Below are 134,587 nucleotides of genomic sequence, written 5' to 3' on the forward strand. Positions count from 1 at the left end.
ATATAATTAGAACTCAAACTAGCACCAGGTAAAAAATGATACTGCTTGTAGATAAAGTATGTATATAGTTGTACTGGAAAGGATCCAAACGTACCTCAGCCGAACAATATGCCGCAATTCTCAAAAGATAAAACCCCATTTCGAAGCCAAAATCTTCTTTATTGTAGTTACACAATGCAGGAAAACGCTTCCCCTAACTCTATTACGTGGTGGAGACATCTACATTGTTTGAAGGTCATGTTTGAGAAAATTATAGCGGGTGTCTAGGTTTTTACACCATACATACCCCGTTTATGCATAATTTACGCCACCATTCAGAGGATCTGTCAAACAGCTCTATGGATTACCACTGTAGCGGTCCAGCAAAATCATTACATTGTTCACTTCATAGATTTGATGATTTATGTTCTAGGGATAGAGTTCCAATGAGCGATTTCTGTGCTGAGACGACATCAATTATTTGTTTAATATTATGGCAGAAATAATGCTACATGTTTTGCCTCCTGCGTTAAATCACCTTGATGGTTCATAACTAAAATTTATGGGGATATAATTGGACAGAATTGCCTTTCCGATAATTCACTGGTATTATTTTCCACTTCAAAAATTAATATGAATTAGTTTTATCTCTTTTGAATCTATAAGTTTTTGAGTAGCTCTAAATGAAGTAAAAATTGATTCACTTATCTACAACACATGTCTTTATCAGGGGATCCCTAAATGGCCGTAATGGTGATAATCCACTTTAAAAACTTAATACGTAATTATATTGAAAGGATTGTTAAAATGAAATTTACTGTGAAGCCATTTCTCACTCGATTTAATTGCTAAAGTAAAACTACTAGATTTTCGAGGTAAATGAAGGATTCAAACTCGTTAAATTCTCCGTTTTCCACAAAATAAAATTTGGTGTCACACCAAATTAAACATTTCTACTAAATGCTTTCGTATTCTTATTTTGAAGTGATGCCTATACTTTTTGTAAAATTATAATATGAGTAGGGCGCGGGCTCCAAAAACTGAGTACACAGCTGTGTTGTCCTAACAATAGGCATAAAGCTTGAACTGGTCCCATAATGATATTTCTTTATCTTTGCTTTAATTTAGCAATATTCATATTTCTTTTTAAAACTGATGTGAAAATAGATTCCATTGATCCAGCTTTTTTGTATAATATGCTCAGTTTCAAAGAATCTCATTTTCTAAAAAACAAATATTATACAGTCATACGATTTCCCCAAATTACTGAAGATTAAACACTAATTGCAATATTCATTAATAAATCTACATGTGAGTAGTGTTTGTGAGCTGATAGTTGTCTATCAGTTTGTCACTTTTAGAAGATGACAATCGCTTCTTTTTATTTGATACTGATAGAAACTGCAAATTGGCCTATTGTTCCGTTCATATTGATAAAGTTACCGAAACATTACATTCCAGGAAAAAGCCTTGAAAATTAAGACTGTAAAAGTTCCGATCTAGCGAAAGATCTGCCTTGTTAAGCATACTTTAATTTGGCAAAGAGAAGAATTTACATAAGAAAATATTCTTGGTCCTGGAATTGGATTTTTGATTGTTTTCTCCTTCCGTTAGAAAACGGGCGCGATTGATTTGGGGCAGAGGGAGAAGATTAAAAGGAGTTAACCGTGCCGCCGGTGTCGCTAAATCCCAAACTTCCGGCAAACAACCGTTTGGATCTTTGATCCTCATCTCCAAAGCGCGTTGAATTTGCATTTTCACAGAATGACTGAAACTTAAGTTTGAAGTTCATTATTCCTTTGTAAAATCGGAATATGCTAATAGCGTTGTCGCCAGGATTCTGATGGATATTGATTGAAACCAATAAAAAGACTAAAATTTCAAAGACTTACAGAAAAATTAGTACCACATACTACAACATTTCAACACTTGATAGTATCGCTACTAAATAAACCTTACTTTGTGTGCTTTAACCATTGATGCTCACGAGGAAATGCAGCCTAAAGTCTTACAAAAAAGAAGACCGAGAAGAAACATGAATGCCGGTTAATCGAGACTAGGACTGTCGTGAATAAATGTATATCAAATAACAGCACGGAATCATTTGATTGTCCTTAATAAGATTCCAATTAGAATGCATGTACACTTTGATCTTCAAGAGCCGTCCACTTCAAAGAATATTTCTGAAGGATTTTCTACCGCTTTAAGCGTCTCCTCTAGATTTTTCTACGATATTCATACATTGCCCGTTACGTTTATATACATATAAGCCATTGTTCTCCAGATTATACATGTACCAAAAGTAGATTGGGATATTTTGGTTCTTTGCATTGGCAAATTTTCTTGTTTACAGAACGATACTAAAACATTGAAGTCCTTATAAATTTTTATTAACACGATTTCCATGTGTAGCGTGTAGTAAAATTCTAAAGTGGTATAATGACTTTCGATACTTCCGGCGAATTACACACGTTAACATCATGATATTACGCTGGGTCTGTGTAAATGACCCGTGTGTAAGATAAAGTTGAGCGGCCGTTAGCTGACCGATTGGGGACATTTATTTCAATTGCATCTTCGCATTCCACCTGGCCTGTCAACATTTATACATCTCAATCAGTGCTTCCGAGCGCCTCTCCATCCGGTATCAGAAATCGATGATTCGCAGGTATTGTCTCCCTGTAGCTCGGTATAGTATAGATCCGGAAACATAAAATATGAGCTTTATAGAGCCATCAAAACGCTAATTGAGCTGTCTCTGGGGAACAAAAAGACATATAATGGACTATGATCGATGCTATTTACATCTTATCCTACGTGATTGAAATACTGCATGGAATTTTTTATACATCTTAATTAAGGAATAAATTTGAATGAGAGTCGTCGATACTCTCGTGCTTGTATCTGCAGCGGTGATGCATTCAGAATAATTACCGCTAAACATTACAACTAATCTTTTCTTTATTTGTATTTACTGTTGTCCTATAAGATAAGTGGATGGTTTATTTCTATTAATGCACTCAAGGAGAACATATTATTACACATAGTCATAGGTGCAGAGTTAGGAAAACTGAAATATATTTCTTATATATACAATTTAATCGTGTTAAATACATTTTAATGATAAACTCACTATAGTTAACCTACATGTAGATTAGGTCAAGTGTATTCCTACACGGCGATTAGTCTGTTTAAAGGGTGGAAAGTTCATGCGATATTAACCTTCAGCTTCAGTTAGTAAGAATGCTAAGGGAAAACGGGGTGAATGTAAATATATATCTTATAAGTAAACATATATGATTATGATTTACCAATTAATGGACCCTATGCTTGATTTTCAAGCTATTTGACAATGTTCATGTCGGAACAGAAGCAGCACTTATAAGATAAAGCATGGGTAATATGAAAACGTGTAGTGTTTCAGTGAAATATGACCATTGTATGATACGTGCTAGAGAACGTATTCAGTGTGACGTAATTATTGCTATTTGTATGATACGTGCTAGAGAACGTATTCAGTGTGACGTAACTATTGCTATTTGTATGATACGTGCTAGAGAACGTATTCAGTGTGACGTAACTATTGCTATTTATATGATACGTGCTAGAGAACTTATTCAGTGTGATGTAACTATTGCTATTTGTATGATACGTGCTAGAGAACTTATTCAGTGTGATGTAACTATTGCTATTTATATGATACGTGCTAGAGAACTTATTCAGTGTGATGTAACTATTGCTATTTATATGATATGTGCTAGAGAATTCAGTGTGACGTAACTATTGCTATTTATATGATACGTGCTAGAGAATTCAGTGTGACGTAACTATTGCTATTTGTATGATACATGCTAGAGAATTCAGTGTGACGTAACTATTGCTATTTATATGATACGTGCTAGAGAACTTATTCAGCGTGACGTAACTATTGCTATTTATATGATAAGTGCTAGAGAATTCAGTGTGACGTAACTATTGCTATTTGCATGATACGAAGTTTGATTGCTTGTTTGTTTGTTTGTTTGACGTCCCTTCGAGAATTTGTCACTCATATTGAGACGTCACCAGTACATAGGTGAAGTACCAGATTTAGACCTATGCTTAGCGATCAGGGCCGTAACAGTGAAGGTTCTTCAATGTGCCAACACCTGTCACGATACAAGAACTCCCTTGTAATGGTCACAATCCGAGAGACTCGTGAATCTCGCTTCTAAATGCTGAGCGTTTGGCGAAGGAGCAATCACTACCTATGTGTACATCTTGGGTTTGACGCAGCCATGGCATAAACGAGACTCGAACTCATGACCTTCAGGCTAGGAAGCGAAAGCTCTACCATGGAGCTACCGCAACCGGTCTGTTTGTATGATGTATGCTCTTTAACGTATTCAGTGTGATTAACCATTGCTACACATGTATTTGTATGATTGATTGTATATTGTTTAACGTCCCTCTCGAGAATATTTCACTCATATGAAGATGTCACCACTGCCGGTGAATGATACGTGCTATATGATTCAATGGGATAATTAAGAATCGAGAATGTTTGTATGGTATAATGCTATACATGTATATCTGATTCAGTGTCATTTGTATCACGATGCATGTTATATAACGGACTTAGTATGATATAATCATTGCTGTTTATCAGATTTAGCATGATATAATCATTGCTGTTTAGTTTGATATAATCATTGCTGTTTATCAGATTCAGTATGATATAATCATTGCTGTTTATCAGATTTAGTATGATATAATCATTGCTGTTTATCAGATTCAGTTTGATATAATCATTGCTGTTTATCAGATTTAGTATGATATAATCATTGCTGTTTGCATGATACGTGCTGATTCAGAGTTATATAATCGTTTCTGTTTGTATGTACTATATGTCTTATTCAGTGTGATACAATCATGTCGGTTTGTGTGATACATCTATTTCAGTGGGATTTAACCATTGCGGATTTACATGGTACGTGCTATATAATTCATCTATTTCAACCATTGCTGTTTGCATGATACGTGCTATTCCGTTGCGTCTCTTCGTGTCGATACGTTATCCATTTTCCAGATTTCTTTTTTTAATTGTTAGATTTGGAAGTCTTTATACGGGTTAGTCAGGATGTCAATCTGTCAAGCCGCGCCATTTTGTAAAGGACTTGTCAAATTATCATTGGACCGTATTTTGCTGACCCTGGTTTACTGAAGCTGACAAAAGGCACAGTTTGAAGCCAAGAGCCGTATCAACGCTCCTGTCTATTGTGTGAGGGGCTGAAACCGCTTGACTCTGCTTTGGACTAAAGTGTCAAAATAAAAGCACACATTCAGACGGCTGACACCAGAGGAGGTAAGCCTATTTCACCTGCGCCTCGAAGGACCGCCCATGTTGAAAATGGACAATTGCATTTCACTTCGGATCGTTGCAACTGCGATCATATTAGTTTCATGAATCGGGAATTTGCTCCATGTTTGTTTGCGCTCAGACAAAATTCTGTGGGTAGCGATTCTTTGTGTGTGCTCACAGAATTCTACATGTCTGACTACGCAAGCAATTGGAGCGGATATTGCGTGCATGGGCTGGTTTCACGTGAGAGAAGTGATACGAGAAACTGGCAGACTTGTCGGATTCGCGTATCACTCCTGACAACACGGTATGTCACTGAATCCAAGCATACATTCAGAAAAGCTATTAAAGTACAGTATAGTTTTCATATGGCAATCCACCATAATAGGAATAGGACCCGACATCATGCAAGGTGCATCTGTATTGCAGCATCAAAAAAAAAAAAAAAAAAAAAAAAAAAACCCACCCAAAAACCAAACCATGCCAACATTAATGAAAAACCTTTAGTTCTCATCGTTTACTCGAAAGTGTTAATAATAACGAGTGTCATTTCCCCTCTTTACTACACACATTTCAAAGTTTAAACATCTATCGACACTTTTGAGTATAATAAAGTTGTTTTTACAGATACCATGCAAGTGACACGTTGCTCTTCATCACATGCGAATAAAGGACATGCACGTGTTACCGTAGGTCGTTGTATGAATCCCAGTGTCTCTCCGTGTCTTAGAGGGTCACGTCAGTATGGGACTCATTTTGATTTTTAGCTCACCTGAACCGAAGGTTCAAGTGAGCTTTTCTGATCACATTTTGTCCGGCGTCCGTTTGTCTGTCCGTCTGTCTGTAAACTTTTCACATTTTCATCTTCTTCTCATGAACCACTGGACCAATTTCAACCAAACATGACCAAAAGCATCCTTGGGTGAAGGGCTTTCAAGTTTGTTCAAATGAAGGGCCATGTCCCTTTCAAAGGGGAGATAATCACAAAAATGCAAAAATAGGGTGGGGTCATTTAAAAATCTTCTTCTCAAGAACCACTGGGCCAGAAGAGCTGAAATTTACCTGAAAGCTTCCTGACATATTGCAGATTTAAGTTTGTTCAAATCATGGGTCCCTGGGGTTGGATGGGATCAAAGTTTTACATACAAATATATAGGAAAAATCTTTAAAAATCTTCTTCTCAAGAACCACTGAGCCAGAAAAGCTTATTTTTACATGAAAACTTTCTGACATAGTGGAGATTCAAGTTTGTTCAAATCATGGCCCCCGGGGATAAGATGGGGCCCCAAGGGGGGATCAAAGTTTTACACACAAATATATAGGGAAACACTTTAAAAATCTTCTTCTCAAGAACCACTAAGCCAGAAAAGCTGAGATTTACATGAAAGCTTCCTGACATAATGCAGATTCAAGTTTGTTCAAATCATGGGCCCCGGGGGTTGGATGGGGCCACAATAGGGGATCAAAGTTTTACATACAAATATATAGGAAAAATCTTCTTCTCAAGAACCACTGAGCCAGAAAAGCTGATTTTTACATGAAAACTTTCTGACATAGTGCAGATTCAAGTTTGTTCAAATCATGGCCCCCGGGGGTAGGATGGGGCCACAAGTGGGGGGGGGGTGTCAAAGTTCTACATACAAATATAGGAAAAAGCTTTAAAAATCTTCTTCTCAAGACCCATTGGGCCAAAGAAGTTGACATTTACATGAAAGCTTTCTGACATAGTGTAGATTCAAGTTTACAAAGGGTAGTTTGGGCCATAATAGGGACTAAGGTTTTACATGCAAATATATATGGAAAGTCTTCAGATATGGGCCAAGGTGACTCAGGTGAGCGATGTGGCCCATGGGCCTCTTGTTGTTCATGTTGTTATCTGGTATTGGTGGATATCCTGACGAAGAAAACGCTCAATTTTGATATAGACGATACTGGTCAGTTTACGTTAGAACAATTGGCCTTTTAATGTAAGTAGGATTACATGTGGATGGCCAGATTTGTCACATCTACAATTAAAATGTCCAGTGACCTTGGGGATTTGTAACAGTACCTACTGAAATTAATTTTGAATCAAGCTTAGTCCGTAATGATTAAAGTAAACACGCGTCAAATTTACATAGAGATATTTCACTTTCCTTGTTTGTATTTGATAAAGCACAACAGAGGCGAGGTGTGAGATCGATTCAGAATAGAGGGTTGATACAAATAAAGCCCGCGAATGTGATTAGTAGTTTATCCCATTTACCTCCTGCGGTCCATGGCATTCGCGCAATCAGAGGAACATGCAAAGTGCCTGTAAAATCCCGTCAAGTTCTGTCCAAAATAAGGAAAAAATTGACCAATTCCTGTCAGTAGAGGCCGAGGGCAATATGTGATAATGTTATTATTATTACACTTCTTTAGAATTCCGAGGACTAATTGCTGTTTTTATTCTCAATCTACCTCGAAAAACATTGAAAATCCACAAGAGGAGTTTAATTTTGTTTATACTTTGTACTAGTGGTTTGTCTGTCAGTCCCTGTTCTCCTTTTACATACACGTTAATTCTCGACCCCCAACAATACACTATACAGCGGACTGTTGACTCTGTAATTTAGTTCTTTAGTCCCAGTTAAATTTGTTGATCTTTTAGTAGTCTAGTAAGTTCTTTTTACAATGGGTGGAGGTGGGATAAGCACTTGGGCGCTAAATAGCTCCAGTTTTCAGCGCTCGTCAGTGTTTATTCTAAAAATTTAACAAATTAATCTTTTTTGACGTGCTTTGTGTGGAGTGATTTGGATTTAACTAAGTCCTTGGTTAAGTGACCACACCGTACGGATGAGCAGAAATGTTTACCTTTTGGATTTGGTCAATAGGCTTAGCCCTTTGTTCGCTTTTTGTGTAATTCGATGTTTGCCAAATGGACGATGGCAGAGTCAAATCCAGTACAAAGAGAGATCACAACAGCAGTGTGATGACGGAGATGAGGTCCGAACAAACACACGGGCAAGGTAAAGGTCGGGCCACGGCCTATAGCGAACAATGAATGACACACATTTACTGTTCATTTTCAGACCCTTAGCAAATATGGTATTGTAGACATATTGTAATTGAGGAAAACGGTAAATACGAACAGAGCCGTGAACACACAAATATCAATCTAGGCAATCTTTTTGACAAACCTTGCAATGTTCAAAGAAATGGCTAATTAGCTCGTTTACTTTCCGGGCTTGGTGGACCAGAAAATGAAAGAGAATTTTGTTTTTGCTCTTTTTTTTTTTTTTTTTTATTCCTACATACGTTTTCACTACATATTAACCGAGATTAAATATCTTCCTGTGAGAAAACGTCTTCCACATCAATGAAAATTAAAGTACTCTGGAAGATGTATAAGTACTGATATACACGTAGGCATCAGAGTACAATAAAAAAAAAAACTATTTCCGGAAAAATCGAACAACCTTAACGCCGTTAACGTATCAATATCTTTGATACCAAAACTTCAAAGAGCTGCACGTTGAACTAGATTTATTTAGAAATTTATCTTCGTTTCACCTTAAGAAAATAAATTCCGGTAGTATGTAGAGATTAGTGCCGACTTTTCCCGTGTTTACCTCCTGATAATCTTGCTATACATACAAGGTGTTGTGGATATCCGATGTTTCTGTAGCTCTGGGTAACACGGCCTATAGGTATACCCCTTTTGTAAACTGACACACGTCTGATAAATAGATTCGACCCATTTTGAAGCTTACTGCCACTCGTGTAAGAAAATTGTGGTGTACGTTTTACATGTAGAATGATAGATATTTGCATGCTATACACAGGGGGCGGATCTAAACATATATACAAGGAAATCTAAGATACTTTTTCAGCAGAACCCCCTACAGTTTTTGGTGGAAATTTTCTACCAAAGGTGTACAATTTTAAAGCCTCTTCAGGTATGTCTCTGATATTCAAACTCACTCTGTTTAAGTTATCCTCAAGAGCGAACAAATTATAATTTTATTTTCTCACATTATACCCAAACAGGAAGCATCTTGGGATATGTTATAAAAATTCTTCATCTTTTCATTTGTATACAATTGAAACGTTGAATTTTCTCAGTCATGAGAAATTGACATATCTGGTCCTGAATGTAAAAAATAATAATAATAAATCCATTTACATATTTGAAATTCAGAAATTTCTATGTTGAGGTAATTCTAAAAGAAAATTTAAATTCATTCCCCCATTCCTATTTTTAAACATGACGTCACAAGGCTGATGACGTTTTACATAAACATAAACTTTTCTGTCATTTTTTTCCCGAATAGAAATCATGGGCAGCATACATTGACCAGAACTGCAATATCCAATGAGATATGATAATTTACATCTAAATTCAGTCATGATCAATGCAGGTGGTCCTTTAGAAACAAATCAGCTTAGAATAATACAATTTGTGACCGTTTAAAGAAAATGGCGGGAAGTACACACATCAATGATGTTGTGCACGGTTCTTTACTAAAATCACAATTCGTTTTGTATATATCTCACCTTCTCAACAACAGATTTATACTAACCTTTTTTTGGTTATTCGTTAAGTTTAAATTCATATACATTAAGAATTAAGATCATTAATTAGAATACCAACGAACCTCAAGTTCTTGTTGACCAAGAGATTGTAGCATTACACAAATATCACCAGCACAACAGACTGAACGCCTCCCATCGATACTGATCACGACTTTTACAACCTTGTACACATAAACTTTGTCCTTGCAAGACAATTTTACTCAATATTGAGATGACACCGGGATGTTGGCGGCATCGATCTGTAGGTGTCTTTTTCTTCTTCTATAATATGATAGTATATAAGAGTCAAAATACGAGATTTGAATGATAAACTACAATCACACACGAGGCTTAGTATTGAAAGGTCTCCTCCAGGAGATCCGTGACTCTTTAGAATGCTCCTAAATATATCTCAATGGATACATGTAAAAATGCCTTACATTTCACTATTTCTAGATGGCTTCTCGTCTTCTATGGATTTTAAAAGCCGGCAACCCGTAGACAGTCGGTACATGTAACAATCATACTAAGTGTTTTGTTTTGTCGAGGACCAAAGTATGTCAATTAATAAAGAATGTTCCAGGCACCATGTTGCCGTGTAAATTTCGCTAGATGGAAAACACGTGACGCGTTGTATCCAATGACCAGGGCCAAGTTGCACGAGGATGAGTTAAGTTAAACCGACAGTTAACGCCTAGTTCACACTATATAAATGTAAGAGTTAATGGGAAGTTAACTGTCTGTTAAAGTTAAGTAACCGTCGTGTAACTGTGTCTAGATCGTTAATCTAGAATAATGCAAAACAATTTTAATTCTTTGTGTATTATACCAACAGTATTGCATTTCAAACACGACGAATTTGTTATTTTACGTCCCATTCGAGAATTTTTCACAGATATAATGACGTCACCAACTTAGATAAAGTGCTACAAATTTTGACCTATGCATGACGCTGAAACAGCGATGGTTCTATATCGTCTACCGTGACCTCCCTTCTTAAGGTCATATCCGGAAGACACGTGACTTTCACTTCAAACAGTCGCTCAATGTGAAGCATCAAGTACGTCTGACGCGACTCTAGCGGACCGAGAATCGAACGCCCCAACTACTGCGACCAGTAGAGGAATAGAAGAAATGGTTTTTAAAATTCATAATCCTTTCGTTTGCACCATGCTTTATACATTCTATGTCATATTATATGACGAACTTATGCAACAAAAGAGGACTTTCAATGAGATGTTTGCGATTCTTTTGAGCCATAAGAAGACATTACCCTAAACTATTCAGCTTTTCTTCCAATACTCTATCAATACTCGCCCATTGTGTCGTGTATGGCGCTTCTCTATTTCCATATTGCTTTATAAGTGTTTAATACCGTTATCGCTCGTTGGTTCTTACAATGCCAGTCGTCAGATAACAGAAATACGCTACAGGAAAGAGGTCTTTTTAATTAATTGCAAGGGCCTTAAAACCATGTCTTGGCAGATTGGAGTCTATACAAGTTAGGCCGAATACAAAGAACAAATCGATTGGATCCCCGGAGATCGAAAACACGCCAGTTAATTACTCCTGGTTTGGGTAAATTCGGTGAAATTAAAATTCAGCTTGATTTGGTTCATCCATTGCTCTCCTGGAGTTTTGCTGAATATAGGAGAGAGTTATATGAAATGATATTATTATAACACATAGGACAGAACTTGAGCAATTGGTGATCCGGAGTAAGATCTAGCAAATGTTGACGGGTGATCCGGAGTAAGATCTAGCAAATGTTGACGGGTGACCCGTAGTAAGATCTAGCAAATGTTGACGGGGTCCGACGATAATTGTCATTCTCCTACACACAATTCAAATATTCACACTACGAAAACTTGAGAGAAAAAATCTCATATAATGATTTTGAACAAAAGTTACATTCAATATGGAGCTTTTTGCTGTGATTCAATGATTCTCTTTTGAAAAATATCGTATTCGGGTACCCGCTATTTTTCTGATTACAATACTATATATATACTATCCACCTTCTCATGCCCCCCCCCCCCCCCCGTTATATAGCAATACTTGTACCTAACCCAGACGCCAACATGCATACACTAGTGCATTGTATTAATAACCCCTGAACAGTAGCTATTGTTCGCTGATCCATGATCCAACAATTTTAATGAAATCGAAGAATCATTATATTGTATTGGTGCAGCTAATCCGATGCAGCTATGAATTAACCTCCCGGTATAAGGTTCCTGTCGATATATTTGGAGTGATTTGCTTTGTTATTTCGGTTCAGATCCTTATGTTTGCTGTAATGATACCTTGTCAATTGTGTGGGTAGGTTCTACTCACTATTTACTTTTCCCCTGTACATATGTTATAATGGTTTCCCGTCTCATTCAAGCTATTGTGTCACAGCTATTGATTATGCGCACTTACGGAATGTTGAAATATCCTCAAACACTCTACATGGCACGTGTATGAACCACTTGATAATAAGTTTTGTGGTACTGTAGTCTTATAAAAAGGCATCATTTAACCTTTCATATTAGCTAAAGACCACGTTTCCCCCTTGGAGTATATGAAATGTAGATCAGAAAAAAAAAAGGGTCGGCACGTTATCATCTACAGTGTATCAAAATATTCCATAAATAATGCTAAAAAAAAAGTCATAAAAACTTTTTATCTACGAAAATTTTATTTCGTCACGCTTTAGAGTACGCATGTGTACACGCAGCCGCCTCTGGACCCTAGTTACAGGTGAACACGTGTCATATGGCCCTAGTAACGAGAGTTTGTTAGGATGGTTTTTCTCCCACTCTTCCTCGTGAATCGGAAATACAACAAAAGTACAAAGGCTTTATTATTTTTAACCCCTTATCGTCAATATTTCTACACGGTTTGTGCGGAAAATGTGGCCCACATCGCTTCATTTTGTCTGTCTAATGAGGCATATGTTTTGTTCTGTGAAATGTAATCACCAGCCTCCTGGTTCTTGGCGGTTCCTATCGTAATTGCAGGCTTCGCCAGAATCTGACAGTTTGTGTTTGTCTTGACGTCAGGCAGTGCCGGGTTTTTTTTTTTGTTTCATTCTGGTTTGCCAAGAAATAAGTTTTGTTTAAATCATAAAACACCATAAATCTAACATTTCTCGCTGTCATAAAAAAGCTTTACACAATGAGCGAGAACAGTAAAACAATTCGCAAGATCCCGAGTGTTTCGTGAATTTGTGACAACTCAAACTTTACAGTAAGAAGTACTGCAGATTTCTGGATACCCCCCCCCCCCCCCCATTTTAAAACTATACTATACTGGCACGAACATCGGTAATTACGGATGAAGTACACCCCCATGCAAGATTCCACGAATCCGACATCTGATAAACTAACTCGCAATGAGAAGAACCGCCTAATCAGCGCGGAATGAAGAAGTGATAAACACCATCGGAACACGATACCAATTAAACTCTCTAACAAGTTGCAAATCTCGCATTCATATCTCAAGTCATGTGAGCGCTTGGAAAAAAGGCATTATTATTAGAGGTAAAGTTAAGCCTTTCATTAACCCCTGTAGCCTGTTACTAATCTCAATAATGTACCTAATGCATTCCTTGTGAACCATGATTTTTCAAGCACCATTTGTTGTAGACAAACATGGAGCGAGTGCAGGCCGATATCAGCAGCCGTCAACTCGTTTACGTTATGTAATTTGTCATTCTTAAATCAAATAGAATGGTTGTGTATCCGCGCATCTCGTTGTGCATTTTTATTGGTGATTAAGAATAAACATTTATTTCCATTACGATATTTGTTTTTCGTTAAAAAGAGCATCAGCTCGTCTCGGTACGATGCTTGACTGGCGCGAGATTCGCCTTCCCTGTCTGTCTTGGCGTATTTCGGTGACGCGCACCGGCAAGAAAGAAAGTTTTGAGAATATTTAATAAACAATTGTCATGGAAGCTGTTATAAATAGATACATATCTGGAAAAAAAATCTTGGAACTTTCTCTTTCGAAAACAAACATTTCTGTATGAATCCAATATTTTTACATTTTGGAAAAAAAAAACCAGTGACAAACTGACAGTCATATTGGCAACTACGTCTCGCCATGGTCACGAAATGCCACGAAAAGTTTGGTAACCTTGAAGCTACGTAATACAGCCTCCGTTGATGCATTCGATACCGTATATCGTGGATGATATGAATGATTTATAAAAAGATATTGAAGAACGCAATTCTATCGTTCCATGTCACGCAATCTTTCAGCTGTAATCAGGCTAAAAAAATCTACGCAAACTATTTTCTGTAAAAAAAGCCATTAACTTCAATTTAGGCCGATGGCAAGTGATTTTACTTTATATCCTCAGTCTTCCTGGGGATTAGGAGACAACTGTCCGTTTTGTAACGGAAATCAATAACTAACAAATGTCTAATTATTCTCTTAGTTTGACAAGGCCTGAAAGTTGCATTCGCTGACTCACGAGCTGTGGTTCACAAGCTTTCTAAATCGACTTCCCTCCCAAAATATAAGTGCATAATCGTATCCGGATAGAAAGACGTTATCCGGCAAGACGTCGATATTGAGTTTGTATAAACGCCCATGGGCCAGTGACATCGAGAAATAATAAGCACTTGAACTTGCGTATAGAAAAAGTAAAAGGTCGACGAGTATATGGTGTTTCCAACATAATGGGAAACATATTGACCGACACGTCCAATCGAATTTGACTGATTCAAGATTTTTATTTCAAAACCAAACTTATATGTTGCTCCCTGAGGTTTTGTCCAAATTTATTGAAAAGCATCTGTCCTACTGCGCCGGAATGGGGTAGAATAAATTGAAGTGAACAGAGAATAACACATCGCACCGTTGTCAAAACGGGCGCTATCGAACCTCGTTATCGGCATTTCCCCCTGACATGTCACTAAAGAGGCTTTTCATCCTCATACAAGACCCGATCCCCGAACATAATACCAGAAAATAATTTGTCAATATTTGCAAATATAAATCGATCTTATAAGGGAACAAATAAGTTATAAACCTGTAATGGCTAGAAATTCTGGATTAAGGGGAACGAGAAATCGAGTTCATGCAACGATCCTCAGAACACCAGGTATACCCTGAGTTTATCGAGATTTCCAGCAACAAAGAACAGTTGGTTTAAGACTGTAAACAAAATCCTTTCTGGGATTTTTTTCTCTAGCTGGAATTTTAACCCACAATGGAATAAAAACATGTTTTTCTAAGTGGTAAATGATATGGAATCACGCATATCGTTTTATGTCAAGATAATCAGGAATGCAAAATAACCCCGACCTTTCATAGCAGTGTCATTTTGTCTGTTTTTTCATTCAGCAAAAAATAATAATAAATTTAGTAAGCGTGTAGATAATGGCGTCTTGTCCGAACTTGTCGATGTCATGGATGGCCTACAGTGCTTGTAAGCAAGGAGTTAGGTCAGATAGAACACAAAAACAATCCAACTCACACTCTCCAATTTGGTTAATCCCTAATTAATTTCTAATGATCTTGAAAATTGAAAGGTGGCATCTAGCCTGCAAGCCAATGAACTTTTGTACTGTTTGAGGAGAGAGTGAAATCATGGCGACTAAATTATAGATAAGGCTAAGATGTCAATCACAGTTTACCGTTCTTTCGGAGTCTCCAATCGACCGAGGCCTGTGACACAGCACAAATACGATTATCTCGCAGTCTTTTGTTTCCAAAATTATCTTTGGACTCGAAGAATAATGAATAGAATATTACGAAATATAAAGCTCTATTCATTCATGTGACATGTTTTGCAGTGGGTGTCTTCAACTGTCGAGAAGGGGTAAATTTTACGACATTGATGCATAGCCCTACTTATGGCAATCTGGGCAAAAATTCTCAATAAATTACACACTTATCATTGCGTTCATATCAGATTCAAACATTTTGAACAAATCCTCAACCTGACTTTTTGAATAGAGAGGGTCTTCTGCAAGTCAGATAATCTGCTCGTTCGCACCGAAAATGAAATCGTATACCCTATCACTGTCGTGGTCTATTTGTTTAATGTTTTAGAATTATACCCGAAATTAACACTTAACACTCCGCAGTGCTTCCTACAAAAGTGTCACCTAATTCTATATCTTAAACACCCCTAAAATGCATATCGCGTGATTTAAAATCTTCAATCACACGTGCACAATCTTGACTTGTGTCAGACGTTGTCTGGGGGAAAGGCATTAACATCCTCGCAAAGAGGAGACGAGCATGAAATATTCTCTCCTAGACTGAACCTTTCACATACCACGATAACGCGCTGTCAATTTGTCTGTTAGTGAAATTCGCAACCATGGGTTGTGCCCATCACCCCCTCCTCTTGCGCACACAATAGACATGATTAACAAGAGTCAGCAACACACATCTGCCCAGAACATAAATTGCAAGGCTTGTTATAATCCTATATGCTACTGACAAGTACCGCCATGCTGTTCAGCACTGAAAAATCATATATCTGACACTACGTTCTCATCGAACTCTGAAATAGAAGTATTGTGAGAAATCTGGACCAAAAACACTTGTCAGTTTCTAAAGAAAATATACACAGCGCCACCGGACCACGGGTGTATTTGCGTGACCCGTGATAGTTTTGCAGTCAATCTGTTGTGAATGCTTGTCTAAAGTTTAAAAATAAGGCTAAATAAATATCCAAGCGGGTCCTGATCGTCACGCGACGGTACCCGCCATTGTAATAAACAAACCCCTCAGCTGAAACATGAAGAATGTCTTCAGAGATTATAAATTATTTTCTTTATCTAAAAACTCTAACATTTCATATTTCTCGGCTTTAGAATGCACTGAAACTTGAACGGAGGATAGGAATGTCATTTTAAAGTGACTGTAAGCGTCCAAACACGATATCGAGAGCCACGCCACGAAACGTTACAAGGACCCTTAGGAACCTTAACGATCTGACGAGAAGATGTCAAACAAAACTGCCCACAAACCTAACTGCGATAGGGGGTAAAAACACCGGAATTAAAAAATAATAATAAACGTCAGAGCTAATCTTGGTGATTGTTTTCAGGTGCAGTATTAGCAAGCGTTTTTTCGTATTCGACTTACAAGCTTTTCTAGTCTGACTGGGGCCTACTTGGTTATGGGAGAACTCACCAGAACCATAGGTCACGACCTGGAGATACCAAAAAACTCGCCTACTTCTACCACGTGTACCGTATCGTTGCAGGCGAAATAAACCAGAGCTGAGCACCAACTGCTAAGTATCACGGATATTTCCAGCTATTTTTGTAAATTCATTTTTTTTTGTTTGAGTTCCTGTCTTAGGTTGGGTTTTTTTATGATTCTTGTATATGTAACTTTTTTATTTCTGTTTCCCGTTTAACCAAGTTCTTTTCCGTTGTGGTAATAAATTTTTGCTTTGCGCCGTATGTGCCATGTAAAACAGGCAGGCGTTATCAAGTAAAATTATCGCATGTTATGTTTCAAAATATCCCTCCCTCTGCCACGGAGCATACTAAAGCGAACATGTGCATACAAAACACAGGCCGGCTACTCACGCCGAAACTAAATACTTCAATCTACCAAAATCTTTCCCATAAAACGGTAACGTTATCCGTGAAGGTTTCAGAAATGTAATCTGTAATAGCCAAATCTTTCTCCCATGTAACACAATAAAATTTTACACATTAAATTCAATATCACGGGGGAAAGAATGAATTATGACTAACAAAAGCCCGTTTCTAGAGTACAATATTGAGTCAGCGAGAAATTAGCAACGACAATTACAACTATTATCTAGATTGTCGTTGAATGAGCAAAAAACGAGGAGAAAATATGCAGAGACTGAATACTATTTGGGAGCTCTTGCTATGAAAACAAATTCGATGGGAGCAAAACTAGGCATCTGCTGAACTGATTAGGGCAGCCGAAGGGAGAAAAAATGTACCTATAACATATAAAGAAAAAACATACTAGGAATGTTTGAACAATAGGTAATATTGACGAGCACACCAACCTGGCTAATGGGTGATTTTTGGAAATAAGTTGTATAGTGACCGATTGCTAATAATACCTGAAAGTTTTACGAGGTGGAAATTGTAAAATTACAAACTCCAAAAAAACACACCAAAAAACCCAAACCACAGAGGAATTAGTCTCCCAGAACACCTTCAGCCCTGGTGAATTTAATTAATGAATTAACTTTCTTCGTGTTGAAGGTCTTTGGAGGTGTTTTGGGCGGTCGAGCGGAACTAGGCCAGAACCACAGGCCCCATAACTCATGCCAGATTCTCCAGTATGACACTCTGTTCAGCATGTTTCATATTTTAATGAGTTTGAAGGTAGAGTGGTATGTAAATTGTCGATTTCTACTGCACTTTGTCTACGAGTAGGAAAATTTTCGACTGTTTAGCTGCACTCAAAGCATGGCGCTCGTAAATTTACAAGAGGCTTTAAATAATTATTTATGACACTTAAAATATAAATAAAATATTTGCTTGTCACTAGAAACGTTCCACATAATGTTGACAGTTTTACAATGTGGGAAAGCATTGACTGAAATATTTAGTTTGCTAATCTCATTGCTTAAAATCTGTGTTTATGTTAAAAACTCTGTCTTGTTTTCAGTAACCTTTTAAAACAAAATTCCTTCACAATATACTGCAAAGTTGAATACAGCCTGTAAATTAACTGTTTGATGTTACTAAACTGTGTTTTCACTACAGAAAATAAACAATGGACCTTTAATGAATGAAAAGAAACGAAAATATTTCTTTTTGAAAATTATTGGTAATTTATCAAGATCCATAAATAACAAGTGATATAAAATGAACAGTATAGGTAAAAATGAACAGAAACAATACCGTTATCTCTGTCGTTTAACAAAAGCTTACTCGTGTAGTTCCCCTTATAAACACCATGCACTCTCAAATGTCACTCTCCACTGTAATAAAAATTTACACATTGGGAAGTGTCTGTGACTAGGTTCCCTCTGCCAACTGATTTTTTGGTAACTAGATAAGTATGATGGTGTCCTTCCACCCGCCGCGTAGTGGCGTGTCGAAAGGAGCCAAAATTTCGCCCAGCACCAGTGCCGGTTTATTGGTGCCCTACTGTAGATAAAAAGTTTTTATTCTGCTCGGTGCATTGTTTTCACCAAAATGAAGAGAAGTTGCTTGCATGGTAACTCGTCTTCATTCAGACACGTGTCAGAGAAATAGGATGGAGAGCTCGCACCGTGAATTGATTTTGAGAGAGAAACAGTCAAAAAACGAAGCCATTTGTTGTACGTCGCTGCATGATCTCGGCATAGCAGGTATAATCGGTACACATGCACACAATAAAATTTTCAGAATCACTTGAAAACATTTTAGCAGTCGGTTGTAAATTTTCTCTCCAACTTCGCATGGCATTTTAAAAAACTGACATCTATAGCAGCAAATGGAGACGAACACCAACACGATGGTTGTCTTCATATCTCAAAACATGCAATACAGAAGGATGCAGGAGGAAATTTTCTCGTTTTGTTTCAATGGTTTCGTGTTCACATTTGAAAACAAACACATTCATTAAGCACATTTTCACACACAACAAGCACTTTTGAGTATTTCATTGCTTACTGCATTTTCTCCGTATTTTCACTCAAACAAAAAATAATAATTATAAATCCATAATGAAAAACGATAATACCCAGCCGTGAATTCATGATGGATAACACATGAAAATTAGACAACAATTTGACCTTCCGTTTTTGTCCGTTTTGGTTTGGATTTCTCACTCCTGACTGCCCTGTTCACGTGTTTGACTGGTACAGGGTGATACTGGTGGGGAGGGACGCTATACTCGATTGTCTTTCGAACTTCGCGTTTGTCCTTTTGGAAAGTTAATTTGACCGCAAAATTCCTCCAGGAATTGATAGTCTTGGACGACCAAATCCACATCCCACTGGTGATTCCAACCACTAGAGTCATAAAAATCTTCAACATGAAGATTTCCATCTTTGGATCACTAGAAGTAGACTGTTTATGGTACCATGAGTCTCTGCTCGCAAATTCGTACAATAGGCATGCTATGACTACCACAGCGGGGATTGTGTAAAGAAGACTGAAGATCCCAATCCGGACCATCAGGACTTCAATTTTAGCGGATTTCACTCCGTTCACACGGTCCTGGGACTGGACCTTTAATAAAGCTATAAATCCGGCGATAAGAAACGCCACTCCAACGACGAGGTAGACGAATGAAGGGGCCACAGAAAAACCCAAAAGAGTCTGTGTATTTTGGTTTCCAACATAGCAGATCCCTGTCAGTTCATCGGCATCCACTTCTCTCATGACAAGGATGATAATGGTCTCAATGGCTGGCAGAGCCCAAGCAGCTAAATGGAAGTAACTGCTATGAAGTTGAATTGCTTCATGGCTCCACTTGAGTCCTGCGGACAGAAACCACGTGACGGTCAAAATAACCCACCACAAAGCGGCTGCTGAACCGAAATAATACAGTAAGAGAAAGACAATGGCACAATCCGTGTTTTCAAGACCCTCCTGGATCAAAATGGAGGTCTTGGTGGCCGTGTCTTGATCACATGCGATGGACTCCCTTCCCGCGATCAGACGAACTATGTATGCAATACTGTAGATGTTATAACACATGGATAAAAAGATGATAGGACGCTCCGGGTATTTGAACCTCTGAGAGTCAATGACAAAGGTGAGAATGGTGAACAAAGTGGACACAAAACACAGTCCTGACCATATAGACATCCAAATGTCTGCGAAATATTTGTCTTCTGCTGTGAAGGCAGCGTTTTCGTTACATTTGAGTGCGCATCTGCCGGTCCGGTTGATGAAGGTGTACATTTTAGGATGCTTGAACATGTCACATTTGCCTTTCTTTTCGTTCATGGGTGGCTTGAAGGGGGGTCGTTTGGTTCGTTCCTCGACTGGGCTCTCCCCGGGACCGTCCATGCACATGTGGTGCTGGTCATTTTTGGGTGGAAACTTAGAACAGTTAAGAGCAACTGGCCAAGGGAACCCAAACTCGTGGAGGACAGGCTGACAGCGTCTCTGGACGCTCAAACACATTGGTCTGCATGGTCCAATTGGCTCTAGCACTTTTTCGGTACACATTGGTACATATACTGAACACAGGAAAAATTTCAGCTGTTGTGAGCAACCATACTGAATTAGAGGGGTGAAGGTTTGTAGTTGTAACTCGGCATCTTGCTGCAGATCATGTCCAACCAGATTCGGCATACCGGTTACATTATATCCAAGTCCCTTACACATCTCAATCCGAATAGGGTCACATTTCCTGACAATTTCTGTTCCCTCAGATCCATACAGAAAAAACAGACACACGATCACTGTCAAACTTTGAAATCTTTTTCGGTATTCCATAATGGCTAAGTCTGGTACAGGTGACTTATCCTGAAGTAAAGCGTGGTAAGTCCATTAGAAGTCAAATTAGATCGTTAGTAGAACTGCAATAAAATTTCTATAATGTTCATACACTCCCCTCCTCTGACATACTGAACACATGGTTGTGTGTTTCCCTTACTGATAACAATGCTACGGTGAGGCAGAGATAAACAGCGAGTCTATAAGTCACGAAGTTTCATTATGGAAACCGTCCTCGGGAGCAAATCACAAAATACAAGTCCACTCCAAGGTTCCCCCCAAATAAATTATAACCCGAGATCGCAGTGTATCGTTACTGAAAACACAACATTCTTGTGTGCAGACCCACTAAGTGTTCCTTTCCTACGAGAGGTCCAATCAGCTGCTTTGTTTTGATTATTCGCTCCTCCCCCGGATCGGTATGGTACCCGAACCAGCAATCAATCAGGACACACTCGTCTGCCAATCACTCGTAATGTCCAGCGCTCAATGAACGAAGTGCAGTTTCACATACGGAAAGAAAATTACAGCATGGCACTTTTTTCCCCTTAGCACTGATAATGCATTTTTCACTTGGGTTCTATTCACATCTGACGAGCCATTCAAAACTTTAGTTAAAGTGTCGTATTTCTCTTTTAAACACCGGTGGAAGCCATCCCTCTCTGTTCTAAACTCCCGTCCAAAATAAAATTGAAGTATTTTTTCATCGTGACAACATGATACAAAAATGCAAATTTATAAAATAAAAGGTAGTTAATGTCTCGCGCATTAACGCACGTGCTTACTTAGAAATGCCCCTCTAATAAATGGCTATATTCAACACTGCGGAGAGAAGGTCGAAGTTACACGACTGTTCGCTCATAATTTATACCGCTCTAACTTCTTGAGCAACACAAAAGCCAGATTCTTATGACACTTGTGCAAAACTCCATATATCAAGTGCTTTTAAAAAGTTTATGGAATGGTCCCAAATCGCAGCCACTCTTTCCCCGCCTCTGTTTATAGACTACAGTGGAATTAATATCGCTCCGAATTAGCTCCCAAGTTTTCCAATAGATGCGGTAGAGTGATTATGTAGCTGCATTACATCGTCATTGAAGACCTCCCAGCGCTTTAAAATCAGCTGCATTTTTAGATTTTTTTCTCTCTCTTGAAAATATAATCTTAAGGTAACAATGTCTACTTAACAATAAAACCCCTAAATAATTATGTGGTCAATATGTGAATCAATACATCTGTCGCCGCTAAACTGACAGGCCCGCGAGGCGTTGACAATAACGTCCGTCCTAGCATCTGTTGCCTCCGATACTTGACAGTCATAAACGATCGCTTTCTCTGGCATCTTTAACTCTCAGCAAATCAAGTACACCCAAGTTGTCTCGCTTTGTTCTCGCCTGGAACGCGTTCAAGAGATAAAGGGTAGCACAAAAGTTATATCCTGTTTGAAAATGAACAAATGACAGAAGTCATGATTACTTTAAAAATACGTTTATTTAATTTAAATATGTAGTGCATTTTATGCAAAAAAAAGTACCATGTGGTAACATGCATAGTACTCAGTAACAATAGACACATTTAACATATCTGATAACACCACCAGTATGTTTTCTTAATAAAAATATTAATTTTAGAGATCCTTTATTCTCCCTTTAAAAATAAAAGTGTACTATTACTAAATAAAAGATCATTCAATGGATTTCAGAACTCTTAATTAACATATACATGTAGTACAAAAGTTTGAATTCAAAGGCAGTATTATAATAAAATATGTATCCCAGTTACAACTGTATAGCATAGAGATCATGTTCATATATCACAGTAGAAATATTTTGTAAGTGTGATCGAAAAGTAATACATATTTGATCCACAGACTTTAAGTGTAAAGGTGTTTCATAACAATTAAAAAAGAAAAGAAAAACAAAAGGCCCACAGGCCTTATTGGTCACCTGAATATTAGTTAAAAGTATCACTAGCCTCAAGGGCTATGAAATCTAGAACGATTTTTCTGTTCTGCATATCTAAGCTAAATTCTAATATTCAGCAGCAGTATAAAACAAGATGTGTTCTTAAAACACAAATGCCCCCAAATGTGCCCATACTGATGAAAGACTTTACATAATATATATGTTATACATGTATTAACACTTTATGACTATTTTGGATCTGCCCTAGGGTCAGAACCCTTGGGTTGCAAAATGAACAATTTTGTTACATCCCTTTCTGCTTCTCCTTAATATGCATTTAATTTTTATATAGTAAAAGCAAAATTAAAGTAGCCTCTCAACTGATTAAGACATTTAATCATTTTGACCATTTTAGCCCCACCCTGGTTATCAAAACTCCTACCCCTGGGATCATGAAACAATTCTGGTATAGGGATACCTGCATCTTCTGAATATATCTAGTTTTAATTTAATATATTCAATAGGCTAGCATTAAAGAAGATGTTATATAAATCGTCACAGTGGGCATTTGACAACCTGTAAGTAGTTTTGATCAGTACTCTGGGCACCAGTAAACATTATATAAGTGGTAGAATAGAAAATAGTACCACTATTACCTGCAAAGAAAACAATTGTGTTTCGTTCGACAAAATGGTGACATTTGACCAATCAACAAACAAGACATAAATAATGTAGTATCTTAAAATTATTGGTCATCTGTCATAGACTTCGAAAAATATACTATTCCAAAATGTCTTAGAAAACCAACAGGCAAAGCCTCTAACGCCAAAATTGAAGACATTGACAAATACCTTTACGAACCCGACATGAGAATGGCAAGCCTCAAAATAAACAGTATAGACCGACTAAAGTCATGATTGAAAGCGTACCGATACCACTACCAGTTCAGTAAGGAAAAAAGCTTTTATTTGCAATTGGATTGATCAGCTCAATGAAAATGAAGTGGATGAAGTGATGATCAAGCTTTCAACATGCTCAAATACAGGCAATAAAGAGGAGGAAACGGAAAAATTAATTACTATTCATGTTTACTCTACTACATATCTGGCAACTATTCTGGGAAGTTTTTATGAATAGTGGATTGAAGAGGAATTCGAGTATCTAAAGACCATTGTTGATGAAATAACAAACAATTCATTCCAACCGCTGGACCTCACATCTGAGGATCTAGAATTAACTATCACTCTCCTCGCATCCTACAACCTTCACCAAAGAAGGGACAAGATGTACAAATACTGATTCAAGCATTTGAAGCAAAAGCCTGTGAACACCTCAAATCAATGGAGAGCATATTAACTATCACTCTCCTCGCATCCTACAACCTTCACCAAAGAAGGGACAAGATGTACAAATACTGATTCAAGCATTTGAAGCAAAAGCCTGTGAACACCTCAAATCAATGGAGAGCAAGCCATCACAACATGTGGCAATTAGTGAAGAACGAATCACAAAACTTGAAAAACAAATGTAGAATTTTTAAGTGTGGTTGAAGGAAGACTAAAACAGCAATGACGGTTGTGTATGTATTTTGGAAAAAAAACTTCAAAGACTTCAGCAAAGAAAAAAGGAACACACAAGGATTATTCAAACGCTCAAAGACAAAGAGAAAGAAAAAGACTATAAAATAGAAGCTATGGTAACTGAAATAAACAAGCAGTCTGAAGAAATACATAAAGCACAAAAAGTTATAAAGGAGCTGTCAGTACATTTGGTGCCCAACACGAGAGTGGATAAAAGAGAAGAAATGTCATGAGTGGGACTCCACAATACTACTTGTCCGACAGCGACGATACCAACCAATACAGTCATGATTTTTGCTCATGACTTAGTTTTAATTTTTTAATCTTCATCTGGACTTCAACATTGTCTGAATGCTTTAGCAAAATATTGTACAGTGTGGAAGTTACAAGTGAATAATTATATGGAAAAAAAAACAACCAATGCAATGATTTTATCTAGACGTGCATCAGTGAAAGATATGTATATGGCTTTTATTATAAGCATAACATTGTCAGTATAACAGATTAATATAAATATTTAGGACTTGTATTTACATCAAATGGAAAACTGAAGTTTGCTTCTGAACAACTTTCAGAACGTGCTAAAAGGCATATTACGCATTGAAATCAAGTATACCTGGAAACAACAATCTTTCAGTCCAAGTTTTACTCTAATTATACCAATCAATGATTGTACCAATTATAACATGTGTTACTCTAATTATACCAATCAATGATTGTACCAATTATAACATGTGTTACTCTAATTATACCAATCAATGATTGTACCAATTATAACATGTGGATCTGAAATATGGATTACAGACTATAAATTAGATGTTAAATCCCCAGAATGTTTTCCATTTGAAAAAACAAAATCATATTCTCAAAGATATTCTAGGTGTACATAGAAAAACATAAAACTTAGCAGTCAATGCTGAATTGGGTTCTTATCCATTCTACTACTTATGTTATGAAAACATGTTTAAATACTATATCAGATCAAGAGATTTGGAATCAAGTACCACATATAATAATGTGCTTTTAGCATCAGCTTTTAAAGAGGACAAAGAATTAGTTCTGAAAAAGAGCTATAATTCATGGCAAAGCAAGATTTTCAATCTTCAACATAAACTTAACTTGACTTCTTTAAATATTTCTCATAAGGAGTTTAGATGTAAGCTTAATAAAACTTTTGCCGACATGAACTATGAACAGTTGAACAAAATCTCATTATCTAATCAAGGAAAACTTTATTTCTATAGTAAAATCTTAAATTGTAATGAATATAAATTGCAGAATTACTTAGTTTCCTTTGAAAAAGTGTGAAAGATCACAGGCAACGAAATCAAGAACAAGTGCACATTCACTATTTATTGAAACAGGTAGATATTGTAAACCAATAATCCGAAGGAAAAACGTGTATGCTATGCTTGTAGATTATCTGTTGAAAACGAAAAACATTTTGTACTTTACAGCCCTGTGTATGATAAACTTCGATTTCAAAATTATGATATTTTTAGTGATAAATTATACTGTGGTACTGATCCCAATAAAGAAATTGTTCACACATGTGATGATAATATTACAAAATGTTTGTGTAATTATTTAGATAGATGCTTTATGCAGAGAACCGTATGAATATATATTATATGCTATAGTCATTGTGTCATATTTTTTTTTCTCTTCTCTTCTTTTCTTTTTGTTATCTGTCATTTGTTTTGTTATTTTGACTGTATGCCAACATGGTGATGTCAATAAATAAACTGAATAAATGCTGTAAAGACTGTATGCCAAATATTGCCCCACCATGGAGTCAGAACCTCTACCCCCGGGGTACAGACCTTTCTGCTCTACATGACTATGCATTTAGCATAAAATTAGTGTTTTCCGGATATGTGGTTCATTTATAGAGATGATTTTTAAAAGATCCAAGCGTATTTTCACTATGTCTTGATTATCTCCCTTTTGAAAAGGGTGTAACCCTTTATTTGAACAATTTTGAATCCCCTTTACCCAAGAATGCCTTTTCGCAAGTTTGAATGAAATTGCCCAGTGGTTCTGGATGAAATTGCCCTGTGGTTCTGGAGAAGTTCAAAATTGGTAAAGTTTACCGACAGGCAGATGAATGCAGCTCAAGTTGGGACAACTGATGATCAGAAAAGCTCACTTGAGTTTATAGCTCAGGTGAGCTAAAAACTGGAACAAACATGCATTGCTAAGTATTAAGAACTTCAAAAGGTAGCTTTAACTGAATTTCTGGGTTGGAAAATTACCATTGCTTATGGTTACTGATTCTTGCATGAAATGTGCAAAACTATAATGGCATGCTATAATTGTATGGAAAATAATCATATAGCACAAAATCAAAAACTCCATGAGTAACAGCATTGGAACAAAATAAAATTCTAGCATTGTAAAATTAAGATATTGCATTCTTATAGCACGATTGGACTTTGTCTTAAACAGGATGATCTATAATGACACATGGGGACACTTGTTCTCCATGGCGATAGTATCCATGACTACACTATACTGTATCATTGGCTACCACACAGAGGAGCCACAAGTATCCATGATAACGCCATAAGGTATCCTTGGCTACCACATGGAAGAGCCACAAGTATCCATGACTACGCCATGGTGTATCCTTGGCTACCACACTGAAGAGCAACCATCAAGCGGTCCTTTAACTCAAGTTTAGTAGAATACTCTGGTAATTTCAAGAGGTTGATGCTGAAAAGTAAAATATTCAGTTTCAAGTTTTATCTAATGCAAGAACTTCATGAGCCATCATTCTAATTGGTGTATTGGAGAGAGTTCATTTCTGCACAAATACAAGCCACACTTAGGCATCAAATGTTTGACTTGAAAAATATATAATATCCATATTTTCCATTCTGCTAACATTCCTCAATAGCAAGTCAGGCAAAGATCTACCCAATACTGGCTGTCAGCTTTAGATGATTAAATATATGTACCTATCATGTGTTGACTGTATAGACTTTATACAATTGGATATTTATCATGTGCTGGCTGTCAAGTTTAGACACTTAAGATATTTACTATGTGTTGGCTGTTGGCTTTAAATAATTAGATACTTACCAAGTGCTGGCCGTGGGAAGGAGCTGAGCTTGGTAGGTGACATGGCTGATAGTGAACTTTTGTGGTCCCCCTCCACCACCAAGATTAGAAAACCCGCCAAACGGAACACGAGAGCTGAAATAAAGGGCACCTGCTGAAGAAATTCAGCCAATATTTTGCCTGTACAGCTTTAATAAGACGTGCACTTACCTTCCTGTAGAGAACTGCAGCAGTAGGACCCTGTCTTGCTGATTGAACCCCTCCACCACTTCCCAAAACCACTGCATGAATAATCAATTACATAAACATTTCAAATTTATAAAACAAAATTTAAATTTTGCACAAAATGTTAAATAACATTTAACCCCCCTAGAAAGTAATGACAAATATTTTTTTTTGAAAATGATGTTAAACAACTTAGTTGTGGAAGACCTGTTTATCAAAATACTTTACTGCATCAGCAATGTGGGGATATTTAAACCCATTACATGACCAAGCTCTAGAAATGCAGTACATTTACCTTATAACAAGTATTTTTTTGGTTTAATAGTAATGTGATTAAAATCAGATCTCACTAGATTAGGTTTAATAGGTGTAACCCATTTTTTGTGAAATTTTATGAATAAGAAAAATCCACAAAAATTACAATAAAAAAAAATATATAGATAAATATAGGTATAATGTAACCACAGAAATTGGAAGCACAGACCTTTAAGGATTTGAATTGCAAAAATTTCCACCCACAGAAAGTACCCAAGATACAGTTTTTGAGATTGAAGTTCTAGAAATGCCATACCTATACAGTCAAATCTGTATATAACAGTCACCGGTGGGAACCAGTCAAATCTGTATATAACAGTCACCTGTGGGAACCAGTCAAATCTGTATATAACAGTCACCTGTGGGAACCAGTCAAATCTGTATATAAGTCACCTGTGGGAACCAGTCGAAGTGACTTTATAGAGAGGTGACCTTTTAATAATAGAGGTTAACTTTCCCCCCCAAAACATTCCAAGTTTTGGCAGTTCTGTGTTTTGCAATATTCTCTCTCTCTCTCTCTCTCTCTCTCTCTCTCTCTCTCTCTCTCTCTCTCTCTATATATATATATACACACACACCTATATACATTGTGGAATGATATATGTACATGTATAAATAAAATAAAAATTTGAACATATCAATTAATTCAGAGGAACACAAAAATCACATTAAAATTTGAACAATTTAATTTATTCTATGATAGACAAATTCATATAATTTTAAATTGATTCAATGCTTGAATTTATTTTTTATTTTTTGTTTTTGTGAATGGCTGTAGATCTTTTAAGTAGTCATTGGTGGATATTTCTTCAATGTTCAATAGATTTGTAAATATCTCTTCCTGGTCATGGGTCAAGGCATACTTTTTCTGTAAACTGTCACAAAATTCAACTCAAGACATGACCTATTCTGTCATTCTATTTGATATGAATACCCTTGCTTTACTTTGTAAAATCTCCCCTAATATATTTAGTTCACTAGTTTACTTGCATACCCAATCATTCAAATTAGATGTAATAAAATCAATGATTTTATTTTCCCTCAGCCTGGTCTCCATGCTTTACCAATATTGTTTATGTTAGAAACAGTGCATTCAGAAACTGTCTAATAAGATCCCCAGATGCGAGTCTTGTGACAAGTCAAAATGGCTGCTGAAGGCAGAGTAAAAATTGTCGGTTTGGTGTGAAATTAGTTGACTGTTGGGCATTACACGGGTGACCACTATGTGGAATCATCAAAATGAAATTTCATTGGAAGGAAATAAAATGACCACATGAGACAGGTGTCTGCTGAATAAAGGTGACTGTTAATTGGCAGGTTTGAGTGTATATGAGGACCAGACTTTATAAATTCTGTACCTGTATCTGAGGAGAGTTTTCATCATATCCGCTATACTCTGTGTACTTCCTCCAGTCCGCAATGTTGATTTCTGGCAATCCTGACAACATCAGCTCCTATAAGATCGACAAATACCTAAATGTTTCTGACTGAGATTTTCTAAAAAATGAGATACCATATGGGTATTTTCTGTCGTTGATCAATTTTTGAGGAATTTTGCGAATGGAAAAAAATCTGTAAAAAATACAATCACAAACTTGATTAATATTAAGATACATATAGGCATAACACAACTGCAGAAGCTGAAATCTCGGAATATGATTTACTACCTTTTAGGGATCAAATCACAAAAATTTAGAACCGCAGAAAATGCCCATCGGATGGTATTCTATTGTATACCAGGAAAATATTTGCAGCTGTTTTTTTTTTTGGCCCCTTTTGCCCTCGTTGTCAGTAGGCGAATTTAAGATTGGACAAACAATATTTTCTTTTACATCTCTTAACACAACTGTGTCTGGGTGAATTTGAAATGGGGTGAAACCATCTGCAAGAGTAGAAAGGGACAAAAATAACACGGGGCGAAAATAACCCCTTATACATTATTTGGCAAACGACCTAGGCTCATGAAGTAGTCTAATTCTGACCGTAAAATAAAGTACATACCCGGTAACAAAACTGTTTGCATATAACTGCTGTTAAATAGGTAAGATATATAAAACAATTGATAATCATAGGACTGGGTTATAGATTTATCAGAACACATCTGAAATAATCAAAATTCCTATTTTTCAACAACCATTTTTAGGTTCAGAAAAAAGGGCCACAATATGTGCTTATCATGATAGCAAATGCTAATCTTTATATTTCATGTGGCAAATATATAAATTCAATTTTGATTGACATGTGGCCCTTTATAATAAGTTTTTACAGAGAATGCAAAAATCACAAAGTTTATGATGTCTAATATTTCAAAATGGAAATTACTTATAACTATCAGAGAAATTAAAGAATATTTGAATTTTGGGGCCAGAAATGGGCTTTTATTGAAAACAGTCATTAAATTTTCTATAATTCAATTGAAGTTTTTTATTGAATAAAACTTTCCATCAAATAACACCCTCTTTCTTGTTGAACATGTAAACCTAGTGAAATTTTTGTCCGATGTAGATCTACTCTACTAATGAACGCACTGCAGTATAAGTACAATGATGTATCAAATTAATAGTGAATTCAATACCAGTTCATATTCGTCAAACATCTGGACAAGAGCCTGAGGTATAAACTCGTGAAATCCTGACAGGAAGCTGTCTATCTGGGGCTGGATGGCTCGAGTCATCCGAAGCTCCGTCACTAGCTGGACGTACTCTTGCTGGAAAATAACAGACGTACATCTAAAACAGATTTATATCAATATAATACAGATCTGTATAGATATCTGAGATTTATATATAATACAGTAAAACATGGTTATAACAAACCTTAAAGGCCACCTTCTTAGTGACCGGTTTTGTGGCGCCTACCTATTTTTTTGGTAACCAATATTGTGGTAGCTACCTTATTTTTCTCTGTGCCTGGTATTGTGGTGCCTACCTTATTTTTCTGTGTGACCGGTTTTGTGGTGCCTACCTTATTTTTCTCTGTGACTGGTATTGTGGTGCCTACCTTATTTTTCTCTGTGACTGGTATTGTGGTAGATACCTTATTTTTCTCTGTGACTGGTATTGTGGCACCTACCTTATTTTTCTCTGTGACTGGTATTGTGGTGCCTACCTTATTTTTCTCTGTGACTGGTATTCTGGCACCTCCTGGTTTTAGTTCCACTTCTTGCATAGCTCCAAACACATCCGTCTCCACGGAGAATGTTAGGTCAAGCCCAATGTTCTCAATATTGTGATCCAGAGTCCACTAAATACAAAATACGGTCAAACCAGCAGTCCACTTTAATAGCAACATACACCAAATCAACTGAGTTGTCATGTAACACTATTTTATTCACCATTATATACAGACTCTAATTTGATGCAGCGCTACCAACCTGTAGGTTTTTAGCATACTCTGGGTCTATAGAAACCACATCTGTGTAATTTACAGGGATACCTACAAGCATACAAGACAGCTGTTTAAACCACATCTGTGTAAGAGCAAGGTACATTAAGGCCCAAATTTCGCCACAAAATTAGGATAAATTTAAAATGTGGTTTCACTTCGTTTAATCATTATGATTATGCACTAGGGCATTGGCCCTGATGATACATGTGGAAATTAGTGACGTAATATGTTCTGTGATGTCATTTTCCTTATCTTCAATTGACATGACTTACCGAAATCGCCGAAATTAGCCGTTTTTTATGTCTTTGAAACCATTTTTAAGATAGAGCACATGCAACAACCACAAAGATGTTTTGTGTACAAATCATTCATGTTGAAAGTCAGCAATGAGCAAAATTTCGACTTGGTTGGTAAATGAGAAGACTATTAACTTTAACCATTTCCCGCGTTCATCTGTAATACAAATTTCAACGTTGATGGTGTTCATATATTCAAGATTAATGAATAAATAATATGCATATGTACAGCATATTAAATTTTATAAGACTCTACGTAGTTTGCATTGAAGAAGATAGTATGTAATCAGAGAATTGGAATCTTCGACACAGATATTTCTGATTCCATTTTTATTCGTTTTATGTTTGATATAGATACGCAATGATATCAACGCAATTAATGGAACACATGGCAAAGTTCAATCACATATTCTTTTTTATCATAGATGGTTTATGATATGAATTATCCCTCTAAATTGGTGTGCATATACTGTGGCGGCTACAATGCATATCTAAATACATGTCCAAATATGCCTTGCCAGTCATAATATTCTAACGTACATGTAGGCTAATTATAACTTATTGGGTATGTTGCATGTGTAATTTCAAATGCTATTCTAATATTGTATTAAGCATTATGTCAGACACATCTAATGATTGTCCATCTGATATTAAAAACCCACTCATGATACATAATATGTATGTTATTAAGTATGAATTTTATTATGTCTTTGGCCTGGCTTTTTTTTAAATGCACGTCTGGAACCGAATGCAATCTTTGTTTATATAATAAAAAGTTTAATAATATCGAAAATGAAAGCGCGATAGCTTAATCGGTACCTTTATACCAGAGCATAATAGTGCGAGAGTTCGAATGCAAAATTCGGTTATATTTTCCCCGTAAAAATTGAATTAGTAGCAAGCCAAACATACAGGCTTTAAATTGAAAATCAATTCATTACAATATTTTGTTCATTATTTACATGCTGCAGTACCTGTAGTTTTATGACATGCATATTTCCTATCAAAACAATTCCAACTTCATTGATCTGTCGTTTATATATTACAAAGTTGTTGAACTCATTTAGGAGAGGTTACTCCATGATATACATGGTAATGCAATATTTGCATCTACCTTGCTATAAGAGTGAATGTTGGTAGTTGATAGATGAACAATGTAGTATCTAGATATCTAAATTATTACTCATTTGTAAGCTAAAAGATAAAGTATACGCTTGTATTGTGTGTTCCAAGAGGACAAAACCCGGTGAACCCCAATCATTACATGTAAAAAAAAAAAAAAAAAGGATAAAAAACATTTCTTAAGAAAACATTTTTAGTAGAAACGAACAACTCTGACTGCATTTGCAATCAATGTCAACAGATCTACAACTCTAATCGTTTCATGCTTTTTTCGCAAGCATTCAGTACTACCATAAAGGGGGGGGGGGGTGATCAATCAAAATTCGCATGTAAAATTTATGGAAAAACTACATTCTCAAAACAAAAGAATGTGTGGGCCAAATTCCCCTGTTGCTACGTCGCTGTAATAATTATTTGTTTATAGAATCGCCTTACATTTGTCGATAACTGACGCACGTATTTAAAAATACATGATTCATTGGTTACTATTTTCATCATTAAATCGTGGAACTGGTATTGAAGTATTAGAACGCGATTTTCACACATAAGGAGAACTTTCTTTTCCTGCATTTACACTTTAACCATCCCACACACCGTCGGTCACTTAGCATTTAGTGGCATGTGTACAAAACACAGCTTAATGACTATATCCGAATCATGCGCGGATCTAAAGTGGAGGTCCGGACACCCCCTCCCCTTTAGAATTAAAGTTGCATGTAATTTGTACGCAAAGTAATGAGGACTAAACCAGAGCACAATATTATCATTTGTATAAAACTGGAACGATTGTTTGATATCCTTTTATCAATATACATAATTACCAGTGATTAATGTAAACATTCTAACCAAGCAGTATTCTTGGCTTTTTTCAATTTCAATTTCACTAGAAATCTTTGTGGAAATAAGTTCTCAACAAAGCACAGAAATTTGGATACAGCGCGGTAATAATATATTAATTTTAGCAAAGCATGATATTTTGTAGCATTAAAGTTTGAACACTCGATATTTTCTTTGTTTAAACTTCAAATAATTCAAATAGCCGACGTTATAGAAATAAAGTAAAAGTATTGAACAATTGTTCAATGTGTTGTAATCGTACACTACCATTATTTGGAGATGGTAGTGAAATGAAGAATTCAAACACAACTCTCCGAAATTTCGCTACATTTAGATAGATGAAGTACGTCAGTCGCGTGTCATTTACTACAAAAGAAAATCGCATATTCCCAGATCCATGGAAATCGTGCAGCATGCACTTTTTTGACACGCTGTTTTTGGCTATATTTAGCTCTAAAACTTCATAGTTATTTCGGATTTCAAACATTTCGGTTGAGCATCACTGAAGAGACATTATTTGTCGAAATGCGCATCTGGTGCATCAAAATTGGTACCGTATAAGTTTTACATGCAGAAAGTACTCTGAATAGGTGTCTGACAAAATCAAGTGACGAAGTCCTTGTACACAACGATGGCTTCGAAAAACATGTGCCGGTCATGGTCACGGTCTGATGATATTGTGGCACTTTTGCACGATGATGAATATCTAATATGAATGTAAGATCGAATGAAACTTAATTGACTGTTTTATAATAATTTAATTATTTACATATTGTTAAGTATAATATTTTCTACAATTTTACGTTCTGTAGTAATTTTCTTGAGATCGATTAGGTGAACGTGATCAAGCATACGATATGTCTCCGAGTAAAACATTACTTCACCGCCGAGTTTCACCTTTCAAAGGTAGAAGGGGGGGGGGGGGGGGGGGGGTAAAAAATATAAGATCCTCTCCCATGCGGGCCTCGGACGTGGTTTGAGACAATGAATATGATTTATGATTCAAACTTTTTTCCTTTGCGTAAATACTAATACATTGAAAGATTTGTTATATAAAGATAATAGTCAGGAGTCTGTATATTTTTTTTTAAATAAAGAGTGTAATTAATAGATGCAAGTGTATATGCTAAAACATTGAATATAATACCGACAAGATTATTTTTTGTTAGGTTTTGTCAGTGTCAACTCTTGTGTAGAACTTACCACATTGTTTGTAAATCTTATCACATCCTATAAGGATCACATTCGGTCCCATTGTCATGTGTTGAATTTTAAGAAGAAAAAAACCTTTTCAAGTTCGTTTTATAGTATTTCTTTTCACATATATTCTGAATGAATTTCATGTTCTTTTTACTACATGTACAATCCAATGTAGCATTGGTTAGAGCGTGTTCCTTCGCTGAAAACATTTAGTGTGCTAGGGGAAAAAAAGAACAACGTGTACATATACACACAAGAATAATTTAAGGTAACCACGCGCTACGTACATATAAGATATTCATTTAATTCAGATTAAAACAATGCAAATTGGAGCAAATGTAAATACAATGTTAAAATTGAATGAATATATATGGGTTGCGCTACAATTCTTAGATACAATTACACTAATCGTCCTTCCAATCACAGCATCCGACGCATCGAATCATCTACGATTGATTAAAACTTTTGGAAAAAATCAATTAAAATTTTCAAATAAAAAATCATTGTGCACATTTGTTTAATAAAACTTTGAGCATATGGCGACATAAATTGGATTATTTTCATATTGAGTTCATGACATAGCTTTCTTGTTCATGACGTCGCATAAAGTAACGTCAAAATGGCACAATGTTATCGTAAACTATACTGTATTTACATATGTATTATACATAAGTAAAGTTTTTTACGAAGACATCATAAAAATTTTATGGAAGTATACACCATATGAAAGAATTTTGAGGGATATCATTGAATTTGGAAATGAACCAACGTAATTTGAAATTTTCACTATTATCTTTTGGCATTTAAAGTGCATCATTTATATGATTAGAAATATTGGTGCTTTTTTTTTTGGTGAATTTTCCGAATCTGTCAAAACAGCCAACATATCCAGAGCACCAACTTGAGTGAACACACAGTATGAATGAGTACTTATTGTAACTTAGAGGGATTCTTAAAGTACTTTCGATGCTGAAATAAGAGTCCTAATTCTAAGTTTGTGCTAAAACAATGAAATTATCTATCCACCCATTATTGTAGAGCACAGTCAGTGATTACACCAAACAGTGATTCAGCTACGGCTGTGCAAAATTTTAAATAAGGAACATACAGAAAAATGTGCACACTTACCAAGTATGTGTTTGTAGAAAGATCTTGTGAAGTAAACGCTGAGGAGATGTTGATGATAGAGAGCTAGTCCAAGTGTCTGTCCAGCAAACCGGAAATAATTCAGATGGTCTGGGTTAATGGCCGAGTTACTGTTGGGCTGGAAAGTACAGCCTAAAATGTCCAAACAAATAGTACTGTAATAGAATGTAAAACAGTACTGTCATTAGACATGGACAGCCAATCAATTTAAAGTAATGCAATTAGACGTCAACAGCCAATCAATTTATAGTACTGTAATCAGATGTGAACAGCCAATCTATTTATAGTGCTGTCATTAGACTAGGTGAACAGCCAATCAATTTAAAGACTAAAACAGAGCAATGTATTAGAACGTGATTACCAAATCAATGAAGCAATTGAAACTATTTCATATGTGTTAATGATAAAAATAAAATTTTATACCATCAGCAGACTGAGTAAACAAGGCATAATCTGGATTGAGAATTTCCCTGGACAAAACGTCAAACCACTCTCGTACAACACCCGACCCCTAAAAATTAAAGCAAAGAGGATGAAATCTTGAAAATATAATCAAGGCATATTTTATTTGTTAAGGACAGGGCTTTAAAAAACATAATCAAAGCATATTCATAGGGCATCTATTATAGCCTCTGGAAGGGGGGGGGGTGCATTTTTTTTTTTATACTTAATTAGTAAGTGTCCCAATCAAAATTTATTTTTATAGTTATAAAAGTTTTTTCTTGTTGTGATTATGTTCAACTCTAGAAAAAACTTATTACTTGCATTTTTTTTCATGTGAGGGAATAAAGCGATATTTTACTACACCTCTGATTTCACAGAAAATATAGCAACCTATAATTCTAGTTCTGCAAACCCCATCTTAGTGTAAAATAATACAACTGTAAGTAAGAAAGAGTACTTAGTGTAAAATATTACAACTGTAAGTAGGAAAGAGTACTTTGGGTTCATGGCCCACATATTTCAAAATTGAAGAAAAACATTTGCATATGGTACATATCTTCTAGTCTATACATATAATACGTCTAAATGTGACAATATTTATTTTCAACCTTGGTTTCTTCTCCATATATATTACAATGAGAGGCAAACAATTACGAAATAAATTTTATTTTTGAAAATACTGTATATTGTTTAATGTTTCTCTCTCGAATCTTTCACCCACATGGAGACATCACCATTGCCAGTGAAGGGCTGCAAAATTTAGGCCGATGCTCAGCGATTATGGCCTTTGAGCAGGTAGGGATCTTGCTGTATGAACTGCAATGCTTCACGCCGACATACTTCATGCAGGGTGTTAACAAATATGTTGCACATTTTATCAATAAAGCCGTAGACCAATCAAATCATCTGTGATAATATCATGCATATGCTTTATTCTGAATAAATTCACACTTGTCCAGGCTATTGTCATTCAATTTTGTCAGAATCTGTGATTATAGCTTCATATATAAGTTCATACAATAATGCATAGACATTTTTTATAATGTTTATACATATTCAAGAAATCTAGGATGAAAGCTGTCCAAACCGTAGTCATTTTTTTCTGTATATCAGAGCCACTTATTGTTTGGTTGTTCAAATAGGGATGGTAGTTGGAAGGAATTTCGTAACGAATGATTGGTTCTTTGCAGATACCTAATCATATATTATGATATGATTTATTTATATATTATCATTGGAATTACAGGATTTTGTTAATCAAAAGTACCGAAAGTATTGGATAGCGCCAAGTGTGTGAATTATGACAATGACATGAAATATGACTTTACTTTCACAACTAAATGTGCAATTCCATAACAAATGATGAAGAAGAGAAACGGATACAAGATAATGTTTGTTTATGCAGACACAGGGTTGTGTTTGTTTATGAAGACACAGGGTCGCGTTTGTTTATGCAGACACAGGGTCGCGTTTGTTTATGCAGACACAGGGTCGCGTTTGTTTATGCAGACACAGGGTCGTGTTTGTTTATGCAGACACAAGGTCGCGTTTGTTTATGCAGACACAGGGTCACGTTTGTTTATGCAGACACAGGGTCGTGTTTGTTTATGCAGACGCAGGGTCGCGTTTGTTTATGCAGACACAGGGTTGTGTTTTGTTTATGCAGACACAGGGTTGTGTTTTGTTTATGCAGACACAGGGTCTTGTTTGTTTATGCAGACACAGGGTCACGTTTGTTTATGCAGACACAGGGTCGTGTTTGTTTATGCAGACACAGGGTCACGTTTGTTTATGCAGACACAGGGTCGTGTTTGAGTCCACTTTCTGTAAGGTTGGGTCTGGTTGGTTCTACTGATACTGTAAACCAACTTTTATTCGCGTGCGAGTAAATTTTGTGAGAACCTCATCGTCGCGAATATTTCTCGTTGCAAACCAGTCCTTGAATGTTATAGGCTAAAAAAAGCTCAATCGAAAAATTACCCGCCACAAACTAGGTGTATCGTGAAATAAAGAAGCCATGAATAAAAGTTTGTTTACAGTATAAATCAGTCAGTTTAATAGCAATGGCTGCAAGACCGAATTGATATTGAACCCAATAAGATATCATACTAGATTGATACTCATCAGGAGACAGGAGACAGTTAGACCTATTTTCAAAGTCAGCTTATAAGTGGTGGTTGTTTGAAATTTGAAAACGAAAGTAGAAATCCAGCAGAACAAGAAAGTGCTACAGCTATGCTTAGCCCTTTAAAAACATTATAATAGTTATCAAATTACAAGAAAAAATTCTGGTGGAATAATAAGAGAGTTCGTATTTTGTATGTAATTCTTCGAATCTGTTATGTCTTGTGATCAAATAATGTTATCATCTTCATCTCCACCAATTTTCTGGGTAGAGAATGATGATTTTTTAAAAACCAGTTTCGTATAGCAAAGGCATACATAAACTTTACCATAGTAATATACAAATTATGGCCAAAAAATACTCTCTTTAATAAAATACGTATAAATCTGAAAGTAAACATCTAATATATTGATTCAAGTCAACAATTGATTGAGTTTTGATAATAATCAATCAATGGAACATCACAATGTACAAATAATCTTTTTTGTTACATCTAGTGAACAATGAACACACACCATTCCTTCTTCTCCTTGGAACCTGATGGCCAGTCCTTTCTTCAGTCTGTTCAGAGGCTGTTTAATCATACTTTCACAGCTGCTGTGGAACATTCTTTCTACAATCAATCAACAAAGAACTCCAATGAGAAACTCTGACAAGACCACAGCAAATCCAAGCATCACCCCCACAATACAAATAATTCACTGACTAGGCCACTGCCTTCATATCAATAGGACATCTTCCTTTCCTCACCTACAATCACTGTGGCAAGTATTAGACTGAAATCTGGTGTTCTATGCTACATATATTGTCCTCAACAGTGTTACGGACACACATAGACAATTACATTCTTATATGATTGAATGATTCCGAGCTTTATGATTGGTTGTGATCAAACAAACTAGTAAAAATGGAACGTTATATTCACCTTCGTATGCCTTTGAGGTGAATATAATAATCAGCTTTTACCAACATCAAACCAAAAAATGAAGTGGGAAGTCCGTAATGGAAATGATCTAGACTAGTTATTATTTTTTAGTTGTCCAAAACCCTTACACCTTTAAATAAAGGGGAAGTCCCTAATGAAAATGATCTAGTTATTATTTTTTAGTTGTCTCACAAATTTCATCTCTTTTGACTAGGTCCTTGCACTCTAAATGTAATCAAAGATGGCCGACCTCTAGTAGCCGGCTCCAATGTTTAAAATTATTCAGTCATATAATAAAACAATTATTGACACTTCTGAGATCAATACAATGCTTCAGCTAACTTAAAAGTACAATATTCATAGAGTTCAGGCATAGTGAATATTGTACTTCTCAGATACTGAGGTAACTAAATCATAGTATTGACCTAAAAAAATGTCAGTATAAACTGTATGTCACTTGCAACTTTGGCCCTGGAGCAACATATTTGTCTTCAGGTCTAAAAAATCAAATGTTGCCCTCATACCCAGTCAATAACTGTATAATGTCTCCTGCAACTTTGTTGCGATCACATAAAATCATCTCAGACAAACCATATATTATGCTACGCTTTTGTTTGGACCCAAGTTGACCTTTATGAGATTTTATGTATGAAGATGATATGGAGTTTGGAAGACCAAAATTCTTCGTTTAGTTTTCTCACCTCTACTTATCACCAGAACCTCGTCTTCAGAAGGAGGAGAATGAATGATTTCCCCACTCGATCCCTCTCTGTCCAAATTATTGTAGAACCATCCTCTTCTGGATTCAAAAGGCTAGAAATAAATTTTACTGTTTACAGGGTATACCAAAATCAAAATCTACATAAATCTATAAGTCACCCAAGTATCACACAAAGAATTCTTGAAGAGAAAAGCCAGGCATAACATTTTTTTCCACTTTAACAAATAGAACTGAATATTAAAAATGAATACATATAACATTATGCAGTAAGAATGAAAATTGGGGGTGATTATTGACACACTTTCGAATATCTCATAAGTGTGTGCAAACTGCTTGGATAATCCTCATTGTGACATCAGAGACTCACTTTACAATGTTTACTAATGCAGCATTCAACATGCAACACTTTGAAATATGTTTCAAGAAAATACACTTGGACAAAACCTAATGCATTTGAGACAGAATATTATATACAGAGGAAAAATTGGAAATGAGAGCAATCATGATTTTAAAGAAGGTCATGATGTGCATGTAGTACCTATCACTCCTACAGGTGTAACTCTGGTGACTTTAGAAGTATAAATTATAAATGTACTTTTTAACATGTTGTGTTGGTCCCAGTGATGATAGAAAGGTATGATAGAATACTTTGTGTATTGAAGGAAAAGCAGCTGTCATTGTGTCCACATGTACATATATTTAGTATAAAAAGGTGACTTCACATGCTGAGTGCATAAAAACTTGCTAGAACCTGCATACATGACAAACTTAACCAAACTCTGATGGTATGAAGGAACCCTCTTCATATAAGACAAAATTACCTGAAGTAACCTGATGTTAAACTTACCTGAGCTCTGATGTAAAGTCACCTGATGTGAAACTTACCTGAGATCTGATGTGAAGTAACCTGATGTGAAACTTACCTGAGATCTGATGTAAAGTCACCTGATGTGAAACTTACCTGAGCTCTAAGGTAAAGTAACCTGATGTGAAACTTACCTAAGATCTGATGTGAAGTAACCTGATGTGAAACTTACCTGAGATCTGATGTGAAGTAACCTGATGTTAAACTTACCTGTGCTCTAATGATGTGATGGAACTGAGACATCAACTCTGGACATTCCAACAGAAAGTGAAAGTGGTCAAAAATAACTTCTGGGTTTCTGCAAATCCACAATTAGTAAAACTTTTTGTTTTAAAGAGAATACAACATCTTTACACATACTATAGGAAACTACTCACTTCCCTGTGATGTACTAAAGGCTAGTTACTCTCAAGGAAGAATCTTTGAATTAATTACTCTCTAGTGATGTACTGTACACTATAATTATTCTCTAGCGACTTCTGCATACTAATTATTCTCATATAATCACATTTCCTGAGACTTCATTCCCATCAATTTGCCTTGATTGATTTATTACCTCTACAAATTTTTTGCAAAAGTTCAAATAATATTTACAGAATTTTTCATCAGAACATTGTTTTTGAGCCAAATCGACCTCATGAATTTACCCCAAAACAAAGTTCTGGCTATTAAAAGGGGATTGACAGCACACATATTTTTGGAAAATGACATTACCTTTCAACAAGAAGTTTCAGCTCCCTGTTATGTTGACATACAAATTCTATAAATCTCGGGGACGTCATTCTGAAACAGAACAATCAACAAAATTATCAATCAAACTTATTGATGGGCTTTAATCAGTTTAGAAGACCACTAGTTTACAATTCATATTTAAGGTAACTCCATACTCGTATTATTATCTGATAAAAGTATAGATAGTGTATTTATTTCCATTCATTAGAGTTAAAACTCATAAATTATCAATAGAAGATAGAGGTCATTGTACTTTTTAAAGGGACTGATTCACGATTTTCCCCAAAATTTTGTTTTTCACGTTTGATGATCAAAATCTACTGTCTATTGTGTTTGAAATATTTCACATGAAAATTAAGGTTATACATCATCACAGAAGCTCATTTTAGAGAGTTTATTATTTGTTTTGTAAACAAAGATTGTGGTATGCTATTGTTTACAAAATTTTCAAAAGAAATGGATATCGATCTAAGTTTATTATACCTTTCACATTTCAAGCATTTTTGGAGTAAAATGTGTCATCTAAAAGTTAAAATTTGTGACTATGCAAAATTAAGATGCATTATATTACAAAATCAATATTTCACTTGTTTGTTTGTTTACAGAAAAAGACTCGAGTCTTTGTTTACATAACACAGATTTAAGGCTAAAATATTGCTTTTATTCTGGCATTCAGAAGGTCAAAAGTTTGGCGGTCAACATTAAATGAGTTTTATTTTTAAAGTTTAACATCAAAAATGAAAAATATTGTTATCAAAAATCGTGAACCAGTCCCTTTAAGATGAGAGACATCCATAAACAGAATCATATATCAACATCAGAAAATTGTAATTTTTCTTAAGGTAGCTCACTACACTAAAGCTTATACTCTGCATGACACCACGTCATAAGATGGCAATTTAAATGTTTTGTGAAAATATTTGTATCGATCGATTTGTTTGTCTATCATCGTAGGTCAGTGGTTAAAGCATTGGGCTGGTGAACCGCAGATCTCGAGTTCAAATCCTGCAGTCTTTTGTTCATATATGTTGAAATAATATTTTTGAAAATCATGTTTTTATCCAAATTTGTACATTTGTTTTTGCCTTTTTGGCATATATACTTATTGAATATCATCATATCTTTTATAATTAAATCAATTCGTACTGATTTGAGAAACCATTTCTGGGTGTAGTGAGCCACCTTAAACAGCATGATTAAAATTTAAAAAAAAAACCTGGTTATAACGTTGTGATAGTATTCATAACAATTTCATAAAACTGTTTCTTACATACATGTAGATATACAAAATGTCTGTGAAAAATAAAGGAAATCTATCACATAATTTGACTTGATAAAGAAAGCAATGAAAACAGAGTTATTGCCCTTGGATTCAAAATTTTGAAACATATCATTGATTATTCATATATAACTTAGACTTTTGAAATATATAACTATCAGAAAAGACTCCAACAAAATTTATGTTCCTATCATGCATAAATCTAAATAAATCATTGACTTTGCAAAACCCTCTGACGTCACATGAGGATGGAATTATTTTAAACTTCTGCCATTATCATACTTACTGAGGATGTCCATGTTGACAGGTGCAACAGACATAAAACGCATGGATGATCCCACAAATCCTGGGCAATATAACCCCCACCACATCCTGATCCATGCACAGACTTTTCAGGATCTTCTCTTCATCACATGATTTACGATTCACCTCCGTATTGCACTCAGGAACTGACTGACTCTCATTCTGATCATTCTCAGACTGAGTGTGTTGCTTTGAGACAGACTCTCCTGTTTGACCTTTCTCTGATACAGAATTGTCCTCCTTATTGAATTCCAATTTCAAAAGACAGAGCCAATCTGCTAGTAGCTGCCATAACATTTCAAGTGGCTGCAAAAAATGTTACAGATCAAATCATTTTAGCATTTCTCCCCAGAGGCATATTTACACAACTAGCTTATTTATACAATTAGCTTTTAAATAATATCATATTATAACACTTACTCCAAATACTTCAACAGCTTTGGGTGACACCCTTGTAACTCCTTTCAGGGTATTTGACTGGTTGGAGTTTGACAAGGTAGATGCTGATTGGTAGATGTGGGAATATAATTTACACAATACTCTTACACTTTTCAGGAGACATGACACTTGGGTCTTTATGTTGCTGGAAACACTACAAAGAGAAAAGAATACTGACATAAAAATACTAAAGGAGAATATATATGGTATGGGCATATCACAGTCTCTAAAACAATGTCAATGTTTTTAAACAGCATTTATTCTATTTTGATAGAAAAGTGTTTCAATAAGAATTATTTTTGTTTAGAAAATGCTGGAAATCCAAAGATGTGATGTATTAATAAATGTTCAACTTTTTGCAGATTGGCTAAGTTTTGACAAAAAAGTCCATCTTTCCATCAAATTGGATGTTTAAAATATACATATTTGAAATCTCAAGATTTCTCTTAAAATCTTTATATTTTTAAAGGGCTGAAACAGACCCCTATCACATAAATACTTCTTTACCGTAATTATCTTTTGGCAGTACATATGAACAAAAACCTAATAGTGTTACAAAATAATACTGCAGTTATATTGAGCTACATAAGGAAGAGCATGTTAGAAACGCGTGCTTCACTTCTATAATGCAACGCATTACTATACCTCCTTTACCACTCAATGATATGGGTAACACTAATTATCTTCACTATCAGTGATTGAACAAAAATTCCATAGAGAGGAAACAGGCCATCTGTCAGGATCTCAAGTTTATGCTTACCTCAGTAAGCTGTGACCTATTGTGGAGGCCTCCTCTGACAGTCTAGTCAGAAGTATATCAGCCCAGCCATTTCCACGAGAACTGACGTGGATCAGAACTTTCAAATACTGAAAATAAAAGAGAATGTTTCTAAAGGCTCCCACATCTAAATAAGAAACGTGAACCACACAGAGACTGTAGAAACCCCTACCTCAGCCTCTTTAATCTTCTCACTTCTGACGCTGGTGACAAGCTGTTCCACCAACTTTGGCATATGGTCTAGAAGACAGCTGCACGTCTCACTGTAACCTCCCTATAATAGACACGACTTACCGATAAACAGATCCCGTAAAACTATCTCACTGTAACTTCCCTGTAATAGACACGACTTACCGATAAACAGATCCCGTAAAACTATCTCACTGTAACCTCCCTGTAATAGACACGACTTACCGATAAACAGATCCCGTAAAACTATCTCACTGTAACTTCCCTGTAATAGACACGACTTACCGATAAACAGATCCCGTAAAACTATCTCACTGTACCTCCCTGTAATAGACACGACTTACTGATAAACAGATCCCGTAAAACTATCTCACTGTAACCTCCCTGTAATAGACACGACTTACTGATAAACAGATCCCGTAAAACTATCTCACTGTAACCTCTCTGTAATAGACACGACTTACTGATAAACAGATCCCGTAAAACTATCTCACTGTAACTTCCCTGTAATAGACACGACTTACTGATAAACAGATCCCGTAAAACTATCTCACTGTAACTTCCCTGTAATAGACACGACTTACTGATAAACAGATCCCGTAAAACTATCTCACTGTAACCTCCCTGTAATAGACACGACTTACCGATAAACAGATCCCGTAAAACTATCTCACTGTAACTTCCCTGTAATAGACACGACTTACTGATAAACAGATCCCGTAAAACTATCTCACTGTAACCTCCCTGTAATAGACACGACTTACTGATAAACAGATCCCGTAAAACTATCTCACTGTAACCTCCCTGTAATAGACACGACTTACTGATAAACAGATCCCGTAAAACTATCTCACTGTAACCTCCCTGTAATAGACACGACTTACTGATAAACTTATCCGTAACAGTATGTACTACTTTAAACATATCCCGTATAATATCTCCTTGTCAAACATATCCCGTATAACTATCTCCTTGTCAAACATATCCCGTATAACTATCTCCTTGTGACAAATTTAATCAGTAATTACGTAATCAGCAAAATTACCAGTTTCTTGTGTTGTATTTTGTGGTGCATTCCTTTGAGGTCATCACCCACATTTAGACCACATTACAAAAAGTCTATTGATACATGTGCATCTCTCTACTTAAGAATTTTCATAACATCAAATATCAAGATTCTGCAGTCAAATACTTCACCTGCCAAAAGCAACACACACTGTACTTGATTCTAATGCACCTGATTTGTAATCTGCATTTTGATTGGCTAATACACTGATGTTTGAGGTAGTTTTAAAAACAAGCATTAAGAGGATTGAAAAGTTTTCCATTGTGATGTCAAAACAGAATGATGCAAAAACATAACAAAACACATATAAATTTTGAGCCAAATGTCATATAACAAAATGCAAAACTCAATGAAATAAGACACAAACATCAAACAAAATGCATTGATTGCATTAGAATGGGAAGAACTATCTTTTCCTTTGTTATATGCGACTGTTAATGCTGATGTAACAGTCGCAGACATCTGCTTTACCAGTGATGCATTAAACTCAGTTTGCGACTTTTAAATCAGCATTTACAGCCATAAATAACAAATTAAAAGATAGTTGTTCCCTAAAACATAAAACTTTTTTCTGAATTCTCAATGATTAAATTAACTGGTGCATGTACCTCTAAACAGAGATCCATAGGGGTTTTCCCAAAGTTGTCCCCATTAAACCTAGAGCCCCTCCTCAGCAAAATGTCAGCAGTGTCGTGCTGGCCGTGACTGAAATGCAAAGATGTACAAAGAAATCAGAAAACAATTCCTACTGTATCAGCTTTATTTTCACTCCTGGTTATTTACAGGGTCTAAATTTGCTTTGACACAGTGTTGAAGTTCACAGTTTTTATGTCAGTTCTATGTAGATGTTAAAGATATGTCTTATTCACTGTGGTTTAAATTTCATGGTTTTAGCCTACTGTCAAATTGGTAAAAAAAATTAATTACAATGATTAAATAAAGTCTTTAAAGCTGCATTTCAACAAGTTTTGAAGTATAAAATGGTCAGTTTATTTCACCTGCATGCGAAGTGTATAGGAGTCCATCCGTTGTGATTCGGTCTGTTGACATCTGCTCCATGATCCAATAAACACACTACAGTCTGTGTAAAATAAAGAAGACTGGTACCAAATACGAATACGTTTATAGACATGACAGAAATTCCTCTGTACTTGTGTAGAAAGACTTGGGTTTCCTTACTGACTTGTGGCCATTTTGACAGGCTACGTGTAATGCAGTTTGTCCTTGGGCATCCTGCAGAGCAAGCAAAAGTAAATGTTAGTATAACAACTTGTAAACTGATAAATTCTCTAGCTCGTGAAAATCTGAAAATATTTTTTTTAATCATGGAATTTCATAATCTGTAGTTTATCCTCTTTCCATTTCCCACATCCCCTAGTATTTTAATATTTCATAATCTGTATCCCAACATCATTATCTCTCTTTCCATTTTTTTCTTACATACACATACTTCTAGTATTTAAATATGGAATATAAAATACAGTAGTTCTAAAACAAGAGGTACTATGAGCAATGCTCACTAAGAATACCCCCCGCTTACCCCAATCTCCCAAAAGGTGTTGGTAATAGGTATAAACTACCTCTTTTCTGAGTGTAAAAAACAAATGGCATGACAAACCGAACCATATTGCTACTTCGATGTCCAGTGCGCATGACCTTTGACCTTTTGACCCCAAAATCGATAGGGAACATCTTCATCCCATGGGTAGTCCATATGTATGATATGGTGACTGTAGGTGGAAAGGATAACGCTTTAGAGCCCGGAAACCATATTGCTACTTCAATGTCCAGTGTGCGTGACCTTTGACCTTTTGACCCCAAAATCGATAGGGAACATCTTCATCCCATGGGTAGTCCATATGTATGATATGGTGACGGTAGGTGGAAAGGATAACGCTTTAGAGCCCGGAAACCATATTGCTACTTCATTGTCCAGTGCGCATGACCTTTGACCCCAAAATCGATAGGGAACATCTTCATTCCATGGGTAGTCCATATATATGATATGGTGACTGTAGGTGGAAAGGATAACGCTTTAGAGCCCGGAAACCATATTGCTACTTCAATGTCCAGTGTGCTTGACCTTTGACCTTTTGACCCCAAAATCGATAGGGAACATCTTCATCCCATGGGTAGTCCATATATATGATATGGTGACGGTAGGTGGAAAGGATAATGCTTTAGAGCCCGGAAACCATTGCGTCTACAGACGGACGGACAACCCGATTCCAGTATACCCCCCCACAACTAGTTGGGGGGGTATAATGATACATTTGTAAATGCTCTGTGATAATGCACAGGAGTCGACAAATTTATCAATAAAGAGAAAAAAAAGGGAAACAGGCATGAATCCTTCCAGTGAGATTTCAAGTCTCATTATGTGTGAGCTTCGCTATGTCCATGAAGCTCACTGGTAGGATTCATGCCCATTTCTCACGTTTTTTTTTTTTTTTTTTTTTTTACTTTATTGATAAAATTGTTGATTCCTGTGGATTATAAGAACTGATACAACATATACAAAGGTATACACATACTGATAATCAGTATATTGTAGGTTTACATGTACTGATATATAAGTATATGGTAGACTTACCTCTACATCAACATCTGGGACATATGCGAACAGGTCATGTAAGACCTCTGTACGACCATTGACAGCCAGCCAGTGAATCTGTTCCAATGTAATATTCAGATCTAAGTACTGCTTCAAATGATAAAACTGTAATGTCATACATTTGTTTGAGAAATTCCACCATTGAACCAATTCATCATAATTTTGGTACAAGTTACCTCCCTTTCCTTCACTTACTGTAGTCAATCCTTCATTGTTTCTGATGTTGACATCTGCCTTGTACTCCAGCAGTTTGTTAATGCACCTCTTCTGTCTATAATGTAATAAAATAACCAAACTGTAATCATACAACCATTATACAGATCTCCTGTCTATAATGTGATAAAATAACAAACTGTAATCATACAACCATTATACACCTCTTCTGTCTATAATGTGATAAAATAACAACCATTATACAGATCTCCTGTCTATAATGTGATAAAATAACAAACTGTAATCATACAACCATTATACACCTCTTCTGTCTATAATGTGATAAAATAACAAACTGTAATCATACAACCATTATACAGATCTCCTGTCTATAATGTGATAAAATAATAAACTGTAATCATACAACCATTATACACCTCTTCTGTCTATAATGTGATAAAATAACAAACTGTAATCATACAACCATTATACAGATCTCCTGTCTATAATGTAATAAAATAACAAACTGTAATCATACAACCATTACACAGATCTTCTGTCTATAATGTGATAAAATAACAAACTGTAATCATACAACCATTATACAGATCTTCTGTCTATAATGTGATAAAATAACAAACTGTAATCATACAACCATTATACAGATATCCTGTCTATAATGTGATAAAATAACAAACTGTAATCATACAACCATTATACACCTCTTCTGTCTATAATGTGATAAAATAACAACCATTATACAGATATCCTGTCTATAATGTGATAAAATAATAAACTGTAATCATACAACCATTATACACCTCTTCTGTCTATAATGTGATAAAATAACAAACTGTAATCATACAACCATTATACAGATCTCCTGTCTATAATGTAATAAAATAACAAACTGTAATCATACAACCATTACACAGATCTCCTGTCTATAATGTGATAAAATAACAAACTGTAATCATACAACCATTATACAGATCTCCTGTCTATAATGTGATAAAATAACAAACTGTAATCATACAACCATTATACAGATCTCCTGTCTATAATGTGATAAAATAACAAACTGTAATCATACAACCATTATACACCTCTTCTGTCTATAATGTGATAAAATAACAACCATTATACAGATCTCCTGTCTATAATGTGATAAAATAACAAACTGTAATCATACAACCATTATACACCTCTTCTGTCTATAATGTGATAAAATAACAAACTGTATTCATACAACCATTATACAGATCTCCTGTCTATAATGTAATAAAATAATAAACTGTAATCATACAACCATTATACACCTCTTCTGTCTATAATGTGATAAAATAACAACCATTACACAGATCTTCTGTCTATAATGTGATAAAATAATAAACTGTAATCATACAACCATTATACAGATCTCCTGTCTATAATGTAATAAAATAACAAACTGTAATCATACAACCATTATACAGATCTCCTGTCTATAATGTGATAAAATAACAAACTGTAATCATACAACCATTATACACCTCTTCTGTCTATAATGTAATAAAATAAACTGTAATCATACAACCATTATACACCTCTTCTGTCTATAATGTGATAAAATAACAAACTGTAATCATACAACCATTATACACCTCTTCTGTCTATAATGTGATAAAATAACAAACTGTATTCATACAACCATTATACAGATCTTCTGTCTATAATGTAATAAAATAAACTGTAATCATACAACCATTATACACCTCTTCTGTCTATAATGTGATAAAATAACAAACTGTAATCATACAACCATTATACACCTCTTCTGTCTATAATGTGATAAAATAACAAACTGTAATCATACAACCATTATACACCTCTTCTGTCTATAATGTGATAAAATAACAAACTGTAATCATACAACCATTATACAGATCTCCTGTCTATAATGTAATAAAATAACAAACTGTATTCATACAACCATTATACAGATCTCCTGTCTATAATGTGATAAAATAACAAACTGTAATCATACAACCATTATACACCTCTTCTGTCTATAATGTGATAAAATAACAACCATTATACAGATCTCCTGTCTATAATGTAATAAAATAACAAACTGTAATCATACAACCATTATACACCTCTTCTGTCTATAATGTGATAAAATAACAAACTGTATTCATACAACCATTATACAGATCTTCTGTCTATAATGTAATAAAATAAACTGTAATCATACAACCATTATACACCTCTTCTGTCTATAATGTGATAAAATAACAAACTGTAATCATACAACCATTATACACCTCTTCTGTCTATAATGTGATAAAATAACAAACTGTATTCATACAACCATTATACAGATCTTCTGTCTATAATGTAATAAAATAAACTGTAATCATACAACCATTATACACCTCTTCTGTCTATAATGTGATAAAATAACAAACTGTAATCATACAACCATTATACACCTCTTCTGTCTATAATGTGATAAAATAACAAACTGTAATCATACAACCATTATACACCTCTTCTGTCTATAATGTGATAAAATAACAAACTGTATTCATACAACCATTATACAGATCTCCTGTCTATAATGTGATAAAATAACAAACTGTATTCATACAACCATTATACAGATCTCCTGTCTATAATGTGATAAAATAACAAACTGTAATCATACAACCATTATACAGATCTCCTGTCTATAATGTAATAAAATAATAAACTGTAATCATACAACCATTATACACCTCTTCTGTCTATAATGTGATAAAATAACAACCATTACACAGATCTTCTGTCTATAATGTGATAAAATAATAAACTGTAATCATACAACCATTATACAGATCTCCTGTCTATAATGTAATAAAATAACAAACTGTAATCATACAACCATTATACAGATCTCCTGTCTATAATGTGATAAAATAACAAACTGTAATCATACAACCATTATACACCTCTTCTGTCTATAATGTAATAAAATAAACTGTAATCATACAACCATTATACAGATCTTCTGTCTATAATGTAATAAAATAAACTGTAATCATACAACCATTATACACCTCTTCTGTCTATAATGTGATAAAATAACAAACTGTAATCATACAACCATTATACACCTCTTCTGTCTATAATGTGATAAAATAACAAACTGTATTCATACAACCATTATACAGATCTCCTGTCTATAATGTGATAAAATAACAACCATTATACAGATCTCCTGTCTATAATGTAATAAAATAATAAACTGTAATCATACAACCATTACACAGATCTCCTGTCTATAATGTGATAAAATAATAAACTGTAATCATACAACCATTATACACCTCTTCTGTCTATAATGTGATAAAATAACAACCATTATACAGATCTCCTGTCTATAATGTGATAAAATAACAAACTGTAATCATACAACCATTATACACATCTCCTGTCTATAATGTGATCAAATAACAAACTGTAATCATACAACCATTATACAGATCTCCTGTCTATAATGTGATAAAATAACAAACTGTAATCATACAACCATTATACACCTCTTCTGTCTATAATGTGATAAAATAACAACCATTATACAGATCTCCTGTCTATAATGTAATAAAATAATAAACTGTAATCATACAACCATTATACACCTCTTCTGTCTATAATGTAATAAAATAACAAACTGTAATCATACAACCATTATACAATCAAAAATTGCAACAATTTACTGTTTCACAAAATAGATCCTGTTGGAAATTAATGTATTGTGAGATTTTCATTTCCAGTGTCAGCTTAGTGCATTTTATCATCATTACTGACCCATTTCTGGCAGCCAGATGTAATGGCGTACAGCCAGACATGTCCTGGAGATTGATGTTTACACCCTTCTTCAGCAGGATCATCAAGCACTCGTACGAACCACAGCTGAAAAAAGAAAAGAAAATTAAACAATGGAGCCGGCGCCGATAAAACATTAAAAAATACTCTTGTTCTGTAATATGTATCCCCTGGATACCACCAATTTACACTTTGAACTAACCAGTGAACAAAAACTACTTTCATAACAGCATTCTGGACCGTGGATGCTTCATATATATTCGTTTTCTTGGTTCTATATATGAAACCGCAATCAAAAAAATTTGTTATTCAGTAATGTTGTAGAATACATATCTTAAAAATTTGTTATTCATTTCTGCAGTGAAAAAAGCCACAAACGAAATGATAAATATGATCCTGACGAAAAAACCCCCACCAAAAACCAAGCCTGAAAATTTGAGCCAAGTTGGATACAGAAGGTGAATGTATATACATGTAATTATGTCCTAGAGTTGCAAATAGTCAGATTCGTAGATATCAGAGTCTCATTTACTTCAACTAAATAAGACTTGGAACTCAAGCGGGAAAAATTACAACTGTTTAGTCACACTGTCAAATGCTGTCTGACGCGTTTCATACCGATTGTTAGGCCGTTCTTGGCACACTGATTTTGACTACAGATAACTCGGTTTACTTCATCAGGATATAGGGCTTACAGCATGTGTGACCAGTCGACAGGGGATGCTTACTCCTCCTAGGCACCTGATCCCACCTCTGGTGTGTCCAGGGGTCCGTCATCTTCGCCAGCCAGGGTGACGATCCATGGTGTTTCTCTATTCAGTAGAGAAACCCGAGGATCATCACCCTTGGCTAGCGAAGATGGGGGTCCGTGTTTGCCCAGCTATCTATTCTGTATTGCTAATAGGAGTTATGAGATTGATCACTGTTCGTTATCTTCACCTTTCACTGAAGAGTGGGTGAGTGCTTATTTGCATCTCTGTAATCCAAAGATTTTCCTATCTGGACTAGACAAATTTCACTGTACATCTGTTCAGACTATCAGTCTACACAAACTCGATGTGTTTCTTACTTGGCAGCAATGTGAAGAAGATTTCTATGTCCTCTCCCTGGTGCAAAGTTGATGTCAAATTTGGAGGTGGACAATAATTCTGATACAGATCTGTTTAAAAAACAAAATAAAAATAACATCATCATTCAAACATTTTCCTCAAACTAACATGCTGTCTTTGTGAATACACAATGACAGGCCTGGAAATCAAATTCCTATCTACCTGTGATTTAAACGCCTTTATACAGTAAAACATGCTCATGATAAACCTGTGTATAGTGAATTTACACTTACAATGAAATGATTTTTTTTTTATTTCCCATGGTAAGCAGCAAAATAAAAAAATAACTGAACATAATGAATTAAGCTTAAAACAAATCAAAATTAGCTGCCCCTGATCCTTCAATATAACCATGGTTTACTGTATGTGTAAATAGAACAAGGTTAAAAGTAATATCTAACCTGTGCGTAAATAGTCCATCAAATGGAATATACAGTTTACTCTGGATATATAGAAATTCAGGATATCAACCTGAATTGTTCTTTATATCCAACGTTCAATATATAACCGATGTTGAATAATATAAATTATGTAAATGGGGATTTAGTTAGACTTCAATATATCAGGTAGTTCAATGTAAGCAACTTCAGTATAAGTGGATAGCTATAATTGTATCTAATCTGTAGTTATAACCTGAATATATTTTGTCTCATTGTCTGTGACTATGCATCTTACTTACACAGCAGAAAAATACATGCATACATCAAAATATTTTAACGAAATGTTTAGAGGATTCCCCCACTAAATTTCCAAGTAAAATTATACCTCTTCTGGCCTCCCCTGGTCCCAGTGATATAACGCTTGTTTTAAAAATATCTTCTATTGAACCAGAGATTTTCTGGAAAGCTATAACTTGCTTAAAAGTTTCGTTTAGTATTGTGAAGATTAAAGTTTGCAAAAACCATGACCTCTAAGACATGAAGGAAACTATAAAAGAGGTCTGAACTTTTACATAGAAATATGCAGGAAAAGCACTATTTGCCTATACATACAAGTCTAAATAAGATCACTACAAAATCGGACAAAGGTAGGACAACCTTAAGGGGGTAATAAAGTCTACACAGAAATCCTTCTCATCAACAAGTCCACATAATTTAGCAATATAATACTTGCAAGTGTCTATCAGGAAGCATGGATGCAGACTCCGTATCAATTTTTTTCGATAGTGGCACCATTCATGGTGCTTTTTGTTTCACTCTCCCTGAATACCTGACACAATTGATTGTCTTTAAAAAAGAGAGTTTGAAGTGTTTTGTAATTAAAGCATAGTACTTAAGCTACGTTTTACATACACATAATCGTGGTTTTATTCTGAGTAGATCAAATATGCTTTGATTCTTTAGAGACGATTGAAAGCAGATTGTATTGTGAAAATGAAGTGAGAAAAGCAATAGAAACAGATGTCAATGACATTGAATGGACCTGCGATAGCAAAAAACCATCCAATCAACTGCGTAACAGGTATTTCATTGTTGGCAATTGACCAAGGCAGTGATAACAAGGGATGTACCAGAGTAGCAGCCAATCTGACTAAAGTGCAGACCTATATTATTATATATATATATATATATATAGGTCTTTACTTTAGTCAGATTGAGTAGCAGCAAGCTATGAATGGTCCAAATCTTCCTGTTTTATACTTATTTCAATTTTGTTCCCCATCTTCCCTTATGCTTGTAAGCATATTTCATGTATCAAGCTTTTACTTATTCTATCTGATCATCAGATATAAAGTACTCATTAATTGTTTCTCATGAAAATTGAAAGAACTTATTGAATGAGTTACAATATTTAGCTTTCAATCTTCCTAAAGTCCCTGACCATGAGCATTGTGAAATTAACACCTTTACATTATCCATATACAAGGTGTACATTAAAGAAATGAACATCACTTTTGAGCTGTTCATGGTCAATATAAATGGATTTGGATATGAAGCAATTCTGTAAATCACCATTTGTTTACACTGCTTGTATCTATAAGTCAGGAAATATTTTGTAGCATAAAACAAACTTCTAAGATCCACCTATGTCACAGTCGTATTGTGACGTACGTCAAAACATAGACATGACGTCACACTTTGTCTTACCCTTCCTTATATCAACATTGCATGGTGCACTATATTTTGGAGCTAGGAGACCACATGATTGGGATGATAATCCACGAAAGTTCATAATCTTAATCCGAGGTGTGACTTTGCAAGATATTTGAAAGACATGTTGTATTTTTTCAAATCATTACGCTCTCTCAGTCGCGTAATCCGTTCATAGTCAATATGAATGTATTGTGTCGCATGCTGATATTGGTTGGTTCATAGAGGAAAATGCGAGTTGTGATATAAATATATATTAAACTGTACAGTACCACTAGTTGTGTTCCAAACACAAGTCTCATTTTTTTAAGATACAAAGCAAACTGTAACATTCTTGAGATTAAAGCTCTGGAATAATATCTAGGGAATTTCCGAAAAAATAATAATAATTAATATAATGGATGAATTACAAACCTGTGTTGATTGGCTATAACCATGGACATCAGCATATAAAATGCAGATTTATCATCTAGAAAAAAAGAAAATAAATTAATCTAAATATAGTTTACATATACATAGAATGTAAACATGATTGAAGAAAACATTTCTGGTTACAATGAATTATCAAGGACTGCTCCAAAATTCGATGAAGGCGTCAATCCAAATGTCCAGCCCAACCGAATCTCAGCCGAGATTATTGCTGAACTCAGTATGAAGTCAAATTACGCTGTGCACTAGAGCATTAGTAATTATAGAGGGCGAAGCCCTCTTGTGGCCCAATGGGCCATGAAAGCGGAGCTCTCCCTATAGGTAACACGTATATACATGTTTAAAGGGAAAATATAGAAAACTAATGAAAAATTAAACCATACCTATGGAGCTTGAAAAGTTTGGTCCCAATGGCGTCAATTCGAATACTAGCACGTGGACATGTATTTCTCCATTTTGAATCTCATGTACCCAAGTTCACGTCGTTCTGAGATGTTATATAAAATCCGTAAAAGCATGCAATCTTATTTTCTTGATCATATATAATCACACGATTAACGCGATAGTTGGTCATGTCTCCAATCTATTTGTATTTGCTAAATACCGACGCTGAATGTGACGTCACAATGCACTGTTTACATCAGTTGCATAGCGTTTCCCGCGTTCGATGAATTGGCGGATCAAAAATGTCTAAACAATACTTTGATTGAGTTCTGTCTTCACACATTAGGTGCTAATGTTTCGGGATAATTTTTGTCCTGTTATGGATCTAGATACTAATGCCAATATTTTTGCTTCGCCCTCAAACACGGTCACGCCGTAAGACATATTATGGTTTTAGAGTGTTCTGAAAACTAAAGGTGAGATTTTAAGCAAGTATCGGTAGTCTGGGAGATTTTTTGAAATTGTGAACCTTTTGGCAAGACCAGAAGAATTAAATATGTATGGCTCTGAGATATTCTGACAGCGCCACCTTCCTCCACATGCCATAAGGCTGGGATACGGAACGAATCCCTTGAAAATGCAGTAAAAATACTAAAATGGTCTATCTGTTGGGTTCAAGGTTTTGGGTAATCTTGGTTGAGATTCGGCTCGGCTGAATACTTGGACTGACACCTTCACCGGTGAAGGCGTCAGTCCAAATATTCAGCCGAGCCGAATCTCAACCAAGATTAGGTTTTGGGTTCATCTAGCTCCGCCGTCCCTAAAGGTTGTGCTGTTAAACACATAAACCATTCACCTTTGGGTAATTCTACAGTCCTTGCACTTCTTAAAGAGGCCGCTAGATCTTTAAGAAACTCCATGTTTTTCTTTCTTCTTCCTAGTTTGACATCATGACTGTCATGCTTCAAAATAAAAATTGGCGCTCTTCTGTCGAGGAAACAAAAATTAGTGTTAAAAGTATAAAAAACGCAAAATATTTACTTTCGGATAAAAATGGTTACATATATGTAGCATAACATAGATTCTTAATGAGTAAATGTGTATCAGAATTATGAAAATCAAGTTTTTGAAAAATATGTTTTTTCTATTCTATGTTAAAATGTTATAAAAACAGCAATGATGACAAATGCACCAGATATTTAACATCTTTAATCCAAACTGCTCCGATTATTAATATTTTGTCTATTATCAAGCAGCAAGTTGAACTCGGTTTGACAGGTAGATTTACGATTTGAACTGTAATTGTACTTAAACTTTCTTTTTCTCTTTACTGTTATATACATTTAGGGTGTCGTTATTGGTTTTCTAAGCTAAACTGGTTTGATTTATTCTACTGTCTTCAATTCTAAGATTGAAGTACCGTATGTTGACAAATGGAAATGAAATGAAAATTAGAGACCTATTTGTACATGATGCTCAAAGAACAACGTGCAATTGTTATTGTATTTGGGTCTGATAAAATCAGATCCTTTGATCTGCTCGCGTAGATAATCTGATCCTTGTGTAGCGATCTACGCAAGCGGATCAAAGGATCTTATTTTAACCAGATTGCCCTAAAATCCAGATGGTCTGAATGAGCATACATTTCCCATTTGAATGAAAATTTAAACTTGAAAGAGCAAAGACTGTAAAGTGTGTGATGAATATATATGTCTTATGGCGTGACCGTGTTTGAGGGCGAAGCAAAAAGTATAATTGGCATTAAACAGGACAAAAAACAACCTGAAGTTAGCACGAGAACAGAGCTTTAAATATCAATTAAAGCATCCTAATTTTGGACATTTGATCCGCCTATATATTGAATGTGAGAAATATAACGCAATTGATGTAAACAGTGCATTGTGACATCATATTCAGCGTCGTTATTTAGCAAATTTATAAAAATAGGAGACATGGCACAATCGCGTTAATCGAGAAGTGATTATATATATTATTAAGAAAATAAGATTTACATGCTTTTACAGATTTTATGTAACATCTCAGAATGACGTGAACTAGGGTAGATGAGATTCAAAATGGAGAAATACATGTTCACGCACTAATATTCGAATCGACGCCATTGGGACCAAAATTTTCAAGTTCCATAAGTATGGTTTTTCATTAGTTTTCTATATTTTCCTTTAAAGGCATAGTGTCTAAACTATTGGTAAAATTTTGCATGTTCCAAAAAGGTGGCGAAATTAAAGATTGTAACTAGAAAATCACAAAACGTTCTTCAGAATGTTTACAAACACATTGGATACGATAGTAATTACAAAATAATTCCCTGTTCTCATTCGCCTAAACTGGTACCCTGTTGACTTTGCATCTCTTATGTTTGTGTGTAGCCACCAATCAGCGGGGTACCAGTTTAATATAATATCCTCCAGACAAACATTTTATAAAGGGTTAAAACATTAAAATGACTTCAATTTCAAAGCGCTGCAGCTATAGACAATTAACTCATAATTAATACTACAAATTTGTTTTTTTGGAGTTCTTCTTGCAAAATATTGTGATGTCATTTTTGAGATAAAAGATAGACCCTATGCCTTTAAAATTTAAACATGTATATTATACGTGTTACCTATAAGGAGAGCTCTGCTCTAGCCCGAAGGGCCGTGAGAGGGCTTCACACTCTATTAATATGTCTTACAACGTGACAATTTGTAAGGGCGAAACAAAAAGTTTTGGCATTAGAATCACAGGGCTCTAAATTAATTAACATATACCCGTCAGTCTATGACTGGTTAAAAGTCTGGCGGACTGACTGAGATTTATGCCAGTCATTCCAATGGGACTCGTCAATTTTCCAAAACATCATTTTGGAAAACATATTTTAATTTATGGAATTTTTAACACACATTTGGCATTCCTCTGTAGATATCAGATGAACCCAATTAGTAAATTATATAAATCTCACGTAAGTGATACAATATTGTTTGAGGCATATGTAGGTAAATTCCATTATTTCATTTTGATATGTTCATTCAAAGCGAAATATGTTGAATTATTTCTGGAAAACTTGTGGACCGGTAAATTTTTCTGCAGACTGGTTGAAATTATACCCTGTCAGACCGGTTGGACTAGTGACATAAAAAGTTTATTTCAAGCCCTGGAATCTATATCCATAACAGGACAAAAAATATCCCTAAGTTAGCACCTAACGTAATCAAAGCATTCTAACTTTAGAGTCCCAGAGTTGTCACTAAATGCGTCCTAGATGCAGAAAATTCATTTGGGATGCAAGTTTGTCTGATATGGCGAGTCCCGCGGACTCCGAATAAAAATCATAGATGTAATTTTACTTACAAGCCCTGGTAAAGTGTATTAATTAGAACTTGTAGTAGGAAAAAATCTAGGTAAAATGTTATGCTCTAGTGAACCGAGATAATACATGTACCACCAAGTCAGTTAGGTGCAAATTAGAATGTAATATTAAATGTTAATATGATATTAAAAAGATAATTAGATAAGATGCAAAGTGATAAACATTTTGCCACTGGCAGTAATATTTATTTTTATTTCTTATTTCTTATTTTTTTTGCAAAGCGGGATCTACATTTAGATATAAATATTTGCCTTCTGGTAGCCATTTTTATAGGAAACGAAAGTAGCGTAGGTTGTAAACTTTGGTAGATTTTACAAACAAAACTAGGACACATCTATTTTATCACTGTAACAATAATAATTTGAATAAAATGCTGTTTGATATTGAATAGGGTTGTTGTGATGATAGGAGATTCAGGGAAGTAATTCTGTTGGCAGGGACATTTAGTTGTCTGAGGCCAAGTCACAAAATTTATGATTACCTTTAATTTCATGTGTACAAAGTGATCACTGTTAAACGTTGGCTTGGCAATTAGAATCAATTTATACACCTATATTTGCAATTTGTTGGAGATGAAAGTGAACAGAGGTATGTATTAGCAATAGCTTCACTCTGTATAAATAGGGGTGTAGGAAAAATGACTCCTCAATACAACTTTCAATGGACTCATCAAATTTTCATGGGACTCAAGCTGCTTATAAACCACAAGTGCAGGACTCGTCTTCAATAATTTCTAGTAACAACCCTGACTTTAGACATTTGATCCGCCTATTCATTGAATGTGGGATACATTACGCAATTGATGTAAACACTAAACAGTGCATTGTTATGGCATTTTCAGCATCTGTGTTTAGCAAATTCGCAAACATAAGAGACATTGTACAATCGCATTAAACTACAGAATTGAGGAGTGATTATAATGATTAAGAAAATAAGAGATTTACATGCTGTTATGGATTTTATGTAACATCTCAGAAAAACTTGAACTGATTCAAAATGGAGAAATACATGTCCACACCTACTGTAGGAACTCTGAAAGATAAACAAGCACGCCATGGGAGTCATCCTATGAACAGAACATTGTGTGATTTAAAAAAAAAAAATTGTATAAAATTTGCAAACATTGACATTAAGCAATGCAATATTGATAGTGATACAGAGTTAATTTTGATATTTAATAAAGTGAACAGCTGAGCTATCCTCTAAGAGGCGAGATCAAAAGATCAATGTTGGATAAAAATCTAAATAGTTAGGGGGAGGGGGTTGGGGTCTTGGTGAAAACTATGTGAATTTAGTTTTTTGTCAGACATTGAACTTTCGACCTCGCCCCTAAGTTACACATTAGTTACTTTAAAGCTGTAAAGATTTTTGAAAATTGGTCAATTTTGGACAGTTTTTGCCCCAGGGGTGCTGAAGACCTGAAATTTACAATTTATGTTCTCCATGTCAATGTCTGACAAAAAACTAAATTCACATAGTTTTCACCAAGACCCCAACCCCCTTCAAAACTAAATATGATGAATGTTGAAACTAATCCATTGACAAGTAAAAACACAGAAGTATAAATATATAGCACTCTGTATACCTTTTCAACTATTTATTCACAAATGAAAGTGTACATCAAGACTATTATAAATGTTCATTAAAATGTAATATTATTATGTGGTTTTTAACAGTCACTTGTCTTTTTCCACTAAAGTGTAACCGATGATAGATTACAAAAACTTACGGGAGTTTTGATACTGTTGCTGAACATTAGAATTTAACTTATAGATATTCAGAACAGGAAATTTTTTCTAGATTTCATAGCCCATGGAAGTAGCGATACTTTTTCACTAGTATTCAGGTGACCGATAAGGCCTGTGGGCCTCTTGTTTCCAAGAGCCTTGGAGTTATTAAGGATTGGGATAAAATCAGGGATCAAATGTTACACAATACATGAATATAGGGAAGAAATCTTCAAAAAAAAACCAAACTAACAAAAAACTTTTGCATAACAACTAAGTCCCTGTTAGTCGTATTGATTTTAAAGGCATTCCCATATTGATTAGATTTAAGTTCAGTTAAGCATATCTATAACTGTTTGCTCATGCAGTGTAATAAAGCCATGAAAGTTTCCTCCCATGATTTGAGATATTCCCAGATTCTCGTCATTTTATCATACTCCATGCTGCTTTGTAGAGACATGGCTGGTCATTGTTATTATTACATTTAGGGTCCTTTCTTATCCCGTTAAATGTCACAAACTTGTCCATGTTTCAATTATCAATGCATTGCGTATTCACCTTGACATTGCGTCTAAGTAGATTCGGCACTTTGCAATCAATTTTAACTTCGCCATACATTGAAACGTTTTGGTGATCTGTGTCATATTTCTCAATAAAGTGGTGCATGTATTTTGAAATTCATTAAGTTGCTGAATGAATGCAGACATATATTCGGTTTATCCATGATCGACACTGTTGACGCATTTACATTTAATATCTTTATCTTATATCTTTATTTTACTTTAAAAAAAATCCCTTGCCCACAGACAAGTTCGTGTAATTTAACCTGCCCGACTCTGAAATATGGTTGCCTCAAGCTTCAAGCAGTGCTATTTGTGTACCCCTTCATGTCTTGACAATAGAAGGGGCGTATAAGTTGGGCATAAACTTTTCAATCTGAAGTTGATACCCCCAAACTAAAATTATATGTGAAGATATTGTAAGACCTGAAGGTGTAAAGTGACCTAGACCCAAGGTCATCAAGGTCACTGGGATAAAAATATTGATCATGGAGGACTGCGTTCGAGATCGCCATTCTTTGCATGAGTACAAATTGCTGATCCCAAACGCCAAGTACGCATGATGAGAACGAATGGGTTCAAGGTGCAAGAACTCACACCACCTCTGTATAAGGTTCATGTGCACATGTTCTTATCATTCGCTTCTCTAAGTTAGAATGGAGAACAAGAACACCAGGAATGGCTATCTCGAATGCACTCACGGTGTTGTTGTTCTTTATAACAAGTCATGATAGGGTAGATCTAGTTGTGTTGTTGTTCTTTATAACAAGTCATGATAGAGCAGATCTAGTTGTGTTGTTCTTTATAACAAGTCATGATAGGGTAGATCTAGTTGTGTTGTTCTCTATAACAAGTCATGATAGGACAGATCTAGTTGTGTTGTTCTTTATAACAAGTCATGATAGGGTAGATCTAGTTGTGCTGTTGTTCTTTACAACAAGTCATGATGGGACAGATCTAGTTGTGATGTTCTTTATAACAAGTCATGATAGGACAGATCTAGTTGTGATGATGTTCTTTATAACAAGTCATGATGGGACAGATCTAGTTGTGTTGTTCTTTATAACAAGTCATGATAGGGTAGATCTAGTTGTGCTGTTGTTCTTTATAACAAGTCATGATAGGACAGATCTAGTTGTGTTGTTCTTTATAACAAGTCATGATAGGACAGATCTAGTTGTGATGTTCTTTATAACAAGTCATGATAGGACAGATCTAGTTGTGATGATGTTCTTTATAACAAGTCATGATGGGACAGATCTAGTTGTGTTGTTCTTTATAACAAGTCATGATAGGGTAGATCTAGTTGTGCTGTTGTTCTTTATAACAAGTCATGATAGGACAGATCTAGTTGTGTTGTTCTTTATAACAAGTCATGATAGGACAGATCTAGTTGTGATGTTGTTCTTTATAACAAGTCATGATGGGACAGATCTAGTTGTGTTGTTCTTTATAACAAGTCATGATAGGACAGATCTAGTTGTGATGTTGTTCTTTATAACAAGTCATGATGGGACAGATCTAGTTGTGATGTTGTTCTTTATAACAAGTCATGATAGGACAGATCTAGTTGTGTTGTTCTTTATAACAAGTCATGATAGGACAAATCTAGTTGTGTTGTTCTTTATAACAAGTCATGATAGGACAGATCTAGTTGTGATGTTGTTCTTTATAACAAGTCATGATAGGACAGATCTAGTTGTGATGTTCTTTATAACAAGTCATGATAGAACAGATCTAGTTGTGTTGTTCTTTATAACAAGTCATGATAGGACAGATCTAGTTGTGTTGTTGTTCTTTATAACAAGTCATGATGGGACAGATCTAGTTGTGATGTTCTTTATAACAAGTCATGATAGGACAGATCTAGTTGTGATGATGTTCTTTATAACAAGTCATGATGGGACAGATCTAGTTGTGATGTTCTTTATAACAAGTCATGATAGGGTAGATCTAGTTGTGTTGTTCTTTATAACAAGTCATGATAGGACAGATCTAGTTGTGTTGTTCTTTATAACAAGTCATGATGGGACAGATCTAGTTGTGTTGTTGTTCTTTATAACAAGTCATGATGGGACAGATCTAGTTGTGATGTTGTTCTTTATAACAAGTCATGATAGGACATATCTAGTTGTGATGTTCTTTATAACAAGTCATGATAGGACAGATCTAGTTGTGTTGTTCTTTATAACAAGTCATGATAGGACAGATCTAGTTGTGTTGTTCTTTATAACAAGTCATGATAGGGTAGATCTAGTTGTGATGTTGTTCTTTATAACAAGTCATGATAGGACAGATCTAGTTGTGATGTTCTTTATAACAAGTCATGATAGGACAGATCTAGTTGTGATGTTCTTTATAACAAGTCATGATAGGACATATCATGACGATAGGACAAATCTAGTTGTGTTGTTCTTTATAACAAGTCATGATAGGACAGATCTAGTTGTGATGTTCTTTATAACAAGTCATGATAGGACATATCTAGTTGTGTTGTTGTTCTTTATAACAAGTCATGATAGGACAGAACTAGTTTTGATGTAATCTTCTGCAAAGGATATGGTTTCTGAATAATTTTCAGGTTTAAAGGTCAAAGCACAAAGTCACTGGAAAGCACACTATGGGAATATGTCCACATGTTCTAACTCTATGGTCATTATAACAATTTAGTTTGCCAATACAACCTATCATTTGGTCTAATGCTGTCTGACGTGTTTCATACCGATTGTTAGGCTGTTCTCGGCACACTGATTTTGACTACAGATAATTCCGTTTACCTGATCAAGATATAGGGCTCACGGCAGGTGTGACTGGTCGACAGGGGATGCTTACTCCTCCTAGGCACCTGATCCCCTCTCTAGTATATCCAGGGGTCCGTGTTTGCACAACTCTCTAATTTGTATTGCTTATAGGAGTTATGAGATTGATCACTGTTTGCTATCTTCACCTTTCATGGTGAAGGAATTGCCTAGTGCATCAGTGACTAAGTAAGTACCTTCAAATGAGATGATAGGAGAATTCTGTAGTGATATCTTAGATATAATACAGGTTTGATTAATGTGTATTCTGACTTTCAAGTTAGTCTAGTTGTTTTAACTGGTTGTCCACGATATTGTCAAGGTTAGGTTTCTGTCCCTTGGGTCTTAAAACTGAGAAGGACTCATGTTTGATCAAATATGAAAGGAACACAGTCATGTGTAGTAGAAATTGAGGCTTAGATCAAAAGATGATATTCCATAATGTTGATGATACAGGGTATAAGTTATCAAGCTTTATGATATTTGATCATATGTCTAAATGTTTAAATATCCCCTAAGCTGATCTCACTGTTATGGCATCAGAGCTCAGGGAACCTGATTTTCAGTCCTAATCAATGCCATATAACTTCACAAAGCTGAAGTGTACTGGGTGCTTCTGAAAGAGTTTGCTGGCAGGCTGTCACTTAAACCATCTAGTTCATTTACATACAGGGCCATGAATATTAGGAATTAAGTCGGAGTTGTAGACATAATGTTGACCTGCAGACATCACTATAACCTAGATCAGCCTCCTACTTGAATCATTTATTGTATGTCAGGTCAGACTTAATTGAACAATTATATAAGAATAAACTTGTATGGTACATCATCTAACAATAATTTTTTGCAACACCTGTATTGCAAAAATTCCATTATCCTGTGATTACCGTAAAATAAATGGGAACTTTGTAAACAACATAATGGCCCTTTAGCGTGTTCAGTTCTGTCCACACCAAATGATTATTTGGATTATTAAGCTTTCTACAACTCGGTTTTCTACCTCTGTTTATTGATTAAATATAAATTATCATTTAGGTCTGAAGGTACAATCCGAAAAGATTGAGTGGTACAGAAAAGGAAATTAGCAAAGCCTGGGTAATGTCAATAATTTTGTTGGTATGTAAATGGCAGTGTTGACTGTCAAGGGCAGATTATTGACCAGCCTTGCTGATGACGTCAATGGCAGAGTGATTTCCCTTGTCTTAGATCTGCAGATATCGGTGTATTGATTCGTTTTCTGGAGGCTGGAAAGTCGCTGACTATATACTTATGTATATTGATTCCTGGTGTAATGGCTAACTAACGGTGAATATTTCATCATCTGAGGAAGAGCTGATTGCACACAAAAGGTTGAATTGTGGTAGATAAAGTTTCTTTGGGTTGAAATGATGCAACCCGAACCAAGGGGGTACTTAAATCGAGTTCACTGTACAGTCTTGTAATAGTATGATCGAAAGTCAGAGTGTGGTATACAATTTCTACTTGCTTGTACACAATTAAGGGATAATTCATTCATCATTATAAGAAGTAACACAATGATGTTTCTTGATGTTGTTTTATACTGTAGACTGAACATGCAAAAATCCTGACAGTCATGTGTATGGCTGATTCTGAAAGATGTGGATAATTTTACTTGCAGAGCCTAACTTTGGGCCATATCATCATGCTTTTGGGTTATAAATTGAAAAACAGAATTCTTTCTCAATTCTTGTTGATTGGATTGCTACGCAGCTTTTGTCTAAATTAAATTTGCTGTATATGTCATGATCTTTGTCTGGAATAAAGTCCAGAATCATCAATTTGTTTCTCAGAAAGCATTAGACCTACATATTTGATCAATAGACAGACCTTTTTGAGACTTATTGAATATGCTCTTGACATTTGACCTTGACCTGGGTCTTTAGTGTTTGTACTGTAGTAGTCATCATTTAACATATGTACATATTTTAAAACTTAGTTCAGTATTGTCATGAACCTCAATGAGACGTTATTAAATATGACCCTCTCCCATGACCTTGACCTTTGAACTTAAGTTTTTAGCAGTGCATGTAAAAAACAAAACAAAAAACAGACAACCCCCCTCCCCCGAAAAAATGAATTCAAGTTATTACATATATATACCGGTAGTACTTTATAGCATTGAATAGATATCTTTTTACCAGTCAGGCCAGACAGTGTCTGATGGTTTTACCAGTCAGGCCAGACAGTGTCTGATGGTTTTACCAGTCAGGCCAGATCTCACTGGGACCTAATTTTAAGGGATTCATACACTCCTCCTCAGGGACATTGACCTGTAGATGAGAAATTAGTTGATTTGAACATATTTTATTGTCTGGATGTTATAACAAACGGATTGAGAAATTTGTTACCTTTATCTAGTTGCCATGCAGACTTATCAAACTATGTGAGTAGTCTGCTGACAAACTTGCTGAATTTCTGACCGACGTGTACGCGTATCAATGTGCCCAGTTAAAACCCGTACATTTGTTTTTATGATTTAGGAACCATCAAAGGACTTCATATTTTATATTTGGACAGGCTTCTATTAGATTAGTTGTAATAGGAAAATTGCTCAGTTCAGTCATGTAATTCACATAAATTGACATGTATGCAGTTGATTGTTAATTAGTTTAGAAACATACAATGAGTGCAACTCTAAATCGCCCCTCTCCTATCTCCCTAATGAAACCGTCACTTTCAGGTGTTGTGAAAACTCATAACATTTCTATTGTGTGGAAATAATGCACTAATACTTAATTACATGTACACAATGAATGCTAGATATAGACTTATTGAATACATATTTGTGTTGCTACTCGAAGTTGATCTGAACTAGGGACGGTATAAAAGTCAGCGAGTTTAAATTTATGTACAAAGTTATTCCTTTCTTGTCAATAAGGTAGATTTAGTAATGGGTACCATAACTAGATATGTATTAATCTGGTGATTTTCTTACTTATCAGTTAAAATTCATGTCATTGTTGATTATTTCAATACTGTACCTTTGAGATACAAAGTTCTGGGGGGGGGGGGGGGGGGGGGGGGTGCACTCTACCTAATGTACATACCTTTGAGGTAAAGTTTAAAATTTGTTTACATCAGATACCGCTTGACATTCTAATAGCTTTTTGATTAGTGTGAGGTTGTTATTCAAAACAGATTTCTTCGATACAATCTCACACGGAATCAATAAGGAAGTGAAAAATAGAAACAAATCAATCGTCATGATTTTAAAGAAAAATCTTCAATTATATAGGATGTCGTTATATTTGATTTATAAAGGAAGGCATTTAATAAAGTATGTTTAAATGTAAATTTTGTCGGTTATAGAAATCATTGGTCTTTTAAACTGTTATGCTGTAGGATGTTAGTTCCTGGATATCATGAAAATTTGTGGTTCACTAAAACTTGTCATCTGTCCAAGTAAAGAGAAGGAAAGGGAGATAATAAAATATTGGCTTTATAGAACCTAGCAGTACTTATGTATACCAAAGTTTTGTCAGTAAATGTCTATTTTGTGTTTGTATGAAGGGCAATATGAAAACAATTGAAAACTTGGGTAATTTTGCAGATTATACAAATTCTATACTTCCAATGTTTTCATACCCCATAGCTAGCACACAGAAAAATAAATATTTTTAGTTCCTTAAATTATCAACAATCCATTTTGTTTGAAAGATGATGGTGCAATAATAATTATACAACAAATCCATTTGGCAGAAGGTCTGCATTTCAATGATTCAAGGTGAATTTTTTTGTGAATCTCACACTTTGCAGTTTCTGTCTTTTAAGACATCCTTGGTAAAGAAGCATTGTTTGGATTTAGCTGCAGTAGTGTATCTTAATTACCAGTCAGTAGCAATTATCACAAATTCTACAGTAATTTTCCTTAGTAAATTTTTACTATATGTCTAGTCATATAATTAGAATTTTTAATTATATGGTTATCATAATGTTGTATTTGAAATATATCTAAATACTGCAAGTGGTTGATTTCACAAGTTCAGCCTGAGATAGAATTGCAGATACCGTATTACGTGTAGCCACGTTCACAGTGTGCATTTTGACAACAATGCCTGACGTTAAAAGCAGTCTTAAAAATGACCGAGCCAAATTTATCTGTACATACACCCACAACTTTATTTAAAGGCTTATAATCTTGTGTCTGTAGGGTGTCTTCATACTTGACTGATCACCCATGAAGGTTTAAACCAACCATTGTCGCAACACATCACAAAGCATGGCTTGATTTCCTGATGTATTTCTAAATACGAGTTGCTAAATAACATTCCCAGTCACGAATCTCACAGGTGGATGTAAGTGTACTTATATTCTTATGAAACAAACACTCTGTCGATCGTATGATTGAATAGACATCTAGACTTGTTTAAATTCTTGCAGATTGAAACCGGACAACTTATGATATTCATTTTGGTAGATGATTCGCTGCTGGAGGGCGGATATTAGTGATGTGACACTGCTGGTTTCTATTCAAGCTTTTGCCTCTGAGGTCCCTACAGTGTTTTGCAAGGTAAGATTCTTAGAGTGTGTGACTGCATGAACATTTTCTAATGAGTTGGTCAGCAAGGACAGTTGATCAGATCATTAATTGACAGAGGGATGGCCGGGTCAATATCGTCTTACGATCTACTCTTGTTATGTTAAATCTGCATTATCCTAGTCAAAAGATGAAAACAGTGAATGTGATATGAATATAGGGAGCACCTGATTTCTGCACGTTAATTACTTCTATAAGACAGCTTTATATTGACATTATTGATCATATATTTTAATAAACCCAGGGTTTATGAAGCCGTCCATTCATTTCGGCTTTAGAGTCCCTCCCTTACAAATGACTGAATGTCAATTGATAGCTATAAAGATGCGAAAGGTCATTAGGGTGTGCTATACCTGACTTGTAAAGCGGATTCTGATTTATTTTTTATTCCTATCGATTTTCTGACATTATGTAACCGATTGGTAGATACAGCTTTACATGATGTTCACTGGTATATGCTGGAAGTCTAGCTGTTATTGATCAAAAGAACTCCAAGAAACTGTCCTATCTAACAAGTGTTGTAATTGCTTGGGGTTCTAGCTTTTGTAGATGCGTTTCTCAGTATGTATCACAGAATTTTTAAAGTTTTGTTATTAAAGCCTTTGAAATATATCACAAAGAACAAAGTGATGAAACATTTATAAAGCTTGTGTTTTAGCTCACCTGAGCTTTAGTGAGTTGTTTTCATTGTAAGTGGTCTTCTTTTGTACTTCCACTTAATAAAAACAAACACCAATAGCAAAACAATATTTGATTTTTGTGCTTTTGTGTTCATTGTATAGCAGAAAGTCACTCCAATACAATCTTCAACATCAAACACACAAACAGTTTTAGAAAACTTCTGAAGTTTTCAATCTGACAAGCAGCTTGTCATACTGGCTCACCAATATAATTAAAATTAGATGTTAGATCCGCTCACATACTCGCTACACAAACGTATGTGAGTGGATCAAACATGAAAGGTGAAGATAACGAACAGTGATCAATCTCATAACTCCTACAAGCAATACAAAATAGAGAGATGGGCAAACACGGACCCCTGGACACACCAGAGGTGGGATCAGGTGCTTAGAAGGAGTAAAGCATCCCCTGTCAACCGGTCACACCCGCCGTGAGCCCTATATCCTGTTCAGGTAAATGGAGTTATCCACAGTCAAAATCAGTGTGCCAAGAACGGCTTAACAATCGGTATGAAACATCTAATTTTAATTAGATTGACTTGCTCACCAGCATACCATTATCTGACTCGATAAGCAGCTTAACAAGTACTGAATTAACACGACTTACAAACTGTAAAATAAACTTTCCCATGCAAAGTTTGAACGCCAGAATGAATACCATTCGAACTTAACTTCCCTTCAAAACCTTCAAGCCCCGCCCCTAAATCTCATTGGCATTTCCACTAAAGAAATTAATTTTATTCTAATTCACCTAGTTCAACCGAAATAAATTATATTTTTGTTGTCAACTTTTCATATTTTTACTCCATTTTCAAAAAAATTCCCCTTGGATATGCAATGGGTAGTAATATTTAAAAACTTGATAAAACCCTGCTGTTAAAAGAATACATGTACATGTATATAGGAAATTTTTCTCAAAAATCTTCATTAGAACAATAGGGGTACAATTTGTCAAATTGATATGCAAGCATCACCGTGTAATGTAGATTTGAGTTTATAATTCACCCCATAACCCCAGGGTCAGGAAGTGAGTGAAGTGGTAACACGAAAGAAGTTCAGGTAGATGTGAAAATTGTGTATCAAACTTCGTGTTAGGAACCACATGGATACAATGTATCAACATAGTTTGTACGTATCCACCTGTAGTGTACATTCAAGTTTGTTCACATCATAACCCCCAATATAGGGGTGTACTGATATACCCATACATACTGATGTTTAACTGTCCAGTGATATACCAATATATATTGATACATACTGATGTTTAACTCTCCAGTGATATACCAATATATATTGATACATATTGATGTTTGACTCTCCAGTGATATACCAATATATATTGATACATACTGATGTTTAACTCTCCAGTGATATACCAATATATATTGATACATACTGATGTTTAACTCTCCAGTGATATACCAATATATATTGATACATATTGATGTTTAACTCTCCAGTGATTATACCAATATATATTGATACACACTGATGTTTAACTCTCCAGTGATATACCAATATATATTGATACATATTGATGTTTATGTCTCCAGTGATATACCAATATATGTTGATACATATTGATGTTTAACTCTCCAGTGATATACCAATATATATTGATACATACTGATGTTTAACTCTCCAGTGATATACCAATATATATTGATACACACTGATGTTTAACTCTCCAGTGATATACCAATATATATTGATACATATTGATGTTTAACTCTCCAGTGATATACTAATATATATTGATACATACTGATGTTTAACTGTCCAGTGATATACCAATATATATTGATACATACTGATGTTTAACTCTCCAGTGATATACCAATATATATTGATACACACTGATGTTTAACTCTCCAGTGATATACCAATATATATTGATACATATTGATGTTTAACTCTCCAGTGATATACCAATATATATTGATACATACTGATGTTTAACTCTCCAGTGATATACCAATATATATTGATACACACTGATGTTTAACTCTCCAGTGATATACCAATATATATTGATACATATTGATGTTTAACTCTCCAGTGATATACCAATATATATTGATACATACTGATGTTTAACTCTCCAGTGATATACCAATATATATTGATACATACTGATGTTTAACTCTCCAGTGATATACCAATATATATTGATACATACTGATGTTAATTAACTGTCCAGTGATATACCAATATATATATATTGATACATATTGATGTTTAACTCTCCAGTGATATACCAATATATATTGATACATATTGATGTTTAACTCTCCAGTGATTATACCAATATATATTGATACATACTGATGTTTATGTCTCCAGTGATATACCAATATATATTGATACACACTGATGTTTAACTCTCCAGTGATATACCAATATATATTGATACATATTGATGTTTAACTCTCCAGTGATATACCAATATATATTGATACATATTGATGTTTGACTCTCCAGTGATATACCAATATATATTGATACATACTGATGTTTATGTCTCCAGTGATATACCAATATATATTGATACACACTGATGTTTAACTCTCCAGTGATATACCAATATATATTGATACACACTGATGTTTGACTGTCCAGTGATATACCAATATATATTGATACATATTGATGTTTGACTCTCCAGTGATATACCAATATATATTGATACATACTGATGTTTATGTCTCCAGTGATATACCAATATATATTTATACATATTGATGTTTATCGCAATTCACCTTTGAATTAGAACGCTTTGGCCGATATAGTATTGTGTTGTGTGACGACATAATTGAATCTGTTTGCAATACAATTGCGAAATGCAACAGAAACTCTCATTGGTCCATATGTATAAGTCCGCCCAAATTCCCTTATACGGGAGTAGTCGGCATTTGAAAACATGACGGCCAGATGGAAACAAACTTCGAAGGAAGAAAGAGAAAAAGTTGTATTCTTGTGTTGTTAAATGTAATATAAAAAAATTCCCAACATATTTTCCTACTATACTTGTGTCCAAACATACCTTCAAATATTTATTAAAGCCCCATATGACCCCAAAACTCACAGCTTTTGATGATTTCGTTCGTTGACGTAGTCATGTTAGGTAGCCAGTCAATTCAAATCCCGGTTTATTTCCATATTGGCACAATAGCGTGTAGATGTGAACTAATACCCCACAAATATTTTAGCTAAATATTTTAGATAATAGAACATCCCTGTTCCATTAAATGATAATTATTCAAATAGCTAAACTCGCGGCAATGCGGCTTTCATTAATCTGGGACGGTCTCCATCTCTGCCACACGAGTGTTAAGGGCCATAATGGGCTTATGTAGCATTTTCGTTTATCAAGAGCTTATTTTACCTTTACAAAAACTATATTTTTTAATTTCTATAAATTATTCGTGTTGATAATAAATGAAAAGAGAATACATAATTTTGGGTCGTGTGTGGCTTTAATGAATATTTGAAGGTATGTAAGTATAGTAGGAAAATATGTTAAGATTTTTTAAATATTGAATTTATGAGACAGCAACACAAGAATACACGGATATCAGGCCTCAACCATGTGCAGCTTTTTGTGCCCCATAAATCGAAGGTTTTAATAAGAGGTGGATCTATAGATCTCTGTTCCGTCACATCCAGAGAGCTACAGTTCTCCAGCTAGTAATTTTCTAGTCCGTCCATCTTATCTGATCACCTGAATCCGCTCAAGAAAGTGGGCGGGCTGTAATTGGCCAATGAAAACTCTTGTTGTATTACATCAAACATGTCATTCAAACTGTTCCAACAGTCTCATTCAATTGTGTCGTCACACAACGCAATACTATATCGGGTAAATCGTTCTAATTCAAAGGTGAATTGCATTAACTCTCCAGTGATATACCAATATATATTGATACATATTGATGTATTATAACTCTCCAGTGATATACCAATATATATTAATTGATACATACTGATGTTAATTAACTCTCCAGTGATATATCAATATATATTGATACATACTGATGTTTAACTCTCCAGTGATATACCAATATATATTGATACATACTGATGTTTAACTGTCCAGCGATATACCAATATATATTGATACATATTGATGTTTAACTCTCCAGTGATATACCAGTATATATTGATACATACTGATGTTTAACTCTCCAGTGATATACCAATATATATTGATACATATTGATGTTTATGTCTCCAGTGATATACCACATACTGATGTTTAACTCTCCAGTGATATACCAATATATATTGATACATATTGATGTTTGACTGTCCAGTGATATACCAATATATATTGATACATACTGATGTTTGACTGTCCAGTGATATACCAATATATATTGATACATATTGATGTTTATGTCTCCAGTGATATACCAATATATATTGATACATACTGATGTTTAACTCTCCAGTGATATACCAATATATATTGATACATATTGATGTTTAACTCTCCAGTGATTATACCAATATATATTGATACATATTGATGTTTATGTCTCCAGTGATATACCAATATATGTTGATACATACTGATGTTTATGTCTCCAGTGATATACCAATATATATTGATACATATTGATGTTTAACTGTCCAGTGATATACCAATATATATTGATACATATTGATGTTTAACTCTCCAGTGATATACCAATATATATTGATACATACTGATGTTTATGTCTCCAGTGATATACCAATATATATTGATACATATTGATGTTTAACTGTCCAGTGATATACCAATATATATTGATACATATTGATGTTGAACTCTCCAGTGATATACCAATATATATTGATACATATTGATGTTTAACTCTCTAGTGATATACCAATATATATTGAATGGTACATATTGATGTTTAACTCTCCAGTGATATACCAATATATATTGATACATATTGATGTTTAACTCTCCAGTGATATACCAATATATATTGATACATATTGATGTTTAACTCTCCAGTGATATACCAATATATATTGATACACACTGATGTTTAACTCTCCAGTGATATACCAATATATGTTGATACATATTGATGTTTAACTGTCCAGTGATATACCAATATATATTGATACATATTGATGTTTAACTCTCCAGTGATATACCAATATATATTGATACATACTGATGTTTAACTCTCCAGTGATATACCAATATATATTGATACATACTGATGTTTGACTGTCCAGTGAGTGATATACTGATGCAGTAGGTGACCAATCAGAGTCAGCTAGGTTTGGTAATAACCGATTGAGTCGAGATCAACATACATTAAATGTAATTGTCTGTAAAATGATGTGATATAATGTCTGCTAGGAAAAACAAAGTGTATGGAACTGTTTGACTGGCAAACGAATTTATAAATGCTGTTGTAAACTCTGTTCATAGGTTGCTAGTGACAACTTCTGGTAGAAGAGAAACTTATTCTTTCATTTATTTTAAACTGTCCCCACAAAGAAAACCCAATAGACTAAAATTAATAGCAATGATATTTTCAGTCATTTAAAGTCTGCCATATCAACAGCAGAGAATTGAAAAGTTAGAAATCATTTTAAAATCTTGAAAAAGAACTACTGCATGGCTATATTGGCTACTTTAATCTATAGCGTACTAGCTAAGAATGATCTAGCTAAGATTGATACCCTTTTCGAATGAACAGCTGCTAACAAAAAGAAATATTATAAGAAGATTTAGTTGTTATATCATTCAGTTTGATGATTGTGTGATAGGATACTAAGGAGAGATACATGGATTTTAATGTTATGCCAAAAGAAAAATATTGAATTCAACGAGTTAAATCCAATATAATGCTATAGATATGACTAATATAAATATCGCATTGGGAAAATTTGGCCAATTTAATTCACAGCCCTCCACAACCGAGGTTCAAAGTTTTATGTGGGGATATGTTATAAGGGAAAGTCTTTTAGAAATGCAACGAATCTTGATACCTGTTCAGAAGACGTGTAGGCTACATATGGGATAAAGTGCAGTTGTCCCTATATACGTATGCCTAATGTTTACTTCACAGCGCAAGATCGTCTTTGTATAATCTTTTAAAATTAAGGTATACATGAATGCATTGAATACCCTTTTAAAGAAGATTTCTACATATCCCCATGTAAAACTTTGTTGGAGGACTGTGAATTGGCCAAATTTTTTCGATACAATATTTATACTAGTCATATACATTGCAGATCTATATATTGGATTTCACTCGTTGAATTCAATTTTTTTGGTATGACATACGTTGTAATACACATGCATCCTGATTTAGTGTTGATTTAGATTCGTTGACCCCGACCATTTGGGGCCATGACAGAGACAAAATAGGTGTTCAGTTATTTTGGGATAAATAGGAAATATCACTGTTGAAGTTTGGTATCTTATTCACCGTTATCTCGAATACCATGGGTATAATGTCAAAACGATTCGGAAGTCCCAACTACTTATTCTTGAAGTATTTTTTTAACCTTTGATATCTCGAATATTTCAAAGTTTTTTTCTCGGTGGAAACAGAAACAGAAGGATAATCTGATTAATATGGAAGTGTTCTCTTGATCAGCATAGAGTCATTCTTCATTTCATGACCCTAGAACCGGAGCAAGTCCACAGTAGGGGTTTAACATACATGTATACCGAAAAGTTTCCTTAAACTGAATTACAATGCCCGTGGCTAAAGTTTGCTTATGATAAAGATGTAAAGATTGCTATGGGATACAAGCACCCTTAGAGATATATTGGCCCAACAGCAGAGTTTGATTCAATGTTGTTGCATCTCTATTGGTGTTCCAGTGAGGGTCTTTTTTTTGAGTAACATGGCTCAGGTGAGCATTGTGGCCTATAGTCCACTTGTGTTGATTGAAAATCTTGTAAGGGACGTTGACTTGAAAGAAAAAAATCTTGGAGTATTATAAATAACAGGAGTTTTTCCATAGGGAAGTGGCACACATAAAAGAGATTTAGTGTAATTTAGATACTGTTTTTCATTTCAGAATTTAATGGTTCTTCCTGAAACAGAAACCCAAGACGGAAATCTTTTTGATTGGTTAAGAAGAGATTTAACCATGGTGACAAGTTGCCTAGGTGAGGGGGTGGTTTGTACAATTTGAAATGGCAATGCTTGATGGATGATAGTCAAGCATTCTAGCTTCAGATCAGTCAATTTTGATACTGACTGCAAGAGTTACGGAGATGTTCATCAATTAGGAACACAATATTCCTTCTCCTTTAGAGATCTCGTATTGTGAATGTGAGGGTTCAGGTGAAAGTTCCATAAATATCATCTAAAGGACAGACATATTAATTTGTGGAATTTGATTAATTAATAAAACAGGAAAATATTTCAGCCACTCTATTCTCAAGGCATGAATTGAAATTTTATTTTATGCTTGATTAAATATTCATCAGTATAATCACTGACATGCATTTTGATCAGAAACGTGTAATTATAAATATTTTATCACCATTATTTAGTAGCCATTGCCAAAGTTAATACATGTATTTGAATAGGAAGAATGATTCTTTTTTGTTCTGATGATTAGTTCTGCATTCTTCTGTGGAAGGACAGGCACCACTAGTAAACTGATAAAGATTTGAACATATTTAGATTGTTCACCTCCGGATGATTTGATTGTTAGTATTGTTGTGATGTTACATGCTAAATCAATGAACAGCCAGGGAGATAATGTCGTTTTCTATTAGACTGACACGTCATGATTTTTGTTTTTCATGCTTTTCGTCAATATACAAATGACGTAGTTTTAGCAAAGTTGTGGCCCTTGGCGTTAGAAGTATCTTCACCATGGGTGAATGTACATTTACATGCTTAACATTGTACAGAATTAATTATTATTTTGATGTGTTTTTGTGTCATAAGAGAATATATAGGTCAAGCACATTTTGTTGTGGCTAATAAGTATAAAAAAAAAAAAGAAAAAAAAAAGGCATGTCTGTTTTGTTTTCATCTAAGAGGATGTGATGGTTTAACCTGCGTTATAAGAAAATGAGATGACATTTGTAAATTCAGAGTTCTTATATCAATTGGTATGGTATGTAAAACCATTTCCATTTTCTGAAACAAATCAACGAACTATGAAAAATGGGTCACATCACAATGATGATAATTAAGTTTGTGTTGTGCCAGCATCTTGCACCCTTTGTCAGTCTGCAGTTACTCCAGACAGAATTTTGTCACCGAAACGAACCCCTTTATATCAATGACAATATTGTGATTCTCATGTGTCGCAGAGTTTTAGAGGTGACAAAAAATTCAGCTTACTAGCATGTACAATTTAAGCAAAGTTTTGGAGGTGACAAAAATTTCAGCTTACTATAGCATGTACATGTACAATGTAGAGAAAGTCCTTGGATGTAGAATAATTATAGAGTTCAGATGAAGGCCAGTTATCTTTAGTTATGAAGATAAATGTATATCAATATAATCACAAAATGTGTTGTTCTTTCATTGCTAAATAAAGAACCATAGTCTGCAAATTATTTCCAACTAAAGGCTGCTAGAAATAGCATTGTTGTCATTTTGACACTTTACGAGCTTTTGTCTGATCTGTATATAACAATTTGTAAGTGACAGCATTTTGTATTGCATTGTAAGTGATATTCATCTCGGGAATTTATCGATTCTTCTTTCATACTGCTGAATTACGCACATAACAAAAATTTTCTTTTTTATTTCGCGTGTTTTGAATGTTGCCTTGTTTGAGTGCATGTTTAAAGACATTTCTAATTGATTCAAATTCCAAAGGACTTATACAATAGGAATTCGATACAACACTTAGTTACAGTTTGACGTATCTCATAGAAAATTCTTGTGGATTTCTTGTAAAACTTACGAAGTGTCAGTATTTCTCAAGAATCAGTTGAATTAGTGCTATATGGTAAGACTCGATACACTTAAAAAACACAAAATTAATATACAGTACATCTTCTAAAACAGACAGTATGCACTGTTACAATTAAACAATATTTATCATGAAAACTGCTTTTTTATTGCATGCAGTGCATGACAGACACTGGGCATTGCTTTGATATATATATGGTTGTCCATCTGTCCACTTTTCTGTCTGTCTATGTAGAAGGATGGAATCACATTCTCTGACCACTCTAGTCTTGCAATATATCTTCTTTACCAGACCACTAATTAAGTATCTCATAACAGTGGAACAAGAGGAAGAAATTATTAAGTCTGCTGAAACAATGGGAATGAATTATACATGTGTGAATTGTGTATTAGTTAATATCAAGCATATTTGAAATCTTCAGTTTCTCCTATATCAAGGCCAGATTTCCAATCTCATTACAGCTAGTGCACAGCTGTTTGGGACTTGGATTCAGAACTTATTGGGAGACGCTTATTGTTGTCAGTCACTATCTATTTTCTCTGCTGCAGGGCATACAGTTTTGCCCCATCATGCGTCAGTGGTTGCTATAGCAAGGCCATTCAAGGCTTCCGAGTCCAAATGTGGAATCCGCAGAGGAAGAATTTACTTTCCCCGTCAAGTACACAGTTTCAAGTATAATTTCTGTCATGGAGTAAATGATGTGCTTACATTAATGGCAATGGTCCTCTTCTGACATGAATGGATATAACAATTATAATTCTTTAATGGTTCATGTACTAATGCCTGTTCCACACAACCAATGCTTGGAATTGATATTGATTTTGATCACGGTTAATTACTTTTTTTATTTCCTTTCTGTGGGTGGTTATTGTATTGATCAGTGTTTTTACCGACCTGTAGTTAGAGTCCTGTAGTTAGAGAGTCCTGTAGTTAGAGAGTCCTGTAGTTATAGAGTCCTGTAGTTATAGAGTCCTGTAGTTAGAGTCCTGTAGTTAGAGAGTCCTGTAGTTAGAGTGCCGTGGTTAGAGTCCTGTTGTTAGAGTCCTGTAGTTAGAGTGCCGTGGTTTGGAGGTCATGTACAATGCTCTGTATTTACCAAGCCCCCATTAGTAATTACAATACTCTTGAAGGGCCGGTCTACAGAGTGTAGTTTTCAGAAGAAAAAACATATTGGTGAACATTTGGGTTTTCTTGAGTTTTTTTAATGTTAGAGATTCTAATATCAATTTCTATCAAATATACATTTACTTTTAGAAAAAAGATATGTTCAAAAAAGTTGCCTTTAGAATCTTGTAAAGCAATCATGAACTTTTTCGTTTGGTTATGAACTTCTCTCCTAACCCCATTGATTTGGCCAGATATCTGCCTGAGTCCCTGTCCTGTAATTGTCCATTTCACACCTCACAGTCCAGCTGCTGTATTGATTTGTGTTATGGGGCCACAAAACAATACTTCTGATAGTCTGATCACCATAACTGGCTGTTAATTACGTATTGCATCTTCTGTGAATGGATGGTGATCAATGGCCAGTTCTGATATGGTATTCATTTTTAAGTGAATCTATAATCAATGGCATGGGTGTGTTGATTTAGAGGGTTTTCATTGCTATTAACAAAATTGAGTACATGTAATAATGTATCAAAATCATTGAAAAAATGGTGATTTCCACCAAGAAAAATTGTCAACTGATACTTCTGTGAAAAATTATAACGTATGTGAGGTTATATGTATTAAATCTGTTATATGGCTGTTGACTTTCCTCTGAAATTAATGTTTGGTACCTGTAAAAATTAAAATATTAATTAAAAATCAAAGTTTGTTTTACACAGATAAATGTCAAATTCTTTTATGTGCTGTGCTGTTGTAAGTGCTAAAAAAAAAAAAAACACTGCCAGCTACATGTAGGATGTTGATATGAAGTTGTTTTTCAGATTGCAAACATTAAAGTGATGTTATGTTTCGCAATTATATTTATCCATGAATAAACATGATCTAAGCCAAAAATAGTCCAGATAAAATGAGGGTCTTGTCATACTGGAAATAGTCAATACTTCCAAGTTACCCATAATGCAGTTGTGAAGTATTGATCCCACAATTCTCCAGTGCTATTGATTCAGAATATCTTTGGAGGCTGTATTATGTACAGTGATGAAGAAACAGGAACTTGTAATGATGGAAAAGTAGGATTTAAAGTGGAATTTTAATCACCTGTGGACTTATTTCTTGTTTTTCCTCCTGTGTAAGTATACACTGTCATTAAATCTAGAGTTCAAATCAAGGAAGATTCGGAGTTTAAGGAGATATTTGGATTCATTGGACTGGATCTTCCATGACTATTGATTATTTCAGAGCTATATAGCCTTTCTTCAGAACCTCTAGGGCTTTTAAGGTTTTGTACTATTTTGAATATGGGATTCAAATTTGGCAGTTGCATATTATTCATTAAGATTGAGAGTGAAACCAGTTTATATATGAGGGCATTGACTTGTAATGTATCTTGTGTTCTTGATAAATCCTCATTTACATGTACTGTCATTTATATATCAACTGAGAATTGTGTCAATATACATTATAAATGTTCGGATAAACCCTCAACTTATAATGTATTGTAGAATATAAAAATCTGAAGTGAAGAAAAAAGTTCTTAAAAATTAGAATTGTGATCGACATTAATTAAAAGAATATCAATGGAGTTGAAATCATGTTTAACGAATTTGATTTGTCGTCAAAATCTTTTCAATTCAGCATGCAGATGAAGTGCTTGGTTTAATAGCAGATTATACATATCATCTACTTTTATCTGATTTTGTCAATTCATGATGTAATGTTGCCCTATTAATTCACAAAAAAATCAATTGATTAAAATCATCAATATGATTGGGTAAATTATCTCACCCAGGAGACAGTTTACACAGGAATAATATTCAATAGTTGAGTAGCCACTGAACAAACTAAATAAGTATCACATGCCTTGCTTTATTATTTTACAAGTTCTTGATAAAAAATTCATAGACTGAATATGAAATGAGGTGGGACTTTATGCAAGGGAATGTATATACAGTTAGGCTTTAAGCAAAGGAATTCATATACAGTGAGGCTTCATTTATCTGAACCCAGTTGTATGAAGGTTAAGTTAACTTTAACTGTTGACAGTTAATGTACCCTTAACTTCAACATTTAGATAGTGTTAACTTGAAGTCAATTAAAGTTAACTAACTTTTGTGCAACTGGACCCTGTACCCCAACAATCTCTGTGATTTGATCAGCTTCAGGATGGTGTATCTTGAGTCATGATTTTTGCCCTCTTTTTTAATTTTCTTTATAAATTTTTGCGAATGATTTGACTAGAAGCTGAAGGGTTTGGTGTAACGAGGCTGTATTGTATATGTATGTAGTGAATCTTTTTCAAGATTGTGCTACATGGTTTGTCTTGAATACCAGCTAATCATTATGGGTATACTTTTAACATCAGTCTTTATAAAACTGTGTCTGCATGCATCTACTGTCATAATCCTGATTTAAGATAATGCATATTTCTAATCTATTTTTGTTGATGATGTTTATGTCTTAGTTTTTCACATGTAACTTGTACTGGTAATTCGATTTTAGAGGGATGGATGTGTTTAATTTTTTGATAGATGAGGAAATTTTACTAAAGTAAAAAATGCTGAAATTTCCATTAGTCAGTTAATTCCACCAAAAAATAAATTGCTTTTCCAACTTCTATGTGGGTTTTTTTGGTGGGGGGTTTTAAATTTCAACTTTTGGGGGGAGAAATTCATTAAATTGTCTCAGTGCTAAATTTAAAATGTTCTCAATATACAGACATAAGAAACTATACCTAGTATTCATTAAAAGTATCAAGTTATAAATAAGAAATAAATGTCTATAATTTGTTTGTGGTTTGTGAAAGCAATGGAAGCACATTGGAGTAATTTTCACTAATTTAAAAGAAAGTTATTTTGACATATAGCTTATTTATTGATTTTTTTACCCCCTAAAACAAACAACTCCAACATTTAATTATACCTGAAAAGATCAATACATTTACATGAATATGCATATGAATCTAGTGATTGAATTCTGTTTTGGAGACATTAGTTTATATATGTGTATTTATAAATTTATAGATACTTATTCTTACTAAAAATATTTGTGACTCTGACCAAAATTTTTGAGTAGATCGATCTTCAAATAGTTTTGTCTGTGAAACTTTATATATAAGAGATTATACTCATAAATGTGTAATGATTTATCAACAAACTTAGATTCTTTTAATTAGATCAAGAAATTATATCAAAACATACAGAAAACTACTGTAATTTTTAGTCTTATAGACACTACTTAAAGTTCTTTTAGTAAATAGGGGCCCTCAAAACAACTTATAATCCCTTTATTTTGTACAGGTTATAATTTGATATTACATTTTGAAAATTTAGAAAACCGTCACACTGAGTATATCACAGTTCATACCTTCCTGTATTTTCAAAAAATGAAATTCATTTCTTAATTATATATACACATAATATGAAGATATTTACTTCAAGATTAAGTTAGATATTGGTAACAAAATATTTTTAATGTATTGATGATAAAGATAGTTTGTGAAGTTTTTTTAACCCCTGACTGCATGGATGCATTGAATCATTATATACATGCCTTTAGATATTTATTCCTGATGTGAATTATTGTATGATCTTGTTGATGAGTGAGGAATTTGTCACATTATAGCTGGTATTTTTATGACCTATTGGATTTGTTGGCTCATTAAAACGTTGGACGTGGAAGCGTGCAGAAGCTGAGGCTGCTGATTTTATCAAATCACCGATGTCGGGTTATTCCAGTTGACGTCACATAGAATACCAATATGATTGGATTCTACGTCTATCGAAAAAAATGTGTGACTTTCACCTGTATTGTGGAGATAAATGTACCACTTGACAATTAAGTGTCTAGACTAACTTTTCGTCTAATTGCATATGTGAATGTCAGGGAATTACACATTTGTCGAGAGACTTTTCCCCAAGTGAAAATGACCCAAAATGGGGAATCTGTGATGTTTTCCTTTGAAACAACAGTAATGGAAAAAGATATATTTTAAAGTTTTCAAATTTTAAGTTCTGTATAGAAGTGATGTGGCTTGTTGGGCCGTAGTAATCTACGTCGGTTTCACACATTTCAAATGAAAATGGGTACTGTACACTCACAAATGAAGTTATAATTTATGAGACTGGTTTTATGATGTGGCTACACAACCTGAGCAGGGTCTTAGTAGTTCCTGACCCTTACACAATGTCACTAACATGCCGTGACCCAAACTCATTGAAGGTGCTTAGCATGTGTATTGGTAATCAAGTATATTGATTTATATGTACATCAAACTTTGTATCAATTATGTATTCACAGTGTCTCTGGTTGAGAGCCATTACTGAATAATAGGCAAAGACATAAAATTAATTTAGAGCAGACAATTGCATGCTTCAAAAATGACTTTGACGGAAAAGGAAAATTGTACTGATCAGAAATTATATCCATGAATCCTTTTAGTAAATGCATTAATTTCATATTAATGATTATTATTATTTATGAATCCTTTTAGTAAATGTATTAATTTCATAATGATTTTAATGGGCATTCAAAATTGAATACTTTTAGGAAAATTAAACTTGTATCAGATTTAGTTCATCACTGGAAACCCACCGTCAGTCTTGCTCAATTCTCTTTTAATGTACACCAGAAAGGAAACCGACCATGGTTTTCTGACGAAAGATTTAATCATATTTTATATTAGATATAATAATTGCAAATTGAAAATTTAGAAAACCGTCACACTGAGTATTGGGAAATGACATAATGGTACACTGCGTGGTAAAGTCGTAAATCGTATAAATGCTAGACTAAGCGTTCATTTAAGTCTGAATATCATTACTCTACAGACTAATCAGATAGGAGTTAAGGACATTATATACTGTTATATCCCTTGCAAAGAAATTTTAGAAGTATACTATAATGGGAATTGTTCTGTCCGTCTGTCTGACAGAACAAACCACGTCCAGGTCATATATCTTTGAAATGAAAATAAAACTTCAGATTCCAGCTGATACTGTTACAATTGCTTATGGCCTGTTTGGGTGTGTGTGTCTTAACATTTAAGTCACGGTCAATGGGAGAAAAAGTTTATTCAATATTGAATGTTGAATTGACATAACAAACATAAGGTACCCATACTTCACACTGACGAGGAGAAATCCTGTGTAAAGTTGACTCGGATCCCATCCATCCTCCCATACTTGAGAGCTTATTTAGGTTGCTTTTGGCATATATATCAGTTTCATGATTCTGAACCAAAGAAATTCAAAAATGGTAAAGTTCTTCATGGGTTGTCTGTATAGATTTGAATCATGTGATGAAGTGACTGTGGGATGTATAGTCTTCATATACGTAATATATTTCTTGAATATAGAGTTGCATGTAGTACAGAAAACCACAATGTTTCAGATTTGTTCATTGTATATCGTAAGATCTGTTCTTAAGGCTGTTTGTTATGTTCCCTTGGGGGTAGCTATATAGTGGTTAAGGTATTATTCCAAGCTGCAAAATGTGAACACAGTTTCTAAGCTTTCATTGCTTTCAATTTGCATGTATAACCACATGGGCTATATTAAAACTCTGTATTTAATGTGCCCAGTAATTATCCAACCATGTCTGCTTATTATCTAGTAGTCAATCTAAAAGTCGACAACCAAATTTGCAAGATCTCTTTCCTTAAATTCAACATTTGGATTTTTAGATATAATGAAATAAATAATCAAGTTTGAATCTAACTTTTAATTTTCAACACCCTAAGAAACAAATTTACATGTAATCTTGAAAAGTCTCCAATTGGCCAGTGTTGCTGAAGTGCATCCCAAAAAATATTTTTCAAAGAAGGTGGGATGGGGTGGGATAGTTTCCTTACTTCCAAAAATGGAGACCTATCATTGGGCAATGTAGCTAAATGCAGGATACAGTTTGCACAATATCCCCTCAGATCTTCTGCATTTTTCAATCATTGAGAAATGAAAAAACAGTAGAGATCCGTTTTAATGAGCAGAAGTACTCATATGATAGGTCCTTGTTCTTGTTGAATGAAGTTTAAAAAGTTTCTCTCTTACTGTATGATAAGTGATTATTGCCAATCACGAACAATATTTACAATTTTCTCATCTTCCAACGGAGTGGACTCCATATTGTGGATTAACAATGCATGATGATAGGCTTAGGAAATTTTCAAGAAAAGTGCAGGTGTTTTATAAGCTCCAAACCATGCAGAGTTAATACCTATAGAAAAGTTAATTATTGTTGATAATTATAATCAAATAGAAAGCAAATTTATACTAGTGATTTGCAGGTAATTATGCAATAGGATTATATGCTATGGGATATTCTGACTGAAGTCATGCAGTGCAGGGTTGCACCAGGGAAAGAGGATTTGAGCTGATGATGTCCTTATAAATGTACGAATGAAGAAGAAAAAATGGATACATATACTGTAGATTGTACTGATTGAGTCATGCATGAAAGATATCATTTTTGCACCATGCCTGTGCATTTTTGTGATTGAATTAGACCATGATTTGCAGACATGGAGAAATCCATGCATTTACACTTCAATTTTGAAGAAGAAAAAGTTATTAACATAGAAATCAAATTTGATTCCTGCAGTACTAAACTACCTGTCTTCTTTGCTATAAATTTTGTACATTTATTGACTTTTTAGGTCTTTTTTTATTGTTATACTTGTACAACTCATTGTTTAAAGTATATTGTATCATTTGCAAGCTAGGGCTTTATATTTTTGCAATATTTTTGGTTCAAACGAATTCAAAATCTCGCGTAAATGCTGTTTCATATTTAATATTGATAATAAAAATCTGTTTTATTTATACATACGATGCAGTACATATACTCCCTTATACATACTTTATCTGATTATTTCTCTACTACTCAGCAATGTCTCTTTGTCATTTATTACCCACGTTCAATGTGTAACCTTACAACTGTATGTTATTTCCATGAGGATTTATGTCACTAAGAAAATACAATATTTGTATAGGATATAGCTGCATGCATGTACAGTAATTAAGGAAGATCTGATCCAGTATACAAGTGAATTTGTTTGGTATTCAGGGGATTGTACTTATTTAAGGGGAATCCTTTTGGTATTCAGGGGAATATATACTATATTCAGGGAAATGTACATTAACTGTATTCAGGAGAATCTGTACTCTAATCAGGGAAATATGTACTATATTCAGGGAAATCTGTATTGTATTCAGGGAAATCTGTACTATATTCAGGGAAATCTGTACTGTATTCAGGGAAATCTGTACTATATTCAGGGAAATCTGTATTGTATTCAGGGAAATCTGTACTGTATTCAGGGAAATCTGTACTATATTCAGGGAAATCTGTACTGTATTCAGGGGAATCTGTACTGTACTGTATATTCAGGGAAATGTACATTACTGTATTTAGGGGTAGTTGTATTGTATTCAGGGAAATGTACATTACTGCATTCAAGGGAATCTGTACTGTATTCAGGGGAATCTGTACTGTATTATGCAGGGAAATATACATTACTGTATTGAAGGGAATGTGTATTGTATCCAGGGAAATATGTACTATGTACTATATTCGGGAAGTCTGTATACTGTATTCAGGGGAATCTGTACTGCATTCAGGGAAATATGTTCTGTATTCAGGGGAATGTATGGGTATCCAAGGGAAATCTGTATGTGTTGTTTAGGTGAATATATGTATGGTATTCAGAGAATCTGTATGATATATAGGGAATCTGTACAATTTGCAAGGTAAACCATACACATGTATGTAATGGAGACTTGAAAACAAACCAAACAAGCATATATTGCACATCCCACTCAAAACAGAACTTTTTAAAGTAGGATGTTTATACAGATGTGTTTATTTCTCTCATTTTATTTTTGGTCCTTATATAATAGCAACAAAGATTGAATCATGCTCAAAGCGGTAACAGTTTAGTCACATAACTGATAAGGGTCTCATGAACTGTTATACTGAGCAATGTTTTATATAGAGTAAAGTTACATAAACAGTCTGGAATTATCCTGATATCAATCACAATGAATGCTATTGGTCTGTAAGAACTTGGGCTAGGGGCCAATGAGCTACAACAGTTCAAGTATAGACATTCAGAGGCTGATGGTCAGTGCTCTATATTAGGCACTTTGCCAAGTTCATTGAGCAGTGGAATAGTGAACCTCATTGTGCCGCATCAACAAGTTGCAAGAGCTGGAGTTTTTGACGGGAAGATTTAAGGAACTCTGGTGCCATGACTAATTTTCATTAATTTGATTTTTTTGGTAGTATGCATCACATGTGAATGAAATATTAATTTCCTATAAAACACCTGCTAGTATCTTTATAGCTATAATTAATTTAATCATTAGAAATCATAAATACTGCTCTGTGACTTGATGTGCTAACCTGGAAGGGAAAAGATGAGATTTTGAAATTAGATAGAGATTAGGTTATACTGTGACTATATTATCAAGACCTAGACAGAATAGTGTGTTTGTATCGATCTTAATAATTTTGTATTATGGCTCATTAGTTAAAAGGTGCTGACTTCCAAACCTATCCATCCTGTGTTAGCTGTTTGGTGTTTTAACACCCCCCCCCCCCAAATTTAAAGATTCTATGTCTGTTATTCTTTTCTTGCAATTTGGATTTGGTGGGTGTTCTGATTGAGCCAATTTATAGGGCGCAATATATTACATAACACAGACGTGAAAGGATAGAGACGGTTAATGTGTTTGGAATTGAAGTGTCCGACCTTAATATATAGATATTGCTAGTAGTTAGGGTAACATTGAAAATTTTCAGCCCGAGAAAACCATTGTCAACTGAGGCATAGCTATTATTATATTATTATGATATTACATGTTATATCACTTGTTGTCAAGTACTGTTACCCGTTGCTAGATACTATCACCCTGGACCGCAAGCTTTCTGCATGTTCTCAGAGGGTAACAATGTTTTTTCAAATGCTTCTCGACCAATCAGATTCAAGTATTTTACATGAAAGTATAATAATGCAAATTATAACAGCTAGTACTTGTAGATTATATAATGCTGTATGATAATGACATAAGCAATTAAACGAACATTTTATGTGTATAATTGTGATGACATCACTGGTTTGTAATAACATTGCCGGAGACCTGACATTATTGCATTTTTCTTCTGAATAAAAGATAAGCCAGTGACATTTATATACTGTTTCATGTTTGAACCACAAAATCAATATAATGTTGATTGCCAAAACCCCCAAACAACACTGTCAACATTGATGTTCAAAAGGTCAAATTATCATATAAAATACAATGACAAAAGAAGAAATGACGAAATTCAGTTATCATAACTAATAAAGTACAACTGTAGACATGGAAAGATTAATTGTATAGTATTGTACTAGCTGCCATTATCCTGTTAGGTTACTAACAGAGTTAGAACTTAATGAGGTCTGAAGTCACTGACCATGCCTAGATCACCAACACAGGAGCAGTGCACTATAGTGACAGACAGACTGGGGTTTGATACAGTATGATGCGACTAGAAAATTAATGTTCAAAGGTTTCAGATCGTAGAAAACTAACATTGGATATTGGCTTCACAAGGTCTTAGAATTCATTTATTAGAAGAAAAAAATAAAGGGTTAAAAACATAGAGGATGCATGATTTTATGATGTTGATGTGTAAACTTTGGATCTTTGACAGAATTCTAAGCTGAAACATGCCTGCAGTAATGATGGACCTACTTCATCGAGTGAAGAGAGCGGTGGATGTCGTTGCCACCACGGCAGGCAGTGTTGCTAAGGAAGCTGTTCAGGATGCGGCGTCTAACGCAGGGGCAATGGCAGGACCCACAACAGTGGCCCCTGCCGCCGGGGACGAGACCACAACAACAGCAAGGGGGATTGATAAACTCAAAAATTTAGTGGCAGGAGAGCTTGGCAAACGTATGTAAACTCCCTTTGTTGTGTGGTCATTGTGCAGCCATTACATACAGTATATTCTTCATTATATAAATAAACTTGAATATCTATGAAATCTTATTTCAAATTCAAGGTGTGGTATATTATGTAAAGGGAAATTTTCGTGGACTGCCAGTATTTTACGGGTTTTTTGGGGATGTAATTTGGTGAATATGATTTCCGTGCTTTGAAACATCCTATAATTCGTACATTTTGTTGTGGTTATATCCTAGTTAGCAAAATCCATGAAAAATATTCTCCCACGTAATATGATTTCCTTTGGGTCTTTTACTGAATTTCAAGCTGAAACATTTCACTTGACACATCATCTCTCGTATCTTTATCTAATTTAAATTTGCATCTGATTTCATTTGTATCATTTGTTTTCAGATTTTGTTTGATACTTCTACTTGTGTCTGTATTTGAACCTGTTTGTTTTTTTCAGTTCCTATATGGGCATTAATACTTATAGCAGCAGGGGCCATACTGTTTCTCTTATGTTGTTGTTACTGTGTCTGTAAACGCTGTATATGTAAAAAACGCAAGAAGAAAGAAGGGAAAAAGGGGCTGAAGGGGCCAGTCGACCTTAAGGCAGTCCAGCTTATTGGAGCCTCGCTGAAAAAAGAAAAGGTAATTTCCTAAATGGTTGCCGTAACTTGGTATTTGTTTCTCTTGCAGTCGGTCTTCCAATGTGGGCGTTGATTGCAATAGGAGTGGCCATTCTCCTGGTGTTGTTGTGTTGTTGTTATTGTATATGTAAAAGATGTATTTGTAAGAAACGCAAGGGTAAAGATGGAAAGAAAGGGCTGAAGGCAAGTTTGAAGCCAGGACTTGAGTTTGCTCTGAAGAAGGAAAATGTGAGTTGCAGCAGAGCACTGGAATGTGTAGCTTTCAGCACAGTCTGCTGACAGATTTCTAGCCAAACTGCATGCCTCAACTCACTTCAGATCATTTGGTTTATATATTTTTTGAGATCTGGTGAAGCATGTCCGAGATCATTTTTCTTCTCTTGTACCACCTTTTGATTTATATCTTAGCTAAGATACAAAAATGTAGCAGTCTTAAAAGTGCTATTTCACTACATACAAATTTTTATGTGTTTACTTGTATTATATTTATAGGAAGATTTTCAAACATTTTTTTCGTGTGTTATATGTGGCACTTCACATTGAAAGTTTTTATTTATTTCTTCCACCAAATATATCAGGGTTTAAAGTTCAGATGAGATGCAATGGTAAAGGCTATTGTTGGGTAATCCAAAATGTCATCTACATGCAAGTCATACACAAACTAAGGAATTGACAACTTTGCATTAAATCTCTAGTTTTTTTTTCTTGTATAGGCAAATTTTCTTGATCTGAAAAAAGAAACTGTGTGTTAACAGGGACTTCGTTTTGTTGTTAAGAGAGTTTATTCACTTTATTGTGTGGTTCAGTGAGTTAATTATTCACTGTATTGTGTGGTTCAGTGAGTTAATTGTTCACTTTATTGTGTGGTTAATGGAGTGGGTTATTCACTTTATCATGTAGTTCAGAGAGTGGGTTATTCACTTTATCATGTAGTTCAGAGAGTGGGTTATTCACTTTTTTATGTAGGTAAGGGAGTTGGTTATTCACTTTATTGTGTGGTTAAGGAGTTAATTATTCACTATATGGTGTGGTTATGGAGTGAGTTATTCACTTTCTTATGTAGTTTAGGGAGTTGGTTATACACTGTGTTGCGTGAAAAAAAAATGAAATTAAAAATGAAGACCATATGATGAGTTAATGATTATCATTAGGGTTAGGGTATTAAAGAATCATGCCATTCAAAGGTGTTCATTCAAGATGGAGAGAATTTCATCACAGTGTACATGGAACATCTCTGTCGTTATTGCTTTTAGAAGAAATGGTTCTGGAAATTGCCACTTGATAATGTGTGGTTGGTCATGCATGGTGAAAGGTTTAAGGTTCATTTCATGACTGAAATATTATTAGTTTGTGATTGGAAGATTAATGTAATCAGCTGGGCTCGTTTTTTTCGTTTACATAACGTTGAATGTTGATCCCACTTTTGGGATTGAGGAGAATTGATCTACATGTATTGGTACATTTTTCAGACTTTCACTGTCTAATTGACAAAAGTTATAGCTGAAATAAAAACATTATCAAATAGATAACAAACAGTATGTTTATAGTATTGGTGAAAACACTGCCTGTACATGCAACAGTTTCTCCTGTGTGTAGATAGAGATTTATAAGACTGTCCGCTAGTTAGAAATACAGCATGCCTTTTATCTTGATTCAGTCTCCTTTTTTACACTCGAGATTTTCAGGTGTTCTTGGTTTTTATTACCTGGTAGTATATTCAAAATTTGAGATGTATACAGATATATAATGTTTTTATCTTGCTCTTTATATTTCTAACAAAATTTTTTTTGTTTTTTTGTTTTTTTTTTAAAAACATACAAATTCATAACTCAAATTTCTACTAACATGATCAAAGATGGTAAATGTGCATACTATACTGCACTTAATTTTATGGTATGTTTTATTAGAATGTATGAATTTGAATGGTTTTTTGGACATGAGACTTTTATCAATTCTGAAATACTGAATCAAATGTGATTTGTAATTGCTGACCTTTGTTGCTTTGTCTGACCTTGACCTCATTGGGATCTTCAGATACAACCTGATTTAGAGGAACTGGAAGTGAATATGGAACAGGATGATGACAATGAAAGCACAAAGTCTGAGGTCAAACTAGGCAAGCTTCAGTTCCAGTTAGATTATGACTTCACTAAAAACGAGGTATGAAATTGAGGAAAGCTGGGAATTGAAATTTACAACGTACACACACTGCATGCAATTCTGTTTGTTCCATTGAATGAAAGCCACTGGAGTTAGGTTGTACCTCAAACCAGGGTAGATCCAACCCTGTGGGTCTAATATTCACACGAGTTTGTCCTGAAAATTTTGAAAAGAATCTTTTATTTCCTAAACCTATATTAGAATTTTTTCATCCTTTGTAAATAAGTACTAAAAAATAAAAGTTTTAATCACTGCTGTTTATAAACCAAGCTCTGTATTTGAATGTACCGGATATGGAAACTCTGCATGAGAAATGCAAGACATATTGGTTTTTTTTGTTTATCAGTAAATTCAATGGGAGTAGCGTATTAGCCACACGGTTTATTGATAACTAATTTTTTGTAGAGAAAGCAATTTAGTTTGAATAATTGCTTAGATAATCAATTTATGGATATTTGAATGCTGGTCCTTTAAACATAAAAGTGATACGTAGAGCCAGTCAAAATTTCTATGCTTTGGTCCAATGTGGATCGATATTGCATCTCAACTAATGACAAGTCTGAAATTACTAATCTGTAGAGACATGAATGATATATCTGTCTTAATTATTGAACATAACTGCTCCAAACGTCCATACAATTATTGTAGAACTCCAACATTGCTTTTAGAAGTCCTACAGAAAACACTGTTGTTCCAACTTCTGAGTTCAGACAAAATTATGATGGTTTCTGCTTCTCATGGAATTTTTCCTAAAGAAAATGAACTGTAAAGTATTGAACCTTAAGCCTGGATTTCTTTTGCAAAAAAATTAAGTCATAACGTTGACTTAAGTCTTGAGATTTTACTCAAATTTTGACTGCTCAAATAAAAGAAAACCCAAACTAAGTTTGAGATTTTTTCGAAAAATCCAAGCCAGGTTTAATAAATTTTTGCATGTTTCTTTAATTAATTCACTTGTATTCCATCACTTTACATTTGGAAACAACACTTGCTGTATGCAAGTTTAAGAAAAAAGTATTCTATGTACCTGGTAATGGTATAAAAATTCCATAAAATTAGTTTACAAATTTAGTGAGGAAACCAAAAATTATCGTAAACGCTACAAATAAAACTATTTTTATTATTCCATCGCCATCCATTGCGAGAGGGATATAGTAACAAGATTATTCATGTGTGGATGTGTATTTGTGTGAGAGTTTGTTCAACACGAGCTTGTAGACACTGCATATTTTAGCTCCATTGATTTCATACTTTACATGGAGCTTTGCTATCAAGAGAGAAAGAACCCTATTGATATTGAGATCAAAGGTCAAGGTCACTACAGGGTTCATAGAAAGAGCTTTTAGACACTCAAAACGAGGGGATATGCCCTGCCTTGTGGAGTTTTGTTCTTATTGCTATATAATCATTGGAAAATTGTTCTGGAACTAGAATGGTTCTCCTGTAGAAGTAGTCACATGATTTTAATGTCTTGTGAACAGTGTATTAAAGAGACAAGCAGGTGAACAAACCCATAAATACATGTAATCACGACAAAATGAAAATACTGGGCTGACAATGCATTTTTCTTCTTCAGCTGACAGTAGGTGTGATACAAGCTGCAGATTTGCCTGGTATGGATATGTCTGGTACATCAGATCCGTACGTCAAAGTTTACCTTCTACCAGACAAAAAGAAAAAATTCGAAACAAAAGTTCATCGCAAGACTCTTAACCCAGTCTTCAATGAAACATTTACATTTAAGGTAAAGCTTGAGAGATGAAGGTTTGGCATTCGCTGTTCTGTATATGAAAAAAAAGCTCTATAAAAAAAAAAAAAGCTGTGTATTATTGATGATATAAGGAAGCAATGACGTTAGGTTACAAACTTGGTATTGTAAAAGTGAAAGCATGCCAAGTGGCAATGGATTTATGATTACTGTAGGCAGTATATAAGATGGAAAGTGAGGAGTTTGAGGTACAAGAAAAGATTTTGCGGTAAAAAGTTAATATCCAATCTCATCAAGTTGGGCATTGTTCTCTGTCCCAATCCTATCTCGGTGTCATTTGTTTGCCTTGATAGACTAGCGTGTTCTAGGCAATATCACTCTCCAAAAGCACTATACAATGCTCAACTGAAGACCAGCTGATGAGAACAGCTCCTTCTGTTCTAGAAAAGATTGTTAACGTGTGTCAAGAAAGACATGCTTGCCATTTCACCCAACAAGCTCGGGGAATTATTTCCGCCTCGTCGTGGAAATTGATAACTTATACACCCCACATTTTATTATTCTCATGAAATTGCCTCTTGGGAGTTTTTTTGTGACATAAAATTTCAATCAATTTGGTTCCATTTAACTGCCAGTTGATGCTGATGCCTATTTACTTGCTGCTCATGCAAAGTTCAGCTATTTTCAGAACATAAGAAAATAGCAAATTAGAGCTGCAAATTTTATTGTAAGTTTAATACCTTATTGAAGAACGCCAAATTAAATGTTTTCAGACACTTGTTAATTTAGTATATGGGTCTATATAAGGACCTTATATATCTATATATATATATATATACATATAAAGACTGGTAACTTTACTTTAGTGATCTGTAAATTTGGTGGCACTTTTTTAAAATATAAATTAATTATATCAAATGAAATAAGCATTAGCAGAAAACAACCAGTAATATGAAGTTTGTTTCTAGAAAGTCCGAAATCATCAACTATTGAAAGCAAAAAAAAAAAAAGTGATCTATCTATGATTAGAAAATCTGTTATCTATTTCAGAATGTCCCTTACGCAGAAGTTGGAGCAAAAACGCTAGTGTTTGCAATTTACGACTTCGACAGATTTTCAAAGCATGATCAAATTGGACAGGTGAAAATCCCACTGAATACTGTGGACTTATGCCAGGTTCTTGAAGAGTGGCGAGACTTAATCAGCCCAGACAATGATGCTGAAAAGGTGAGAAACAAGAAAGGTTGAGAAATGTGGTTTAGGGTCAAAGGTGAAGGTCATAAGTATTATAATGAAATGTAAAAAAAAATAACAGAGTAGTATATTTTTCTCTGTCATCAGTGTTTGTTAAGATATGATATTAGTTCAATATTATCTTACCAAAAAAAAAAACCCCCGAAGAATTAAAAGAAATGAAAACAAAAATAACAGCTAGTACATGGACATTTGGTGCAAAAGAATTACAAATTAAGGCAGAGGTAGTGTTCGATAAAACTTCACATCAAAATAACAATATTTAATTATCTCTTTGTGAGCAGACTACAATATGGCTTTCCCATTAAGAGATTGGTAGTTATTGTACGTAATTGCCAAGCTTTATCAATCTCAAAGTGAAATGTATAGGAAAAGTGCCTGGTGCTTTGTGTGAGGGATTAGGCGAGATGGGTTGGTGATGAACAAAATTGACAACAGTTTGGATTGAAGGCGTCATCCTGCAAAGTGGGGTGAGAGGGGAACGTTGCTTTGTCTAGGTGTATGGAATAGCAGCTTTTTTTTTTTAGGCCCCATTAGAATTGAAAAAAAAAAATTAAAAAGCTTTTAGATTACAAGAAAAGCTCAATCTTATTTCATTTTATGGAAGATGTCAATCCCAGTATCACATAATGTACAGGCTTATGGAGTACATGCAGCAAAAGTGACACATTAATATCCCAATTTTATTCTAATTTAGTTGAAATACTTTTTTTTGCGAATTCTTTTTTCCCCCCAGAAACATGGCGTGCAGCTTAATTGGGTAAACTATCACGTAAGTGTACCAGAAAAATAAATTGATGTATTGAATATGAGTTTATCCAAGGCTGTGCTCAATGTTATCTGAAAAAACCCCTGAAAAATAGTATTCTATTTCAAAATATCAAAAAGGTGGAAATACATTAATTTTAGGCCTATAATATATCATGATTCCAATTCTAGATTCCATGACTATTAACTGAAAATAGACTTAAGTCAGAATTACGATTTTGTATGTAACATTGGTGTATTGAAATTACACAAATACTAATCAGGGTTCGAAATTAACTTTTTCAAGCACTTGTCCGTACGGACTAGTCACTATTGATGTTCACTAGTCCGCAAAGCATTTCACTAGTCCGTCCAGTATGAAAGGTGAAGATAACGAACAGTGATCAATATCATAACTCCTATAAGCAATACAAAATAGATAGTTCGGCAAACAAGTATATCATATTTAATGATCTTTATTTATTCAATAGTATTTAATGAAATCAAACACATCACAGTTGCAAGCAATTCAGTTTCTTACACCTACAGAAGAAAAAGACCACCATACTTTATTTTGCATTCAAGATCTTCAAAAGCATTCATTAACCTCCCGAGTTAATACTTTTATAAACGTCCATAAGTGCGTTCGAGATCGACGTTCCCGTTGTTTTCATGCTCAGTTCTTAGAGTCACAGGAGTTCGAAATTTTATCAATAAAATCTATAAATTTCACTCGATTGACCAAGCCATGAGTCAGAGTGTTACGAACTCCTGTGTTAGAGTCACGAATGACGAGAACATGTGAGCACAAACATGCTTGTTCTTAGATCACACTACTTGCAGTTCTTGCACCTCGGACCCGTTTTTTTTATGCGTACTCAGAGTTCGGAATCAGTAGGAATTTGTGCTCGTTCGAAGAGCGGCGGTCTCGAACGCACTCCATGCATTTGGAAGATCAGGATGTTATAGTCAAACAAGCACATAACCATGCAGGTAATAGACCATACGTTCAAACATCTAAGAGACTCAGACAAATCTTGCTAAAATCTTAACCAATTCAATATTGATTTCCGAATTTTCACTAGTCCGTACGGACTAGTGCTATAGAGAGTTTACTAGTCCGACACGTTTTTTACTAGTCTCGGACTTACGGACATGAGGTAATTTCGAACCCTGCTATTGACATATTGAATTTTTTAACAAAAGGACAACTATGGGTACAAGTAGAGCCCTTACCATACACAATTTTTTTTTCATGGAAAATATTTCAAGTAAGGTACTGAGATCATAATTATGACAAGTAGCTGTCTGCCTGCTTTTTTCGCAGAAATATACATTAAGTAAGTACAAATCAACACAGATCTAGAGTGAGAATTGATTTGATCCGGGATCTGTGGCGGTATTGACAGCTAGTGTATACAATGGTTCCCTGATGGCGGAACAGGACAGAGGAAATAAACTTTCCACATCAGTCTGACATCTCGAGGGAATTACAATCAGCTTACACGGAATGGGAGCACACTGGAGATTTGGCGTTGTGTTTTAGGTGCTGGATAATTGAGAAAGAAATTCGCTAATGATCCCTATTCCCACAGCCAGGGAACATCTCAGAAAAAATTGGACGATTGGTTCCATTAATGGAGTTTATTTCTGTTTTGTTTACCATTTACATGAGATAGCGCTTTGCTTGCTGATGAATAAAATCAATACCCAGCAGGAGGTCTGTAATGCAAGGCATGTTTGTTATTGTGATAGATGTAATTGTTATATCACAAAGCATATTTACATGTATTTTAATTGAAACAGTTTTGAATTCCTCTTTTAGAAAATTCAAAAGTAATCAATATCTTGTGTGTATAAGTCCTGAGTTTCTGGCCATCTGGCAGGACTTTGTGGTTTTAAGACTTCTCTCATTGGCCCAGAGCCAAAGCCTTAGACATAGAGAAGCTTCCTGTCAGAAACCATGATTGGGGATTCTCATGCAATAGGTTGAGATCAATGGAAGAACTTTCCATTATTTCTCTTTTCTCTTCCTCGTCTGACGATCTGCACGGGAGTGAGCTAATTGTCGCATTGTACTTATAGAGGAGATTAATGTTGGTCACATGCATGTTTCCAATAAGGAAAAAGGGAGAAAAGGGGCATAAAAATCATTTCATACACAACTATATAATGTACAAATAGAGATTTGTCAGGTGCATAGATACCAAAGACAAAAAATAATGCTTCGATAACAAAGTATTATTCTGTATGTATTAATACACTGAGATATATATAGATCATTGAGTGATTTATATACTGGGTTAAAATGCTACCCAGGTATGTGTTAATGGAAACTAATATTGTTAATCAGGCATAAATTCATGAAAAATATTCCCTGATTTTCAGGAAAACAAGCTTGGGGACATTTGTTTCTCCTTGAGATATGTCCCAACGGCAGGAAAACTGACAGTTGTTGTCCTGGAAGCCAAAAATCTGAAGAAGATGGATGTGGGTGGTCTCTCAGGTAAGATAGGGGGAGTATTGTGAAGAAATAAAGATATACATGTTATATTATAACTGCATATAGATGGACTTTAAAAAGCAGTGTGAAATTATGAGACAGAGTTATACTGCTTCATCTGTCATTTTTGTTGTAAAGAATGTAACAAATTCAAATCAAAACATGGTTACCCTTGTCACAGCTTCATTTTATACAGTTAATTGTTGTTGCTAAGTGATACTGTGTTGTATATATGATTCCTCCATTGATGCAGGAATTAAAAAAGAAAACAACACACACTGATATATTGTTGTAATAACAGAGTTTTTACTAATTGCTTTTAAATCACATATTAGAATATCATTTTAAAAAATCCTAAACATTGGTATGTACGGATGTAAGTAATGGATGTTGAAAGAAATCAATCAGTCTGTGCTGTAGGCGTATTTTTCTCCATGTGGTACAAAATCTATAATAATTGCTAACTTTATAAGTACCAGCGAACTTAGGCTCTACTGTGCATTCTTATTTGAAATCTAGAAAAACCTATTGCAGAAGCTAAGGTGTTAAATAAATTAATTATGTCTGTGTATATAATGCCCCACATTTATATCTTCATTGTTTATTTCATATTTTAAGAAAGCTAGAATATATTTAAGTCATTGTGTTCAATATTATACAAAGTCTTATTATTCAAGACGTAATGTATCATGTGATTCATGTTATGCACCTCAAAAGTATTGCACTGAGCCAAATTCCATTATTACACTCTAATATCAGGACATATATGTTATTCGTGTGAAACTGTTGATAATATCGGACACACGATAATAGTCGATAACTACCGGTACTTAGATCTTAATAACTGCATGCTCAAGAATGATTTACATGCATGCAATAAAAATTAGTCACAATATGTACTGTCAGAGGTGGTAATTGCAGTTTACAGGTAAAGTAGTTTTCGCCTTTCAGATATTACATGTATATGGTACATATACTTTTTGAAATACAATTCACTACAAATTCTAATTATGAGTCTGGTTTGATCGATGAAGCTATTGAAAATGATTATTTTCACTATGAACAAGTATACAGAATTGTGGTCTCGTGGACTAAACTGAAAATGTAAATTCATGGAATTGTGACAGCTAGTGCAGAATAAACTGTAAATGTAAATCCATGGAACAATAAATTATAAATGTAAATCCATGGAATTGTGACAGTGCAGAATAAACTGTAAATGTAAATCCATGGAATTGTGACAGTGCAGAATAAACTGTAAATGTAAATCCATGGAATTGTGACAGTGCAGAATAAACTGTAAATGTAAATCCATGGAATTGTGAGCCCATGGGCTAAAGTACATCCACAGTGCATGTATCAGCTATGGATCGAGATGGGATTTTTTTTTTATCAATTATTGATAAATATTAGACAATTTCCATATAATATGCTAATACAATGTACTGATGCATCATCAATGAATTTAGGGACCAGTACTGATGAAGATTTTAGATATTTTGTAATTAAGAAAACAAGGAGTTTACTGTAGTGCTGTACTTGTGTTTTAACAGATCCCTATGTGAAAATTGCTCTCTATCAGGGCAACAAACGTCTGAAGAAAAAGAAAACAACCATTAAGAAAAATACCCTCAACCCTTACTTTAATGAGTCCTTCTCATTTGAGGTTCCCTTTGAGCAGATTCAGGTATCTGCTTGGAATCCAGGAATTCATTTTGGATTTTTACTTCTCTTGGTGTCAAACATTTACTTTTTTTGTAACCAGTTTCTCAGCTAAATGGCCAACAATCACAAGCATAAATAGAAATGTTTTGAATTTGTATTGTAATAGAAATAAAGTTAAATCAAGCTTTTTAACCACCACATTGTTAGATTTGCACACTCAGAACTTCATTCTTCTGTGAAATGTTGGCAATTTAGCTGAAGGAGCTCTACCTTGCATGCCAAGTATTTGGGCGCTTGGAGTATATTTATTATTTATTATGATGTTTCACCTTTTTCACTGTTTTTGTTTAATCAGATCCATATGTTAAGATCTCTATGATGTTAAATGGGAAACGGGTCAAGAAGAAGAAAACCACCATCAAGAAGTGCACTCTAAACCCATACTATAATGAGTCATTCACTTTCGAGGTGCCATTTGAGCAGATACAGGTACCAGTTTAGGCCACCAGCTAGTGGCAGTCATGTTTAACTAAGTAGTGCTGTTTTGTCTCTATTAACTACATGTACATGTTGCTCCAGTATGGTGGTGTACAGCTGTATGTCTTGTTCCCCAAAGTCTAAAACCCCGCCAAGTTGTTGTTTGTACTGAGTTTGGCTAATGCTGCCCCCAACTGGTTCCTGATCGTAGAGTATATGTAATGCAGCTGTAATGAGATACAATCTCTATGACTGTTCACAGAAAGAATGCACTGATACGCAATGTAATGGAGAGTTTTAACTTCCTTTTCACTAATGTTCTCAAAAGAAAATTAAGAGCAAATACAGCCATAGCTAGTGTGTAGAAATACAGCCTGGTACTGTCACCCCACTGCAGGAAACAATGGGGGGGGGGGGGGGGGGGCATAATTTTGAACACGCTTTCCCCAATTTCTGAGTGAATTTTAAAAAAACCCAAAAAGTTTTGGAAAAATTGAGGGGTAGGGGGGGGGGGGGGGGGGCTGTTTTCTGCCCTATTCCTACAGTTGCAGTATGTTTTGCAGGTGTGTAATTTAGGGTTTTGAAATCCCGTATTATGACGCTGAGAGTGGTATCATTTCTGTGAACAGTTTTGGCTTCACCGTCAAACCTAACCCAGTGCTTATGTTAACGAAACAATACTTCCCCTGCTTATCTAGCTGTGATGATGTGATATTTTAGTAGCTGATCACAGGGCTGTACATAGTGGTGTCTTTGTGAGTGGTAGATCCTTATACATGTAATTGTTGGGTGCTAGTATTGTAGTCTGTGCATAGTATACTATATATATCCTTTAAAATCAGTTTCTGGTCAGTTATGAGTCAAACAGAATGGTACATAATTTATCAAGAATAAGTTAAGAAAGGAATTTAGCATTTAATGACTCAAAGGACACAGCCAGAAATGTCCAGAATCGCTATTAAAACTGGTAGCAAGTTCAGTATTCATTCTTATAACCAACCTACAAGCCAAGTAGACTTTATACATTAGGAGCATTCTCAATGCAGAAAGCAGGTAAGTAGATTTTAGTCAACAAATATCATGGCATAAACATTGTTTTTCTGCATGAAGCCAGCTAGGTGCATGCTTGCATTCCTTTTGTTAGTGGCCTCCCTTGCAGGGTGGGACAAGGTTTGGGAAGGGGGGGGGGTCTTCTGAGGTAAGTGCATGTTGTAGTATTTTGTGTGCATTTGTATTTGTTAGCTTTTGTGTTTCCTAGCATGTGTTGCATTTGTGTACATGTACCTCCACCTATTATTATACAAATTCAATCTTGCATATCTTTAATATTTTTGTATCCAGTTTAATTAATGATGGTATTAAGTGATTCTACTTTGTACATCTTTCAATTATTATTCTTCCTGGTTTAACTTGTTTTCTTGGAGTTTTTATACTTTTATGTGTAGAGATCTGATCACCATAGCAATGTAGATTTTCTTACGAAGTAAAAGAAAAAAAAGTTGGAAAATTGTATTAATCATAAAATTTTGAAAAGAGTTTCAAGACTATTAAAACTATAATGTACATAAATGACTTAAATTTAAATTTCAGTGTATTATGAATTAAGAGTCGTTTCATTTCCTTGGTATAGAAAGTGCAGCTGTACATCACAGTGGTCGATTATGACAGGATAGGAACGTCGGAACCAATTGGGCGTGTGATCTTGGGATGCAACTCAAGTGGAACGGAGCTTCGCCACTGGAGTGACATGCTGGCCAACCCGCGGCGACCAATCGCCCAGTGGCACACCCTTCAGGAAGTGCCAGAGAAAAGCTAAAGAAGGACGACACATTAAGCAGCAGCGACACTGTTGTTGACCTTGTAACTGATTCTGCATCATCATTTTCGCTGTTAAAAAGTGATCGTGTTTTCTCTCTGTAGCATAGTTAAGGATATTTCGTATTTCGACAGAATTGTCCATCATTATAGATTCTGACAACTGGAATCTGACCTTGTTAAACAGTTTTCCTGTGAAATTTGAGAAAATGTGTAGAAAGCAAAGGAAGGATAACTCTTCCTATATTTTTTTGTGCAATATCATAATATTCTGAAATGCGTTTATGTGTATACATCCTATTGTGATATGTACTATGTTATTAATTCAGTCACTCAGTTGATGCTAAGATATTTTACAAGCATGGTTAACTTGTAAAATACAAAAATATTATACAACCAGGTGTAAAGCAAAATCTATTTGGACTCTTTGTGTTCAAAAAGTAAATCCTTGTGAAATTGTTAAGATAGAATAAGCACACTCATGAAATATGTTTTAAAGGTAATTTAATAATTGTGTTTATGCCTCTTTAATTAAGAAATTTTAAAGAAAAATGAGTGTACATACATATTATACTGGTGCGTACATCAGTAACTAGTGGTTGTGGTAGACTATCATCAGGTTGTTGAATTGTAGAACCGGTTTATGAATATGTTCTGTGATAGAGGAGAATTTTTAGTAAGGTGTGTTGGGAACTCACTAAACTCAATCTGTGCCGATTTTATTTTCCACTGAATAGTACGATAATCTTTGAATGTTATGTAGAAAATGAATTATAAAACTTCTGACGAGTAATAATTTACGATTATCACACATTTAACACATCACAATTGTTTTTAAAGTTAAAAAAAAGTATTTCACAAAGTAAAAAAAAGGTATTTCACAAAGGTAGTGTGTCAGAATGCTCATTTTTTTTCAAAAATCATCTTAATAAATGAACTTCATGCTTAAATTACCCAGTTTAAGTATATTGCACCTTAGTTTGATTTAAGGTTACTTGTGACTAAGAATTGAACCTGGTTAGAGAAATACTACTTAAGAATTGTTTCTGTTTTGTGTTCTTATAGTGTTCATCTTCTTGTCTCACCCCTGTACATAATGGACATTCTTATCTGTACATTCCATCAAAAACTGGCAAGCGCTCCATATTTAATTCAGGAAATCCATTTTTGGTTCTACTTTACAAGAAACAATGGCATTTATTGTAAAGGAACAGGTTGTTGTGCTTTATTTTTTATTTTATTTATCCACCTATTGTTATCTATTTTATTACTGTTTTGATCAAACATTGAAATCCATTCCTAGACATAATTTCAAATGAACAACTATTTATCAAAGAATCTCAAAATAATGTAAATGTTTGATGCATGAATACCCAAAAGGATCTGAGGGAACTGCACTGTGGCCCCGCTCTAGATTAATGCTATATATGGTTGTTATTGTTGAATATTGTTTCGTTTTAAGTTCTTGTTTTATGATTGTAACATAGAAATCAACCACAGACTTATATTATGTAATGCATACAATGCAATGTTGATAATACAAACCACAGTTTCATCATTTAATTGTAAGGTCAAAGGGCATATTCCTAGGTGATCTTTTAACAGTGATGTCACTGGTGTAGTAATATCGCCATGGAGACCCACTTTCAAATTTAAGCTGGTCACAAACTTGTGTCAAATCATTAGATCTCCTGTAGTCGGTGGTTCAATAAACTTTGTGTCTGAAAATTCACAGATTTTTGTTGGTTTTGTTTCAAAATATTCTTTGTGATAGAAGTGACACATTTGTGTAATAAGAGATTTTCACCATGTCTATGGAAACACTAACATGCATGATGTACTAATTGAAATATCTAGTACATCCCTGCACATGTATTACCTGTTGTAGGTAAACTAAATTCCCGGTTGTCTGTGATATCAAAATAGGTTCAACATATACATGCAAAGGTGTTGAAGGTAATATCTTGGCACACTGATTTTGACTATGGATATCTCCGTTTACCTGATCAAGATATACGGCTCATGGCGGGTGTGACCAGTCAACAGGGGATGCTTACTCCTCCTAGCATCTGATCCCACCTCTGGTATGTCCAAGGGTCCGTGTTTGCCCAATTCTCTATTTTGTATTGCTTATAGGAGTTATGAGATTGATCACTGTTCGTTATCTTCACCTTTCATATTGTACTTGCGAGAAGGCGCAGCTTTTAATCGGAACAGAAATGGAAACAAACGCAAAATGTTCGCATTAAACATAGATTACTTGTGCGTGTATACCTCGCCTTGTGTCATATTTAATTTTGAATTTAAATGACAATTTGTATTTACTGCTATCCGGTAAATGCGAAATTTACAATGTGACGAGAGACATTTTCAAGACATGTCCAGAAATGTGTAGAGGGAAGGGGGCGCCGTAAAACAGGATAATTGAACGCATTCTCAGCTAATGCACCTATAACTGAAATTCGGGTGTAATTAGTGCAAAACAAAACAATATTTAGTAATCCGGATCTGTATTTATAGACTACTGTGTGAAATCGAACTCGAATATGCAATTATTGTGTGCTCCTCCAGCCTTTACAACAACATGACCTTTGTCTGCAAGGTCAATGACGTTGTAGGGGTCATACGTCTGTGTGTATATCATGGTGGGGATCAGCCCGTGCTCCAGTCCGTAATCCGATTCAAAGTAGTAACCATACACGTTAGAGGAGTGGCGGTTTCCATCCCTGTCTGGCCAATCAATCTACGTAAAATAAACCCATTTATATTGTAACAACATTATCATCATTGTGTGAAGACGATAACTTTCCGAACATTCCGCATTAGTCTAACTGACTGAATTTCTCCTAAGTGTTCTGTCGTCTCTAACCCAGTTTTCAACCCTCTGCAACTTGTTAGTATTGTATGCTACTATTGAAAATGTCTTTCAGAAGAGAAAACCCAACAGTCAACTGGCATAAAAACGATTAAGAATAAAAGTAAAAACTTGCATGTACTTTCAGTTTCCATTTGTGTTTAAATAAACGTGTGTACCTAGTTTTATGAACAAAACGATTTGGGCATTGTGTGGTATAATTTTCATAAATAAGAAGCTAAAGCATTGGAGCCACAAAAATAGAATGAAGATATTAAACATATTTTTAAAAATTATAACATGGTATTTATAGATAGCAGAGGGTTGGAAACTAGACTAGAACACCGTGAAAGAAACCAAATCATCAATGGTAGTCATACTTTTGATAATTGCTAAGAATCTTTTTTCGCAGCTTTGTACGATAGAGGGTTCAATTCGATTGACGTGACTTACATTGAAGCCCTGTTGCAAAGCCAAGAGGTTGATCCCAAGTATGACTACAGAACGGTTAAAGGACGAGTGGAAGCGACAGTCCACCATTATCGGACGACCATGGTCATTCTGGATAGCTTCTGCCAGAGAATTGTTAGATTTTCTCGTGGTGCAAGTGAAATAGGGGTCCCATGAAAACGCCACTACTTTATGCACAGTAAACCCCGCATGTGTTAGTGCAAGGTCCGTTCTAGACTTGTCTATTGTGTCCATAGCGTTATATTTTTTCTGTTCGGAAACACATGGATCATCATCAATGTCGTCAAAAGCATCCAAACCCAACCAGAGTTCAAATTTTGGGTCCTTTTGGTTGAGGACTGATGTCTCGTTCCCTAGGGCGCGAAACAGCTGCAGGAGAAGAAAAGCGTTCATTGAAATATTCATAGCTAGAGAAAGTATTTAATTGCAAACATTGGTTTCATTGGATAAAATTAATTTCCATACCTCGTGAACACTTCCCGTAAACCCATCTCGAAATGTGCCATTGTCCTTCCATTTTGGGTTTATTCGAATCAAGATTCTGTTTAATATGGGATCGATCTGAGACACGGGTAGTTCTTCTTGTGTCGGCCAGTAGTACGGGGCCTTTCCGTAACCCCGTCCTTCGTTAACAGCAATTACATTGACGGAAGTCTTTGCAAGAAGTCTTAGGCCTTGTACATGGTCGTCTATGGTTTTGTTTGATCCAAATTTCGTCAAGTCCACAGATGGAGCGATTGCTGTTTTCTTTTTGACAACGTTTCTGATCAATGAAGACAATTCGTTGTATGCAGAAAGGATGCTTTTTGTCCTATTTGGGTTTCCAAGACTAACCTCATCAGAAATATAGTATCCCGCAACTGAATTGTAAAGAATTTCTTTCGCTGTAGGTCTTCCATGTTGGATGGTGGTAGTGTAATCTCGAAAGCTCATAGAACCGTATCTACTTTTATGATCCATTAGGACTCTACCGACCCATCCATAATATGCCTTTATTAATTCAGTGTCGACCTTTTCATCAGACACCCTAGGCATGCGAGGTATCCCAAAATACACAGAGACGTTCCGTAGAGCAGCACTCTCCAGTAAAAGTTTATTTGGATCGGGTCCCGACAAAGAAGTGAATAGGACGACTACATTTTCTCCCCGAGACATGTTGCAAAGGAAGCTGTAAATAACGAACCTCTTTGTATCACAGGCAAAATTACGCACACTTTCATTCTGTGACAGTTTCACACCAAGCATAGATGTCATCATTATGTAATGTCATATGATAAATTATGGTGTATTTTACCTTTCTTTGTCTGCAGGTAACACCACTCTGAAGAAAGTATGACCAGTTGTATTTATCGTTTTGTCATACTGCGGGCATCGTAATGCGCCTACGTAAGCCTCTTCGTTCTGGTAACTTGCAAAAGACAAAATCTTCAGACCCTTGCTTGTTAGTTCTTGTTGCGCCTGCGTGAAACAATCTTTTCCGTTATCCGCACAGTTCTTGAACACAGGATCGTGCTGCAAGTCCTTTATCGAGCGGCGGACCATCCGTGGTGCTTTCTTCCAAATCGTATCTCCCCCAATTTCCTTGAAAAGGTCTATAGTGTTATTCCATTCGGAAAGGGAGAATCTGTCCTCAAACAACGCGGCCGTGACTGGATAAACTGGAGTGGAAGGGGTGCCAGATACAGCATGCACAGACAAGAGGAACACGGCTATACAAAAAGCACACTTCATGTTGACATTGGCGTGTGATTAATGGGTCGCAGAAATGCTTATCTATATATATCGGACTCGGTAAGTCAAGGCTGTAGTACATTATACATAGTACATGCATAGAATCTGAATGGAATACAAAACAAAGACGACTCAGAGATGTAAAGAGTAGAATTGATAAAGATTACTTCCACATTTCATCTTTTTCCATTCATTAACTTGGAAACGTTCTATGTTTGCTTGTTTTATGGCCCTTGGATTTTCTTTTTCACTTTTTTGAAGACGTCATCAACTGTGTATAGGGGAAGTGCAACAAATTTAGACCTCTGCACGGGCCAAGGGCTTTAGCAGTGAGAGTTCTTTATTGTTCTATGACATGAGACCTTGGTTTGTAAGATCTCATCCGAAAGACCCACACCTCTCACTTCTAAATGCCGAGTGTTTGGCAATGACATGAGACCTTGGTTTGTAAGATCTCATCCGAAAGACCCACACCTCTCACTTCTAAATGCCGAGTGTTTAAGATTTTACAATGCAATTCCATACAATATATAACTCCTAATGACTCGAAGACGACACCTATTGATTTTGAGGTCAAGTCAATGACCAAGGTCAGAAATTCATATATCATCAGTGAAGTGTTCAATTGAAGTACACGTACTTGAAATAAAAAGATGGCAATACATATAATATATTCATTTCAATTTGTATAGTCATATTGAAATATACATTCTTGGTATCCTTCAGACGCCCTCACTTTGATGTAACCTTTATCTGGGAGTTGAGCACCTTCGTAAGGATCACAAATTTGAACGTACTCAAGGGAAGGGATTAGCGCGTGACGGATCCCATAAGTACCCTCTACATAGCAGCCGTGGGATTGATCCTGATGACGGTGTCCGTCTTTGTCTGCCCAATCGATCTACAAAATATTAAGTTTTATAATATATCATCTTTTTTTTCTTTTTATCTGAGACATATGAGTTTGCAGTTTAAAAAAAAACAAGGGAAAACATTCAAAAACCAAAGATATTGAAAATCACGTACCTCATAAAATTATAGTAGTGTCTATTCCCCCCGTGTCGTCCATAAGTGTTATTATTTCTAGAATTTTTGCATGATATTTTATTATGAACATCCCTTTTTCCTACTTTTAGAATAGACTTTATTGTACAGAGACGAAAAGACTTGCATAAAAACCAGAGTCGCTGAGATGGACTCCAATAGTTACAACAGATCTGTTTTGTGGCGAATGAAAGCGACAATCAAATATAATAGGTCTCCGAGCATCCTGAACAACTTCCGCCGACAAGGTCATGTTGTGCTTATGTGTGGTGCATGTGAAATCTGGGTCCCAGGAGAAGGCCATCGCTTTATGGACCTTGGCTGCGCCCTGTGCCAAGGCGAAGTCTATTCTTCTCTTACTGACTGTATCCATTACTGAGATCTCGTTGCTAAGTGGTATGCATGGATCGTCATTTAAATCATCGAACGCTTCTACACCTAACCACAATTCCAAAGAAGTGTTATATTGCTTCCTGAATTCTACAGCTTTTTCTCCGATAGCCTGGAACAGCTGAAAGGAATGACAGAAAACAATTTAAGGATGCTCTTGAGGAAGGTTGGATGGGAAGAATGGTTGTGAAATAAAAATACCTCGCGAACGCTTCCAGTGAACCATTCCCTAAAAGTTCCGTTTTCTTTCCAGCTTGGATTTATCTTTTGTAGAATTCTATCCAAAGTTGGATCCAAATCTTTTACAGGTTGACTGGCCTGTGTCGGCCAATAATATGCAGCCTTTCCATACCCACGCCCTTCGTGAACAGTGATGACGTCCACAAACGTTTTAACGAGATACTCAAAACCGGTCACGTGATGTTTTACTGTCCTATTTAGACCGAACTTTGTCAAGTCAATTGAAGGAGCTATAGCGAGTTTCAATGAATGAAAAACGTCTACTTTAACTATTGTAACTAAGGAGGCGTATATCACCAGCATGTCTTCGTATTTGTCTACAGTGCCCATGTTCACATCATCTGCTATATAGTACCCTTTTAATGTTCTATATAGTGGTATTCTAATAGGTTTACTAGGTATTGCTGACTCTGTAGAACGCACTTTCAGGGTTTTGTTAGAGTATCTGTATTTGTGATCTCCTAGAATTCGTCGAACCCATTCATAATAAGCGGGCAACAGATCTTTGTCAACATTTCCAAACTCCCAGCTCCTAGGAATACGCGGCATACCGAAGTAGACGGAGATATTCCGCGCAGTCGCACTTTCAAGTAGAATTTCATGAGCGTCGGATCCTGAGAAAGAGGTGAAGAGGACAACGACGTCCATACCATTGAGGTCACATGACCCACTGAAAAAGAACATTGGGCGTCACGCAATTAAATGATAACAATATCACTATTTATAATATTTAAGATTGCAGACCCTTCGCACAAGTAAGGTGAGACTACCACATCACCTTAGATATACACATAAATTTTGATTGCAATATAGATTGCAAACATTAAGCAAATGATATTCAAGAAAAGTTATTTTTTACTTACCTGTTTTGCTGACCGGACAAGACAACACGAAAATAGGTATAAACTGTAGTAATCATTTTATCGAACTTTGGGCACTTCACTATAACTTTGCTGAAATTTTCTTCGTACTGGTAGCTCGCGAAGGAAATGATGTTCAGACCTTTACTCGTCAGTTCCTGTTGGGCATGCGTGAAACAGTCAATCTCTTCTGTTGTATCTTCGTCGTGAAGCCTACACCATTTGAAGACTGGGTCTTTTTGCAAATCTTCTTTTGTGCGACGAACCAATGGTGGCGCTTCTAGCCAAACGGTATCACCGCCCTGTCTCAGAAATTGGTCCAGAGTTTCGTTCCACTCCGAGACTTCCGTTCTATCCAGGAAAAGGGAGGCTGTGATTGGATAAACCGGTTTGCCAATACTGAATGCGTGGATGTTTTGAAAACACTCTAACCATATAATGAATATCATTATAGAGTTCATGGTGGTTTGATCATTCATAGATCTCTCCTGAACTGAATGTTTGATATCAGTGAAGATAATATAGAGTATTATCATGTACACAGCTGTTTCATCATAATAAGAAGTGACCACTTTTCTGTGTTTGTACATTTGACATACTTTTATATACATTTATCATCTAAATCATTTTTACATCAGGATATCTAAAGTTTGGTCTCTGTTTTGCCGATGCATACGTGCAAGAAAGTAGCAGGTGTCGTGTCAAATCCCACGTAGGGTCGTCGTATTGTAGAATACATCAAATAGAAATCAGATCAATTAAGGAATTCTACTTATATACGAGACACTGATTAAGTATACTAATCTGATTATTTATATCAATGATAAATATTAGACATAGTATATGTTGCCAATTTTATCATATTTTGTCTTATCAAATGACAGGTGTCATATAATCTCCTTACATCAAAAGAACAGAAGCGGTTTCTTGATAATTCGTGTTGCAGAATATCGCAGTGTTTTATTGCTGTTCTCGGATATGTGTACAGGTACCTGAATGAATGTGTCAAAATAAAACAAAGCTCCCGTACAAAATAGTGTGCTTATCGGTGTATCAAGGTGCTATTGTTCATTAAATCGAACAGGGATCGTTATCTAGAAGAAAAGACAGATCCATAACACACACAGAGATAAGAATTTCAATTTGTATCCCCAAAATCAATTCATAATTATTTATATATCCTTTTAAAAAGCCCAACGCCGAGCAATCGATCGTTCAAGCACTTTTAATATTTTAATTGAATTGACGATAGATTAAGGTTCAACATTCATAAACCGTTTAAAGAGTCTCAAGTGTTAGATATTTAAAATTCAAATTAGCAAGTCTCGTCCCGTCCGTGACTTCCGTTGCTACGGATCCGCGAATAGGAGAACAGGCTAATACCCAAGATGAGCAGTATCTGGAAGTAACAGATTTAAACTTTTCATCATCCATACAGGTAAGGTGTACATATCCTGACTGTTTTAACCTTCGTAGATATGAATTAACACACAAGTGTTAGATATAAGTCAAGTCTAAAACAAATATAAATATACAGTACTTCATGTTGTCTACAAATCAGGACATTTAATTCGATTAATAAATGAGTGGATTGTTGCGAAAGAAACTAAAATTATGCAAGAAGTTAACATGACTTTAGTTGTAGAATTATGATAAAATTCAAATATCTTTCAAGGTGTAGTATATCTTATATAGTCTCGTGTTCATATACTGAATTACACTTCTGTTTAAAGCAAACAGGAGTTGTTTATTTAGCACATTTTGTGACGAAGCAGTTCTGCATTGATCCCCGAAATGGCCATAAAAGAGCAATGAAATCTCGACTTTAAATTCCCTGATCGGCTGCAGTGTTAGGGGAATGATATTACTGTGTCCTGAGAAAAGTTCGCAGTCATATAACACGCCAGCACAAATTGTGGCTTGACATTTAAATCGAGAAGAGATCTTCTTTTATGAAGAAGATCATCTCGTAATGTTTGGGAGGTATGATATAGCACGCATTAGAGAAGTGTATATACATTTAAAAATCAATCTTAAATTCTAACCCTTCATATTTAAAGGCAACAATTATCGACTGTTTTAAGTGGAGAAAGCGACCATATTGATTAACATATGGAGTTACATTGATAAACCCGTTTTATGTTTGCGAACATTTTCCTGAAATATTCATTTTGTAACACAATGTATTAATAGTGTTTTTATTGCCAGAAAAGGAAAAAATACAACAAGCACTTCAAAATTCAGAAGAGATGTGTAATGACTAAATATATCACGGATTAAATCAAATCACTGATAAACTATTTCAGATAGTACATGGTTATTGTCCTTAACAGTGAATTCGTAACCTCGGATTCGATTAATTTTTCCAGGAAGTTATGACGGAGTTGTGAACGCTGAATAGTGATGGTTGACTTCCAGTCCCGGTACCGGCTCTATGGTCACGGTTACACCTCCCCAGAGCTGAAATACCCGGTCCCCACGTACAGGGAACTCTACCACAACAAGGCACCGACCATATTCCCACGGAGACCGAGAGGTAGAGTAAATTCTTTCTACCACTGAGACAAATCTGATTAGTTAAACGACCTTAGTATAAAGAACTGCAGGGGCGAAAATGGCTGAGCAAGAGTTTATTTTTGAATCGTCTTTTCGGGAATTCTTTTCTCTAGCTCATGACTGCAGACAGGAGGCGATGAAGGACTTCGTTGATGCTCGGGAGTGGGAGACTTGGCTTCTCTCCCAGGGACTGAAGCAGACGATTCGGAGCGCCACTACACTCAACGTAAAGGTTAAAGAGACGTACTCCGACGGAACAAAAAAGTCAGTACTTCGTGATTAGCTGTTAGGCTTCTGACTTGCATACTAATTTTCTACTCCATATTTTCTTGAATAAAGAAAAATAAAAGATAACGAAATAATTGTCTTGTCGTGAAAAAGTTAATCTTTCTCTAGGAAGTCAATTTCAATATAGGACACTTGACTGATAGATAAGAGTGTAATGATTTATAACCAGCTGTGGAAACTAACACTGATTAACTTTCAGGGAGCCGATTGTTCCTTTAAACCCGGTACCTAGTAAGGAGAGGTACAATGTACAACAAAGTGTTGCTTTGCATTTGGTTTGGGAATGTTTGCTAGTTTTTTGCTAAGTGGGAGAATACTGAATATTAGCAATGTACATAGATTTTGTTTGAAACACGATAAAGACAAGCACTTGTGTGGGAATGAAAAATGAACTTTTAATATTTTAGAAAATCAACTTGTTTAGGTTGAGGGAATTCGTTTTATTATAGGTTTAAACTTTAAAATATATTTTTTAAAAAAGACAGATTTACACCCACATGACACATTCTGCTTGTTTTGCGAATTTGGTGCAGAAGTATATTTATGGTGTAGAAATCATATGTACCGATGCTTAAAAGACTTTGCAGAGCTCGAGGATGATGTGTTTAAAGATATGAATGTATATGCCGTGGATGAATAACGTATTATTCTTTCAATGACATTTCGAACACTGTCTAACTTTTACTTTGAATTCGACATTACAACCATTCTTATCATTTCGTACCCTGTTTCAGACCAGAAAAGTTGCTGTTCAACGTCGGAATTCGTGGAAATGGGGACGGCGATTTTAACTTTCCGAGGAGCATCATTACAACACGTGATGGAGATATTGTAGTAGCGGATACTATGAACCATCGAATACAGATCTTTAATTCGTTTGGAGTTTTCATATCGAAATTTGGGAAGAGAGGAATAGGTAAACTGCAGTTCTCTGAACCGGCGGACGTGACGGAAATCCCGAACGGAGACTTGGCTGTGGCAGACAAACGAAACAAAAGAGTTCAGATTGTCACTCAGAGTGGTCAGTTCCGGAGTGTGTTCCAAACAGTTGACGAACCGTACAGTATATCATGTGACTACAGTGGTAACGTCATCGTGTCAACGACACGAAGAACCCTAGAAGTCTATAAAAAGGGAGGGAAGTTGGCACATCGATTCAGCATTCCGGGAATCTCTCGTGATAGCTTTGGGTGCAAAATTTGTGTTAATAACAGACAAGAAATCATAGTGTGTGATGCCGTAAATTCGACGATAAAATTCTTCACCTACGAAGGCAGATATGTATCGAAATTTTCTCCTCAAACACACGGTGAAGGGTTGACAATGATTCCATCTGGGATCTCAATAAATCGAATGGGGGAAATACTAGTCGCGGATTCCCTGAACCATACTGTTAACGTTTACAATGACACAGGAACTCTCGTTAAACAAGCCATTTGTCCCACAGATCAAGCGGGATGTGTCCAGGCATGTGCAGTGGGACCGGAAGGGCATCTGGTGACCACAGAATTCAGTTTATCTGGTCCCCACTCCTTGAAGATTTTTCGATATCGTCCGTGTCACTGCCATATCACCAGGCCAGGGTCCAGCAAACGACGCACGCCCACTCCTCAGTCATTCAGATAACATGTTGACGTATAGTCATGAATACGAAAGAACGATATCATTAAATTCTACAACATAATTTTTCAAGGCTGTGATAATTTTGTTATGGATTCATTTTGCTATGAACTTAGACTTTATGTATTAGATATGTGCTATTATTTAAGATAGTATTATTGATGTTGTTATGTTAGTGTCAAAACCGATTAAATGCTGTATAAGTTATGTTAACAATTTCATTTGAATTTATGAAAGAGCGTACATCACCGAATTTATTTTCATTCATAATATTTTGTTTGTACACCAAACAAACTTGAGTTCTTGGAGCAAATGAAAGGTGAAGATAACGGACAGTGATCAATCTCATAACTCCTATAAGCAATACAAATAGATAGTTGGGTAAACACGGACCCCTGGGCACACCAGAGGTGGGATCAGGTGCCTAGGAGGAGTAAGCATCCCCTGTCGACCGGTCACACCCTCCGTGAGCCCTAGCAAATGCTAGAGAGCAGTTCAATTTTCAAAGAACTTTTAAAAGAATTACAACCCATCGCCTAGGATCACGGGAGAAAATCAGAAGTCATTAAGCGGACAACGATTGAGTGTGACGCTAACGTGCACTTTTATTTTTGAGGTTAATACTAATAAACATAAGGATCATCGGATTATTACGATAATCCCTTACGTTAACTATTGAATATGACAATGTTAATCCTTGACGTACTGTTATGTATTTGGAATTACGATAATCCCTTACGTTAACTATTGAATATGACAATGTTAATCCTTGACGTACTGTTATGTATTTGGAATTACGATAATCCCTTACGTTAACTATTGAATATGACAATGTTAATCCTTGACGTACTGTTATGTATTTGGAATTACTGGATGGGTGTTTAAAACATACGCAATGAGAACTTGATCATAGTATTTACCTCCACCCAGTAAATCCGAAAGCAAAAACAGCGCGGTACTCTAAGTGCAGAGACTATAGAAATAAAGTAAAGAAATCCGGTCAACGAATCGTGAGTGAGATAGAAAAGATCAAGCTCCGTTTGTAAGTTTCCAAATTTAATTCATGAATAACACAGTTGTTGAAAGTCGCGGGCGGAATAAAAAGCGTTCCATCACTTTCAAGAAGATTCTTCCGCCCAGTAAAAGTCACGTGTTTTTTTTCTTCCAAATATGACCTTGAAAATGAAGGTCTCGTGTTACGATAGGCGTTTGGCACTATAAGGTGTCCTCACTGCTACGACATGTATCGGTAAAAATCATCTTAATACTTAGTAACGTATCTACATCAGTGAAAAAAAAAATCTCAAATAAGAAATAAAACAATATGAATGTACCATAAAATAAACAATAACTTTAAGTACTGTGTATATTAGGGTGTGGAATTGAAATAGATGTTGGAATCTCCAATTACGTCGCTCTATTCAATAAGGCTCATTAAAGGGAAGTGGACATGATTTGAGTCTAAATTTTCAAATTTTATTTTTCCATTTTTAATGTTTAGAATGCTTAACTAAAGGTATTTCCAATGGTTAGCAAAAATTTGAATATCAGTTTTCAAGGTACATGAGAGATACAGAGCTCACAATTTCTTGTTCTGCCTTGTTTTTGTTTGTAAACATAGGTTAAATATACAAGTAAAGGTTCGTTTGAACGGCAGATTTTTTTTTTCAATTCTGAATACAATTACATAGTTTCTAGTGTTTAGCACATCTCATTTTCTTTAAACATGCTATTTTCTATTAAGCCATCTGCATGTAAACAAAAACATGGCACGAGCCTTGTTTACATTTCTCTGTATCTCCCTTGCAACTCAACAATTGATATTCAAATTTTGGTTGACCATTAGAAATACTTTAGTTAAGCATTGCAAACAATAGAAATAAAAAAAAAAAAATGAAATTATAAAATTTTCAGTTCAAATCGTGTCCATGCCTCTTTAAATCTCATTGGTTTATACGTTTGTGGTAAACACCCACTTCAGTAACGTAGGTTTAGTTATTCACTCATAATACCTCAATATCATTGTCAATATCTAGTCTTAGGGAGAAAGCATATTTTTATTTTAAGTGAACACTTCCATTCCCGTCCAATATCGATCTTTACTATGAATTGAATACATGTATCCGAATACCACTTCTTTTTACAGGCGCGTGTTTCATAAACTTCGAAAGCTATACTATTTTAAAATAACCCAAGGTATTCATCTTTTTCGGGACCAAAAAGTAGGTCACCGCTACAACCCCTCTAATCTACATTTATGTTTTTCTCTATTTCAGCGCCCAACAAACACATACAATGTTTACCGGAAAACCTCTTCGTGTACCTCATAATGGGTCCTTTACATCGCCCCTTCCATAACATTGATATTGACCCTTCATTGCCCAGAATCCAAATTCAGTGTCTAAACGACTCAAAACTTCCGGTTTGGCGACCGCGATGTGTTACACGCGCTCTCATTGGGTATTGGTATTCTCGGGAATCTTGATAGTATTACATGATAACTCCAGATAAAATTCAATGTAATACTGGCGGACTTTATCATTATTATTATTATTTTTTTTTGAAAACCAAGATTTGCCGACTTTTTTTCACGTGGTTTTTGTTATATGAAATGATAGATGACCACATTTTTGGTACATTTTACAGTAATTCAAATATTGATAACATAATTATCATTATATTAATACGAAATAGTATGTTGAGACAAAAGAAGAGATTCCCGAGAAATACCAATACCCAATGGGAGCGTGTGTAACACATCGCGGTCGCCAAACCGGAAATTTTTGAGTCGTTTAGACCCTGGATTTTTTAGTATGGGCAATGAAGCATTTAATTCGGGGATCAATGTCAGTGTTATGGAGGGGGTGAGGTAAGGGAGCTTGTAGAGGGTACAGGAAGAGATTTTCCGGTAAACATTGTATGTGTTTGTTAGACGTTAATATGGAGAGAAAAATAAATATAGAGGGATGGTAGCGGTGACCTAATTTTTGGTCCTGACTGAAATATGAAGACCTTGTGATATTATATAGTGTGGCTTGCGAAGTTTGTGAAACAAACGTCTGAGCTTCATTTCCATATAAAATTGATTGATCTAAGCATGTTACTATAGACAAACAATCTAAGTTCTAATTTTTAAAACAGTATTTGAAGTTCAGTGCACTAGTATCGTCGCTAGCCACGCTTACCAAGTCCTTAGCAAAGCATACCTCAAACCATGGCAGTATCATCAGTGACACCCTCATTTTCATGAATATTTATGAAATGACATCATCATTCATTGACCGATCACGGTCACGATGGCAGATTTTGATAATTACTGACTGGCGCAGCCATTACAGGTAAAACATGTAGCATTTGTTTACATATAATAACAGACAAAAAGCTTACAGATCACTCTTTTAGAAGCAAGTCAAATATATAGATGTATGTTAAATGAAATACGCCTTAACATAATATGTTATGCTTGTAAAACGTATTTTGACCTCATGAATGTGAATGATGTGCGTGGGAATGTTGATCAATATAGTACGACTATTTTGACGACCGGGAATTCAGATAGAAATGAAAGTAAAATGTAATTATAAAAAATGAATTTATGTTGGATAATTCATAAGGGCATAATCAGCAGTGCTTCACACCACCATACTTTTCACGAAGTGCTAATACACTTTATGAAAGGTGAAGATAACCAGTGTTTACAAAGCATTGCAGTTCATACCCTCGTGTATTTTCAAAAAGAAATATATTTCTATCTTACAAGAATCCTTGTATTCATACGCATAATATTTGTACAATGTATAACCATTTTCAAATTTCCATTGGAGATAGTACAGAAAACTTCTAGCCAATGAAAAACAGTATTTGTATCGATTTCTTGTGCTGTGGAATTCCTGCTTAGTCTACTTCATTATAACATGAATTGCACTATCATAAGTGTAGGTATTTAGTTTGAAGTAAAAATAATAAAACAAAACAATCGCTATCCTTGACTGTCCATGCGCATCATCCATAGTCAGATGATACTAGTGTTAGAATATTGTAGTCTTGTTAAAAGTAATGAAAATATTCCACGTATTAATGTGCTTTCAAATTTCCTCTTTATTTCATTTTTGTGAACATTTTGACATTTATAACATGAAACCAGCAAATGAACTATAATTACCACCATTAATATAGGCGGTTCCAGAAAAACTGTTAATCCAGGCTCTTTGTCCTGCTTCCATTCTTACAATGGCCATTTTAGTGCAAAGCATGTAAAGTCCACTGATATTATGACAATAGCTTAAAGCGTTCTGTTTGCCGTTCACCTTCAGAGCGGTGTAAGCGGTTTTGCTTGCTTGTGTCATTATTGTCCACTCCAAGACATAGAACCCAGATTTCGGTGCAGTGAAGATCCCCTTTGCGGCGTTGTAGCCACCTCCAACGTTGAGATCTACACTGTTAAACACGGCCCTGCTACTACAGATCCGGCTTTGGCACTGAATACTACAATGGCGTTTCCTGTAAACAGATTGAATACTAATTGAACGTTCTTGACTTACATTTAATTCTTAGTAGGTGCATGCATATCTTAATGAAAGATCGAAATTGTACCGTGAATTGCTTATAAAGATTTACCTCTGGTGGTTTTACATTTGTCTTTCACATAACCAACAGCCTCGCATGTTTTAACAACAGTGGCATAATCATCTCTGAATGTTTTCAGACCGGACCGTGGTGACTTTTTATCAGCAGCAGTGATGCAGGAAATGGCACCCAGAATCACAAAGAAAACTGGCGAGGGCATACTGTAATGATAATAACATTAATTTAATTTAATGGATTACATTTTGAACTTTGGTTTGAAGGCATTTTATTAACTGGACAAAATAAACATTAAAGAATAAATAGGGAAATGATTATACTTGTATCGATATTTTATAGTGATGCGAAATTACAATAGATATTCTGACCAATTACTATATTTGCATTTAATCCCCTTAATAGCAACTCTGTCTGGAATATGTGTGTCAAGGAAATGTAAAATTGGTATTGCAAACATGGAGATTTCACTTTTTAAAGGAAGTATTTGAGTTGTATACATGAAACTGAATGAACGTTTTTCACTGGAGTCTTACATGTAGAAAGTACATGCATTTGAATACTAGTAGTTTTATGTTTTAAGTACATGCGGATTTTGTGTTTTTGTCATTTGTTCCCTTTGACTACAGAAAAAAGAAAACAACATAGGAATGACGAGTCTGAATTTCGACATTCTCAATAAAAACTGTTCATCACTACCATCTCAGTTCTGTAGGAAATATGTAGATAAACAACAAATCCGTTATCGGAACTCCATGCTGAACTATTATTTTTTTCTCAAAGTAGAAAAATTGTATATCATCCTGGTAGTTAAATTCAATCAGTAACTGTATACACAACTGTATTGGGACTATATAGCCTCCCTTTTAATTCAATCAGAAATTGTATACAAACTGTATATGGCCTATATACATGTAGCCACCCTTTTAATTCAATCAGTAATTGTATACACAACTGTATAGGGCCTATATAGCAACCTACATAGATGGCATACATGTCAATATCAGAAAATCAGATGATTTTGATAAACAGTATAATATTGCATAAAAATTTATTGAAATGACAAAATTTGACTTTAACAGTTTCCAAAACTCTGCTGATTTATGAATATATAAAATTTATTCCAGCATGTGCGATATATCATTGTAAAATAAACATGCAGCATGGGGGCTTTTGCCATTGATAATACCTTTTAGATTGATTATATAAACGTTTTGAGTATTAAATAATTTTAAATGTTGCCTTTTTATTGTACACAGTGAATATACAAAAGTTATACTTCTATCATGTATATTTAACAGTATACTTAAAGGGGCATGGAGACAATTTGAACTGAACATTTTCCCATTTTAAACGTTTACAATGCTCAAGTAAGGTACATGTATAATCTAATGGTCAGCAAAAATTTGAATTAGTAGAAAATATCATGTTTAAAACAAAATGAGATGTGACAAACACTAGAAACTTTTAAATTGTGTTCAGAATGAACTTGTAAGTGGAAAACTCTGCCTTAAACAACATTTTTACTAATACAATTGAATATTAAACCTGGTATATCAACAAAAACGTGACACCAACTTTTTTACATAACAAAGAATTGCGAGCTCTGTATCTCTCTTGTAACTCGACAACTGACATTCAAATTTTTGCTGACCGTTAAAAATACCTTAGTTAAGCATTGTAAACATTAAAAATGGGAAAACAAAATTTGGAAAATTTCAGCTGAAATCGTGTCCATGCCCATTTAAAGGTAAAGTTGAATGTTATCTCAAGGATTTGTGTTTTTGGTTTAAGTACTTCACGAACCTATATGAAAATGATATAAGGCTAATAAATAGCAATTTTTAAATGATAAACTATTTCAAATTGACATCAAAATCTCTACCTGCCCTATAAACAATTTAGTTACACGTAAATTACTTCGCTTTAGTAATGAAAGGTGAAGATAACGAACAAGTGATCAATTGCATATCTCACACAAGGAATACAAAATAAAGAGTTGGGCAAACACGGGCCCCTGGACATACCAGAGGTGGGAGGTAGGAGGAGTAAGCATCCCCTGTCGACTGGTCACACCCGCCATGAGCCCTATGTCTTAATCAGGTAAACGGAGTAATATGCAGTTAAAATCATTTTGCCAAGAACGACCTAAGAATCGGTATGAAACACGTCAGACAGCTCTATGCGCTATTTGAGAGATCTGTATTTTAATCAGATTGGACAACATTTGACCCAATGATAGTAATATGACGTCATTAGAGACACTCGAAAAGACAGATAAGCTTTGTTTATTTTTGAAAATGGTGCAGTGTGCTGCTTTGAATTTCACATAAGTTAGGTCAGGGATTAAGTACATATGTATCTATTTCAATAGAACCCGAAGTTTAGGAAACTTTGGAAGCTCAATTTGAAAATAAGACGGCTTCGAACCCTCTAATGACACTAAGCTATGTAAATAACATTTTGAAAAAGATAAATTCGCTGTTAATATTAATTCAGAAAGTGTCTATTTATATAGGATAAAAAGATGTAATTGGAGAGAAATAGATATGAAATATGCACGTAGCATCGTTTAAAAAAAAGAGGGGGAGGCAGTATTTGCGGTTTAATGGCATTTTAACTCGCGATTTTACAGGACCAGTTGTAACCGTTCTTGAATATGAATTTCACAAGATGGTTGTAGGGTAGTGAGTTCATTTATTTCATCAATCATACGGAGTAAAACATATACGAGATGAGATGTGATGACCCGGTTTATGGAACCGAGTTAGCCCCTTATACAGTGTTGGCTCAAAACTGGGCTTTATATATACTGACAGGTAAAGGTGTTGTATAGAACAATCCAAGTACTTTTAGATTTATAAAATGTAGTCACACCTATGTAAGACAAACTATTCTTCTCCTGGTCTAGCAACTCACTAACTACTCACTTTGAAAAAAAAAGAATACCTGCAAGCACCCTGAAATTCCCGCCAGGGTCTACCATTGGCCAAAATACAAATAACCAGCCAATAGAAATTTAAACCCAGTACATTACCTATTAAAATGTACATACTTTCACCTAGGCTATTCAATACCTGAGACCTGGACTTAACCATTATAAGAAATAGGGGTGTTTAGGTTTATTTAAACACATACACACAAAACTGTAGTTAGTAGCGCTGCGCATGAATGAATCCAAGCATGAATGAATGAATGAGAATCTGGATTAAATCAAAGTATAATGTAAAATAATAAAACAAAAGTCCAACTATCACAAACTCCCCCCAATAAAGAAATGACGTCCTCGTCATTTACAAAACACAAAAAAAAACTGAGGCAGAGAATGGCAGTGAACTTACACTTTATTTACAATGTTAATAATGCTTTTAAGTAAAATATTCCTCTCTTCTGGAACTTCTGTGCTCACAAATAGCTGTCTTAAAATATCCACTTTCCTGTCATTGATCATGTTTACTTGATAGTCATCTAAGTGTTTTGGTGGTCTCTTTGGTCTTGCAGATCTCCTCAATGAAACGCTCTCTTTCTCTGCGACACCAGTTTGTTGCTCTGAGCCTCCACCCTCATCTGTCTGAGTAGCAGGGAATTCCCGGGTTTCCCTTTCCGGCTCGGGCACTGGTTCCACCATCCTTGGTGCTGCTGCTCCTTCCACGATGATGTTTTCTTCATCTCTGTGAGCAGTCATGGTTACCGGTACCGGTATCTGAAAATAAATTTCATCTTCAGAATCAGAGAGATCTGTATCTTCCAAACTCTGGTCTACTTTGGTATCTGGTAGTTCTTTCTGATGCTCCTCTTGGTGTATCTTTGTCTTTTTCTGTCTTGGTTTTGGTATAGGCTTTTCTGTCGCCACTTTCTCATCGGGATCAATGTGACCTATTGGCAATAATAAGTTACGATGCAAGGTTCTGGATCTTCCTGTGCCATCCTCCCTTTTCACTACGTACACTGGCACATCTGGATTGGGTTGTCGTAAAATTTGGTATGGTTCTTCTTCCCACCTATCGGCAATCTTGTGCTTTCCATCGAATGCGACAACCTTAACTAAGACCCTATCACCTGGTTGTACATTTACGCCCCTGACCTTAAGATCATAGTACTTACCTTGTTTCCTCCGAGCTTTTTCTGCTGCTTCCAGTGCTAACTCGTATGCATTTTTCATCCTCTTCCTTAATTCCTCAACATACTTTGGTAAGGACTTTCTCTCAGAGTTGCTGATGCCAAAAGCAATATCCACTGGTAGCCTTGGTTCTCTCCCAAACATGAGCAGATAAGGGGATTGTCCTGTACTTTCATGCCTGGTGCTGTTATAAGCATGTACTAAAGGTGACACATGTGCTTTCCAGTTGCTCTTCTGAGATGGTTGCAATGTACCGAGCATATCCATTAGAGTCCTGTTGAATCTTTCACACATTCCATTGCCCATTGGATGGTAGGGAGTAGTGCGAGATTTCTTCATTCCTGTGATGTTACAAAGTTCTTTAATGATTTTCCCATCAAAGTTTGTCCCTTGATCACTATGTATCCGTGTGGGAAATCCATATTTGGTCAAGAAGTTGTGATAAAAGGCTTCAGCTGTTGTTCTCGCTGTCTGGTTCCTTGTGGGAATAGCCTGTGCAAATCTCGTAAAATGATCCGTAATAATCAGGATGTGATGGTAACCTCCCTTTGATGGCTCTAATGTCAGGAAATCCATGCACACTAATTCGAGTGGATAGGATGTTCGGATAGGCATCAGAGGAGCTCTCTGGTTAGGCAGCACTTTCCTTCTTAAGCATCTGTGACAACCTTTGATCCATTTGTCAATGTCGTTGTTAACCCCATGCCAGTAAAATCTGTCCTTCACCAGAGATAACAATCTGTCTCGACCAGGATGTCCAAAGTCGTTGTGTAAGCTCTTTAGGACAACTGGAACTAGCTCTTTCGGAACTACAACCTGTCTTCTCACCTTACCATCTATCTGGACCTTCCGTTGTAAAATTCCATCTTCCAGTACCAGAGAGTGGAAGTTCCGGATTAGGGTTAAAGAATGATGCGAGGGAGGCAAGTCATCCATCTTAGGTTTTCTCCCTGACTTCACATGTTGAATCCAGTTCCTAATTACAGGATCTTTATCTTGAACTTCAATCCAATTGACCTGTTTAAACTGTGAAGTTTGACAATCTAGTTGGTTGACAGTTTCAGCATCCAAAGATAAATTTTCAATACAAGGAATTTGTAGTTGTATAGAGTCACAAAAAGCTTTAAATGAATTATTTGAAATTGAAGAATCTTTAACTGTTTGTTCTGTCAGTCGAGATAGTCCGTCAGCGTCACCGTTTCTTTTTCCTGCTCGATATTGAATTTCTAAGTCAAAGTTGGCAAGAGCAGCCAACCACCTATGTTCAGTTGAATCCAATTTGGCTGTGGTTAAAACATAGGTGAGTGGGTTATTGTCCGTCAGTACTGTCGTCTTATTGCCCAATAGATAGTCTTTGAATTTGTCGCACACTGCCCACTTCAGTGCTAAAAATTCTAATTTGTGTGCAGGATAATTCCTCTCTGCTTTTGTCAAACCCCTACTGGCATAGCTAATGACCCGTTTCTGTCCATCTTGTTCCTGATAAAGAACTGCACCCAGTCCATGGTGACTTGCATCAGTATGCAATTCAAATGGAACATCATAGTCTGCATATCCTAATATTGGCGGTGTAGCTAATGCCTCCTTCAAACTGTCAAAAGATTTCTGTTCCTCATGATCCCATTTCCATGTTTTAGATGTCCTTTTCCTAGCTGCCTTTTTGCTATCTGTAGGAATTGGCATAAGCTGAGTTAGTGGTCGAGCTATCTTGCTGAAATCCTTGATAAACTTCCTATAATAACCAACAAATCCCAAGAATTTCCTAACATCCTCAGGCGATGTGGGAGTCGGCCATTGGAGAACTTTGTTGGTTTTATCAGGATCTGTTGCAATGCCTTCACTTGAAACGATGTGTCCCACGTATTTGACCTTCTCCTGAAAGAATGTACATTTCTTGGGTGATAGTTTTAGCCCTGCTGTTTTCAACTTGTCAAATACTAGCTGTAGTCGCTCCAAGTGCTCTTCAAATGTCTTGGAGAATATGATGATGTCATCCAGGAATATAAAGCAAATGTTGAGATGGAGTTCCCCAAGACAATCTTCCATGAGTCTTTGGTAAGTTGCCAGGCTATTTGAAAGTCCAAATGGCATCCGGTTGTATTCATAGAAGCCTAAGGGACCAACAGTGAAAGCTGTCCTCTCTTTATGATCCTCAGCAATTTCAATTTGATGATAGCCTGATTTAGCATCAAGCACTGTGAAGTAAGAGTTTCCGGATAGGTTGTCCAATATTTCCTCTATGCGTGGGAGTTCATAAGCATCTTTCTTGGTGTTACTATTTAACTGTCTATAATCCACACACATCCTTAGTTCACCATTTTTCTTCTTCACCAGAACCACATTACTTGAAAATGGCGACTTTGACTTCCGAATTACTCCAGCTTCCAACAACTGTTGAAGATGATCCCTAACCTCTTTAAACATTCCTGGAGGTATCCGTCTGTGTCGTTGTTTAAATGGTGTATCCTCTGTCAATTCTATCCGATGCTTAACTGCAGTAACATGTCCAATGTCTGTATCTCCACATGAGAAAATACCTCTGTTTCTTGCAATCATCTCCTTAGCTTTAATGTACTCCTGCTCATTCAGGTTTTCTTTGGATATCTGGAAGTTTGTTTCTGTAACATCCTGAATAATTGTTGTAGGTTCAGGCATGTCTTCCACAGTGACTGCTTGTAACTCTGCAATAATTGCTTTGGGTGAAACTTTTACTGTCCTGGTTGTAACATTACTGATAGTCACTGGCACTGGCCCTGTAACATTGTAGTTATACTCAATAAGGTTTGGGATGATGTCTAAATCTTTTGGAATAACTGACTTTCCCGCATCCTGTATTAGAGCGACTGTCTGATGATAAGGGAGAGTCTTATCAGCATATCCTTCAATCGTCACCTCTCCATTTGGGGGAATAATAACAGGTTTTCTCTCTGCAGATTTTAATACACCTAATCTGTAGTTGTTCCTGATCAGTTCCTTCTCTCGAAGTGTTAGACATCGAAAAGTCCTAAACCAGGGTTCATGCAACTTTGCAGTTTGTAAGTACCTATCTCCGTTACTATTCTTTGTTTCCTCCATCAAGGATTTAAGAATATTTGTACCTAAAAGAATAGGCACATCCCTGTGATAGCTTGTATCATCCACAACCAGTAATAAACAAGTATGCTTACTGCAATCACCAAGTCCATCTGAAGAAATATCTAGCTCAACTGCTCCTTTATAAGGTAAACTGCTTCCATCTGCACACTGCAGTTGAAACATATCTTCAATGTTTTGAATTTCTACATCGTGGAAATACCCTTGATAAAATGATTCGCAAATGGTTGATACTGTAGACCCTGTATCCAGTAAAGCAGTAGTAAGTATCCCATTTACTTTAATCTTAACTTCTGTTGGATCTCCTATGATAACTGCTGATTGACGCTTTGTTTCTTGTCGACCTAGCGTCCGCGTCTTGATACTGGCCGAGATGAGTTTAAATCTTTCTTGTGGTCTAATCTCACTCTGCATCCGTACTTCAGATGTCCTACCTGACCACATCTGTAACATACAACTTCCTTATCATTCTCATTTTCCTGTGCATATCTTCTTTTGTTTTTATACTGCCCATGCTGCTGTCCTTTGTGTCCTTGATCTTGGTATTCATGATACTTCTTTCTGACATCATCTATGTCCTCTTTCATCTGATTCATTTTTGTATCCATTTTCTGAATCATTGCCTTCAATTCATCCATTTGCACATTACTTGTACTAGCAACTGTCTGGTGAATGTTAGTTTTCTTGATGTTTCCTTTTCTAAGTTTATCTTGTTCAACTTTCCTTACTGCCCGTCTCAATTCATCAAAGTTGGTGCATTCTTTGAAAATATGTCCAGTGATATCTTTAAGATTTTCTGCTAGTCCATTCCAAAACATATTTCTTAACATTTGATCTGTATTTGTTGGAGTGACCTCGCCGTTCTGAATCACTTTATTGAGCAAGTCCTCTAACCTACAGCTCCACTCTGACACATCTTCACTTCCTCCTTGTGATGCACTATAGAACTGGGATAGTAGATTTTCATTATCATCAACAGTGCCATATACACTGTCAAACCTATGTAATATGTTTTCAATAGACGCATCTGTTCCAAGTCTCATCAACACCCGAGCTGCATTTCCTCGTAATGATCTTCTAATGCTTTGTAAAATAGTGGTAGCTCTTACATCATCTTTCATCAGACATCTCACTTCATAACGCCATAGGTCATATGAAGTGTCACTTTTCTTATCTCCAGAAAATACTGGGAGTTTGGGTGGATGAGATGCAAAAGTAGTTGCAGAATATTGAGTACTACTAGTAGCACCACCTGTCTCATGTGCATCAGGCATTTCTCCTTGCGAAACTCTAGGCGCTGTCCAATTTGCATAATTGATCATCCATGATTTGAGATCCTTTGCAGATTTTGATTTCGGTTTTACTCCTAACTCCTTGAAAGCATGTGCTAATTGTTTTAGTTCGGTGTCAGTTAATTCCTCTGATGTTCTTGGGTTGTCTGTACTCATGATTGCAGTTTAACCAAACACAATTAATACAATCTAAGTATAAGTTCTGCAAACCTAATTCTAAATAAAGTAACACTAGTTACTTCAACCTTAAGTCTACATCTAATATACCTGAAATGGTTTAGTCTAATTACACCTGGGGGAAAAAACTTCAATAACTAAATTCTAAATTCAATGCAGTATCAAAACTAAATATAATTTCTAAACTCCTGAAACAAAATCAAATATATTAAGTGTATAACTAACTAATAGAAACTAATTAGATTGTAACCTAATTAAATTATACTTAATGAACCTAAGAACTAAACAAACTTAATGACTATCATATAATTAAGAACATTAAGTTCAAGAAACCGCCACGTAGAAATGAAAATTAAGAAACCGCCGCGAACAAATGGAAATCAAGAAACCGGCACGCTGACCAAAAAAATCAAGTATCTAATGTACTAATTGATAACCTGCAATGATAAACAATGCAATGAATCTAAGCTGGGATATATACGAGCAAAGTCAAGGATGATGATAACAGACAAAATGATCTCTGAATGGTATACCTATGGATGTCAGATTGGGAAAATTTAAATCCCTTTGAACTAGTCAACCAGACAACACGTACACAATGGTACCGTACACAAACGCAACTATATTTCCAAACTATAACGTTTTCCACTTACCTAACTTTGGCTAATGATGATTAATGGATATATGAACGCTGCAAGCAAGCGCAAATTAGTAAACAACGTACTTCTCACACAATATCGTGAACAGGGACAAAATGTTAACCTACATTTTGTTTAAGTCAAATCAAAACCTTTGATTTAAAGAAATACCCTTGAAATACTGTTGACTCTTATAGACAAATGAAACACAAACCACCAACAGCTATAATTATATTATTCCACGCCAACTGAATTGAATCCCTGATTTTCAAACGTGGTTTTGTTTTTACCGGATGCTATTTAGTAGGGTATTAAAGACCGGTATAGTTTACACTAAAGTAATACTTCCGGATATTTACGGATTAAATATTTTTATATATATATATTTTTTATTTTTTAAAGAATCGAACCGCTCTCAAACACCACTCTCACTGAAATATACCATGGTTTTTAACACACACAAAAATACAATCATGATGCAGTGAATATACAGTCTTAAAAATAGCACAGAAATTGAATTGATTTGGTGTTAACAGCTGATCGATCAGATTCACGTGACACAGATGAGGTATACCCTTGTTCTTAAAACAATTTCAATGCAAAATAAAGTTTGGCTTACCAAGTCATCAGTTTCTAGTCCTAGTGAATTAATTCACAAAACACATTCACGAATACACACTTGAAATCACAGTACAATCACAACACAGTTGAAGTGAAACACGCATTAAGTTGAGAATGCCACTTCCGGTTGATGACTCATATATGGAGCACCGTTCGTACACGGGATGAAGTGCGCGGGAACCACCAATTGGATCCACCAATTTGTTTTCCTAAATCACGTTGGGCGCCATTTTTTGTAACCGTTCTTGAATATGAATTTCACAAGATGGTTGTAGGGTAGTGAGTTCATTTATTTCATCAATCATACGGAATAAAACATATACGAGATGAGATGTGATGACCCGGTTTATGGAACCGAGTTAGCCCCTTATACAGTGTTGGCTCAAAACTGGGCTTTATATATACTGACAGGTAAAGGTGTTGTATAGAACAATCCAAGTACTTTTAGATTTATAAAATGTAGTCACACCTATGTAAGACAAACTATTCTTCTCCTGGTCTAGCAACTCACTAACTACTCACTTTGAAAAAAAAAAAGAATACCTGCAAGCACCCTGAAATTCCCGCCAGGGTCTACCATTGGCCAAAATACAAATAACCAGCCAATAGAAATTTAAACCCAGTACATTACCTATTAAAATGTACATACTTTCACCTAGGCTATTCAATACCTGAGACCTGGACTTAACCATTATAAGAAATAGGGGTGTTTAGGTTTATTTAAACACATACACACAAAACTGTAGTTAGTAGCGCTGCGCATGAATGAATGCAAGCATGAATGAATGAATGAGAATCTGGATTAAATCAAAGTATAATGTAAAATAATAAAACAAAAGTCCAACTATCACACAGTCACCTTGCAGTTCTACCTCTATCTTTCTATGACCAATGGTACTGTTTTTATCAGACTCACAATGTGCTGAAAGACAGACGGACGGACGCACTGTGTCATACAGTAATACGACCAGTCTATGACGAGTGTGAAATATTCCTCAATCCATTTGTTTACCAAAATTTCTTCGATTTATTTTCCCGTACTCTTAGCATTTGTACTTACCTTATTGCTGAGATAACTCGCTCTGCAACTACGTTCAGGCAGTGATGGACAATGACCCATCCACCGTACTTTTATACTTTTTATCATTGCATGCTAAAACACCATTAGTGACAGCATGTGTCACCCGATACTACATTAATTGTAAAATCTATATAGACTACCCAGTATGCATTTTTCAATTTTGAAGGAGTGACTGTAAAATACATTGTACTCGTGAATTTCTTCAATAGCACACAACAAAAGTTATTTTTTATGAATAAAACTACCTAGTATATCAAGATTTTGCTAATAATCGTGTTTCGCTCAAAGGGGGTGCGGGTTAGAAAAAAAAACCTTTAAAAATATGAACAACTGTATCAATGCACACTTTGCGTCAAGAAAGTAATGTTTAATACCTTACACAATGATCATCGGGATCGACCTTCAACCAAGGTACAATTATACAGCAACACTTAGTCTTTTCTTGTAACAATTATTCCTATTTCGGTACATGTACACTGTAACTCATTTTACACCAACCTCTAATGACTAGTTTTACACTATCCTTTGACTTTTTATGAACAATCAATTGTATAGGAGGAGACTAATAATGATTAATGATGAGAATTTCAAGTCTACAAAATTAATTTTGAACAATACCTGGGAGAAAAGTTATGAAAAAAAAGGGGGGGGGGGCTAGGTACTGTTTTCAATACACAAACTGTTTGACCTGATTTATGCAAATGAGAAAAGTTGACGTAAGATTTGGCCTTAAGCTAGTGTATTTTCGTCAGCGGCTTACTTTCATTTCCTGAATATGGAAGCTTTTTTTTGCCAAGTATTTGAAGAAGGTGCACTTGGTCTCTGCTCCTGGTTTGAATGGCCATTGTCGTATTTGGGCGGGGGCTAGAAGCAGCAACAACAAATATGGTGTTGTGTACTACAAGAACAGCTGGAAGACGATGCACGTACAAAGAGGCAGTGTCATGTTACATCATCATCACCATGATTTAGATGCAATTGTTGCATCCCACTTGTGCAACAACACACTGTGTGTTGTGCCAGAGCATATGGCTATGGCGCCGCACGGTATCAATAACCAGTGATAGACCTACAAATTCGGGGGCACCTGTCTGGGGCACGCACCTCCCTATCATATCTGTCACCTGGAGCTACATATGGATAACAACAATCTTGGTAAGTTTATCACATTTATTACTATGTTTCACCGCTGAAGATGGGAGAGACATGTATCACTACTCACAAAGTTATATTAAGTTATTATCCTATTAATTGCTAATTAGAGTTCATAGCAACTCAATCAGTCACTCTCTTCAATGACGTGGCCTGAGATGATACCACAATCCTCCCCTCTTATGGTATGGGTGATCACGGACAGCAACTGAGCTAAAGTCAAGTCGGTCTTTGTTCTTATATACAGCAAGATTACGACTGAAGTTCCACCATTTGGAAACAAGTTCTCCATCATAAACAAGGGAATATGTTGCACACATTGAACAGTCTCCAGTATAGCACAGAACAGTGGCCTCAAGGACTTTAGGTAAGAAATCACTCATCAGGTCTCTGTCAAACTTGGTAAACAGTTTCTTGACTATGAAAGCACATCTTGACTTAAGAGCATTGCTGAATACCCTCTGTAGCTATTTCTTCTGTTCTTTGGTCTTGGTATGGAACATTGCTTCGCTACAGACTGCTCGGTTGCTGGCACGGAACTGTGACTGCCCAAGATGGACGGGGTCAGCCAGACGCTCTGTTGTCCATAGGGGATGTAGAGCTCGCATTGCTTCGTCCACTCGTTTGGCACCTTGGGCGTCGCCGTCTGTGGTAACATACCGGACTAATACATCTTGCAAGGTCAGTTGTGTGCCAATGTCCTTGTGGGCGCAGAATGCAAGGCGATCCACTCTCACCATCACAGTTAGGAGTTTGGTATGACTGGCTGTCCAGACTTGGCTTGGTGACCAGGGCATAATCTGTTGAATTCGACCTGACAAATGATCGTCGACTTGAATTTCTCTGCACCCCAGTCTTAGTCTTGCGGCCATGGGAATTACCTTGATGAAATCCGCCTTGCCTTGGGAGCTTCCTCTTCTTGCAGAGTTGCTTCCCTTTGTTCCAAGGAGCCATGTTTTTCTTGAACATGTTGGTGAGTAGAGTAGTAGTACTTCTTTTGGCAGATTCAGACATTGATACCTTGAATTCTCTTAGCTCACCTATATTTATAGTGCTTAATGTTTGGTAACCTTAGAATGGCATCCTGCATATATCTATGACAGTTTTAATATGACCAGGGATAATCCAGCATGACCAGTAAGTGCCACATCCTGATAATGGTTGATGTGGTCCGGTTTGCTTATCTGCTTACAGCTAAGGGATTAATCTATTTTCATTGACCTTTACTGTTGTTTTTTACAGCCAATATAATGCAGAATTTCTAAATTCTAAATTCTTATGTAAATTTCCACCGTTAAATATTTTATTTTAGACATTTTTAAGAAACTTTACCATATTTGGGGTTAACTTTTCAAAAATATCTTAAGAATATATATCTACATTATTGATCAAAGATGTTATCCTAATTAAGTAAAGGGGATATGTATACAATATATAAATATAATTGGTAAGAAATATATTGCAGTATATGTCATATGTGAGCATTTCAAAATGGTGTAGTGTGTGTCTGATGCTTATTCCATCCTCTGTTTTAGGAGAATCCAGCTCATCACTTCAAAGGGCCATAACTCTGCTGTTGAGAGTACCAATCCAATGAAACTTCATAGCTGTGTTTAGTATGACTGCAGGAGTTTCTGTGCCGAGTTTCATGAAAATCAAACAAGGTTTGTGTCTTTATTAGGTTACAGACTACTAATTTTACCCCCATTTCACTGACCACGCAAGTAGTGCCTGTTTATAAATAGAGGTTTTTTCTTAAAAATTCTTGGGGATGTATGTGGGGTGGATTTGTGTTATTATAGGACATGGATGGAAAGAAGAGGGTCTGACAAAAATAAAAAAAATTATAATAATGGGAAATTCTGCTCTTAAATGTGTTGTAGGAAGGGTGTAAATAGGCCATTGTTTACCTGCTTCTCAAAGGGAAAGGGAAATATGCAGGGTAGGGGTTACTTGCGGTGTCATAACAGGACTTGTGTGCGGTGGATTTTCCTGAGATTCACAAATATTTTTGGACTTGAACTGCTCTAAGTCTGTACCAAATTTCAGGTAAGTTGAGGCGGTGGAAGTTTTTATATTTATTTTTATGTTATAAAGGAATGTATAGCAAAATAATTGGTAGTCTGACCTATTTTGGTCCAATCTCTCACCAGAGGGCGTATTACGCTACGCTACAACATGTGGAGCGTAGCGGGAACGATAACTCTGGGTAGAGAATGATTTTGGTCATGTGACCATCGTATATATTTTATCTTGATTCTACTAAATTACCCGGCTTTCCATTGCTTTGAACTAAACAGCTACCGTTGTGATCTACAGTTATTGAGTAGCAGATTTCCGTTTCCGTGA

At 35.3% G+C, this 134,587-nt stretch overlaps 6 protein-coding genes across 26 annotated transcripts; 2 read left to right on the top strand and 4 right to left on the bottom strand.

Moving 5' to 3' along the window:
* Nucleotides 1-18,617: 18,617 nt before the first annotated feature.
* LOC125675643 (frizzled-4-like) lies at nucleotides 18,618-27,228 on the bottom strand. The gene has a single exon (XM_056158299.1). The coding sequence runs from the start codon at nucleotides 21,244-21,246 to the stop codon at nucleotides 19,573-19,575; it is 1,674 nt and encodes a 557-aa protein (XP_056014274.1). The 5' UTR covers nucleotides 21,247-27,228; the 3' UTR covers nucleotides 18,618-19,572.
* Nucleotides 22,719-57,796, bottom strand: LOC125674742 (E3 ubiquitin-protein ligase HACE1-like). The gene is made up of 26 exons (XM_048912007.2): nucleotides 57,671-57,796; nucleotides 56,416-56,470; nucleotides 53,872-53,961; nucleotides 52,785-52,889; nucleotides 48,996-49,071; nucleotides 48,780-48,857; nucleotides 47,366-47,419; nucleotides 47,185-47,267; nucleotides 46,795-46,891; nucleotides 45,104-45,205; nucleotides 44,914-45,020; nucleotides 44,136-44,307; nucleotides 43,699-44,021; nucleotides 42,116-42,184; nucleotides 41,612-41,699; nucleotides 40,517-40,628; nucleotides 39,406-39,503; nucleotides 36,745-36,832; nucleotides 36,304-36,453; nucleotides 31,707-31,768; nucleotides 31,442-31,576; nucleotides 30,909-31,040; nucleotides 29,692-29,787; nucleotides 28,004-28,074; nucleotides 27,815-27,928; nucleotides 22,719-27,445 (listed from the first exon to the last, which is right to left on the bottom strand). The coding sequence occupies exons 1-26, from the start codon at nucleotides 57,732-57,734 to the stop codon at nucleotides 27,343-27,345; spliced, it is 2,724 nt and encodes a 907-aa protein (XP_048767964.1). The 5' UTR covers nucleotides 57,735-57,796; the 3' UTR covers nucleotides 22,719-27,342.
* Nucleotides 57,797-58,039: 243 nt separating this feature from the next.
* On the top strand, nucleotides 58,040-105,161 carry LOC125674020 (synaptotagmin-1-like). Of its 19 annotated transcripts, XM_056158304.1 has the most exons (13): nucleotides 58,048-58,092; nucleotides 66,305-66,364; nucleotides 69,441-69,585; nucleotides 69,708-69,800; nucleotides 77,549-77,639; nucleotides 90,215-90,456; nucleotides 90,917-91,101; nucleotides 93,135-93,260; nucleotides 94,837-95,004; nucleotides 96,019-96,195; nucleotides 99,358-99,475; nucleotides 101,493-101,626; nucleotides 103,245-105,161. In XM_056158304.1, the coding sequence occupies exons 6-13, from the start codon at nucleotides 90,231-90,233 to the stop codon at nucleotides 103,428-103,430; spliced, it is 1,320 nt and encodes a 439-aa protein (XP_056014279.1). In that variant the 5' UTR covers nucleotides 58,048-58,092; nucleotides 66,305-66,364; nucleotides 69,441-69,585; nucleotides 69,708-69,800; nucleotides 77,549-77,639; nucleotides 90,215-90,230; the 3' UTR covers nucleotides 103,431-105,161. The 19 variants fall into 19 exon arrangements, with proteins under 19 accessions (XP_048766946.1, XP_056014287.1, XP_048766948.1 ...); XM_048910987.2 differs by lacking the exon at nucleotides 66,305-66,364 and having other exon boundaries at nucleotides 58,044-58,092; nucleotides 69,671-69,800; XM_048910990.2 differs by lacking the exon at nucleotides 66,305-66,364.
* A 761-nt stretch (nucleotides 105,162-105,922) lies between these two features.
* LOC125675320 (uncharacterized) lies at nucleotides 105,923-108,710 on the bottom strand. The gene is made up of 4 exons (XM_048912849.2): nucleotides 108,049-108,710; nucleotides 107,220-107,922; nucleotides 106,737-107,123; nucleotides 105,923-106,172 (listed from the first exon to the last, which is right to left on the bottom strand). Exons 1-4 carry the CDS (start codon nucleotides 108,483-108,485, stop codon nucleotides 105,951-105,953), a joined length of 1,749 nt encoding a protein of 582 aa, XP_048768806.1. The 5' UTR covers nucleotides 108,486-108,710; the 3' UTR covers nucleotides 105,923-105,950.
* A 435-nt stretch (nucleotides 108,711-109,145) lies between these two features.
* On the bottom strand, nucleotides 109,146-111,682 carry LOC125675282 (uncharacterized). Of its 2 annotated transcripts, none has more exons than XM_048912806.2 (4): nucleotides 111,023-111,682; nucleotides 110,121-110,829; nucleotides 109,657-110,040; nucleotides 109,146-109,386 (listed from the first exon to the last, which is right to left on the bottom strand). In XM_048912806.2, exons 1-4 carry the CDS (start codon nucleotides 111,628-111,630, stop codon nucleotides 109,165-109,167), a joined length of 1,923 nt encoding a protein of 640 aa, XP_048768763.2. In that variant the 5' UTR covers nucleotides 111,631-111,682; the 3' UTR covers nucleotides 109,146-109,164. The 2 variants fall into 2 exon arrangements, 1 of the variants encoding a protein (XP_048768763.2); XR_007370415.2 differs by having other exon boundaries at nucleotides 109,295-109,386; nucleotides 109,512-110,040.
* Nucleotides 111,683-112,305: 623 nt separating this feature from the next.
* On the top strand, nucleotides 112,306-115,691 carry LOC125673331 (tripartite motif-containing protein 2-like). 2 transcript variants are annotated; one of them, XM_048909871.2, is made up of 5 exons: nucleotides 112,306-112,457; nucleotides 113,389-113,555; nucleotides 113,689-113,839; nucleotides 114,063-114,104; nucleotides 114,598-115,691. In XM_048909871.2, the coding sequence occupies exons 2-5, from the start codon at nucleotides 113,423-113,425 to the stop codon at nucleotides 115,487-115,489; spliced, it is 1,218 nt and encodes a 405-aa protein (XP_048765828.2). In that variant the 5' UTR covers nucleotides 112,306-112,457; nucleotides 113,389-113,422; the 3' UTR covers nucleotides 115,490-115,691. The 2 variants fall into 2 exon arrangements, with proteins under 2 accessions (XP_048765828.2, XP_048765829.2); XM_048909872.2 differs by lacking the exon at nucleotides 114,063-114,104.
* Nucleotides 115,692-134,587: the final 18,896 nt, after the last annotated feature.

The sequence above is a fragment of the Ostrea edulis genome, chromosome 3 (assembly GCF_947568905.1).
Source record: "Ostrea edulis chromosome 3, xbOstEdul1.1, whole genome shotgun sequence".
In the NCBI taxonomy this organism is placed as follows: Eukaryota; Metazoa; Mollusca; class Bivalvia; order Ostreida; family Ostreidae; genus Ostrea; species Ostrea edulis.

Coding starts and splice junctions, on each gene's coding strand:
- LOC125675643 (XM_056158299.1), bottom strand. CDS start 21,246: ATGGAATACCGAAAAAGATTTCAAAGTTTGACAGTGATCGTGTGTCTG.
- LOC125674742 (XM_048912007.2), bottom strand. CDS start 57,734: ATGGAGTTTCTTAAAGATCTAGCGGCCTCTTTAAGAAGTGCAAGGACT. Junction 48,858..48,995: donor ACAATGAAGGATTGACTACA/GTAAGTGAAGGA, acceptor ACATTGGAACAG/ATTCACTGGCTGGCTGTCAA. Junction 36,833..39,405: donor TCCAAGGAGAAGAAGGAATG/GTGTGTGTTCAT, acceptor TTTAATTTTTAG/GGGTCGGGTGTTGTACGAGA.
- LOC125674020 (XM_048910989.2), top strand. CDS start 90,231: ATGCCTGCAGTAATGATGGACCTACTTCATCGAGTGAAGAGAGCGGTG. Junction 93,261..94,836: donor ATGACTTCACTAAAAACGAG/GTATGAAATTGA, acceptor TTTCTTCTTCAG/CTGACAGTAGGTGTGATACA. Junction 96,196..99,357: donor CAGACAATGATGCTGAAAAG/GTGAGAAACAAG, acceptor CCTGATTTTCAG/GAAAACAAGCTTGGGGACAT.
- LOC125675320 (XM_048912849.2), bottom strand. CDS start 108,485: ATGAAGTGTGCTTTTTGTATAGCCGTGTTCCTCTTGTCTGTGCATGCT. Junction 107,923..108,048: donor TTACCTGCAGACAAAGAAAG/GTAAAATACACC, acceptor CGTTATTTACAG/CTTCCTTTGCAACATGTCTC. Junction 106,173..106,736: donor CTTTGCAACAGGGCTTCAAT/GTAAGTCACGTC, acceptor TATTTTACGTAG/ATTGATTGGCCAGACAGGGA.
- LOC125675282 (XM_048912806.2), bottom strand. CDS start 111,630: ATGTATATAAAAGTATGTCAAATGTACAAACACAGAAAAGTGGTCACT. Junction 110,830..111,022: donor TTGTCCGGTCAGCAAAACAG/GTAAGTAAAAAA, acceptor GTTCTTTTTCAG/TGGGTCATGTGACCTCAATG. Junction 109,387..109,656: donor TCAGCGACTCTGGTTTTTAT/GCAAGTCTTTTC, acceptor AATATTTTGTAG/ATCGATTGGGCAGACAAAGA.
- LOC125673331 (XM_048909871.2), top strand. CDS start 113,423: ATGGTTGACTTCCAGTCCCGGTACCGGCTCTATGGTCACGGTTACACC. Junction 113,556..113,688: donor ATTCCCACGGAGACCGAGAG/GTAGAGTAAATT, acceptor TCTTTTCTCTAG/CTCATGACTGCAGACAGGAG. Junction 114,105..114,597: donor CCGGTACCTAGTAAGGAGAG/GTACAATGTACA, acceptor ACCCTGTTTCAG/ACCAGAAAAGTTGCTGTTCA.